The sequence below is a fragment of the Amblyraja radiata genome, chromosome 18 (genome assembly GCF_010909765.2).
Source record: "Amblyraja radiata isolate CabotCenter1 chromosome 18, sAmbRad1.1.pri, whole genome shotgun sequence".
NCBI classification, from domain to species: Eukaryota; Metazoa; Chordata; class Chondrichthyes; order Rajiformes; family Rajidae; genus Amblyraja; species Amblyraja radiata.
Window position 1 is genome coordinate 624,368 of NC_045973.1, and position 144,179 is coordinate 768,546.

The following is a 144,179-nucleotide window of genomic DNA, read 5'->3' on the forward strand; positions in this document are numbered from 1 at the left end:
TTCCAGCATCTCGCCCATTAGTGATCTGGGATGTAAAATGTGGCCATGATTCTTATTCTTAAAGTCTCCAAAAATCAGTGGAATTGTAAAATAAAGGGTCCCCGCGTCAGATGAGAGAACCCATTCCCCCACTGATGCCCATCCTAGGGAACAGCACATCAATGTGAGCAGCACTAATCCCAGTGTAATCACCTGACTCATGGAATGGGGCTGATTTGGGAAGAAAGAACAAGAATAGATTGTAACAGGTCCAGTTCTTCACAGGATTCTTTTCTGTTGGGAGATAGTTCACCCAAGAGGAAGGTTGAGACACTTGCCCAGATTAGAGACTACACCGTCAAGTTACAAAACTAAACACTAACTTCACTGCTTAAGGAGGGTGTCAACCCAAAACGTCATCTATTCCATTTCTCCAGATGGTGTCTGACCCGCTGAGTTACTCCAGCTTTTTGTGCCCATCTTACTCCTTTGAAGTTATGGGAAATGTTCAGCCCACTATACTACTGTATGAAAGTATCTTAAACATATCTAATAACTATTTTGGCCAAGAGTTGTGGCAAAAAAACAAAATGAACTGATGACACTGGTGGAACTTTATTCTAATTGTGCATATCTTCTAGATCATGTAGTGATTATACTGCAGCCAGCTTCCATCGGCCCAGCTGTCCACAGTATCCTTCAGCTGATGGAACGGCTCCATTTACAGCAACAAGTGGAAGCTAAATTCATTGATGGACAGCCACAAGAAAACTCCAGAACATTTTATGTTTGTGCAAATTTTATTACCTTGCTGTACCATATTATTCCCCCAAGAAAACCTGCATTTCTAAACTATGCACTTACATAGAAAATTATTGTATATTCAAAAATTTATTTAAGTAACATTCAAAATAACTTTGTTTTTAATTAAAATCTTTCCAACATTAAAAAAAAACGATCCCAGCAAAAAACATACGCAGCTTTATGTGAACCTGACTGGCATGTCACTAACAGCAGCCTAATTTTCAATGTTACTTTGGTTCTTATTTACTACTGAAGTAGTTTACCAGACTCTGAAAATTTGCCAGCAACTTTGTGTGGTCGCTATTTGAACATTGTGGCGAGAGATAGATGTACAAGGTGGTTCTGCTCTAACGCAACAGTTGCATTCCTAATAAACCTTGTATTGTAGAAAAATGTCATTATAAAAACTATTGTCAATGGGGAGAAAGGGTCGGAGGCAGGAACGTTTCAGACTTGCAATGTTATTTATCTTGCACCATTTAAAAAAAATAAAGGTATTTTTATTAGTTATAAGTTGGATGAGATAAGGTGAGGCAGGTGCAGGAAAGCACGGGATGAAAGGGTCTGAAGCCAAAGATGGTGGAGAAAACTACATCGGTGGGCACGTTTATAGAGGGAGAAGTAAGAAGTCTGTGAACGTGAGAATGGGCAGCTGAAACTGTACACAGTGAAACAGTATGCTGTGGTTGTGCTTGGTTGGTTTAGTCTGAAACAGCAGCTTGGGGTAAATGTGATTGTTGCTGAGAGCTGAACATATGAATAGGCATGGGATGGCTTTCCACAAGTGCTGCTTTAAACTAAATCAGGGACCAGAGACAACCACACACCTGAGTTGACGTGTTTTGCGAATATTAGTGCAGCACCAAAACAGAACCATTACATTGATGTTTGTGAACATTAATAGCACCAGAACAGAACATGCTCCCAATGGCCGTAAACCGTCACAGCCAACACTAGTCACTAAAGAGACTACTTCAATATTTCCCAAGTTAACTCCCTTAGTTCATTTTCAAGTTTACTAATTACGCAAATCCACGAAACACATGAAGCAGCTTGTTATTACAAACAAATGACAGAAAGCGATCAACCGCTAGCCCATGACCTGGGGACTAGTACTGGTCCTCACTGAGCTCTTTCACAGTTTTCACTATTGCTTTTGCATCAATCTCAAACTTCTCCATGAGCTCGGCTGACGTAGCGCTGAATGCCACGCCAGACACTGCCATGCGGTGCACCTTTATCACAGGATCCAGAGCAACTGCAGCTGTCACTGCTTCACCAAGACCTCCTGCAATCAAAGAGAACACCTTGTGATGCTGACCATCCGAAGAATGGATGTATTGTTAAATTTAATCAAACATATTCAAACAAAGACCAATTGTACAATGATAGTAAAAACACAGAAGGATTGGGGCATGCGAACAACCAGAAATTGGGCTCATTGTAAATCCTTCAACTGCAGCACGGTGACGCAGTGGTAGAATTGTTGCCTCACAGCGCCAGAGACCCAAGTTTCATCCTGACTACGGGTGCTGTCTGTACTGAGTTTGTACATTCTCCCTGTGACCTGTCTGGGTTTTTTCCAGGAGCTCCCACACTTCAAAGATGAACAAGTTTATAGGTTAATTGGCTTGGTAAAATTGTAAATTGTCCCTAGTGTGTGTAGGATAGTGTCAGTGTACGGGGTGATCGGGTCGGTGCGGTGGGCCGAAGGTCCTGGTTCCTGTATCTCTAAACTAATTTAAAAAAATGGTCAGACTAGAAACATAGTTGAAATTGGAAATAAAATAATAATTTTCGTTCATTAAGAACAGATATTTGAAATTGGGATGAAGTAATATATTTAAAGAATGTCACCAGCTAGAAGTCACCAGCTAGGAGTGCTCACTTCTCCTCATGGTTCATACAGAAGGCCATCGCATTTGTAAGATGTAGCATTAAGGAGTTGGACAGGCTAGATGCAGGAAGATTATTCCCGATGTTGGGGAAGTCAGGAACTAGGGGTCACAGTTTAATAATAAGGACTGAGGATAAGGTCTTTTAGGACCGAGATGAGAAAATCATTTTTTACAGAAGGTAGTTGAGGCCAGTTCATTGGCTATATTTAAGAGGGAGTTAGATATGGCCCTTGTGGCTAAAGGGATCAGGGGGTATGGAGAGAAGGCAGGTACAGGATACGGAGTTGGATGATCAGCCATGATCATATTGAATGGCGGTGCAGGCTCGAAGGGCCGAATGGCCTCCTCCTGCACCTATTGTCTATGTTTCTATGATAGACTTAGGCAGAAGCAACTCCACCAACCTCAGCAGCAACTTCTGCTAACAAGAAGCTGGATTCTGTTCTGTGACATTAGGTTGCAACTATATCAATGATTAGAGAGAATAAAGTCTAACTCTCAACTCACCACTCTCAAGCTAACTATCAACATGATTTGACCCATTCCATAAATTATACAAATAGCTAAAGCCAGAGTTTTATCCACACATACCTTTGTTCAAATGGATTTTAAAATCTTACCTTCGTAATAGTGATCTTCCACAGTGATAATCTTCTTCAGTTTGGTGCATTTAGTACAAGAAATGATTGTTTGATCATCAATGGGCTTGATAGTAAATGGATCAATCACTCGAATGTATATACCTGGAACATCAGATGCATTTTAAGGCAAGTTAATTATATTACACATAATGCAAATATCTGAATAGTTTCAAATAAAGATTAAAAACAATAATTTCAATGCAAGTGCGAAGAATGTGACTCGGTGACTCAGCCTATCCCAGTTCCACTGGTCCTCCGATTCTTTGATATCCTTGTCTGTAAATGTTACCCTGCCAACTTTGTATCTTTCCTTGCATTACCACCCTCTGTTCCTCAGCACTGGCCTTCCTCCACCTCACCTCCTTTGCCATCTCCTGAACTGTCTTGGATCAGCATGATATCACATCATTAGTCACTCAACTCAAGAACCATCCTGACTTTGGCCATTTCTTATCAATGGTAGTAGCTGTTTGCATAAAGTACAAACTTTCACAGTGACATAACTATCATATATTTACATTTATATTTATATCTGTTCACAAATTATGCCTTTCATTTCAACCAAATAACACATGTTGTGATGAAGATCATCAGCCCACAATGTCATGTGTCTCTGCTTCACAACTGCTGCCTGGAATGACCAGTGTTTTGTTTCACACTACCAGCATCTACATTTTATTGATTGGCAATACATGTTTCCTGTTTCAGTGAGAGAGCCAAAAGAGAATAGTTTATGTTCATACATTGGTCCACATCTTTGCTGTAATTAACAAATGGAAAAAATAAATGGGATAATTTCCAGTGTAACCACATTCAAACGTTTAAATTGTTAGTCAATGCTGTGATGTAGAAACTTGCTGATGTGCATTCACTCAGAGATCCGGTCCTTGCTTCAGTGGCATTAACTTCAGATAGGGTCACAAAACTTGTTTTGAACAAGTTTGCAGATTTTCTGCAGATGCTGGGTGAAACTTGAACCTCATACGAAAGGGAATGGATAGAGGTTTTGCAGTTCTATAATATTCCAACACAATCATGTTAATTGATTAACCCAAGGAGAGCCACAATGTAAGATGTATTGTGTTTTATAAAATGTGTCAGGACTATGCAATTATTTGGACAGAAAAGGTATATTGAAGAAAGAATCTGGTGCAGAGAAGGAGAGGTGCATGTGTAGCAGGAGTGGCTGGATCGGTGCATGTGCAACAGTTTATAGTTACCCTCTTCGGCCAGCTCCGCAGCTGCAGCCAATGCCTCGCGCATTGTCACGCCCGCAGCAACAACCGTCAGCACATCCTTATTGTTCTTCCGCAGAACCTGCGCAATTAACAACCTTGTGTGTCAACTGTCACAACTGGCTTTTAATTACTCATTTTATCTTAGAGAATAATACTCTATTAAAACCACCATCTGCAGTCTCCAGTGTAAACAAGGGAGATCAGATTAGCCTCTAGGTTAAATTGTGCAACTATTTTCAGAACATACACCTTGAATCCCGCTATCCTGCAGTGACCAAAGTATTTCTGAATGTTTTCATTAATTAGCTGAGATAATTTCTTTCTTAAGACTTTCCAAATAGTTTTTGAAGCTATGGAGTAATTGTGCTTAACCTATTACATTTCATAAATTCATACATTGTAGGAACAGAATTAGGCCATTCGGCCCATCAATACTCCGCCATTCAATCATGGCTGATCTATCTTTCCCCCTCTACCCCATTCTGCTATCTTCTCCCCATAACCCCCAACACCCGTGGGGATGATCAGCCATGATCACATTGAATGGCGGTGCTGGCTCGAAGGGCCGAATGGCCTACTCCTGCACCTATTGTCTATTATCTCCGCTTATGCGGTGTGCCCTGGGGATTCTCACACGCCTTAAGTCTATGTTTAATCTTTATGCAGTTATGTATCTTGTTGCTTTTTTTTGTATGAGTGTATGGTAAATCAAATGTCACAGTATCTCGGTACACGTGACAATAAAGGACCATTGAACCATTAATCACTAGCTTCACTTGCATGCCATCTTTCTTTCCCCACCACTAATGAGCTCATACTGATTTCCGTTTTCACCTGGTACTGTCGATGATTCAGCGCTACAAGTGCAGGCCCAATTTGCTTTGGATTGGAACTTTGGCACCTATTCTTAACTATTTAAATTACAGCAGATGAGCGTACATTATGAAAACATGATATGTGATCATCAGTACAAGTACAACATTTAACTTAAGCCGAACGTAGACGTAAAATGCTGGAGTAAGTCAGTGGGACAGAGTCTGAAGAAGGGTCTCGGCCCAAAACGTCACCCATTTCATCTCTCCAGAGATGCTGCCTGACCCGCTGAGTTACTCCAGCATTTTGTGTCTACCTTCGATTTAAACCTGCATCTGCAATTCTTTCCTACACATTTAACTTAAGCCCTTGAATTCTTCAAATTAATGGTACCAAGGAAAACTTGATTTGCACAGTGCAACACCAGACTGTGACAGACAGGAAACAAAATGCAACTGGATCACTAAAGGCCAAATATTTTCATGCTGACAATCAAATAAGATAAACTTCCAAAAAATTACAATCTTGTTGAAAAATAATACTTCTAATAAAGTCTAGGGTCTCGACCCGAAATGTCACCCATTCCTTCGCTCCTTAGATGCTGCCTCACCCGCTGAGTTTCTCCAGCATTTTTGTCTAACTTCGATTTTTCCAGCAACTGCAGTTCTTTCTTAAACACTTGTAATAAAGTCTGCTTGCTTACAGCTGGAGTGATGTGTTCATTTAAACATTAGGGTAAATGAGAAGCTAATACATACATTTTCATGAACAATTTATGCTAGACTGTTTACCTTAGCTTTTCCAACCTCAAAAACTTCAGTATTTTTGTAAATTATTGTCGTCTCTGGTCGACTGGTTCGAATGAAGCAGATACCCTACGGGGTGAAACCGAGATTTCAGTTCAGAAGTGAAACTTTATTAAACTTTTCAAAATCCCAGTACCGTACAAGAAGAGAGAAAAACAAGTGAACTGCTGCATCTGATGCAAGGTTACGTTCAGCTCCACCCTAGGCCGAGGACAATCTTAGCAGACACTTCAGCATAGATTGATGCAAAATCATAATGACACTTCAAGGTAGTTACTTGCCCATGAAGCATTCTGGGACAACTTGCTCCGCTCCGCTCTTATTTTCCAATAAACAAGTTCAAGCACCTTACTTGTAAACAATAGTGTTTTGGTCCAAAATAAACCTGTCACAACTGCGCACGTCCAAGATAAACCAAATTGTAACTACAAATTAATTTATACTGTAACTGCAAATTCCTTTCAGTTAATTTTGCTGCAAATTTGTGAAGTGGCAACACATCATATTTAGCAACAGTGGATTACTGAGATCAGAACAAGAACTCAGTTGCTTTTCCCTCTCAAACACAATGGTTGTGGAAAATTAAGTGTTGATCTTGGAGATTTGAAATAAAAACAGAAAATGTGAGAAGTACTCAACATCTGGACTGCATCTGCAGAGAGAGAAACTGAGTCAACATCTTTAGCCAATAAGCAGTGGAATGGATTTACGCAAAGCCTTGCCATTGAGGAAAACATTAAGGTTACAAAAGCAGAAGATGCTGGGAATACTCAGTCCGTCAGCCAGCATCTGCAGAAAAAGTATTAAAGTTAACATTTCAGGTTGAAGACACTTCCTCGGAACTGACGAAAGTTAGTTTTACGTTAACAGAGGGTGAGGGAGGAATGGATGGGACAAAGGGATTATCTTTGATTGGATGGGGAGTATACTGCCTTAGTGATTAGCTGCTGATGAAGCCATGTGGTTAATAAATTAGCATGGGAAGCAATGTAATAGATTAGCATGTAACCGCTGTAGCATCAGCAACTGGTCAGCAGATCAGCTGTGTTAGTAGAGATAGGAAAACGCAGCTACTGAAGCAGATGGATAAGCTTCTGCAGTTCTGGCACAAACAGAGAGAGTTCCTTGAAACGGTTGAACGACATCAAAGGCAGCAGCACTAGACATGTTGCCACTGTGCTAACCTGGGAGAAGGGAATTTGTTCAGAAGGCAGGGTGGAGGAAGGATAGTTGAAACTGTTATGGGAGTCCAAGGACATTTAATGAATGTGTGTCAGTAAGCCACCCAGGGACAGGGGCACAGTGATTCAGAAAGGCGACAGAAGAGCCAGGAGATGGAACATGCGGAGGTAATAATGAAGCAAATGTAACAAACTGCAGGTACTGCACGTGTGCAGAAAGTAGCACCAATGCAGTCATCAATTGGCCAGATAAGCCCAAGCAGGACTGAAACTTGGACTATTACACGTAGCGCACAAGTTGGGAGCATGCGTCCCCAAAGCTACACCTTTGATCTGGAGAAAGAAGGGTGGAGGTGAAGTGGTTCAGTGTGAGAAGAGATTGGAAGAAAAGTAAGTGATTGCTGCTTCACTTGAAAGGACCGATTGTGGCCCTGGATGGCGAAGGTGAAGAGGTTGCATCTCCTCCATGGGAAAACACAGTGGAAAGTGGAGTGATTAGAGGAGATAAATGAGCTAAAATTCACTTTCAGAATTGCAACCTCTGCAGTAATTCAAAGTGACACAGTGCGTGGTGCATTGTCATCACCTCTTCAGAGATCAGGACAGGGGTACGTGCACAATGAGTGAGGGCTGTGGGGAGAAGGGGCCGTAAAAACATACAAACTGGCTTAAAAATGGGTTGGAGCCGTGCGGCCTGAAAGGCTTTAAAGTAAAGTTTGCAGCCTCTACCTTGGTGTTAGCAGCTAGTTCCACTGCACGTTCAGTGGAGACAGCGTCGCTTGGATAGAAGATTGTTGAGGTGGGAATGGCGCGGAACAGAGCCAGATCCTCCAGGCCCATCTGTGAAGGCCCATCCTCACCTGAAAACAATTAGCAGCATTAGAAACAACCCCACTGACTTCGGAGGAAAGGTTTGGAGTCAATATCAAGATTCCATGCACTCACAGGGAAAGTACGGCCACTTACACAGGCGTTGATGGACTTCTGCAAACCCATACCCAGGACTGGAGGAAGACCGCAGGGAACGGCAAAGGAATGTTCCACGTGAATTAGGAATTAGTTTAGAAATATTTAGATTAAACTCACCAATTGAGATACCACAGTGGGATCCAACAAGATTAATATTACTCTCAGAAATGGCTGCCATACGAAGCTGATCAAATGCTCGGCAGAAAAAAGTTGCGAAAGTGCTGGCAAACGCAACAGTCCGGTCCCGTGTACAACAGCCGACAGCAACACTCACCTGTAAAGAAATATACAGGGACAACATTAACTCCTCAGCCAAATGCCTGCTGTACAAACGTCCTTCGTTTTCATTATCTTTATCCTCTACAGATTGCGATAAACCAGGCAAGAAAATGTACCCAACCCAAAAAAGTGGTATTTCTGAATTAGTTTAATCAAAGATCATAAACAATGTCTTTTAATCTTGTAAGATCATTCTTATTACAACCAATCATAATAATTACATGCTGCTACCAGTGTGAATGCTCCTGCAATAACAAAGTAGCAGCGAGCGGGTCAAGTCCAGGAATGCAGGCTTGGCTTCTGCAGTAACAATGATGAAACTACCCCAGCAACTCATCAGTCATCACACACTATTTATTTAGTTTTGTTTTAGATTTAGAGATACAGCGTGGAAACAGGGCCTTCGGCCCACCTTGTCCGCGCCGACCAGCGATCCCCGCACATTAACACTACCTGTCACACACTGGGGACAATTAAAAAAAAATTACACCAAGCCAATTAACCTACAAACCTGTACGTCTTTGGAGCGTGGGAGGAAACCGAAGTTCTCAGGAAAAACCCATGTGGTCACGGGGAGAACGTACAAACTCCGTACAGACACACCCGTATTCGGGATTGAACATGGATCTCCGGCGCTGTAAGGCAGCAACTCTACCGTTGCGCCACCGTGCCGCTCTGTATTCTAATTTCTGCTTTTCTTTCATGATTTGTACGGGTGTCAGAGGTTATGGGGAAAAGGCAGGAGAATGGGGTTAGGAGGGAGAGATAGATCAGCCATGACTGAATGGCGGAGTAGACTTGATGGGCCGAATGGCCTCATTCCACTCCTATCCCTGATGACCTTATGACAAAGTAAGTACTCCAAGTTACCATGTTCTGTTCTGCAATGTAACATTCAATAAAACGCTTGGGATGTGCTTTCTTGAACATATCGGAGAAAGTGGAGTTCTTGGTGTCACAATCCAGAGCGATGACGTTTTTGTTGTCATGACCCAGCTTTGCCAGTGCAGTTCCATATGCCTTCCTCGTGGCCACCTGGAAAAACAAGAGCCAAGCAAATACTCAATAAAAATAATTAACACATGATCAATTTATGATGAATAAATCAATCAGTTTATAGTTCATTGCTCTTGCAATAATTAATAAGACAGTGCCTGACAGATATTTGTCGTTCATTTGAGCTGAGATTGAAGAACATACTTGTGCTTGCCGGTGGCTAGTTTGCGGTCATTAAAGCAGTTGCGTTTGTCCTGTAGAGGTTATCTGTCTTTCTAACCCTCGTGCTCAAATCAACAATTATCAGGAGGCTTCATTCCAGCGCATCTTGTAGAACATTTTCATCCAGGGGATAATTGGATTAACATATGATGAGCATTTGTCGGCACAGGGCCTGTACTCGCTGGAGTTTAGAAGAATGAGGGGGGACCGCATTGAAACTTACCGAATAGTAAAAGGCTTGGATAGAGTAGATGTGGAGAGGATGTTTCCACCAGTGGGAGAGTCTAGGACAGAGGGCACAGCCTCAGAATTAAAGGACGTTCCTTTAAGAAGGAGATGAGGAGGAATTTCTTTAGTCAGAGGGTGGTGAATCTGTGGAATTCTTTGCCACAGAAGGTTGTGGAGGCCAAGTCAGTGGATATTTTAAAGTCATATAGATAGATTATTGATAAGTAATGGTGGCATGGGTTATAGGGAGAATGGGGTTGAGATGGAAAGATAGATCAGCCATGATTGAATGGCAGACCAGATGGGCCGAATGGCCTACCTCTGCTCCGATTACTTATGAACATGTGTGTCAGATTATGAGAGTAATCGATAAGGTGAATCGATGAGTCTTTTCCCCAGGTTTGGGGTATCAAGAACCAGAAGGTGAGGGGGGAAAAGATTTAATAGGACCTGAAGGGCAACTTTGTTTTTTTACACAAAGGGTGGTAGGTATGTGGAAGAGCTGCCAGAACAGGTTAGTTGAGGGAGGTATTATCACAATGTTTAAAAAACATTTGCATAGGTATATGGAAAGGACAGGTTTGGAAGGATACGAGGCAAAAGCAGGCAGGTGGGACTGGTGTAGACGGGACATGTTGGGTCAAAGAGCCTCTTTCCATGCTGTATGACACTATAACATTAGGAGAATTAATCAAACATCAGATATAACAAGATAGCATGTTAACTGCACTGTATTCAAGCAACACAAAAGACCCCAGCAAGGTCTAAGCAAATAAGGGTCATATTCACAAACGATGAAATTTAACAGGACTGCACAAACTGATGCTGAATATACCTGAATACTGCACAGCGCTTGCAGCACACGCTTCTCTTTTTCAGTAGACAGTTCAAACCAGCCTCCTCGTTCAACTGACTATCTTTCAAAGTTTCTGCCACCTTCACCAAGAATCATCTTCCCCTCCCATCCACTTCTGCATTCAGAAAAGAGCCTGAAAACCCGACTGCATCTTCAAACACTTTTAATTCCCAGACCATGTTACTCAACGATTCTGCCCAAGGAGAGTAATACTGATGAGTGTGATTGTTTACCTTCTCCAGGTGTTTGTATGCAGGTGGTGCAGATAGTTTAATATTTTGGAGGCAGACAGGTGGGGCATCCTCCGTTGGCTGGCTTGGGGCAAGCTTCTTCTCATTTGTGATTAAAGCTTTGATTGAATTAATAACTGCTTCCACTTCATCCTTTGGAATGGCTTTACCATGCCAATTTTCTTTATCCTCAACACCTGAAAATATTTTAAACTTTGAAGGTGACACACAACATACATACACAGTTCAATCTCTGCTAAGATACAGTAGGCAGAATCACCCCCCCCCCCCCTCCAAAGCTCCCAGTGGACACAGATTTACACGGTGCAATCATGATTACAGTGAACATATTAAAAAATAGACAGATTCTGTCAATCAACGACAGGTGAATTTTAACAATAACGTGACTAGTAAGGAGAGCTGAAGATTTCTTACTCTGAATGTTATTTATTTTGTGCTTCTTACCTTTGAAGGCAGGGTCCAACTTGAAACAAGGAAACATTTATTGTGTTGTAATTATCTTGTCATGATAGTCATGCAATTTGTGGGCATTTCAGAATAATTTAGAATTTACACAAAATGGACATATTGTTTACACACAACTGGATTGACAAATTCATTGAAAGAGCTAGGAGAAAAATCTGTAAATTATTTAAAGAATCCTCAATGATTTTGTGTTGCTTACTTATTTTCCTTTGTGATTTCCAGGCTCTTTTGTGCCCGTTACTAAATTCCATTTCAGGCGCTTGGGGCTATTCAGTAGTGGAAAGACAACAATCAAGCCGTCCACAGTGTACAAATACAGGATAAAGGGATTAACATTTAGTGCAAGATAAACTCCTGTAAACATAGTGAGAAGCTCTCCAATGAAGTAGTTAGCAAGTCATGACCACTCTCTAGTTGGTTCAGTTGCCAAATAACAACTGGGAAGAAACTGTCCCTGAATCTGAAGGTGTGCATTTTCACACTTCTGTACCTTTTGCCTGATGGGAGAGGGGAAAAGACAGAGTGACCAGTGTGAGATTGGTCCTCGATTATGCTGGTGGCCTTGCTGAGGCAGCGTGAGGAGTACTTGGAATGTTACTGTTAGTGCTATCTTTACCCAGTAGCATAATAGTTTTGATCTGTGTCAAATATAGATCACTAACATTTCCAAGACAAAGGTAAAGTAGAATCACAGAAATGAAGTATTTAAGGTACGTACCTTCGATGCCTTTTCCTTTAAAGGTCTTAGCAATAATCATGGTTGGTTTGCCGTTGATCATGCCGGCTTGCCAAAAAGCTTTGCAGAGTTCTTCAACACTGTGTCCATCCACAACTTCAGTATGCCAGCTGAACAGAACAGAAAGAATCACAATTCACCATGATACCGTAATAACCAACACAAATACCAATTCAAGCAGCTAATCCGAGACAACATTTCAAAAGCATTCACAATATTTGTACAAATGACAAGGTGAGGAAGTTATTTGCCAGACTAGAGCATTGGGCTAAAACTCAGTGACTCGGTACCGGTGAGACACTAGTCTCACAGTCCACGGTCCCCCATACCCTCCCTATTCTGCAGAGATCATATGTGGCCCAGGCATTCAGGACCTGAGAAACCCAACCCCCATCATTGCCGGCTAGAAAAGCAGTTCATGATTTTTCAAATGACTGACACAAACATTTAAAATTATTGAAGTAGTAATGTTTGTTTAACATTGTTATGAAATATTTTTTGATTACTTATTGCATAAACATATATAAATAATGAAAAGCATTAAAGCCACATCCCTTTCCATTTGTCACCTAGAGCAGAACAGTACAACACAGCCACAATGATTGTCCTATGATCCTATTCATGTCACCAGGAGGCAATTCCACAGTGGGAATTAATTGAATGTCGGAATACCATCCCAATTCCTCGCAATAATCTGCAAGTTCAGGCCTAACATGTAACAGATTAATTATAAGGAGTACAAATAGGAACATGTCACCTTCAGCCTCCGTACAAAACCCATGCTTTCACTTGTGATACCGTGGTGTTACTCCAACACTGGTTCCCAAGTGTAGCCTCTCATCTCGTATTTAAGAAGGAACTGCAGATGCTGGAAAATCGAAGGTACACAAAAATGCTGGAGAAACTCAGCGGGTGCAGCAGCATCTATGGAACGAAGATAAGCAACGTTTCGGCCCAAAACGTTGCCTATCTCCTTCGCTCCATAGATGTTGCTGCACCCGCTGAGTTTCTCCAGCATTTTTGTGTACCTCTCATCTCGTATCCTGGCAAATGCCTTCTCCATAACACGGCCGGCTCTTCTTCTATATTAGTTCATCCATCTGCTGCTGGAATCCTCATCTTTGCCAACCTCAACAGCTCCCATGCAGTGTTCCTGGTGTACGTTATACATTTCCTACATAGATCTCTCTTTCATCAGCATCATATCCTCAATTCTTTCTCCAGTAAATTCACTTCTTGGACCAGCTTTTCATGAGCCTTGCCAATACTTATTTTGGTTTGCCATTTTAAATAGCAACTATTTTACCAGCCAGCGATGCATCCATCTTATATATAAACATTGACAATGCTCCCATGCTTTTTGTCACATGGTGTCGTTTAATCTTTCATGTTTATGGACACAGGGAAGGGACTTGAACAAAAATGCACTTTCAACAGTACAGTAGCACCCCCAGTCTAATGAAGAGCTAAGCTCAAGGTTTTGTTCTTGAGTTTAAGGGATGTATTTATTGGCCATCCTATTGAAGTATCAATATTTAAAAGACAAAAGATAGTTACATCTGCCCGCTAATCCATCAGCCAACACTTTTAGTACCACATCTGAAGGTCAAAATTAAAAACTTACCCAAAAGCTTCACAACGTTTGCGATAGACATCAATTTTATGTTGCAGAGGAGCAGGTTCACTTTGACCCAAGCGGTTCACGTCTAAAACCGCCATCAAGTTGTCAAGCTTGTAGTGAGAAGCAAACGCCATAGCCTCCCAGACCGAGCCTTCCGATGATTCTCCATCTCCCAGTAAACAGTATACACGGTAACTGGAAGCACAGGACAAGAAACGCCCGTAAAGTACAAAGCACCTACATTACTCATCTCTGACCTTAGCATTTGAAAAATACCGGTTAGTAAATAATCAGAATTCCAAAAACAGCTTTCTAGACCCTCACTAAAAATATTCTTCAAGATTAACTTGCTCCAAAACATTTTCTCTACATCAATATTGTGAAATTGGTGAGATTTCTCCCAGATTAAAAGTTTCCTTTGTTTGAGTTGGGTAGGATCCCTGCCAGTGAAGGATTACCCTCAAATCTTATTGATTTCATTTAACCAGGGCAGGTTAACACCAGAGAGAGACACAGCCCTAATGTCAAGACCAATCAGGATTGATGCAGTCCCTTTATACAATTTCTCACATTGTTACCCAGATGTCCAGTACTGTAGCCAAAATACAATATTTAAAATTGAGTTTCAAAGTTTCATTAAAATATTCAAGTTTGATACTTAATCAAGTGTGTCACAAAAATATAATTTAAACCATATTTCTAACTAAAAGAATTACTGAAACAAATTACAGATCCTAATTATTAATACACATGTTGAGAATGCTTGTACAGAATCAATGGCGGCGTTTAGATAAGTGAAAGGTCTGCATGTAAACACCTGTATAAAAAACTGATTTATGATCAGAAATGCTGCCTCACACTTAAGTGAACTTTTTAAAAGATGGGTACCTATCCTGAATTGATACATTTTAAGAAGACAGATAATCTAGTGGAAAAGGGAAAGTATAAGAAGAGTAAAGAGGAGCAGATGCTGGCTGTCTGAAATAAAAAAGAAAATGAAGGAAACATGTAGGCAAGAGAAGGGTTAATGTTTCAGGCAAGAGAAGAGTTAATGTTTCATGCTAGAGGTCCTTCATTAGAACTATGAAAGAGATTTAAAAAAGGTAATTTTAATCCTTTTTGCTCAGTGCTGACAAAGGATCCTGACACATGTGAACTGATTCTCTGCTCGGTGCAGATCTGTCCTGCTGAATGCTTCCACCATTTTTTGTTCTCGATCAGTGCACAGCATATCTTCATTACACATGAGAATAACAGAATCATTGTGACCAAGCAGTTTTTTAAGGAATGGATTAGACTTGGCATGTCTCCACACTCCACTGTTTACAGAGCATGTCGCTGCTTTCAGTTCCCACCTATCACACATGACTGGACAATTTCCAGCATTAAAACAGATTGTTCAGGAGTTATCAATCTGATTTAGTAACACAAACTGACAAAAGAGAACATTTGTGAATTTAGGTTATGTCTGAATAATCTAAGTTTTGATCTAAAGAAATGGCTGTGGACATTATTTATTTGGAACTCTGCTCAACATCTACACCAGAGATAATTAGCAAAAAAAGGCTTAAATAGAACTTGCAGATGACAGTGTTCCCATAGACAGTTTGCGTAGATGGGAACAGGATAAGACCAAGTGGCATTTACTTTGGAACTTTAAGATGTTGTTGTCCCAAGCCATATTTGGAACAAAAAAATACAAAGTAGATATTAGGTCAGAGCTTGGTCAAAGTGGTCAGTTTTAAAGAATATTTTAGCATGAAGCAGTAAAAATACAGGTATTTCAGAGTTTAAACACCCAAAGATTCAAATACATAGCCAGAAATAAGAGGGAGGAGGAAGGAGAGTAGGCAGAGGGCAGATCTGTACAATCTTTTATGCTGCAGAGTTTTCAGTATTTTCGGATGTAAGGGGTCAATCTATATGACAAAACAAGAATTCAAGTGGGAGAAAAGGTTAGATCACTTTGGTTCTGAGAACAATAAATTAAAAAAATGTTCTTAGTAGAGTAACTAAAAATGTTGGATCAACAAAGCAAATGGAAAGACACAAAGTAATCAGAAAGGGTAGTATAATTTTGGTTGTGACTATAAAACGGTTAAATTGCAGAATGCTTTAGTTGGAGCCCTTTGCCGTATCAGATATCAATCTGCAAGCTGTTTGAGATATCAATCTTCAAAGGATGCATTAATCTTGAGGGGTGTGGTACATATAAAATACATGATGAAAGCGCGGTTTAAAGATTTAATTATGAGCAGGTTGCATGAATATTGTTGATATTATAAGGTTCCTGTTTGAACATGGGATTTAAAAAGAAAGACTTCTGACAATGTTAGAACTGAAACATTTTCTTTTTGAATGGGAAACTATAGACATGATGAATTTAACATTGGAGCATGGCTACTTAGGTGTAAAATCAGAACGAATATTCCCCCTTAAAGCCGAGTGGACATTTTGAACTCTATTTGCAAAAAGTCTCATGTTCTGGATTAAATGAAAGTGTCAAGCCTAGTGCCGATAATTTTCCAGTTCAAAGTTGATGAACGGATCAGCCATGACCTGGTAGCGTAGCTGAACAAGAGACTGAATGCCATCCTTTCGCTCATTTTGAAAACTAAAAGATCAGGTGTGCAACAGATTCTGATAAAGAATAAAAATCAATGCAGGGCTGATGATTTGAAAACTACAATTTTTGAATATGATGTAAAAACAGAAAATAAATGTTTTTTGTAGAGCTTGATATAATCATGATCACCTGGCTTTATCAAAATGCTTCCCAGTGTAAGCCATTCCCGCCGCGGCCCCGAGACCTTGTCCTAAAGATCCAGTAGCAACATCAACAAACTCCAGTTTCTGAAAAGACACAAGGCACAAAGTACGACTTGGGAACATTTACAAGTAAAGCAAGGACTCAAAGAGGCAGCGAGCGGACATCAAGTGATTTTCAGCATCTTTTACTTTTACTTGTACAATATATTTCTGTAAAGGAGCCACAATTGGTATGATCAGGCCTTAACAAAGACAGCTGGTGCAGAGCCTAGGGAGCTGAAATATTCCAAAGTATGTGAAGATGTCATTTAGTTGATACTCACTGGAACAGGGTGTCCTTCAAGAAGGGAATCCATTTTCCTTAATGTCGCTAACTGACCCACACACAGGAACCCAAGCTCTGCCCAGACCGCATACAGTATCGGAGCTGCGTGGCCCTGAAATTAAAACGCTTCAAAATTAAGAATAATCCCATTACAAAGTTAAACGTATTTACATTAAAGCAACAGCACTGATTATCAGAAGTATACAAAACAAAGCAGCACAAATTTCATGAAGGCTTGCCTCACTTGTAGTCTATATCAGCCTCAGCTCCAAACATAAAGGGCCTGGCCACCACCACTAATTTTGGCGACCGGCTAAGTAGAGCCTGGTGACTTTGGAGTCTTTGTGAAAAGCCTAAGGATTAAGTACATTTGGAAAGGCAGTGACCACTTAGGTATAGTCAGCATAGATTGAGAGTGCAAATCCTGTCCCAATAATTTGAAGAAGTAACAATAAAAGTCCATGAAGGCCATAGAGACTTTGATGAGGCTTTGACAATGTTCTACGTGGTAGGCTGGTCCTAAAAGATAAGTACAATGGATCCAAAGAGAGTCCAGGAAGACATTACGTGAAGGAATATCGGGAACATCACGCTTACAGCATCAATTTTTACCTTTGAGAGTACAAAGCGATCATTGTTGGGATTCCGGGGTTCTTGTACTTTTAATTTCATGTTGTGGAAGAACAGGACAGACATGATCTCTGCGGCACTGCAGCATGATGTAGGATGTCTGTAAATCAAACAGCAAGGTAACTCTACACACCGTTCAGGGTCTGGTACTGATAGCCTGTTCAACATGCCACATTTCCTTTCAGAATAGGCAATGACCTTAGATCTGATAATCTCAATTTGTTTCCCCATACAATGCTGCAGTCATTTCAACCAAAGTGTGTCCTTCTTTATGAATTGCATTATTGAAATGAAGTAATATTTGAAAACTAAATTAATAAAACTGTTGTACGTGTGTGATTTTAGCGACAGTATATAGATTAAAAATTAGCTAATCTTTCTGTTTTGTTAAATAATTATGAAATGAAAGCAAACCCCTTTCTAAATAGCAGACCTTTGTTTCAAAGCATGTTTGATCATATATCTTTCATACCCCATTAAATTATTTATTTTAGGAGTTGCCACACCAAAGAATAGGTTATTTCACACAAAATGTTCATTTAAAGAGTCGCTCTCCCTGCAATAGGGAAAAATGTCTTAATACTACAAATCAAATGAGAAACTGTCGATAGACAATGCAATCAGTTGAATTAATATCTGGCACAAAAGCACCAGTCACTGATTGGACATTGCCTCAGTCTCCAGATTGAATGCAAATCATTAAAAATATATTGCCCATCAGAAGCTAAATATTTATCTGATTTTTACTTGCTGGTATGTTAAAAGGAAATGTTGGCAATCCATATTGTTTTCAACTAATGAAAAAAAAGTTAAATAACAAGAACAATTCTTTGCTTATGGTAAGAGAAACTTGTACATTGTTTCACCAGATTAATAGATTTGGAAGAGCGTTGCACATTTCCGTTGCTTTTAGTAAATATTCTCCATGCAGGTTAGAGCACAACTCACTGGCTCAGTTCCACCACATGGAACTGGATTACATACGGCACGTCACGTGTTAAATATTAATACTTCACATGCTCCAATCTTGAGCAAACCTTTCATGCCAATACTTAACCAGTTGCCATCAAATCCTGTGTCTTGGTAAAGTGACCTAAACCTGCAACAATACACAGGCAATAAGAATAAAGCAAAACACCACATGAGATATTAATGCAGAAAACTAATCCCATTTCCCATGCAATCTTCTTTTTGGTTTATGGAGAAAAATTCTGGTAGACATGGATTCAAAAGAGGCATTGTTATTTTAATAAAAATGCTATCAATGCTCCACAGGGCATGCATGAAATGTGGAGTTAATGGTTCAGCTTCATGACTTAACAGACTTGGGGGAAAGCTAGAAATCCAACATCCTGTAAGGGGAACAATGCAGGGAGCTTGGTGAATATCTGAGAGAGGTTGGAAGCCTGAGAGATTGAATAATCACAAGACGGAGCTCCCAGCTAAGAGAGGCTAAAGGTAGCTTGGATTTGCAGATTATTTGCCTGGAGAAGAGATGAACATAAACAAGAGGGAGCAAAACAATACTGGAACATTTTGAAGAATGTATACCATTCAGGAATACCTGTTCCTTTTGGAAATTAGATAATTACAATATATGCTTCATTTACTTTTAATACATTTTATTCCATCATCTTCCTGGCGCTGTATACATCACACTTTGAATCAAGTTTCAGACACTTCTCATTGAAGGATGCAGCAAACAGAAATGAAACCATATTTCCTCCAATTACTCAAATTATATAAATGTAAAAGTACAAGAATATGAAAATAGCTCAGGCAATAGCTCTGTGCAATTGATTTCAACTAGGACTATAAAATTGAAGTGAAAAGTGAAATTGAACTGTAACTTATATAGAAATACACCCAGGATTCCTGCTTCTTGTCACTATCTCAGAATCATTGCTAGAAAGGCTGGGCAAGAGTTCACATAAATGATGCCTCAATCAGTTGGTTGACTCACAGTGATCCTGGTCTGTCGGCACTCATGGAACTAGAGTTCACGCAGAAATGGGGCATTTATGAACGGTAAAGGGAAACCAATAAATAAGCAACAAAAATAGAAATTTTATAACACGTTTCTTTTCAAAATCAGTTTAAAACTGTTGAATATTTGTCAACTCAAAATCCCATGGCCAATAGGAAAATTGCCACTTTCACTGATACTCCATTTATACATAGTTGTATTTCAAACCTTTTTAATTTACTGTAACTTGGCCTCTGAGCTGCAAATCAACTTCCACAGCCCGACCAAGTACTTATTCAAACACACGAAGGCTTCATTCCTACCCTCACAACCAAAATAAATTTACATTTATGCAAGAAATCATGTGAAACAGGCCTGCATTTTATAACCACCACTCCTTGCTGCCTTTGTTCTTGAATGTATTGATTACCTTAACCTGACTGTGATGCAACTAGTCAGTATGGTCTCCACCGTGCATCTGTATAAGTTTGAAAGCGTATTAGACGATATGCCAAATCTCATCAGACGTCCAGGGAAGCAGACATGAGCTTTCTATGTAATGTACCAATATGCTGGGCCAAGGACAAATCATGAGAAATGTACTCATGGGAATTTGAAACTGGTGTCTCCCATCGATGCCGTCCCACTGACTGATGCACAGTCCCTCCGTTTGGCAACAATCAGCTCCATGGACTTGGTAAAGTTGAGAGCAACTTTGTTGTCTGGTGCAATTCAACTGGATTATCAATCTCACTCCTGGTCTCGTTGTTACCCATTATTCATCCAACAATGGTGGTATCGTTGGTGAATGTGAAGATGGCATTGTGTCTGGTGACACAGTCGTGGTGGATACAGAGCACCAGTCTGCAACTGCTGGTGGTCACAGACCTCCAGGCAGAGGCCCCTCCGCCACTACCCTAGATGTGGCCCTTGTGGCTAAAGGGATCAGGGGGTATGGAGAGAAGGCAGGTACAGGATACTGAGTTGGATGATCAGCCGAATGGCCTACTCCTGCACTTATTTTCTATGTTTCTATGTTACCCTCAGCTTTCTACCACCAAGCCAATTTGCCACAAACTCAATCAAATCTGAGTCCTCACAAAGTCTTAACAATTAATCTTAAAAACAGGAGTGCTTCTTAGTTACAATCCCCTGAACAACCATTGGCAATAAGTGGCCATGCGGTCCTGTCAAAGCTAATCAGCCACAAGGATTTAAGGATCTGACCAGTCTTATCTGCAGAACTCAGAGATTACTTAATTATTCACTGAGCCACAAGGACAGATGTTGTTTGACTGCTCGATTTCTCAAACAACTGATTGCAAAACATTCCTTCAAAATGGAGATCATTTGCCGAATGTAGGCTGATCAATAACAGGAAAAGTTGGTTTTCAGGGTGTATTTCTTGAAGATGGTTAAAGAATGTACGAAGAAGTTGGACAAGTACAGGTGAACTCGCCAGGAATTACACCTTAGATCATGTAGTCAGACACAAGGAACCACAGGTGCTGGTTTCCAGAAACAAAATGCTGGAGTATCTCAGCGCTCAGTTACTCTGGCACTTTGTGTCCTTTAATGTGAATGTGGGATCACACTCGTGTTCCCATCTTCTCCCATTGACTGAGCTCCGCCCGGACCATCAACACCGTTTGCCGCTCGCGTTAACGCATCGCGGGGCGGGGAGGGTTGTTAGATTCCCCGCATGGCCGGCGTTGGCTGTCAACGGGAGCGGACACAGGGTCCGGCCGGGCCGGGCTGGGCTGGGCTCACCCTGGTCACCGACCCCCGCCGGTCCCGCGTCTGACAGCCGAGTCCCCCCGCCCGCTCCTCACGGGGCCCCCCGGCTTATCCCCGGACCCGCACGTACCCGGAGCCGGCCTCGGTGGTGGCGGTGATGGAGTGTATCCGCAGCGTGTTCGCCATGTCCCTCAGGGCCTGCAGCGTGGCAGCGTCGGGTCTGTGGTAACACGCCATGTCCGCCATTTACCGTCCGTCCGTCCACTCGCTCCGCGGGCAGCTGGTCTGTGCGCGCTCCCGCCCCGCCCCCGGCACGTGACGCCGGCAGGCACCAGCCCCCTGTGACGCACCTGCGGCCCTGCCCCCGGCACGTGACACAGACACGTCCCTGCCCCCAGCACGTGACACAGGCACGCACCAGCCCCCTGTGACGCACCTGCGGCCCTGCCCCCAGCACGTTACACAGCAACGTCCCCGCCCCCGACACGTGACACAGACACGTGACACAGACACGTGACACAGACACGTGACACAGACACGTGACACCGGCACGTGACACCGGCACGTGACACCGGCACGTGACACCAGCACGTGACACCGGCACGTGACACCGGCACGTGACACCGGCACGTGACACCGGCACGTGACACCGGCACGTGACACCGGCACGTGACACCGGCGCGCACCAGCCCCCTGTGACGTCCCGGCGGCCCCGCCCCAGCCCCCATACATAGAAACATAGAAACATAGAAATTAAGTGCAGGAGTAGGCCATTCGGCCCTTCGAGCCTGCACCGCCATTCAATATGATCATGGCTGATCATCCAACTCAGTATCCCGTACCTGCCTTCTCTCCATTCCCTCTGATCCCCTTAGCCACAAGGGCCACATCTAACTCCCTCTTAAATATAGCCAATGAACTGGCCTCGACTACCCTCTGTGGCAGGGAGTTCCAGAGATTCACCACTCTCTGTGTGAAAAAAGTTCTTCTCATCTCGGTTTTAAAGGATTTCCCCCTTATCCTTAAGCTGTGACCCCTTGTCCTGGACTTCCCCAACATCGGGAGCAATCTTCCTGCATCTAGCCTGTCCAACCCCTTAAGAATTTTGTAAGTTTCTATAAGATCCCCTCTCAATCGCCTAAATTCTAGAGAGTATAAACCAAGTCTATCCAGTCTTTCTTCATAAGACAGTCCTGACATCCCAGGAATCAGTCTGGTAAACCTTCTCTGCACTCCCTCTATGGCAATAATGTCCTTCCTCAGATTTGGAGACCAAAACTGTACGCAATACTCCAGGTGTGGTCTCACCAAGACCCTGTACAACTGCAGTAGAACCTCCCTGCTCCTATACTCAAATCCTTTTGCTATGAAAGCTAACACACCATTCGCTTTCTTCACTGCCTGCTGCACCTGCATGCCCACTTTCAATGACTGGTGTACCATGACACCCAGGTCTCGCTGCATCTCCCCTTTTCCTAGTCGGCCACCATTTAGATAATAGTCTGCTTTCCTGTTTTTGCCACCAAAATGGATAACCTCACATTTATCCACATTATACTGCATCTGCCAAACATTTGCCCACTCACCCAGCCTATCCAAGTCACCTTGCAGTCTCCTAGCATCCTCCTCACGTGACGTATGCGCGTCCTATCCCCGGCACGGGACGTCAGCGCGATCCCTGCCCCCAAGCACGTGATGCAGGCGCCCCCCAACCCCTAACACGTGACAGTCATGCCCCAGCCCCCAAAACGTGACGCACCAGCGGTCCCGCCCCGGGACACAGACACGTCCCATCCCCAAGCACGTGACGCATGCGCGCCGCCAGCCCCCCCCCCTCTCTCTCCCTCTCTCTCTCTCTCCACTGTAGGGCAGATGCAGCAATTCCCTGTACCTCAGCAGAATTTATATAGATAAATGTGAGGTTATCCACTTTGGCAGCAAAAACAAGGGGGCAGATTATTATCTCAATGGGGTTTGGGAAGGGTGAGCGAGACCTGGGTGTCCTTGTACCACTGAAAGTTGGCGTGCAGGTGCAGCAGGCAGTGAAGAAAGCTAATGGAATGTTGGCCTTCATAACAAGAGGATTTCAGTATGGGAGTAAAGAGGTTCTTCTGCAGTTGTATAGGGCTCTAGTGAGACCACATCTGGAGTATTGTGTACAGTTTTGGTCTCCTAATTGAGGAAGGACATCCTTGTGATTGAGGTAATGCAGCGTAGGTTCACCAGATTGATCCCTGGGATGGCCGGACTGTCATATGAGGAAAGATTGAAAAGAGTAGGCTTGTATTCACTGGAGTTTAGAAGGATGAGGGGGATCTTATAGAAACATAAAATTATAAAAGGACTGGAGAAGCTAGATGCAGGAAAAATGTTCCCAATGTTGGGCGAGTCCAGAACTAGTGGTCACAGTCTTAGAATAAAGGGGAGGCCATTTTAGACTGAGGTGAGAAAAAACTTTTTCACCCACAGTTGTGAATTTGTGGAATTCCCTGCCACAGAGGGCAGTGGAGGCCAAATCACTGGATGGATTTAAGAGAGAGTTAGATGGTGGCTAGTGGAATCAAGGGATATGGGGAGAAGGCAGGCACGGGTTATTGATTGGGGACGATCAGCCATGATCACAATGAATGGCAGTGCTGGCTCAAAGAGCAGAATGGCCTCCTCCTGCACCTATTTTCTATCTTTCTATGATGATGATAAACCTAGAGATTTTAAAATATCCAATCCCCCCGGTTCAAAGTAACTGCCGCCTGTGTCAGGGGTTATGGGGAGAAGGCAGGAGAATGGGGTTGATAGATCAGCCATGTTTGAATGGTATAGTAGACATGATGGACCAAATGGCCTAATTCTACTCCTATCACTTATGACCTTATTAACCAATTCCAATATTTCATCATCATTATCCCAGTGTCAGTGTTTGTCTGATCTGCTCTCCCTAAAGCATTTGGGATGATTTAGGAGCACTCAACATTTTCGTTTACAGAAAGTAGGGAAAAAACAGGTAGACAAAAGTGCTGGAGAAACTCAGTGGGTGAGGCAGCATCAATGGAGCGAAGGAAATAGGCAACGTTTCGGGCCAAAACCCTTCTTCAGACTGACTTCAGAAAAACAGGCCCACTTTAAACTATGAGCATAGTGACAGGTGGAGGCAACAAAAGGCTGCAGATGATGGAATCTGATAAGAAGGGCCCATATAAAGGAGATGGGCTGGGAACAGCACCTCATATTCTGGCAGCATGAGCATTAGTATATTTAGTTTAGTTTATTACTGTCATGTGTACCAAGGTACAGTGAACAGCTTTTTGTTGCGTGCTATCCAGTCAGCGGAAAGATTACACATGATTACAATTCCCAATACATTCTCTAATTTCAGGTAACATGCTCCATCTCGGTCCCTTTATCTCTTCTGATCTGCCCAGGTCCTCTCACACACCCTTCATTTCAAGGCCCCAGACCCCCCTTTCACCCAGTTTATTTCCCCTGCCACTCACACACCTCCCACTGGGCCCCTTCCCCCGCACTGTTCCCATCAACACACAATGAGTCTACACCCAAAACGTCACCCATTCCTTCTCTCCAGAGATGCTGCCTGCCTCGCTGTTACAACAGCATTTTGTGCCTACCTTTGGCTTAAACCAGCATCTGCATTTCCTTCCAACACACAATACTTCCTTCATTGGTTCCTTGCTTCCTTTCCTAATAGACTCCATCATCTTCTTTCATCTGAAGCATTTAACTTACCCATCACCTAATTTAAAGTTGGATTCCACACTAATTCCACAAGAAGCATTAGTCAATTATTCTGAGTAATGAGATTTCAAATTTATTGTATTTTTAAATGGATATACTTTGTGTGAACCTGATATACTTGGGCATAATAAGGTCATAAGGAATAGCAGTAGTATTAGGCCATTTGGCCCATCAAGTCTACTCCACCATTCAAGCATGGCTGATCTATCCCTCCCTCCTAACCTCATTCTCCTGCCTTCTTCCCATAACCTCTGACACCCGTACTAATCAAGAATCTATCTATCTCTGTCTTAAAACTATCCACTGTCTTGGTCTCCACAGCCTTCTGTGGCAAAGAATTCCACAGATAATGATCAGAAAAGCCCCCAAATTGGTTATTGACATTTGATATGTGTATAAAGGTTTGCAGAAGTTCTTAATTGAGTGCATGTGCAAGTGATATGCATGTAATAAACTACCTGAACTCCATTACAGAAAATACTTCAGTTAATTGTTATTCAGTACTTCTGTTTGACACATCTGTTCAAATAGTTGCAATATCAAATGTAGTAATGATCATGACTCATGTTGGTTAACAGCAAAACACTAAACTTCAACATTAACGACCCAGGACAAATATGTAAAACAAAGTTTAAACTGACATATGGTAGCCAATTGTATAATACAGCGAGAGTTCTGGATCTATGATCAGTCATTATAACTGGGGATTTTAAATTCAAGTAATAAAATAAATATGGAATTTAAAATATAACATTAATGGCAACCAGATTATCAAAAACTCAGCTTGTTTGGTGATGTTTTTCAAGGATGGAAATGTGCCAGCAGGCTGACCCACACATGGCCATTTTAATGGTCTCCTCAGTTCAGCTGCAATCACAGGAGGAATCTGCCACATCACTGTGTCCCATATCCTGCGGAAAAATAAACGGCCTAGATAGAGTGGATATCGAGAGGATGTTTCCAGTAGTGGGAGAGTCTAAAGGGCACAACATCAGTGTAAGGATGTATCTATAGAATGGAAATGAGGAATTTATTTAGCCAGAGGCTGGTGAATCTGTGTAATCCATTCCCACAGACGGTAGTAGAGTCCAAGACATTGGTTATTTTTAAAGCAGAGATTGATAAGTTATTGATTAGTATGGATTTCAAGGGTTATAGGGAGATGGCAGGAGAATGGGGTTGAGGAGGAAAAATAGATCAGCCAAGATTGGGAGGTGGAGCACTCAATGGGCCAAATGGCCTAATTCTGCTCATATCTTGTGGCCTTATATATTAAATGATCAAAAAATTATGTTTGATTCCAATTTGACTGCAATTACTGAAATCAGTGCCAAATCCAAATGGAATAGCATTTTTTTTCTTGAAATAGTCACTTTACTAAAGCAGGATATGATCAAATTGTCAATTAAAGTAATCGCAACCAGGAGGTTTGACAAGTTAGAATTCATAGGATTATGACAAAATAATCGAACACATTGGTTATTTAAGAATCATGAACCATGAATGTGTGTCCAATTCACCTTACATTTATTATAAAAATATACTCGAAATACGAAAAGCTGAACTTGTTCCAAACACTTCAATAATCCACAGCATCTTTAAAGAAAACACAAAATGTGAAAATCCACTGATATGGCATACATTTCACGTATGGATTAGAAACCACCATTGTGAGAAGAGCAAGGAGCAGGAAGTGACACTTGGTGCCATAGAACGCCGAGAATGGTTCCGATGTGGCAGCATGAAGAGGAGCAGCACCAGGTACTGGCATGTCCTGGAATGGATGGCTCTTCCTTGTGCCTGGAACGTGCTGTCAGGGATGGTGGTGGTGGAGGCAGACATGATAGTGGCATTTTAGAGAGGCCTTTACACAGGCATATGGATATGCAGGGAATGGAGGGATATGCAGTGGAGATTAGTTTACCTGCATCATGATCAGCACAGACATTGTGGGCCAAAGGGCCTGTGCTCAATGTACACATAGAAAGTGGCTCCTTCAATGCCACAGTTTACAGTCTAGCACTGACAGGGACAGGTTAGGTCTCTCAATATGGAATGCTAAACTGTGATGGGGAAAAAGAAAACTTGGGCAAGGACAAGATCAATAAATAGGAAAATTAAAATTAGAATGCTAACTTTAGATTTCTTGTCTATCGAAAGAAGACATGTAGTAAAGTCCTAACAATTAATGTTATCAGAACTATTGACACTAAGCTTCAAGTAAAGATAATATAATCAGAAAATCCAAGATCCAATCTTTGGGTTTTGTTTAACTAAATAAAGCTGACATCGATGTGATAACAAAAGGTTTTAAATTTTATTGAGCAACTGAGATACATGCAGCGAGACATTGTTCAAGCGGAAATCTTTGTTTCACTTCATCAACTGAATTAAACAGTATTACTGTCTTTACGCAAGACAATCACCAATTGAATAGTGTACTGCCGAAGAAATTAGTATACATCACCTCTCTTACATTGAAAATCTCTTGTGCACATATTTTGATTTGTAACTTTGATTAATTTGAACATTTTGCAACCCGATACCAATTAATGACCAAAATACTTGGTTTGTCAGGGAAATTAGGAACCAATTTGACTATTACAAACCAAGCAATGTTACGAATTTATCAAATTATGAATACGTATTTTTGATTTTAATGTTTCCGAACACCTGCAATATAGACAGTTTATCCATAAAGTAAGGTGATGTTATAACTGGGTATAAGTTTGATCCTAAGAATAAGCAAGTGAAACTGATATTAACATGCAAAAATGTGCAGGTTTAATTTATTTTAGAACATTATGTAACTTTGAATCTGCTTATGTCATTGCTGCTGTTTACATCTGTAACCGGAGCCACAATGCAAAATAAGCATTCAGAGACAGTGTTGAACTGATCACACTCAATTATTAGGAGAGAGATTTAGTTGCTACTATCCACTAGCAGGAACGGGGTAATGATTTAGGATGATCAGCCATGATCATATTGAATGGCGGTGCTGACTCGAAGGGCCGAATGGCCTACTAATGCACCTATTTTCTATGTTTCTATGTTTTTATTGGCCTCAGTATCCTGCTCACTTTTTCATTTACCTTTAATTATACAGCAAGTCTGTCTCTTCTATACAAATTTGTATAGTATTTCACGTTAAATGGAAAATGTTTAAAATAACCGATTAAAACACCTTCCTCTGCATCTAAGCAATGACATATTATTGCTTTTAAAACACTCTGTTATACTTTTAAGAGAAAAAACTCAAATGAATGCTTACTTTACGCATTAAAAGGTGACAAAGCCACTGACACATTTTCAAACAGGAACAAACAAGACATAAAATCAAGTAATTTTAGAAATTTTCTTACCAAAACCAAAGAGAGAAAAAACAAGTAAAACCTGTCTATTGCTGATGAGCTTCTCTGTACCATAAGGCATTGAGTAGGATGTTACCATCTCTACATGCACACATACTTTTATTTTGGCAAACTTTCACATAAGTGCTTACAATGTTTAAACTAGAAATACCAATGATTGTAGAGGTAAACTGCCGGATGATCACAATACATAAATGTACAGACTGATAACTAATATTGTGAAGTGTTGAATGCTTACAGCATCACGTTGCTCATTGCAGCAATCTTTAATTATTTTACTCATGTTCACTCCTGGGTCTCTCTTCATTACTTAATGTTAACCACATTCTTTAGGAGCATCTGTAGATAGGCTTCGTGGATCGTGTTTAGGAAATCAGAGTCATTCTGCAAGAGACACAACAAAGAGTTCAAAGCCTATGAATTTAACTTATTTAATGCCATTACTTTACTGAGTTGTGTAATTGTAAGATTGAAAACATTTATCCTTTGCTTTGTTAGTTTGGTTTTACTTGAACCTCGTGGATTGTCCCAATTTTCCCTTGAAGAGACCAGATCATGGCAATCTTTCAGCTTCATTGGGTGCCCTGAAGTCAACAATTTTGATCTTGCATAGCCTTCTTGCGGTGTGATCTTGTACGAGATATTGAATTAAACATTTTGGTTTAATCTAAACAAAGAGTGGGGAGGGAGAGTGGAGGGGTAAGGGGGGAGAGAAGTGAAGTGGAAGAGAGAGGGATGGGGAGGGGAGAGAGATGTGGGGGGGGGAGGGATGGGGACGGAGAGGAGGAGGGGGAAGAGTGTGGAGGGAGGGGGAGAGAGGTGGGGGGAGAGGGGCTGCTTCTAAGGGTGAGAAGCCAGTATTTTTTGAAATATTCGGGGGGGGGGGGGGGGTGGGGGGGGGCTGCGGCATCACACTCACATTAACCACCCCCCAAACACACAGGTGGGGGAAGGGGGGGTGAGAAGAGGGGAGGGAGGAGGAGGAACCGGGACAGATTTGGGAGAGAAAGGAGAGCGGGGTAGGGGGTGAGAGAGGGGGATGGGGAGAGAGATGTGGGGGAGGGGGGGATGGAGAGGGAGGGGAAGAGGGGTGGGGGGAGAGAGGGGAAAGAGTGGGGAGGGAGAGTGGAGGGGGTGGGGGGAGAGGTGGAAGAGTGGGGAGGGAGGAGGAGAGGGGTAGGGGGAGTGATGGAAGACAGAGAGAGGGATAGGTGGTAGGGGGCGGGGGGAGAGAGGGAAGGGGGTGGGGGAGAGAAGGATGGGAGAGGGAGAGGGGTGAGGAGAGGGAGGGGGGAGGAGAGAAGGGGGAGAGAAGTGGAAGAGTGGGGAGGGAGGGTGGGGTAGAGGGGTAGCGGGAGTGGTGGAAGAGGGACGGGGGAGTGGTGGAAGAGGAACAGAGGGGTAAGAGGAAGGGGTGGGGGAGAGAGGGAAAGGGAGGGGAAGAGAGAGGGGTGGGGGAGGGAGAGGGGTGGGGTAAGGGGAGAGAAGTGGAAGAGTGGGGAGGGAGGGGTAGGGGGAGTGGTGGAAGAGGGACAGAGGGGTAGGGGAAGGGGGCGGGGGGAGAGAGGGAAGGGGGTGGGGTAGAAAGGGAAGAGGGGTGGGGGAGAGAGGGATGGGTGGGAGAGGGAGAGGGGTGAGGAGAGGGAGACATAGAAATTAAGTGCAGGAGTAGGCCATTCGGCCCTTTGAGCCTGCACCACCATTCAATATGATCATGGCTGATTATCCAACTCAGTATCCTGTACCTGCCTTCTCTCCATACCCCTGATCCCTTTAGCCACAAGGGCCACATCTAACTCCCTCTTAAGTTCCGATTGGACATGTGTGAACATTGGGCATTGGGGGGGGGGGGGGGGGGGGGGGGGGGGGAAGGATTTGATTAAAAACGTGTAGTTAAACACGACGAAATGTAATGAGGAGCGGATACTTAGAAAGAAAAGTGAAATCTCTACCGAAATGGAAAAGATGTCGGCGATTCTGCGTCTGGTTTTGGAGTTGCAGTGAATCAAAGGAAGAAATGCAGCTGGCAGCTGTCCATGTAAATGGATCCATTCCGATTGGACATCTGCGAGCATTGGGCATTGTGATTGGACATCTGCGAGCATTGGGCATTGTGACATCACACGATGGAAACGAATCAAAAGGCAGAAAGGCAGCCGGACGGACGGTAGGCGACAGGCACACAGTTTTATATATTAGCTAGACAAAGTGCAGACCCGTTGGGTCTGTTTCCCTAACGGCGTTTGCGGGGGGGGGGGGCTGCGGCATCACACTCACATTAACCACCCCCCAAAAGGGACAGATTTGGGAGAGAAAGGAGAGCGGTGTAGGGGGTGAGAGAGGGGGATGGGGAGAGAGATGTGGGGAGGGGGGGATGGGGAGGATGGAGGGAGGGGGAGAGGGGTGGGAGGAGAGAGGGGAAAGAGTGGGGAGGGAGGAGGAGAGGGGTAGGGTCTGTGTGAAAAATGTTTTTCTCATCTCGGTCCTAAAAGATTTACCCCTTATCCTTAAACTGTGACCCCTTGTCCTGGACTTCCATCATCTGGTACCACAACATCTGGAACAATCTTCCTGCATCTAGCCTGTCCAACCCCTTAAGAATTTTGTAAGTTTCTATAAGATACCCCCTCAATCTTCTAAAATCTAGTGAGTACAAGCCGAGTCTATCCAGTCTTTCTTCATATGAAAGTCCTGACATCCCAGTAATCAGTCTGGTGAACCTTCTCTGTACAATGTCTTTGAGCATTGGGCATTGTGACATCACACAATGGACCGTTCACCAGGGGCTGGGGCTGATTCTATGGGTGAGAAGCCAGTATTTTTTGAAATATTGGGGGGGGGGGGGGGGGGGCTGCGGCATCACACTCACATTAACCACCCCCCAAACACACAGGTGGGGGGAGGGGAGGTGAGAAGAGGGGAGGGAGGGGAGAGGAGGAGGAGGAAACGGGACAGATTTGGGAGGGAAAGGAGAGCGGGGTAGGAGGTGAGAGATGGGGATGGGGAGAGAGACGTGGGGGAGGGGGGGATGGGGAGGGAGGGGAAGAGGGAGGGAGGGAGAGAGGGGTGGGGGAGAGAGGGGAAGGAGTGGGGAGAGAGGAGGGGGAGAGAAGAGGAAGAGTGGGGAGGGAGGAGGAGAGGGGTAGGGGGAGTGATGGAAGAGGGACAGAGGGGTAGGGGGAAGGGGGCGGGGGGAGAGAGGGAAGGGGGTGGGGTAGAGAGAGATGGGGGGTGGGGGAGAGAGGGAAGGGGGGTGGGGGAGGGATGAGGAGAGGGAGAGGGGGAGAGGAGTAGGGAGGGAGGGGTAGAGGGGCAGCGGGAGTGGTGGAAGAGGGACGGGGGAGTGGTGGAAGAGGAAAAGAGGGGTAGGGGAAGGGGTGGGGGAGAGAGGGGAAGGGAAGGGAAGAGAGAGGGGTGGAGGAGGAAGAGGGGTGGGGTAAGGGGAGAGAAGGGGAAGAGTGGGGAGGAAGGGGTAGGGGGAGTGGTGGAAGAGGGACAGAGCGGTATTGGGGAAGGGGGCGGGGGGAGAGAGGGAAGGGGGTGGGGTAGAGACGGAAGGGGGTGGGGGAGAGAGGGATGGGTGAAGAGAGGGAAACATAGAAATTAAGTGCAGGAGTAGGCCATTCGGCCCTACGAGCCTGCACCACCATTCAATATGATCATGGCTGATCATCCAACTCAGTATCCTGTACCTGCCTTCTCTCCATACCCCCTGATCCCTTTAGCCACAAGGGCCAGATCTAACTCCCTCTTAAATATAGCCAATGAACTGTCCTCAACTACCTTCTGTGCCAGTGAATTCCAGAGATTCACCACTCTCTGTGTGAAAAATGTTTTTCTCATCTCGATCCTAAAAGATTTACCCCTTATCCTTAAACTGTGACCCCTTGTTCTGGACTTCCCCAACATCTGGAACAATCTTCCTGCATCTAGCCTGTTCAACCCCTTAAGAATTTTGTAAGTTTCTATAAGATACCCCCTCAATCTTCTAAAATCTAGCGAGTACAAGCCGAGTCTATCCAGTCTTTCTTCATATGAAAGTCCTGACATCCCAGAAATCAGTCTGGTGAACCTTATCTGTACTCCCTCTATGGCAACAATGTCTTTGAGCATTGGGCATTGTGACATCACACAATGGATCGTTCACCAGGGGCTGGGGCTGATTCTACGGGTGAGAAGCCAGTATTTTTTGAAATATTGGGGGGGGGGGCTGCGACATCACACTCACATTAACCACCCCCCAAACACACAGGTGGGGGAGGGGGGTGAGAAGAGGGGAGGGAGGGGAGAGGAGGAGGAGGAAACGGGACAGATTTGGGAGAGAAAGGAGAGCGGGGTAGGAGGTGAGAGTGGGGGATGGGGAGAGAGATGTGGGGGAGGGGGGGGGATGGAGAGGGAGGGGAAGAGGGAGGGAGGGGGAGAGGGGTGGGGGGAGAGAGGGGAAAGAGTGGGGAGGGAGAGTGGAGGGAGAGAAGTGGAAGAGTGGGGAGGGAGGAGGAGAGGGGTAAAGGGGTAGCGGGAGTGGTGGAAGAGGGACGTGGGAGTGGTGGAAGAGGAACAGAGGGATAAGAGGAAGGGGTGGGGGAGAGAGGGAAGGGGGTGGGGTAGAGAGGGAAGGGGGGTGGGGGAGAGAGGGATGGGTGTGAGAGGGAGAGGGGTGAGGAGAGGGAGGGGGGAGGAGAGAAGGGGGAGAGAAGTGGAAGAGTGGGGAGGGAGGGGGGGAGGGGTAGAGGGTAGCGGGAGTGGTGGAAGAGGGACGTGGGAGTGGTGGAAGAGGAACAGAGGGGTAAGAGGAAGGGGTGGGGGAGAGAGGGAAGGGGGTGGGGTAGAGAGGGAAGGGGGGTGGGGGAGAGAGGGATGGGTGAGGTGAGGGAAACATAGAAACATAGAAATTAAGTGCAGGAGTAGGCCATTCGACCCTTTGAGCCTGCACCACCATTCAATATGATCATGGCTGATTATCCAACTCAGTATCCTGTACCTGCCTTCTCTCCATACCCCTGATCCCTTTAGCCACAAGGGCCACATCTAACTCCCTCTTAAGTTCCGATTGGACATGTGTGAGCATCAGGCATTGTGACATCACACGATGGAACGTTCACCAGGGGCTGGTGCTGCTTCTATGGGTGAGAAGCCAGTTTATTTTTGAAATATTGGGGGGGGGGGGGAAGGATTTGATTAAAAACGTGTAGTTAAACACGACGAAATGTAATGAGGAGCCGATACTTAGAAAGAAAAGTGAAATCTCTACCGAAATGGAAAAGATGTCGGCGATTCTGCGTCTGGTTTCGGAGTTGCAGGGAATCAAAGGAAGAAATGCAGCCGGCAGCCGTCCATGTAAATGGATCCATTCCGATTGGACATCTGCGAGCATTGGGCATTGTGATTGGACATCTGCGAGCATTGGGCATTGTGACATCACACGATGGAGACGAATCAAAAGGAAGAAAGGCAGCCGGACGGCAGGCAGGCAGGCAGGCAGGAAGGATCGATCGATCGATCGATCGATCGATAGACCGACAGACAGACCGACAGACAGACAGACAGACAGACAGACAGACAGACAGACAGACAGACAGACAGACAGACAGACAGACAGACAGACAGACAGACAGACAGACAGACAGATAAATAAATAAAGGATGTCAGAGTATATACTGGGATTCAAAGAAAAAGCTTCTGGAAAATGGTGTGAATGGTGTGGAGAAAGATACCACAACATAATGAATCCGATCATTACTCAAATATAGAGGTAAACCATCGTGGGGAACATGGGAATTTTCCCTCACAATAACTAATGTTGCTAGAATTATAGTGAAGTTAAAATGTTGTGCCAATTATCAGGAATGTACCTGGATCTCTTTGGAAGGATTACAGTTTTAAGAGTGGAGAGGGAAACTATTATTTTCCTAAAAAATAATTTGCACACAACTCATTGTGGTGGTCAAAGGGTTAAAAGCAACCATCCCAGGACAGAAGAATAGACAATCTTTGAACAAACATTTGTGGCTGACACATACAAGGTTGGTTAGTGATCCGTGAAGTTCTGAGAATGCTAAGAAAATAAGGAGATTGATAATGACATAACTGAAAAAGCAAATATCTGAGCGTTGATTGATTGATTACCAAATTATGAATAAGGAACCATTTTTGGAAGTCATTAGAAACATAGAAAATAGGTGCAGGAGTAGGCCATTCGGCCCTTCGAGCCAGCACCACCATTCAATATGATCATGGCTGATCATCAAAAATCAGTACCCCGTTCCTGCTTTTTCCCATACCCTTGATTTCGTTAGCCCCAAGAGCTAAATCTAACTCTCTCTTGAAAACATCCAGTGAATTGGCCTCCACTGCCTTTTGTGGCAGAGAATTCCACAGATTCACAACTCTCTGGGTGAAAACATTTTTCCCTCATCTCAGTCCTAAATGGCCTACCCCTTATTCTTAAACTGTGACCCCTGGTTCTGGACTCCCCCAACATACAGAACATTTTTCCTGCATCTAGCCTGTCCAATCCTTTAAGAATTTTATATGTTTCTATGATCCCCTCGCATCCTTCTAAATTCCAGTGAATACAAGCCCAGTCGATCTATTCTTTTATCATACTGTATGTCAGTCCCGCCATCCCAGGAATTAACCTTCCTGTTGTTGCCACAAAAGTGGATAACCTCACATTTATCCACATTATACTGCATCTGCCATGCATATGCCCATTCACCCAACTTATCCAAGTCACCCTGCAGCCTCATAGCATCCTCCTCGAGCTCACACTGCCCCCCAGCTTTGTGTCATCCGCAAACTTGGAGATGTCACATTTAATTCCCTCGTCTAAATCGTTAATATATATTGTAAATAACTGGGGTCCCAGCACCGAGTCTTGCGGCACCCCACTAGTCACTGCCAGCCATTCTGAAAAGGACCCGTTAATTCCTACTCTATGTATCCTGTCTGCCAACCAGTTCTCTATCCAGGTCAATACCTTACTCCCCAATACCATGTGCTCTAATTTTGCCAAGTCCAGATACACCACATCCACTGCCTCTCCCTTATCCATTCTACTTGTTACATCCTAAAATAATTCCAGAATAATTCAAGCATGATTGCCCCATCATAAATCCATGCTGACTTTGACCGATCCGATCGCTGCTTTCCAAATTTGCTGCTGTTACATCTTTAATAATCAACGCAAGCACCTTCCCCACTACCGATGTAAGGCTAACTGGTCTATAATTCCCCGTTTTCTCTCTCCCTCATTTCTTAAAAAGTGGAGTTACATTAGCTATCCTCCGATCAGGAACTGATCCAGAGTCTATAGAACATTGGAAAATGATCACCAATCATCCATGGTTTCTAGGGCCACCTCCTCGAGTACTCTGGGCGAAAAAGCGAATGGCGAAAGAGACAAAACTACAACTGGATCTTGGCTAAAGGAACAATGCTGTAAATTAACATCCTCTCATTTTCATTGTAGTCACTGGTGAGTTGCCTGGTGTTGCTTGGAGACGCAGTCTCAGGTGCCCTGCATATTGAAAACATTGAGGCAATGGCTCTCTAGTTGCATTGTTGAGTTGAGTTTATTGTCACGTGTAGTGAAAAACATTTGTTGCGTGCTGACCAGTCAGTAGAAAGACAATACATAATTACAAAAAACATATGTAATTATGTCAATTTCTGCTGATTTCTGCTAGTTCTGTTCTTTCAGTTATTATCCCATGCATTGAGGAAAATCTTTTTTCTTTAAGAATCGTGGTTAATATTGAATGGAAACACTGGCCTAGAAATACAATGGTGGAGCATTTTATAAGGTCATAAATGATAAGAGTAGAATTAGGCCATTTGGCCCATCACGTCTACTCTGCCATTCAATCATGGCTGATCTATCTCTCCCTCCTAACCCTATTCTCCAGCCCATAACCTCTGACACCCGTACTAATCAAAAATCTATCTATCTCTGCCGTAAAAATATCCACTGACTTGGCCTCCATAGCCGTCTCTGGCAAAGAATTCCAGATTGCTCACAATATTCCAAATGTGCCATGACCAGCGCCTTAGAGAGCCTCAGCATTACATCCTTATTTTTGTATACAAGCCCTCTCAAAATAAATGTTAACATTGAGTTTGCTTTCTTTACTACCGATTTGACTCGAAGATGAACCGTTTGGGAATCCTGCACCAGCACTCCCAAATCCCTTATCAGCATTGTGGCATTGAAAAGTCAATTATTCCTCAGACTCAAATGTAACAAAGAGTTGCGGCGTGCTACATGCTATTCTGGAATTTGGCAAGGAACTTCACAAGCTCGGCAGCATTTCTTCATCACTCAAACACTGGAAACAACCATCCCCTTTCACACTCTGTGGGAGAGAATGAGAAAGCACACACACAAACACACACTTTTAGGATACAATGCAAAGGATTATTCCACAGAAGATGTTGACAGGTGAAGGAAGTATGGAGAAAGATCACACAGGCTGTCTTTGGGGGGCAGTTGATCGGCTCTGAAGGGAACGTCACCACTTGCTGCGAAGACGTGCAATGTTAGACGTCACAGCAGGTGAAGCAGAGGGACAAGGCATTTCAATTATTAGCACACGCTGCATTACTGGTCAAGATAACACTGTTCATATGCAAGTAACATTACCTTTATTAGATGAGTTAGTGTTTCCTGAAGCTGAGTCTTGCTGAGAACAGTGGGCAAGGGTGAAGATCGGGCCTCCGTTGCTAACGTTAAAGGTGAAGCAGAAGCATACTTGCCCTCAGCTTCTGACATTGCTCCTGCTGACTGCTTGAACATACTGGGAGACAGAAGCATAGACGGGCCCATTGCAGAGGTGGTTGGCGTGAGAACAACCTGGAAATGAACACACAGATCTGGCAGCCAGATACACATGGAAAAGCAAACATTTACCTGATTTATACCATTATACGCAGGCAGGTGGGACTAGTATAGATGGGGCATGTTGGCCATGTGGACAAGTTGGGCCAAAGGGCCTATTTCCACGCAGTACTACACCTCCTTCTTTCATCTCCGCAACAGCGCCAAACTCAGACCCTCTCTCACACCTCCCGCTGCTGAAAGACTCATCCATGCCTTCGTCCCCTCCCGACTGAACTATTGCAACTCACTTCTACTTGGCATCAGCTCCACCTACATCAACCAACTCCAACTGGTCCAGAACGCAGCCGCCCGACTCATCACCCACACCAAATCCTGGCATCACATCACTCCAGTCCTCAAACAACTTCACTGGCTTCCCATCTCCCACCAGATCACCTACAAAGCCCTCCACCATCTGGCCCCCCCATATCTCACTGACCTCCTCTCCCCCTACCAACCCTCACGGTCCCTCAGATCCACATCAGCCGGTCTCCTCTCCATCCACAAGTCCAACCTCCGCAGTTTTGGGGACAGAGCCTTCTCCAGGGCAGCTCCCAGGCTCTGGAACTCCCTCCCCCAACTGATCCGCAATTCCGTGTCCCTCACCATCTTCCAGTCCCACCTCAAGACCCATCTCTTCACCTCTGCCTATCCTTAGTCCCACGTCCCCCTCCCTTTTCATCTGTGCATTAATTGCCTCATATTGTGTTTTGAATTGAATTCTGTCTTTACTTTGTGTACTAGTCATGTCTCTACTATTTATTTCATTCCCCTTACATGTTTTTCCTCTACCTGCTAAATTTTTGTAAGGTGTCCTTGAGATTCTTGAAAGGCGCCCATAAATAAAATTTATTATTATTATTATTATGACCCTATATTGTGGAATCTGATTTTTCTAATCATGGATTGTAAGCTTGAATTTAGTTTATCGCTAAAATGCTAAATTCAAGTGTGGAACACTGATATGCTGATCAAAATGCAAAATGACAGTGAAATATTTTGTTGCAGAATAATTAGTGGGTTCACTCCTATGCAAGTGATACTTTATCCACACTATATGCCTTGTATGTAAACTCTTGTGGCTTGTCTGTAAGTAATGGCTTCCTGACACATTCCTGATGTATTCTGGAATATTCCTGCCAGTGACACAACACAACCGTACATTTTCCACTTGACCAAAGACTTCTCACCAGATTGTGCAACACAGCCCCGACTATGTGCACGATGCTGACCCAAACTGCCAGTAAACAAGGGTAGGCCTGTTACTATATGACCCTATTCATTATCAGGGTCTGATATCTGCCTATCATCCTCTATGTACCTGTAGAGCCAGGACAGAAAACGTTCTTCTTGCACTACCCTTCGTGCTCCTCAAACTTGGTGTTTCCACAGCATCAAAGCATCACGAGACACAGCACTGGCCCTTATTGGAGTCTGTTCATTGTACAGAACCAATGTCCATGAATCCCAACAACCCGGTACACTCTATGCTCTACTTCCTTCACCTCCATCTCACAATCCTGTCATTTTAATATTGAACCTGACTCTGGCCACTGGTGTAACAAAGTCCCGTGTTGTAGTTTAAATTATATAATTCAACAATTCGTACCTGCAAAGAGACCTCTGTAGTTTTTACATTTGGTTCTTTAAAGCACTCTGGTGTTACAAGCAGTGGAGAAAAGTTTGCAGCTAAGGAGGGTTTTCCGAGAGTCTGGTGCGGCTGATCATGTGGATGTGCGAGTTTGAGTTTCTGAAGCAGTTCATGACCTTGGGATGGAATATCTGAAGTGGTTCTATCACCAGTGGCTGTCTGTGAAGGCTGGCTCCCTGCTGACGATGTAGTCTGATGAGCACACGCTGCATCTGAGGAAAGTGGGCACATCATAAGTGGCGAAATAGTTTTGACTTCCTGTTGCAATCTCTGACTGTTACCATTTGTACTGATGGTGGATGCGGTCTGATTTGCAGTAGCTTCAAAATTTAGGGAAGTAAGAATATGGGGACTGGTACAAGCGTTGTACATGCGCTTTGTTTTTTCATTTTTCTGGAGAGCTGCCGGTGTCACGAGCATTTCCGAGGAAACCTCCTGGCACTTCAATCGAGTAAAACTACTTTTGTTATTTAGACTCTCGGGGCTCCCGAGGTGTTTATCTGTAGATTGTTCGTACGTGAAGGGTTGCATCAAGTTCTGGCTTCCCAACTTAGCATCTTGCTGAGATGTCAACACCACATCATGATTAGGGTTTATCGGTTGTTCTTTTGCGACAGGGGCGCCAAATAATTCCTCTACAGTCAAGTGCTTGGCACCCGAGAGATTATTCTGCAAGATAAAAAAGGCACAGTTTAAAATGTCTGCTTACACTGGTGGAGCAGGTTGTTTCTTCATTAAATAGTGAAGACCAAACACCACTAGGCTAGTAAGTCAAGTGTACAACATTATGTACGATTTGATCGGTTTTGGGTTTAAGACAGTAGAATCACTTTGACACACTGCGCACATTCGGCATTCATTGGGATATTTTCATGGGCCCTTTGAGGATCTGTCACATTTGGGGCAGTGGGGTCAGTTGTGGATTGCATGATACCATATTTCATCACAAATAACCAGGGGGCAAAGACTGGCTCCAGTTTAAGTTAAAGGGCCAGTCTGCACCTGAGCCACCAGTGAGAAAGGCCTTTTGGGCATTGGCACCACAGCTTTGGGCTCCTGCCACCGTGTGCAATTTTATTGTTCATGTATAGTTTCTGTACAGAATCAGGATTCAGGATTCTTTGATGCACAATACCCGTACATCCAAAAAATGATCCACTCCTGTAGTTCCCCCACACAGCAGCATGTTAGAGCCCAGAAGAATCAAGTCTGGTGTACCTCTGCGCACAGCCATAAACTCTGTCCACAATAGTTCTCACCCAGATTCCACATCAGAGGTTGAAGGAGATTATCTGACCCAAGATTCCAACCCTTGAATCCACCCAGACTGCCATCCAATGTCTTGTGCCTCACTTGCACTTTGCACAATGTTCTTGAATCCTCCTTTACATCAAGTCCCATGCAAACATCACCACTGCCTACAAGAGGTACCAGATATCCAAAACACACCTTGATTCTAATATTCTTATTCTGCTTTCAAACACCTCATCCATCACACTAACTTTTTTTTCAGTTCTATAACCTACAAACTACACACTTTTAATCACCCAGATTTAAATTGCAAATGTTGTTTTCTGGATTTACCATCTTAAAAGAGCCTGACTGTACATCATCACTGTACATACCCCCCTTAAAGATGTCTTCTTAACTTGCTCGATACCACTTTATGTGGTTCTGTTAAACATTGTTTGAGATTACTCTGGTGAACCACATTGTCCCATTGAAATAGTGTCATCTACATGCGAGGAGTTATAATTGAGACCATGTCCAACTACCTTGTGGTGGTGTGATGAGGAGGAGGTACATTCATCGGTTGGTGCTTTCATTGCCAGGCCTACAGAGTTGTGTATGCCCGGAGAACTTGACAAAATACTTGAATCACCAAATTGACATGTCTGAAAATAAAAGAAGCAAACTTTATATTAATTTATCAAAATACAATTTCATGATATAAAAGATCACAAGGAAACTAATAGTCCTATCAAAATACATATATTTTTTTGCAAATTATTCTGAAATGTATGAAATGAGTACTTTGGACAGATGCTGAATTTTCAATCCTTCTGAGATGTTTCAGAGCAGACAGCCAGCTGCAGATGGGAACCAAGTCTCTTTCTCTTTCAATTTGTGTTAGGAAGATAAAAGCTACTTTACCTTAAATTTAGTAATGACGTAAACCAAATAAGATAATATTCCGTATTTTACATCTCAGTGCAGTTAAAATATTCCACTCTATTTCACTGGTCCAAGAATACCAAACCAGGGACATTGAAATCTTCAGAGCAAGTATTTACACACCTCTGTAATCTGGCATGGTGGGGTGATGGAAGGGTGGCATGTCCTTTGATGGAAGTAGATTTCTTTTAAAAAATCACAATTTTAACTAGAAACTCCTGAGTTTCCTACAGAATTAAAAAAAAATCATGCTTGTAACATTCAAAGGTCTCCACCTCCGTGCATTATTTGCAAACTAAAGCAATGCGTACCTTGAAGTCTCTGAAACTCATAGCTTCCACCAATTTAAAATATTAAAATCTATTCCAAATCTCAGATCACTCATTTCTATAAAATAGATGCACTAGAACTGGTATTTTATCTGTACACTAACAAGGTACATCATTAGAAGCTAGTGAAGAGTGAAACATCATTTTCAGCACCGGAGATTTGTTTGACACTGAATGTTTTAAAATACATTTGCGGATTCCTTACTTGCTAATTATTAACTAATAAGGTTAGTGTCAGGGTCATTTAAAAAACTAGATTCGGTAAAATTACTTAAAATAGCAGGTTTGTCAACATTCCAAGTTACTTCAAAGATCATTTTATCAAATTGTGAAATGTTCCACAGTTGAATGTTACTGTTTAAATGATAGAGCCACGATTTCTGCACGTTATTTTAAGATTCCTGTTCTGAAATATCAGGTTGTTATGTTCTCATATCTAATCAGGAGCAATGAGCTTTTCAACGTGAAGGTGTATATTGCTTCACTTCCTCCGCAGTTTCTTCAAGTATATTTTCATGAATATATGAACGTGTAATATATAAAATAGTCCCAGAGGTTATAAGATCATAAGGTCATAAGAAATAGGAGCAGAATTAGGCCATCAAGTCTACTCCGCCACTCAATCATGGCTGATCTGTCTCCCCCAACTAACCCCATTCCTACCTTCTCCCCTTAATCCGACACCTGTACTGATCAAGAATCTATCTCTGCTTTAAAAATATCCATTGACTTGGCCTCCACAGCCTTCTGTGGCAAAGAATTTCACAGATTCACCACCTTCTGACTAAATTATTTCTCATCTCCTTCCTAAAGGAATGTCCTTTAATTCTGAGGCTGTGACCTTAGTCATAGACCCTCCCACTAGTAGAAACATCCTCTCCACATCCAGGTAATTTGTTAAGGAATGAGTGTTTTGATTTATCTGTACTTTTTTAATATTTTGCTTGTTCAGAAAATTTGAAGGGAGGGAAGTGGCAAGGAAAATAATCTTGTGGATAAAACAGTACAGCTCTTTGACACATTGAGTGGACAGAAGCGGAATGATTGGGACATTTAAATGAAAACAGGAGCTGTTTCAACATATCATTTCATCTGAGAAATAAAAAGTGGCTATGAAGTGCTTTAGAACAATTGAGAGATTCCAGAAGCCTTTAGTTTTAGTTTAGTTTAGTTTCATGTCTGACCCAGGTCAGATTAAAATTATTAATTCATCCTTGTTTTCCCTATGACATACCACATCTTTGGGTTAAAATTGCTTTTGTTAAAAAATAAAGATGCTGTACTGCTCTTTCTGAAAATTCTAATCGATAATTTCTTTATCAAGTAAATTCACATGATTTTTCACATGCCTGTCCTGCTGAGTCACTCCAGCACATTTAAAAATTGCATGATACAGTGCCCTCCATAATGTTTGGGACAAAGACCCATCATTTATTTATTTGCCTCTTGTGCTCCACAAGTTAATATTTGTAATAGAAAAAAAATCACATGTGGTTAAAGTGCACACTGTCAGATTTTAATAAAGGCCATTTTTATACATTTTGGCGACACCATGTAGAAATTACAGCAGTGTTTTACATAGTCCCCCCATTTCAGGGCACAATAATGTTTGAGACACAGCAATGTCATGTAAATGAAAGTAGTCATGTTTAGTATTTTGTTGCATATCCTTTGCATTGAATGACTGCTTGAAATCTGCGATTCATGGACATCACCAGTTGCTGGGTGTCTTCTCTGGTGATGCTCTGCCAGGCCTGTATTGCAGCCATCTTTAGCTTATGCTTGTTTTGGAGTCTAGTCCCTTCAGTTTTCTCTTCAGCATATAAAAGGCATGCTCAATTGGTTCAGATCGGGTGATTAACTTGGCCACTCAAGAATTGACCATATTTTAGCTTTGAAAAACTCCTTTGGTGCTTCAGCTGTATGTTTGGGATCATTGTCTTGCTCTAGAATTAACCGCCGGCCAATGAGTTTTGAGGCATTTGTTTGAAGTTGAGCAGATAGGATGTGTCTATACACTTCAGAATTCATAATGCTACTACCATCAGCAGGTATCATCAATAAAGATAAGTGAGCGAGTACCTTCAGCAGCCATACATGCTCAGGCCATAACACCCCCACCACCGTGTTTCACATATGGGGTGATATGCTTTGGATGTTGGTCAGTTCCTTCTCTCCTCCATACTTTGCTCTTGCCATCACTCTGATATAAGTTAATCTTCGTTATCCGTCCACAAGACCTTTTTCCAGAACTGTGGCTGCTCTTTTAAGTACTTCTTGGCAAACTGTAAACAGGCCATCCTATTTTTGCAGCTAACCAGTGGTTTGTAACTTGCAGTGTAGCCTTCTGCAGACAGTGGTCATTGACAAATCCACACCTGGCTCCTGAAGAGTGTTTCTGATCTGTCGGACAGCTGTTTGGGGATTTTTCTTTTAGAGAGAATTCTTCTGTCATCAGCTGTGGAAGTCTTCCTTGGCCTGTCAATGCTCTCTTTTTTCTTAAAAATGTTCCAAACAGTTGATTTTTGTAAGCCTAAGGTTTGGCTGATGTCTCTAACAGTCTTATTCTTGTTTCTCAGTTTCATAATGGTTTCTTTGACTTTCATTGGCACAACTTTGGTCCTCATGTTGATAAACAGCAATAAAAGTTTCCAAAGGTGACGGAAAGACTGGAGGAAAGACTAGGTGCTGAGAACTCCCTTATACCTGCATTAAGGAAGCATTTAGAAACATAGAAACATAGAAATTAGGTGCAGGAGTAGGCCATTCGGCCCTTCGAGCCTGCACCACCATTCAATATGATCATGGCTGATCATCCAACTCAGTATCCCGTACCTGCCTTCTCTCCATACCCTCTGATCCCCTTAGCTACAAGGGCCACATCTAACTCCCTCTTAAATATAGCCAATGAACTGGCCTCGACTACCCTCTGTGGCAGGGAGTTCCAGAGATTCACCACTCTCTGTGTGAAAAAAGTTCTTCTCATCTCGGTTTTAAAGGATTTCCCCCTTATCCTTAAGCTGTGACCCCTTGTCCTGGACTTCCCCAACATCGGGAGCAATCTTCCTGCATCTAGCCTGTCCAACCCCTTAAGAATTTTGTAAGTTTCTATAAGATCCCCTCTCAATCGCCTAAATTCTAGAGAGTATAAACCAAGTCTATCCAGTCTTTCTTCATAAGACAGTCCTGACATCCCAGGAATCAGTCTGGTGAACCTTCTCTGCACTCCCTCTATGGCAATAATGTCCTTCCTCAGATTTGGAGACCAAAACTGTACGCAATACTCCAGGTGTGGTCTCACCAAGACCCTGCACAACTGCAGTAGAACCTCCCTGCTCCTATACTCAAATCCTTTTGCTATGAAAGCTAACATACCATTCGCTTTCTTCACTGCCTGCTGCACCTGCATGCCCACTTTCAATGACTGGTGTACCATGACACCCAGGTCTCGCTGCATCTCCCCTTTTCCTAGTCGGCCACCATTTAGATAATAGTCTGCTTTCCTGTTTTTGCCACCAAAATGGATAACCTCACATTTATCCACATTATACTGCATCTGCCAAACATTTGCCCACTCACCCAGCCTATCCAAGTCACCTTGCAGTCTCCTAGCATCCTCCTCACAGCTAACACTGCCCCCCAGCTTAGTGTCATCCGCAAACTTGGAGATATTGCCTTCAATTCCCTCATCCAGATCATTAATATATATTGTAAATAGCTGGGGTCCCAGCACTGAGCCTTGCGGTACCCCACTAGTCACTGCCTGCCATTGTGAAAAGGACCCGTTTACTCCTACTCTTTGCTTCCTGTTTGCCAGCCAGTTCTCTATCCACATCAATACTGAACCCCCAATGCCATGTGCTTTAAGTTTGTAAACTAATCTCTTATGTGGGACCTTGTCGAAAGCCTTCTGGAAGTCCAGATACACCACATCCACTGGTTCTCCCCTATCCACGCTACTAGTTACATCCTCGAAAAATTCTATAAGATTTGTCAGACATGATTTACCTTTTGTAAATCCATGCTGACTTTGTCCAATGATTTCACCACTTTCCAAATGTGCTGCTATCCCATCTTTAATAACTGACTCTAGCAGTTTCCCCACTACCGATGTTAGACTAACTGGTCTGTAATTCCCCGTTTTCTCTCTCCCTCCCTTCTTAAAAAGTGGGGTTACGTTTGCTACCCGCCAATCCTCAGGAACTACTCCAGAATCTAAAGAGTTTTGAAAGATTACTACTAATGCATCCACTATTTCTGGAGCTACTTCCTTAAGTACTCTGGGATGCAGCCTATCTGGCCCTGGGGATTTATCGGCCTTTAATCCATTTAATTTACCCAACACCACTTCCCGGCTAACCTGGATTTCACTCAATTCCTCCAACTCCTTTGACCCGCGGTCCCCTGCTATTTCCGGCAGATTATTTATGTCTTCCTTAGTGAAGACGGAACCAAAGTAGTTATTCAATTGGTCCGCCATATCCTTGTTCCCCATGATCAACTCACCTGTTTCTGACTGCAAGGGACCTACATTTGTTTTAACTAATCTCTTTCTTTTCACATATCTATAAAAACTTTTGCAGTCAGTTTTTATGTTCCCTGCCAGTTTTCTTTCATAATCTATTTTTCCTTTCCTAATTAAGCCCTTTGTCCTCCTCTGCTGGTCTCTGAATTTCTCCCAGTCCTCCGGTATGCTGCTTTTTCTGGCTAATTTGTACGCATCATCCTTCGCTTTGATACTATCCCTGATTTCCCTTGTTATCCACGGATGCACTACCTTCCCTGATTTATTCTTTTGCCAAACTGGGATGAACAATTTTTGTAGTTCATCCATGCAGTCTTTAAATGTCTTCCATTGCATATCCACCGTCAACCCTTTTAGAATTAATTGCCAGTCAATCTTGGCCAATTCACGTCTCATACCCTCAAAGTTACCTTTCTTTAAGTTCAGAACCATTGTTTCTGAATTGACAATGTCACTCTCCATCCTAATGAAGAACTCAACCATATTATGGTCACTCTTGCCCAAGGGGGCACGTACAACAAGACTGCTAACTAACCCTTCCTCATTACTCAATACCCAGTCTAAAATAGCCTGCTCTCTTGTTGGTTCCTCTACATGTTGATTTAGATAACTATCCCGCATACATTCCAAAAAATCCTCTTCCTCAGCACCCCTGCCAATTTGATTCACCCAATCTATATGTAGATTGAAGTCACCCATTATAACGGTTTTGCCTTTGTCGCACGCATTTCTAATTTCCTGTTTGATACCATCTCCAACTTCACTACTACTGTTAGGTGGCCTGTACACAACACCCACCAGCGTTTTCTGCCCCTTAGTGTTTCGCAGCTCTACCCATACCGATTCCACATCCTGCAAACTAATGTCCTTCCTTTCCATTGCGTTAATCTCCTCTCTAATCAGCAACGCTACCCCACCTCCTTTTCCTTTCTCTCTATCCCTCCTGAATATTGAATATCCCTGGATGTTCAGCTCCCAGCCTTGGTCACCCTGGAGCCATGTCTCCGTGATCCCAACTATATCATAGTCATTAATAGCTATCTGCACATTCAACTCATCCACCTTATTACGAATGCTCCTTGCATTGAGACACAAAGCCTTCAGGCTTGTTTTTACAGCACTCTTACCCCTTATACAATTTTGTTGAAATGTGGATCTTTTTGATTTTTGCCCTGGATTTTCCGGCCTGCCACTTTTACTTTTCACCTTGCTACCTATTGCTTCTACCCTCATTTTACACCCCTCTGTCTCTACGCTCACACATTTAAAAAACCCTTTCCCTTTAACTCCATCCTCCACTAGCCCATTCGACACCCCACCCCCCTTATTCAGTTTAAAACCACCCGTGTAGCAGTGGCAAACCTGCCTGCCAGAATGCTGGTCCCACACCTGTTAAGATGCAATCCATCCCTTTTGTACAGTTCCCCCTTACCCCAAAACAGATCCCAGTGATCTAAGAATCTAAATCCCTGCCCCGTGCACCAGTTCCTAAGCCACACGTTCAGGTCCCGTATCTCCCTGTTCCTGCTCTCGCCAGCACGAGGAACTGGAAGCAAACCGGAGATAACAACCCTGGAGGTCCTGCTTTTCAGCATTTTTCCGAGCTCTCTAAAGTCACGCTGCAGAATATTCATCCTCTTCTTTCCGACATCGTTTGTGCCGACATGCACTACCACTTCCGGATGTTCACCTTCGCCCTTGAGGATTTTCTGCACTCTGTCCGTGACATCCTGGGTCCTGGCACCAGGAAGGCAGCACACCATCCTCGCATCCCGTCTGTTGCCGCAGAAACCCCTGTCCGTACCTCTCACAATGGAGTCTCCCACTACAATGGCGTTGCCTGCCTTAGGCCTTTTTGGTTTTGGCTCAACAGCCCTATTCGCATCACAAGCCAGTCCTTCGCCCAGTGTAAACAGCTCTTCTGTCCCGACAGCTTCTAAGTGGGTGAACCTGTTCACAAGAGGTACAACACCCGGGGACGTTGGCATTCCATGCTTCCCTCCCGTTCTCACTGTCTCCCACCTTCTCTCTTCCAGTACCTTAGGTGTAACAATCGTACTGTAGGACTTGTCGAGGAACGACTCCGTTTCTCGGACGAACCGGAGGTCATCCACTTGCTTCTCCAGTTCCCCAACACGGCCCTTCAGGAGCTCTACCTGGATGCACTTCTCGCATTTGTAGCAGCCAGAGGCACCGGCGGTGTCCTTGACCTCCCACATACTGCAAGCATCGCACTGAATCAGCTTGCCTGACATCTCCTTCTTTCGTCTCCTAAGACTCTCGAGCCAAAGACTCACACTTTTCTCACAGGGCACTTCCCTCACAAGGCCGCTCACTCACTGCCGCTCGCTAAGAGCAGTCTTGCTTAAATTGACTGATAAATTGCCTGATTTACCAATTTACAAACCAAATTCCTCAGTTTTCAACTGTTTTCCCAGCACTGACTCACTTCTCTCCTCCCACTTGGGCTAGAGCCAATCAGTCGTATCTCTTGCTAAACTCCTGCTGCTGTGGTTGCTCCCAAAACTACAGCAGTTTAAAAACACCTGAGCAATTACAAACACCTGTGAAGCCATGTGTCCCCAAACATTATGGTGCCCTGAAATGGGGGGAACTATGTATAAACACCGCTGTAATTTCTACATGGTGAAACCAAAATGTATAAAAATACCCTTTAATAAAATCTGACAATGTGCACCTTAACCACATGTGATTTTCTTTCTATTACAAATATGAAATTGTGAAGTACAGAGGCAAATAAATAAATGATGGGTCTTTGTCCCAAACATTATGGAGGGCACTGTGTGTCACAAGGAAATCTTACAGAATAATTTCAAAATCTGATATCTATTGCCAGAATAGAGACAATCTAATAAATTTGGAATAATACAATGATCAGCCGCGGCAAGGGTTGAGTTTGAGAGGGGATATATGTGCGGTGTTCTTCCTCTTACTGCCTCTAGCGACAAAACAGATTAGAAATCAGATAACATTTATCAAGAATTATCATCATCATTGTTGAAAACATCAACAGGCACGGTGCCTTACAATGCTATGTACGACAGTGATCGCAACTTCTACTGAACTTCTACTTTATCAAGAGAGCATTTTTGAAATCCATTTGATTTGGATTTACAAAATACAAAAGTACTTTTAAAGTATTTGTATTTGGTTTGAGAGTCAGGGGAAGATATTCTTCAAATGTAATCTACATAAAGTAGCCAGGATTGCAAGCAAGATTAGTGTTTAATCCCTAGTGAATTATCTATATAATTAAGTCTCATCTTGACTACTTCCTGTCTGCACTGTATATTGATTTAACAAAACACTACCATATATTGCTATGATGATTTTTGGCCATCTTACTCACAGTCCTCCTCTGCTGAGCAGGCCCCGAGGATTTTTCCCATCGATGAAAAATAAAATAGTTATGAGTGTTTAAAAAACCTTGGGATCCTCTCGCCTTTTAATCACCGCGATGAAGGTAACGCAGGACTATAAAACCCCGGATACCTGGACGTGACTCAGTCACTCTGCAAGATTGCGAGGGAGAGGCCACGACTCTCATTCTAAGTTGTGAATCAACTGAGCTGTGAATCTGCAATGTACTTGCAATAAATGATTTGTTAGCCCTTAATGACAATGCCATGAGTTGTTTGGCCTGCTGCCCTGCCTGTGCTTGAAACTGCAATGCTTTATTAGGTCCGACTGTGCTTGGAAGGAATAGATGCTTTATTAGGTCCGACAGTGCTTGGTTCAAAAGTCCCGCTCATTTCGTGACTTCCGCTTAGTGGACAGGTCTCGCTGATTGTGTAATTTCCGGTGAGTGCAGAGGTCGCACTGATTGCGGAATTTCCGGCAAGTGCAGAGGTCACGCTGATTGCGGAGGTGCCACAGACTGCGGAAACCCCAAAGTGGAGAGCCGCGGAGTATTCAAGAAAGTTTACTGCCATATATATGGTGTGTGAGTATATGTTAGTGTGTGTGTGTGCGCGTGTGAGTGTGAGTGGTCTAAGTGACTGAGCTGCCAGCCCAAGAATCCATTCGGTCCACAATCTCCATACTAGCCCTCTGGAAACCAGTCTCTTTGGCACACAACACCATGCTAGCGCTCCAGAAAGCCCCCTCCCCCCACTATATTGGAATTGGTGGAGAGGTGGAATATTGCGTTGGGGGACCAGCCCTCCCGTGTGAAGCTGGGACCCAACGGGTCCCACTTAGTCTAGTCACAGTTAAAAAAAACAAGGTAGTTCTTCGTAGATTTGCACCAAGGGTTAGACTTTTGCTGCTTACATTGAACTGTTTGACATAACAGGATACAGAGAAACTCTGAAAATGTTTGTTATCACCAAGCAGATTAGTACAATTTCATTCTAGCCTTCATGTGTTGCAAGATTAAAACATTTATAAAAATTCACTCCAGAAATTTCCAGAACAAAATGCAGAATGTTCTATTGGTATCAGGTGAGCAGTGTATATCTGTGACAATCAAATGTTAAATACAATGCAATAATGGTAACAAAATTAAACTATCATTTCAGAAAATAGTTCAGTATTTATTATTCTATGTTTATAATAGCTATTGACAAATGTTGAACTTCTTACTTGTTCATACTCTTCCTTGGCTTTGCTCAGCATGTCTAGGATATCAATGGGACTTTCTTCATCATAACCGTTGGTTTTATTTGGAGTTGTTCTCCCTGGGGATTCTTGTTGGACTCTCTGGGCCTCCATTTGCACCACCCTAAGGAAGTAGCAGCACTGAAATTAGGCCAATTAATTACTAACATCCAGGAACAAATCCAATTACCTCGCTGAGTTATCTCTGATCTGCATTAAGTAGTTCACTTCACAGCATAGACCAGGATCACAACTTTCCAAGTGAGGCGAAGCAAGTTGGAAAATTGGAGGAGTTATTCCCACCATGATCATTATCAAACATTTGCTCTTCATTTGGGAAGAATAGGAACTCAAGGACTTTACAAGCCACCTACAACTAAACCTACAATAATATAGTCAGTGACTTCTGCACTAAATGTGTTCTCCATCATTAAAATGTTTACCAAAATTCTCCCACTTCATCATTAATTCTTCATTAACTGGTGAGTTCAAAATCACTAGGACCAAGAGATGACCTCTCAGGTTTCTTTCCACTTTACCAACTCCAAGGGCTCCAAGTTCCAACTAATTGCTTACAAAGATCCTCAATTTCAAATCCCTCTGGATCCTTGCTCCACCCTGTTCGGGTAGTATTTACCTGGAGATTTTTGACTAAATTACTCAAAACGTTCTCTAGAACACAGAATTGTATGGCAAATTAAAAGGTTCTTTTGATCTTCATGCCTAGACTGATCACATGCCAAATTAAAGTAACTCCACCTGCCTGCAGCACATGACCCGAATCCCTTTGTTCTCTTGCCTGTTCATGTATCTAAAAGCCTCTAAAACCGTCTCATCTGCTAATATCAGTTCCACTGGAGGCACATTCCAAGCACCTACCAAATAAACTTGCCACGCAAATTTCCTTCAAACTTTCCCTCTTACATTAAACCAATGGCCTTTGTTATTTGAGATTTCCATCCCACGGAAAAAGACCCTTGAACTATATAATTCCTCAGCACTGGAGGCTAAACTTGCTACTACTTTTGTTTGTAACATACTTCCTCTAAAAATAGCAGCTTCATCTTACCATCTTTTACCTCTTTTAATAATTTCTCCTTGACTTTACTCTTTCACTGCTCCATTTCTCTTCTCCGCCACTTGTGAAGTGCTCCAATACTTTTGCAGGTCGGCATAGGGAAAAATACATCAACATTCTGCTGATGCCCACTACAGATCTCTGTACACAATTGTAAATCCAGACTTAAAATTGTGTCTAGGAGGAATCTGTATATCTGGAGACTTTTTGTAAGATAAAGTTTTTGCGGAAACTTGTTTGGTAACCTAAAACAGCTACAGAATGTCATGAACATTCATCATTGTGTTTAAGAAGCATAAGTACTTGCATCTGATGTTACAGATAATTACAATAGACCAAAGCTCATACATATTTGGTGAACCTTATTTTTGCAGCTATCCCACTGAATTCTTTATCCAAATTATTTTATTTCTGAATACTGCAAGTGAACAAGTGTGGGTGGCTCCTTATAGTTGAATTCTCATCAGCGCAGGTTCTGAGAGTGCACCAAAGGCACTTGGAATAATGCTCACTCAAACAGAGGCAGTTTCACATTGACATCAATGAAATTACAAAGATATTCTTCCCCCTTGGCCTGCTGACCTCCCGAGCTGAACATGGCAACAGCTGCACGGACAGCAGCTGTACCAACATGACCACCATGTCCTCGAAATAGCTCCTTCCTTCAAAGCTGCAGCTGAACCCAAGAATACATTAAAGCTCATGCCCAATCAGCAAATGAATATTGACGTCTCCAAAGGAAGGAAAATGCTATATTAGTATTTCTGCAGTGTTTTTCATGCAATTCACAGATACACTGGTAATCATACAGTGATCTCGCCTTACAATGCACTACATTTCTTCCCATTGAAAGGGATCCAGTGACTAAAAGCCAGGGTTTCATGAATGCAAAAGATGAATTTTGCATCATTCGGCACCTGGAATTTAAATGACCAGGTGCAGCATTGTTACTTATTTTATAAAGATTAAATGACTGCAGAATGAAGGTAGAACCTCCTATGGCTTGACTTATCTTTCTTATGGACTTGATCTTCCTTTACATTCCATTTGTCAATTAAGTAATAATAATAATAATAAATTTTATTTGTGGGCGCCTTTCCAAAGTCTCAAGGACAACATGAGTAGAGTTTGAATACTTCATTTTTCTTTCAGGTTATAAGAACATTGAAATGGTCAAGCACACGAGATTACAAACTGAAGGTGGGAAGAAGAACAGAGTAAGGGGATATTAAACAGAGTAAGGGGATATTAATTAAACACTAATTTTCTATTTTAAATTTGTACTTTTGAATGATTGAGGTTTGTCAAATATGAATAATGCCCAAACACTGGAAAACTTTACCCAAATTGGAAAGAAATTTAAAACAAACAACTTCAGTCTGAAGAAGGGTTTCGACCCGAAATGTTGCCTATTTCCTTCACTCCGTAGATGCTGCTTCACCCGCTGAGTTTCTCCAGCATTTTTGTCTACCTTGTAATTGCAGTTTGGTAGATTTAACAGAAAGCAAATGTCAGTGCTTACTTTGCCATGAGTTGTGCAATTCGCTGACAGTCGTTCTTGTCATAAAACCAGATGCTGTAAATTGACACTAACAAAGAAAACAAGAACAAACATTAGTTATGCTAAATTTCTCATTTGATGGCATTTAAAAAAAATTCTCATTTGATGGCAATATCATATAGTTCTTGAAACATTATTGTCTATTAGATATAAAACACTGTGTAGAGCAGAGTGATTTACCAATATGTACAAACAAAACATAAGGTGTTTGTTGCAATCTACCAATTATGGTTGAATGGTTCTTTTATTATCAGGTGAACCAAGGTACAGTAATTCTTTTTTTGCCGTACATAACTACTATCCCTGTTTAAGTCCCGAATGCATTGATACAGCTGACTGAGTCTGTAGGTGAGAGTCACTAATTATGGATACATATTCCAGTAAAAGCATTTGAATGTCTTGAGTTGCTCTCAAGTTCAATGCAATTGGGCAGCTGCAAAGAGAAAGGATTAAGCCACACGCACGCACATGGCTGCATGGAGAAAGGAAATTAGCTTAAAAGTGAAGAATCATTGTGCATGAAAGGGAATAACCACCAAGTATCAAACTGTCATTTAAGTCACTTATGGACATTTACTCATCTATCCAAAATTGGAATATCTTTAATACTCAATTCAGGCAGCATCTGCAGTAGAAAAAGTAAAAAATTCTGTATGATTTCAAAATCACAGGAAAGTTTAAATAAAATAAAATCAACTGCCAAATTTCTGAAGTATAAAAATCCTAACTCCAATAGACCTACAGGGCTATTAAATAAGCTACATTTGAAAAAACACACAACAAAAGCTAATTAAAAGTGGAGAGCATGGCAACCTGTGAATTAATTTAGTTTAGAAACTTGCGACATTTGCAACTCAAGAGGTCAGGGACCATATCACATGGTTCTTGTTGTGTCCAGACATCAAACTCTATGGGTTATCAACAGTTCTAAATGCAGCACGCAGTACACATCCATTTGGAATTGCAATATACGTTTCAATGGCATTATCGATGTATATTTGAAAACTTTCTCAAAATAGCACAATAAAATATTAAAAGTGAAGAATCATTGAGTGGGCAAATGCATGACAGATGCAATATAATGTGGATAAATGTGAGGTTATCCGCTTTGGTAGCAAAAACAGGAAAGTAGACTATTATCTAAATGGTGGCCGATTAGGAAAAGGGGAGATGCAAGGAGACCAGGGTGTCATGGTACACCAGTCATTGAAAGTAGGCATGCAGGTGCAGCAGGCAGTGAAGAAAGCGAATGGTATGTTAGCATTCATAGCAACAAAGATTTGAGTATAGGAGCAGGGAGGTTCTTCTGCAGTTGTACAGGGTATTGGTGAGACCACACCTGGAATATTGTGTACAGATTTGGTCTCCAAATCTGAGGAAAGACATTCTTGCCATAGAGGGAGTACAGAGAAGGTTCATCAGACTGATTCCTGGGATGTCAGGACTTTCATATGAAGAAAGACTGGATAGACTCGGCTTGTACTCACTAGAATTTAGAAGATTGAGGGGGGATCTTATAGAAACTTACAAAATTCTTAAGGGGTTGGACAGGCTAGATGCAGGAAGATTGTTCCCGATGTTGGGGAAGTCCAGGACAAGGGGTCACAGTTTAAGGATAAAGGGGAAATCCTTTAGGACCGAGATGAGAAAAACATTTTTCACACAGAGAATGGTGAATCTCTGGAACTCTCTGCCACAGAAGGTAGTTGAGGCCAGTTGGCTATATTTAAGAGGGAGTTAGATGTGGCCCTTGTGGCTAAAGGGATCAGGGGGTATGGAGAGAAGGCAGGTACAGGATACTAAGTTGGATGATCAGCCATGATCATATTGAATGGTGGTGCAGGCTCGAAGGGCCTACTTCTGCTCCTATTTTCTATGTTTCCATAAAATATTTTGTCTTTATCTAGCTTGGAATGTTTCTCTATGCAGATAATCCACGTTTCATTTGAGAATGCACTTTAATTAAATCCCGATAACTACCTTAATAACCTGGACAATATCACAAAATAGTCTAAACTAATTTGCTTTAAATTTCTCTGCACCACATCTTATGCCACACAAAATGATGTCAATTTGCAAGTCATCAAATATAGGTGACGATTTCAAATAGTTTTGGAAAGCAGTTATTTGCAGGATCAACATTTATGCTTGTATCTCGTGCAATTATACTTGTAGATTATTTTTCACCATATTACAATTTTAAGAGTAAACTGACAATTGTTTTAAATTTCCATTTGCTATCAGCAGATTATACATTTATCTGACGTATCCATTTAAAACAATCAATTCAAAATAAAATGCTTTAGAAACTGGATTATTGGCCATACAAATGAACTATGTGATGCTGATGGGAAATCTCACGTTTTCAATTTTAGAATGGAATAATAAAACAATTTGACTCAAGCAGATTCATAAAGTTAAAAAGTACAAACAAACCAGTATCGTTTTGTGGATACGGAGGAATACTCAAAGATATTGTGCCACGGGGACAAATTCAGACCCACCGCTTTTCACACTGCAAACTACCTCCAACAACTGGAACATCGGAGGTTGAGGGGAGACTTGATAGAAGTATATAAAATTATGAGAGGTTTAGGTTGGATACAGTCAGAACCTTTCACCCAGGGTGAAAATGTCCAACACTAGAGGGCATAGCTATAAGGTGAGAATGGGAAAATAAAATGCTGATGTGCGGGGCAAGGTTTTTGGATGGTGGGGTCCTGGAAAGCCTTGCCACAGGTGCTGGTGGTGGCAGATACAATAATGGTGTTTAAAATGCTTTTCTTAGGCACATGGAATGGAGGGATATGAGTTACTTGCAGGCAGATGAGATCAGTTTAGTTTGGCATCATGTTCGGCACAAACATTGTGGGTCGACGGAGCCGTTCCTGTGTTGTCTTGTTCCATGTGAAGCCACCCGAGAGCATTTCGCAACATCTTCTAAATCTACATCTACAATGAAAACCTTATTCAATATGACAGGTCTTTCTTCCACAACACTGAACTGGGTTGAGTTAAACAATGGAGCTGAGATCATATTGGGGAAGAGAATACAAGGAAAATCGACAAAGAACTTATCAACATGACTCAACAGCTGTCAATTTCTCACTGTAAATGGCAGAGGCAAAATAACTTTATTTGAGAGCACAGAATATTATTTGATTAAGAATTATTGAAAAAGACACTGCCACAACACTGGATGTTGGGAAACAATGATGAAATATTACTGTGTAGGAAGGAACTGCAGATGCGGACACAAAATGCTGGAGTAACTCAGCGGGACAGGCAGCATCTCTGGAGAGAAGGGATGGGTGACGGTTCAGGTCGAGACATCACCCATTCCTTCTCTCCAGAGATGCTGCACAAAGATACTAGAGCTCCGTTCTATGATCTTTGATGCTGCCTGTCCCGCTGAGACGCCAGCTTTTTGTGTCTATCTTCGATGAAATATTACTGCCTGAGAGTGCATTTGCAGATACAGTTGCTCAATCTCATTAATGTTTATTTACAACCCTTCAGAACCACCACCACAAATACATACCAAGGGCAATTTATTCAAATAGAGGAATCCAAACCCAACTGTGGTAACTGGGCATAAGTTTAAATAGCTAAAGTCAGTCTGAGTAATGGTAACCACAAAACTGCTGCACCTTTGTTAAATCTGATCTGATTCAGTGATGTCTGTTCTGTACATTTTAAAACTAATGCAATGATATAGGATTAAAACAATATACTAACTAAATTTCTGCAATCTAACTGCTTTCAATCCAGGAGGTCTCAACAGAATTGCAGATTAGTCTGAGAATGAACACTTGTATTTTCCTAAAGATAGACGCAAAATGCTAGAGTAACTCTGGAGAACATGGACAGGTGACGTTCCAGGTCGAGACCCTTCAGATTTGTGTCTATCTTTGGTATAAACCAGCATCTACAGCTCCTTTTTATTATTTGTAATTATCCTGTTTAAGACATATAAATAGACATTAGAATAAATTAAATAAATTTTGCACTATTGGCTAACATTATTCACTTTTATCTAAAATTTTAATATTATAAGACCAAGTCAACAAGAAATCATTATTTAAAACTATTCTAAAATGCATCCAAAGTTAGTCACGATCAGTTAAACTAAGAGAGTCATTTGGAGACAAGAGGCTGCAGATGCTGGAATCTTGAGCAAAACACAATGTGCTGGAGGGACTCTGCAAATCAGGCAGCATCTAAGATAGTAATTTGCAAGTTTATCTAATAAACTGAAGACTGCACTGCACGCAGCATCATATTAAATTAAATGATAATATATGATTTGTCTACTTTCCAGCAGCCACAAATCCCTTCCCAAAGGTGACCTAGTAGTAATGTTGGGTAAATAGTGCCATTAAAAGCTGCAAATGCCTCACATATCTTTTGTCACTGATAAGCCCAGCTGTCACAATGTTTCTCAAAATCAGGCATTCATTAACTCTGACACTACAGCTCTCCAACCTAAACCTCAGCAACCCAAATCCAGCATTAAAACAAATGCAACAAATACTATTTGCAAAATGCTCTTGGATGGAGGAACAAACGCAAAACGCTTCAAACTTTGCTGATGGTTAAAGCAAATGTTATTTTCAGGACCCAAGTACCTGTTACTTACTGAATGCTATGGGATATTTGCATGTTTTATCAGTCCATTGTGAACACGAGTTCCTCAATTCTTCAGTAACCTGACTGAACCATGGCCTTAACTCATCCTTCTGTTTTTCTCTCGAGTTGAGAATCTTGGGGTTTTATGCTCATTAACTAATGTGACTATGGAAGATGTTTCAAAGTCTCTTTTTACAAAATTGAACTGGCAACAAGAAGCATGTCCCAAATTCAAAGGGAATATTGTAACTGAACGGTATTTAGCTCCAGACTTTACAGGTAAGTGTTTCTTCATTTCAGTTTGGAAAAATGATATTTAGTAAGATTTTACCAACAGAACTAAAGTACTGTAAACTATACGCTCAAGTGATAATACACCTGGTCATTTAACCACTTTCTGAAAAGTTTGATGTTATAAATATGTTTACTGGAATTAGATTTGGGAAATTCTTGTTTGATTTGCAAATTGACATTTGGACTTTTCTTGTAGCTTTGATCAAAAATATTGTTTAAATCGCTTACATTACATTGTGAAAACCACAGCTATTATTGTTTAATGCCCTTCTTTAGAATGTGATGCTGCAGTTTAACAAAACTTGCCAGTGAACTTAAAGCCACCCAGTTATAAAAGAAAGCAAGAACATTTCTTAATATTTAAAATCATTCATTGTTTCAGGTTTCTCCCAAAAATTGTTTTGGAATGTGTGAGCTGTTAATACATTGGGCAAAGTTGGCTTGTTATATTTTTAGTAGCACTTAAGTGGTTTAGTAGCCAGACAGAATGGACAATATCTAATCAGAACCTCCTTCAACTGAAAAAGGAAATGTGCCTTGCTGTTTTCAAGTTGCCTTTCAAACTAACTGATAAACTAACTTTTACACAGAGGATGGTGGGTGCCTGGAGTGACGGTGGAAGCAGATATGCTAGAGGTGTTTTAAAAGCTTTCAGATGAGCACATGGATATGTGTAGATCATGTGTAGGCAAGGAAGATGAGTTTAATTTAGCATTATGTACAGCCTGGTCATTCTGTGCCAAAGGGCCTATTTCTGTGCTGTACGTTTCTTTGGTCTCTGAAATTATAAACCCTGAATCAAGACCAAGAATGTCAGTTTCTATTTTGCTACAATGCAGCCAATTATTAAGAATCATGACAAAAACTAAAGCTATTTTATGAATAGTTCCATACATAACAATATACAATGTTTTCAGTTGTCATTTTGTCATAAACATTTATTCACATGTAATCAGGGCGGCACAGTAGCACAGCGGTAGAGTTGCTGCCTCACAGCGCCGGAGACCCGGGTTCAATCCTGACTACAGGTGCTGTCTGTATGGAGTTTGTACATTCGCCCCGTGACCGCGTGGGTTTTCACGGAGATCTTCAGTTTCCTCCCACACTCCAAAGATATATAGGTATGTAGGTAAATTGGCTTGGTAAATGTAAACATTGTCCCGTGTGTGTAGGATAATGTTAATATGCTGGGATGGCGGGTCGGTGTGGACTCGGTGGGCCGAAAGGCGTTTCCGCGCTGTATCTCTAAACTAAACTAATTACACTGCGCATCCTTATCATATCAGCCATGCATTTCTCACTGTTGTCAATTCAACCAAGATTAATGGTGTGTGGCCAAAATTAAAGAATGACACCGGATTTTAAATTATAAAGAAATCTTAAGTTACAGAATTTAAGATTGAGGATCTTAGACTTTTCATTAGTTCATAAAATCTAGGAGCAGAATCAGGCCATTTGGCCCATCAGGTCTACTCCGCCATTCAATCATGGCTGATCTATCATTGCCTCTCAACCCCATTCTCTTAGAACTTGAAAGGAAGTTTGCAGAGTCTCCAACATCGCGCTGTTGCACATTTTGTGAAGTGGAAAAGAAGCAGACAGACTTCAATAAATATGACGACTTCAGCCAGAAAATAAATTAATTAACTTTATACTTGTTGTCTTTTACAATTAGGAAATCATTGAATATTAGAGAAGGAAAATGACTAGTACATTCTTGGAGCCCCTTTGGCTATTTGCATAGTGCAACTTGAAATTCTCTCCTGTCACGATTCCTTTACATCTGTTACAACAAGTGAACTAGAAAATTCACTGTGGTTTAGAGTTTGAGTGGGGGAGGGGGCAATTGAGGGCTGTATTGATGTATTTTAACTAAGCTTTTGACAAGATCCCACATGGCTAACTGATCTAAAAATACGAAGCTCGTAGGAAAGATGTGACCTTGACAAGGCCATCAAAAAGGCCAAACGGGACTTCCGCTCTAAGCGGAGGATGAGGCGGATATTCGGCAAGGCTTGAATGCCATCAAGTTCAAGTGAGTTTATTGTCATGTGTCACTATATAGGACAATGACATTCTTGCTTTGCTTAAGCACACAGAAAATAGTAGGCATTTACTACAAAACAGATAAATGTGTCCATATACCATGATATAAATATATACACACATGAATAAATAAACTGGTAAAGTGCAAATAACAGAAAGTGGTTATTAATAATCAGAGTTTTGTCCGAGCCAGGTTTAATAGCCTGATGGCTGTGGGGAATTAGCTATTCCTGAACCTGGTTGTTGCAGTCTTCAGGCTCCTGTACCTTCTACCTGAAGGTAGCAGGGAGATGAGTGTGTGGCCAGGATGGTGTGGGTCTTTGATGATACTGCCAGCCTTTTTGAGGCAGCGACTGCGATAAATTCCCTCGATGGAAGGAAGGTCAGAGCCGATGATGGACTGGGCAGTGTTTACTACTTTTTGTAGTCTTTTCCTCTCCAGGGCGCTCAAATTGCCGAACCAAGCCACGATGCAACCGGTCAGTATGCTCTCGACATCACCTCCTACAAAATGAAATCGGGGCAGCTCATGCGACAGCGGAGCATTCACTCCCTGACGAGCTCAATGCGTTCTATGCACGCTTTAATAGGGAGAACACGGATGTGCCTTCCCGGGCCCCCATATTATGATATTATAGTCACAGTTACAGAGGCCAATGTCAGAAGATCCTTCAGGGGGGTGAACCCTCGGAAAGCATCTGGACCTGATGATATACCCGGTTGAGTTCTTAAAACCAATGGAGTTTTTGCGGACATTTCCAATCTCTCAATAGACAATGGGCCATTTAGAACGGAGACGAGGAAACACTTTTTCCTCACAGAGAGTTGTGAGTCTGTGGAAATCTGTGCCTCAGAGGGCGGTGGAGGCCGGTTCTCTGAATACTTTCAAGAGAGAGCAAGATAGGGCTCTTAAAGATAGCGGAGTCAGGGGATATGGGGAGAAGGCAGGAACGGGGTACTGATTGGGGATGATCAGCCATGACCACATTGAATGGCGGTGCTGGCTCGAAGGGCCTAATGGCCTACTCCTGCATCTATTGTCTCACCAGGGCCCTGTACAACTGCAGAAGGACCTCTTTGCTCCTATACGCAACTCCTCTTGTTATGAAGGCCAACATGCCATTAGCTTTCTTCACTGCCTGCTGTACCTGCATACTTACTTTCAGTGATTGATGAACAATGACACCCAGATCTCGTTGTACTTCCCCTTTTCCTAACCATTCAGATAATAATCTGCCTTCCTGAGCAGAAAAATGACTAGAAAATTGCCACCATTAGGAAAGAACAGATAACCTAGATTGATTTTCGTTGGATCCAAGAAAGCAGAAGTGATACTTAATTGAAGTCTGTAAAATTACAAAGTGCCCTTTCTGTTTACCGTAGCCCATTACCTCCAGCAGGAAGCACAACATTTAAAGTAATTGACAGAAGGATTTGAGGGAAGGCAAGAACCCTTCTCCCAGATTTGGTGGAGGCCTGAAACACACTGAAAGAGCCATACCATGTGCAACAGGCCCAATGTTGGAAGAATGGATTAGGCTCTTTGACACAGACAATATGGTCCAAGTCTCCTCCATGCTGTCAATTCTTAATCATTCCATTGAGTCTCTAAATCAAGTTGCCTTCATTGTATGTACATGCAGCACCTTTTATAACTTCAAGGCACACCAAACCTAAAGTATCCATTAAGATCTAATCTCTACGGTGTTACCAAAAACCCCTATCAAACTGAGAGAATAAAGTGCCACAAGTACCGATTAAATCAATATTCCTTCAGTCTTTGTTTAGGTTTGGAGATGCTGTGAGGACAGTGGGAGGATTCCTTTGCTCTCAGATCTCCTCCCTCCACCAGGGGGCAGATTGCACCATTGTCACTACAGCCCTCAGGAAAAGACATTTCAACCCATAACCTCCTGCTGAAGAACATTATCTAGGCTGTCGCCACACCACATGGTCGTCGGGGTGTCACCTGTATGGTCGTGAGTAGTCTCTTCAGTCGCCCAAAGAACCGTAGCGTTTTCTGGTCGCCGCTGGATTTTGAAATGTTCAACACTTTTCGGCGACGGTACACAAAAATGGTGGAGAAACTCAGCGGGTGCAGCAGCATCTATGGAGCGAAGGAAATAGGCAACGTTTCGGGCCGAAACCCTGTTCACCATCCCCCCTGACCTCCCCCTATCCGACACCGAACGGTCGGTCCTCAGCAGAGGTCTTACCTTTGTCCCCCTCCGTCCTCACCTCAATGAGTTCCGCGCCCACCATTATAAAAAAGTCTGAAGAAGGGTTTCGGCCCGAAACTTTGGCTATTTCCTTCGCTCCATAGATGCTGCTGCACCCGCTGAGTTTCTCCAGCATTTTTGTGTACCTTCGATTTTCCAGCATCTGCAGTTCCTTCTTAAACATTTTTCGGCAACAATTGGTTTGACGCCAATGAGCATAGCTTGACTTCTCCTGACGTAGGTGCTGTCATAGGTTGTCGCCGCGATGACGTAGGTTGTCTCCAGGATGATGTAGGTTGTCGCTGGTGCTGACTTCGGTGTATTCCATTGGCGACTACCTATGGCAACCTTCGTCAATCGGCAACAGGTACCGGCGACTGAATTGTCTTACCTTGTCGTAGCTTATCGCGGGTGGATGTAGGTGTGGTCTAGGTGGACGTCCTAATGGGTCGCCGGTTGTCGGCAGCTTGCCGTCGACTTCTGCCCTTAAACCTTGACATCCGTTCTAATCAAGAATTTGTCTATCTCTGCCTTAAAATTATCCACTGACGGCCTCCACAATCCTCTGGGGCAATGACTTTCATAGATTAACTACCCTCTGACTAAAGAAGTTCCTAATCACCTTCTTTCTAAAAGAGCGCCCTTGAATTCTTAGGCTATGAGCCTGAGGACTGGAACGTCCAGGTTCAGGAATAGCTTCTTCCCAACAGCCATCAGGCTATTAAAATCAACGGAAACAAAACTCTAGACCATTAATTTGCACTTTATTTGCTTATTTATTCATGTGTGTATATATTTATATAATGGTATATTAACACTGATCTGTTCTGTATTCATGCCTATTATATTCTGTTGTGCTGAAGCAAAGCAAGAATTTCATTGTCCTATCTGGGACACATGACAATAATCTCTCTTGAATCTTGAATCTTGAATCTTGAATCTTGGTCCTGGATTTTCCCACCAGTGGAAACATCCTCTCCACATCCACTCTATCTATGCCTTTCATTTTTCTGTAAGTTTCAATGAGGTCCCCCTCAACCTTCTAAGCTCCAGCGAGTAGAGGCCCAGTGCTGTCAAACGCTCATCATATGCTAACCCAATCATTCCTGGAATCATTCTTGTAAACCTCCTCTGGACCCTCTACAGAGCCAGCACACCCGTCCTCAGATATGGGGCCCACATTTGCTCACAGTACTCCAAATACAGCCTGACCAGCGCCTGATAGAGCCTCAGCATTACATCTCTGTTTTTGTATTCCAGTGATATAAATGTTAGCATTGAATTTGTCTTCCTCCGACTGGTCATAGTCATACAGCATGTAAACAGGCCCTTTGGCCCAACTCGTCCATGCTGACCTAGACACCCCATCTAATGTAGTCCCATTTCCCTGCATTTACCCCATATCCCTTTAAAACTTTCCTATCCATGTACCCGTTCAAATGTCCTTTAAATGCTATTATTTTACTTGCCTCAACAACTACTGACAGCTCATTCCATATACCCACCACCGTCTGTGTAAAAGTCCCTCAGTTTCCCATTTAATCTTTCCCCTGCTACCTCAAACCTATGCCCTCTGGTTCTCGATTCCCCAACCCTAAGCATTCAGCCTAGTGATTCCCGTCATCATTCTGTGTGTTGTTTTAAACAATAGGGAATTACTGCTAATTATTTTCTTAATTAACAAGTGGAACTCCAAATTTATTACATTACATGTTGGAATTTGAAAAGACTGCTTAGTCCACTGCTGGAGAAATGTCTCCTCTGCTGGAAACCATAATTACAGAGAGAGGTGTAAACTGTACACAATACTGTAGGCACATTACTTGGAGACTGTGTCAAGATGGTTTATCAGAATATTATCGAGGATGAGAGACTTAAGATCTATGGAAAGAGTGAAACTGGAAATATTCATCTTACAGTAAGAAGATTACGGAATAATTTAACAAAGATGTTTAACATTACACAAGTGTTCAAAAGAGTAGGAAAAAAGAGATTTGTTTTCCTCCAAGTCAATCTCAGGTTAATCAGTAATCAAATGACATACATTTAAGATAATTAGTTTTAAAACCCTGAAGGGAAAGCAGACACTTATTAGACCAGCAATACAAGAATGAAAAGAATGAATGCAGCACTAAGTTTCAAAAGGGAACTGGACATGTATTATAAAATAGATGTTTGCAGGACAATGGGGAAAGAACAGGGAGCAGGAGTAATTAAATGGAGCTTTTGTAGAGCTGGCTCAAATACATTTTTCACATGACCTCTTCCTAAGCTGAACGACCCCATGAAGGACATGGGGAGTGTCAGGACCTTTAGGAGCAATGTTTTGCAGACACTGACCTGATAGAAGTATATAAAATTATGTGTAGTATTTATAGGTTAGATGATTTTTCTCAGGGTGTAAAGGTCAAATACTGGATGGCATAGGTTTAAAATAGAGGGAGAAAATTTAATGGAGACATACAAGGCAAATTTTACACGCACACACGCATGCACACTGGCAGGGGAGGTGATAGAAGAAGTTATTATGTTTACGGGCTGGTTAAGCAGCAGCAAGTAAGGATTCCATTGTTTCGCTGTTGATACAAATGACAATGAAACACTCTTGGTTCTCTAATTCATCATCTTCTTTTAAATGTTTGAAGATCAACAATTTCCCTCAAACTGTACCCTGCTGATTGCAAATAGATACTAGAAATGGTAATGCAGAATGAAGGATGTAAGGGGGTGCAGACAGGGAGATGCTGTCATGTGGCTCAATTAGTCAACTTCAGGGATGCTTTTTAGAAAGAAAACCAGTGTGGAACATTAATACCTATCAACTAATGTGAAATTAATTCACTATCGACATAATAATTCTTGCAACCAAGTATAAAACCAGTCAATTGTCATATTGTTTACTAGGCTGTTCCATCATAAATGTAACAATAGGAGTTTGAGACAAAAACCCAGCAAACAGGCAGTCACGTACCCCCAACTCAATATCTTCATTAACTTCACAATTAATCAATGAACCAGTTAAATATTATCAAACTGCATTATTGTAGCTTAACAGTGCAACCAAAGATGCATACTCACGATTTGAATTTCTATAAAGAAGAAATGGGTCTTGGAATTGAAACTCCAGGTCTTTGTTGATGGGCTCAACTAAGTTCTTCATGTTTAATCGATTCATGATTGTAAAACCATGGTAAGGTGAAGCCGACCTGTGAAACAATTAATTTACATATTGTTTAAACTCATGATACAAGAACACCATGAAAATATACTTCACTAAAGACATAAATAATCTGCTGGAAATAACAGGGGACCAAGGGTCAAATGAGATGGAGGAACTGAGTGAAATCCAGGTTAGCCGGGAAGTGGTGTTAGGTAAATTGAATGGATTAAAGGCCGATAAATCCCCAGGGCCAGATAGGCTGCATCCCAGAGTACTTAAGGAAGTAGCCCCAGAAATAGTGGATGCATTAGTGATAATTTTTCAAAACTCTTTAGATTCTGGAGTAGTTCCTGAGGATTGGAGGGTAGCTAATGTAACCCCACTTTTTAAAAAGGGAGGGAGAGAGAAAACGGGGAATTACAGACCAGTTAGTCTAACATCGGTAGTGGGAAAACTGCTAGAGTCAGTTATTAAAGGTGGGATAGCAGCACAATTGGAAAGTGGTGAAATCATTAGACAAAGTCAGCATGGATTTATGAAAGGTAAACCATGTCTGACGAATCTTATAGAATTTTTCGAGGATGTAACTAGTAGAGTGGATAAGGGAGAACCAGTGGATGTGTTATATCTGGACTTACAAAAGGCTTTCGACTAGGTCCCACATAAGAGATTAGTATACAAACTTAAAGCACACGGTATTGGGGGCTCAGTATTGATGTGGATAGAGAACTGGCTGGCAGACAGGAAGCAAAGAGTAGGAGTAAACGGGTCCTTTTCACAATGGCAGGCAGTGACTAGTGGGGTACCGCAAGGCTCAGTGCTGGGACCCCAGCTATTTACAATATATATTAATGATTTGGACGAAGGAATTGAATGCAACATCTCCACGTTTGTGGATGACACGAAGCTGGGGGGCAGTGTTAGCTGTGAGGAGGATGCAAGGTGACTTGGATAGACTGGGTGAGTGGGCAAATGCATGACAGATGCAGTGTAATGTGGATAAATGTGAGGTTATCCACTTTGGTGGCAAAAACAGGAAAGTAGACTATTATCTGAATGGCAGCCAATTAGGAAAAGGAGAGATGCAACGAGACCTGGGTGTCATGGTACACCAGTCATTGAAAGTAGGCATGCAGGTGCAGCAGACAGTGAAGAAAGCGAATGGTATGTTAGCATTTATAGCAAAAGGATTTGAGTATAGGAGCAGGGAGGTTCTACTGCAGTTGTACAGGGTCTTGGTGAGACCACACCTGGAGTATTGCGTACAGTTTTGGTCTCATAATCTGAGGAAAGACATTCTTGCCATAGAGGGAGTACAGAGAAGGTTCACCAGACTGATTCCTGGGATGTCAGGACTTTCATATGAAGAAAGACTGGATAGACTCGGCTTGTACTCCGGGGGCGCTGTTCTGGCAGCAGCAACTTTTTTTTATTTTTTAGTATGTTTTAAAGTGTGTATTTAATGTTTCTTTGTGTGTCTTGTGTGGGGGGGGGGGTAAGGGGGAAACCGCTTCGGTCGCCTCCTCCATGGAGAGGCGACTTTTTCCAGGTTGCCTCCCCCGTGGCCTAACATCAAGGATCGGCGCGGCCTTTCCCGGAGACGTGCCCGGGGCTTCAGCGGCAGGCGCAGCGTGGACTCTCGGCGTGGAGCGGGTGAACCCTCGCTGGGGCTCGCTGGAGGGGAGCGCTCCGTTTCGCTGGCCCGGGGCAGCCGGCAGCCTGAAGTCGCAGCCTGAAGCCGCGGTCTGCAGAGCTCCAGCTGGTGCGGCGTCTACAGCCCGGGATCCCTCGTGGGGGACCCGGGGGAAGAAGAAGCCATCACTGCCGGCCCGCGGCCAACTTCTACCGCGGGGCCGGCATGGACTTACCATCACCCCTGGAGGGGAGCTTCGACCGCCGGCCCTGCAGTCTACGGTGCTTCTGGCTGCGGCGGGGACTTTAAATCTTGACTGCTGGCCTGCGGCCTACAACAATCTAAAGCCGCGGTCTCTGGTGAGGAAGAGCCGATCCTGGACTGACTTTGGACTCTGGTCCTGTCCACGGGGGGGAAATGGAGGAGGACTGGCCAAATGTTTGTGCCTTCCACCACAGTGATGAATGCTGTGGTGGATGTTTGTGTTACATTTTGTGTGTTCTTTATTATTGTATCGCTGCTGACAACCCAATCCTTGCCGGGTCACTACTCGTGCGGTCGACCGGTCGGTGCAGAGAGTAGCTTTGAATGTTTGTCTCTTCGTTACGTTGTTTGTGTCCCTTTCTTTTTTTTAAAAGCTACTGTAATGCGCCCTTTTAAATTGCCCCTTGGGGATGAATAAAGTGCTTGAATTGAATTTAATTGAATTGTACTCGCTAGAATTTAGAAGATTGAGGGGGGATCTTATAGAAACTTACAAAATTCTTAAGGGGTTGGACAGGCTAGACGCAGGAAGATTGTTCCCGATGTTGGGGAAGTCCAGAACAAGGGGTCACAGTTTAAGGATCAGGGGGAAATCTTTTAGGACCGAGATGAGAAAAACATTTTTCACGCAGAGAGTGATGAATCTCTGGAATTCTCTGCCACAGGTAGTTGAGGCCAGTTCATTGGCTATATTTAAGAGGGAGTTAGATGTGGCCCATGTGGCTAAAGGGATCAGGGGGTATGGAGAGAAGGCAGGTACAGGATACTGAGTTGAACGATGCCAGGATTGGTGGTTGAGGCAGATATGACAGTGGCATTTTAGATACTTTGGGATAGGCATATGAATATGTAGGGGATGGAGGTGTATGGATTATGTGCAGGCAGGTAAGAATGGATCTTGGTATCATGCTCAGTACAGAATTGTGGGCCAAAGGGCCTCTTCTTGTTATATGTTCTAATATAAAATAGGTTTTCTACCAACTTTCCAAATGAAAATACATTTCTTGAATCAGCCTGCAAGGCATGTGTACTTTAGTGTACAATATAAATTCACCCAGAGAGTTGTGGATTCGTGGAATTCTCTGTCACAGAAGGCAGTGGAGGCCAATTTACTGGATGAATTTAAAATATAGATAGAGCTCGAGGCTAGCGGAATCAAGGGATATGGGGAGAAGGCAGGCACGGGTTATTGATTGTGGATGATCAGCCATCTTCACAATGAATGGCGGTGCTGGCTCGAAGGGCCGAATGGCCTCCTCCTGCACCTATTTTCTATGTAAATTGGCTTGTCTCTAAATATCTCATTTTACTTTAACACTGCCCGTGATAAATGTGAACAATCTAGACATCGCCAATGCTTCACTGCCAATGTAATTGATGGGATACGGTCATCAATCAAACACCTGGAAAATAGTTTTCTATCTCAGCTTTCCTTCAATATGCTTCTTACATCGAATTATCAGGCCAATTTTCAAAATAAGTGCAACCATCTGTTAATGAAACCTTGCCCAATTTGGCGCACAAACTTTACTCTGTCTCTGATAGCATCTCAGAGCACTATAACTGTGGTGAACTAAACATAGGTGACAAAAACATAGTGCAAATCAAACTCTTCAGTGCATCACCATTGAAAAAGTCCCAATACACACAGCACATCAGAAATAACCTTTTTAGTTTGTATAGGCCCTGACGTCAAAGCCAATTTTCTGTAGATGAACACCGTATCTATACAGCCTGATCACTCAAGCCTGATGGTGCCGTATATGAAGTTACAATATTACTAAATATATTTTTAGAATCTGTCGACATTGAATCAAATCAACAGTGCACACAAATGTAACGAATATTTCTTTACAATATATAACTACAGATCACACCATATTTCTCATTAATCAACATATTTCACCTAACAAATATGCCAACATTTTGCAGCATCAATCCACGCAGACCTTTCTCACATGGTAATGCTTTCCATTGACTTGCTAGAAAATTGTGTCATTTTCCCATACTAGATCATTTTAAGCTAAGTTGTGGTGTGAAATGGCAGTAGCTCACCATGAGAAGGAAAGTTCAAAGTAATATACAGTAGTTATGAAGTTGGTATTTTTAAATGATAATTATTTTTAATTAAGGTCACTATTTTCAGTGTCAGCAGTGTCAATCAAAGGCAGATTTAAAGTGCATGCACTACATGGCAAAAGATACTTAATTTTTAATATTTAATTTAATTTACTGATGTGGCGCCATCATGTGGCCGAGCCACTTTGGTCTCAAACCGTCGTTTGTCGAGCTCGAGCACTAGCGTGGACCCGGCGTGATCTGGGGCAAATAATCAACACCAATCTGGGTGAACAGTTGAGGGGGTGCAGCGGACGATGGAGCTAGGCTTCACGTCAGTCAACACACATTGGCATTTTGCACTAATTGTTAAGTCGTATCTTTTAAATATTAAACTGAGTGTTTATACAACACGTGAAGCTCTTCACTGAGAAGATTATTTATTTATAACTGTTCAAAATTGATTGGAATAAGTAAGCTATAAAATCTATTTTGTAACAGAGGCCAAAGTCAACGGCTATTAATTTTGTTCACCAATTGCTGTTATCTTTCATCTCCTCGATGTCCATTACTGGCACCAACAGGGACCAACAACTTTCATATGGTCAATATTTTCAACATATAAATAGTTGAGAAGGTAACACTTTGGTGTTATTGCTTTTTCACCTTTTAATCTGAATGGGTTGTAATCAGTGGTACCCTAAAAAGGATTGCCTGTCGTGATGAGCGACCGGCTCAAGGGCCTTCTAATAATTCCCACGTGGTTTTTGCCGAAATCAAGAGAATTATCCTGCTCCAATTGCATTGCACAAAAAATGGCATCTTCAACACAGCATTTCAAGATTGTTCCAAAACTCTATTCAGATAATAAATTTCTATTTTCAATTTCCTTAACTTGCTGAACATGGAGCACAAATCAAAGCCATGCAGCAACATTAAAAATTAACCGTGGTATTAAAATCCAAATGTTAGATGACCTGAACCTTATTTTAAATGTAGCACTGAGATAGATTGCCAGGCACATTTTCATCAATGTCTTTCATTATTTTGCTACAGTTCTGAGGTAGGTTGGAATGTGTCTCTATAAATGACTGTCTCAATTAATTAAAACCCGATAATAGCAAGAACATAAAGCACCCACCACTTCCAAGTGCAGAGCCATTGTTCCTATTCCCATCCTCTACACTTACTCAACAATGTTTCTGTTTATTAAGCAGAACCCCACTTGTTAACAAAGAAGGGAGAGAGAAAACGGGGAATTATAGACCAGTTATCCGTACATCGGTAGTGGGGAAGATGATTGAGTTGATTGTTAAGGATGTAATAGCAACGAATTTGGAAAGCAGTGACAGGATCGGTCAAAGTCAGCATGGATTTATGAAGGGGAAAATCATGCTTGACTAATCTTCTGGAATTTTTTGAGGATGTAACAAGTAGAATTGATAAGGGAGAGCCAGTGGATGTGGTGTATCTGGATCTTTCAAAAAGCCTTTGACAAGCTCCCACATAAGAGATTAGTGTGCATTTCGTTGTCTCTGTACTTTATACTGACAATGACAATCTGAATCTGAAAAATAGAGCACATGGTATTGGGGGGAGGGTATTGACATGGATAGAGAAGTGGTTGGCAGACAGGAAGCAAAGAGTAGGAATTAGCAAGTCCTTTTCAGAATGGCAGGCAGTGACTAGTGGGATGCCACAAGGCTCAGTGCTGGGACCCCAGTTATTTACAATATATATTAACGATTTAGACGAGGGAATTAAATTTAACATCTCCAAGTTTGTGGATGACACAAAGCTGGGTGGCAGTGTGAGCTGTGCGGAGGATGCTATGAGGCTGCAGGGTGACTTTGATAGGTTGGGTGAGGGGGCAGATGTAGTATAATGTGGATAAATGGGAGGTCATACACTTTGGTGGCAAGAACAAGAAGGCAGATTATTATCTGAATGGTGTCAATTAGGAAAAGGGGAGATATAATGAGACCTGGGTGTTCTTGTACATCAGTCACTGAAAGTAAGCATGCAAGTACAGCTGTCAGTGAAGAAAGCTAATGGCATGTTGGCCTTCATTGCGAGAGGATTTGAGTTTCGGAGCAAGGAGGTCCTACTGCAGTTGTACAGGGCTCTGATGAGACCACACCTGGAGTATTGTGTGCAGTTTTGGTCTCCTAATTTGAGGAAGGACATTCTTACTATTGAGGGAGTGCACCGTAGGTTCAACAGGTTAATTCCTTCGATGGCGGGACTAACATATGATGAAATAATGGGTCGACTAGGCTTGTTATCACTGGAATTTAGGAGGATGAGAGGATATCTTATAGAAATATAAAATTCTTAAGGGATTGGACAGGCTAGATGCAGGAAAAATGTTTCTGATGTTGGGGGTGTCCAGAACCAGGGGTCACAGTTTAAGAACATGGGGGTACGCCATTTTGGACAGAGATGAGGAAAAATGTTTTCACCCAGAGAGTTGTGAATCTGTGGAATTCTCTGCCACAGAAGGCAGTGGAGGCCAATTCACTGGGCGTTTTCGAGAGAGTTAGATTTAGCTCTTGGGGCTAACAGAATCAAGGGATATGGGGAGAAAGCAGGAACAGGGTACTGATTTTGGATGATCAGCTATGATCATATTGCTCGAAGGGCCGAATGGCCTACTCCTGCACCTATTTTCAATGTTTCTATGTTTATCCAGTGGCATCCGATTTCCCTTTGATGTTCCTCACTCAATGATCTTTGTCCTCTCAGGTAGTGTATTTCAAATTAGCCAGCATTTTGTTTGTGAACTTTCCAAAGGCTTCATATTCCTAGCTAATCGCTCACACTCCTGGATATAATACTCCAGCTAAATTAAAGCACAACTTCCTGAATTTTGAATCTTATGCTGAGGTCAAGATTGCATCTGCTTTATTAGCTTCATCTGCCATTTTCAAATATTTGCGCATGAATTCTCAAAATCTTTCTTTTAAAGAAAGATCTGGAAATATTCAATCAGAGAGCATCTGTGGAGAGAGAACGGTTCAGGTTAATGACCCTTCATCAATTTCACTTTCCAGTTACTGCTCAACCTGCTGAACATTTCTAGCATTTTGTTTAATTTCAAATTTCTAGCATTTGCATTTTCTTTTTCTTTTTTTAATTCACCCTCCTTCTAAACTACCATTTACTGTGAGGTATGAAGGGTCCTGGCCTGAAACATCCCCTATCCATGTCCTCCAGAGATAGTGCCTGACCTGCAGAGTTAATCCAGCACTGTGTTCTACCATTTAGTATACATGGTTTGTTTGTATTAATTCTGCTATAAATCTACAAGAATTAAAAGATAACAATATACTTGCACTTTTAATTTTGTACCTTGCATTTGGTGCTGACAACGAGATGATCCCCACATTAAGGAAATTGTATATGGCGACTCTATTGCAAAACACCTCGATTCAGTCCACACGGGCCATTCTGTGTTTTCAGGTACCCTTCACTTAAGTTTCCAAGCCACCACATACTATTCCATCAAAGCCCAAAGAACACGACTTCTTGGCACAAACTTGATAACCTTCAGGACATCTCCTCTCATCCTTCTAAATTCCAGAGTATAAAAGCCCAGCCACTCAATTTTCTCAGCATATGACAGTCCCGCCATCCTGAGAATTAACCCTGTAAACCTATGCTGCACTCCCTCAATAGCAAGAATGTCCTTCCTCAAATTAGGGAACCAAAATACCACACAATACTCCAGGTGTGGTCTCACTAGGGCCCTGTACAACTGCAGAAGGATCTCTTTGCTCCTCTACTCAACTCTCCTTGTTATGGCCAACATGCCATTCGCTTTCTTCACTGCCTGCTGTACCTGCATGCTTACTTTCATTGACTAATGAACAAGGACCCCCAGATCCTGTTGTACTTCCCCTTTTCCCAACTTGGCAACATTTAGATAATAATCTGCCTTCCTGTTTTTGCTACCAAAGTGGATAACCTCACATTTATCAATTCTTGCTGACTAACATGCTAAATGCTTTCAGCATTTTCTGTTTTTAATTAAATCCTAAAAAATTCAGTTTAGTTATATTTTGAAGCATACCTGGTGTACACAAACAAAGTACCCTCGATGTCAGTCTTCTCCTGTGTAGAAAGAAATCAAGTTAAACTATGTGATAAAATATCATCTTTTGTGTTACTGATAAAATCTTCTGTATTATCACCAACAAGCTAATCATCAAACTGGTAATAATTCATGAAAGAGTGCTAGGCAGGCATTAAATTTTGGATCCCCGACATTTATATTTCCATCTTCCCACATTGTGCCAGTTAACAAAAAATAGTCCACTCCCTCAAAAAAGAGGAAGCATCTCACTTAGACTAGAAGATATTGAATGAAGCCCAGCAGTAATCTGTGACCTCAAACATCTGACTGACAGGAATGAGGAGAAAAATTAGGATGCACATGGAAAGATTAGATTTGGAATTTTATCTTTTTTTATAAATCCAGCCCCAAAACTAAAAACTGTACACACTACCAAGAATTCTTCATAAGGCCAGACTGTATTTGTATTAGAGGAATTAATAAGTCGTCAACCTGATATACTTTCATCTGAAAAGGGAAACAAAGAATAAGGTTTCAGAAAGTACAAAGTTGGAGAAAGAGGGAAGGGAAGAATAAAAAGGTCTATGCTAGGATAAAATAAAGGAAAGAAACTGCATTAGGATAAACTTAACTCTAATGAACGGTTCAAGTGAATGGTTCTGAGAATGACAAGGAATGCAAGAGAAAAAGATAAATCCAACGAATTAATTAAAGCCATGTCTGTCAAAAGTACTGGAGATTAGAAACCTAAACTATCAAAGTAAATTTGCCCAGATCAATGCAGACAAAATATTAAATCAAGTCAACATATTTAGTATAAAGGTTCTGTTTTTAAATTTAGAAACAAGGTAAGGTCATCTGATAAGAGCAGAATTAGACTGTTTGGCGCATCAAGTCTACTCCACCATTCATGGCTGATCTATCTCTCCCCATTTTCCAGCCTTCTCCCCATAGCCCCTGACATCCAAACTAATCAAGAATCTAAGGTACACAAAAATGTTGGAGAAACTCAGCGGGTGCAGCAGCATCTATGGAGCGAAGGAAATAGGCGACGTTTCGGGCCGAAACCCTTCTTCAGACTGATGGGGGGTGGGGGGGGAGAAGGAAGGAAAAAGGGAGGAGGAGGAGCCCGAGGGCGGGGGGGGATGGGAGGAGACAGCTCGAGGGTTAAGGAAGGGGAGGAGACAGCAAGGGCTAGCAAAATTGGGAGAATTCAATGTTCATGCCATCAGGACGCAAGCAACCCAGGCGGAATATGAGGTGCTGTTCCTCCAATTTCCGGTGTTGCTCACTCTGGCAATGGAGGAGACCCAGGACAGAGAGGTCAGATTGGGAATGGGAGGGGGAGTTGAAGTGCTGAGCCACCGGGAGTTCAGGTAGGTTATTGCGGACTGAGCGGAGGTGTTCGGCGAAACGATCGCCCAACCTCCGCTTAGTCTCCCCGATGTAAATCAGCTGACATCTAGAGCAGCGGATGCAGTAGATGAGGTTGGAGGAGATACAGGTGAACCTTTGTCGCACCTGGAACGACTGCTTGGGTCCTTGAATGTAGTCGAGGGGGGAGGTGAAGGGACAGGTGTTGCATTTCTTGCGGTTGCAACGGAAAGTGCCCGGGGAGGGGGTGGTACGGGAGGGAAGGGAAGAATTGACAAGGGAGTTGCGGAGGGAGCGGTCTTTGCGGAAGGCAGATATAGGGGGAGATGGGAAGATGTGGTGAGTGGTGGGGTCACGTTGGAGGTGGCGGAAATGGCGGAGGATTATTTGTTGTATTTGCCGGCTGGTGGGGTGAAAGGTGAGGACTAGGGGGACTCTGCCCTTGTTGCGAGTGCGGGGATGGGGAGAGAGAGCAGTGTTGCGGGGTATGGATGAGACCCTGGTGCGAGACTCATTTATGGTGGCGGAGGGGAATCCCCGTTCCCTGAAGAACGAGGACATTTCCGATGCTCTGGTGTGGAATCTATCAATAATCTATCTTGGCCTTAAAAATATCCATTGACTTGGCATCAACAGCCTTCTGTGGCAAAGAATTCCACAGATTCACTGCTCTCTACCAAATATATTAGTAAAGGATATTAACATCTCTCCAATTTCATGCCCATTTAAAATATTAATTATCTTCCATTGTTAATTCCAAATAGGCTGAACTCTGGTGACACTACGTTGCCATTAGTGGTTCCGTTTAAATTGCCTCGTTACAACAGAAGAATCAGGATGTTGAACTTTTGTCAACTTTGACTTAATGTTCCATCATCAAAAAGGGAAGATACATAAACACATAGGGATTCACCTTGTGTATGAAGGAACAGCAGAAGCTGCTTTGCACCGAAGATAGACACAAAATGCTGGAGTAATTCAGCGGGACAGGCAGCCTCTGGAGAGAAGGTGTGGGTCGAGACCCCTCTTCAGAGCTTGTTGCCGTTGGATGAGGTGTAGTGCGGGAGGTTCTTGTGACCCAGGCACTCAGTGATCGGCCCTTGGACGAGTTAGTGTTGCCTTCACAAGCCCATGCTCTCACCCGGCCGGCGCACAAGTTGGGGACAGGCGGAGTTCAAGCTCATCCCCTCCCCCACGGCGGCGGCGGCAACAACTCACCCACTCGCTGGACTTGGGGTTGAAGTTGTAGAGCGCGACCTGGCTGGTCACGTCGACGATGCTGGAGATGAAAGGGTCGTTCTGCTGCAGAGCCGACAGGCTGATGTCGCGCCCCTTGCCCAGCGCCTCCATGTTGGCTCCCCCGACCTGGGCCGTGGGGGAAGGCACAACACAAACACCATTCCCCCCCGCCCCTGCACTCCCGACGCGCCGTTCCGGCCCTCCCACTCTCCCCCCACAAAGAACCATCATCGCAACACAGTACCCGCACCGTCTGCCGGCTCTGCCAAGTGGAATCATGTTTTATTTTGCTTCTTTAGAGGAAGCATTTATTTTCTAATTTGCTGCGAGATAAAATTGTGGACGGGCCTCGGTGTTGCATCAAAACATTCCACCAACCGGCTCCAGCAAATTGAGATGTTTTCTTTTGCACAGGTTTAGACAACTGTTACTTGCTATTCGCCACAAAGGTTATTTCATTCAAAAGTAATATCCTTTGTCTGCATAAAGCCACCAATCGTATAATTAGTGCTTCTCACTGGTCATGGAGTTTAGTCCCACATTGCTAACTGTTCTGCAGGTTTCCAAAACTGACAAACTCGCTTTTTAATCCCACACGCGAGATGTTGCTGCCCCCTCCCGCCTCAAATAAAGCATTCAAACTTGCTTGCAAGTGGTAAACTGATACATGATGTGAGAGACTATCTATTCAATCCTTAATTCGAGTTTCAAGGAATCATCAGAAATTGCAGGCTGTGGCTGCAATAGAAAGGCCAGTCATTTGTGTAGGATGGAACTGCAGATGCTGGTCTATTAAAGTCTGAAGAAGGGCCTCGACCCGAAACTCACCCATTCCTTCTCTCCAGAGATGCTGCCTGTCCCGCTGAGTTACTCCAGCTTTTTGTGTCTATTTTAGGCCAGTCGTTTAACATGTAAACACTGACTATAGATTTGATGGATTAAGTATTGGTGTTTACAAATTATGGATTGTTAGTGACATTGTTGCCTCACCATTAAATCCGTTTTATTTCTTGGATCAGCATGATTATATTGTGCTCGTAGCAAGCCTCTCTCTTTGAAAATTAATTATCTTTATACTTGCAATTTTAGACACTTGGAATCATCATTTATTTATGCTTGTGCATGCATTGTCGACTGAAATACACATCTCTATTTTGCTCCTGTATTCATAAGGATTTCGCACAGCAGGAAAGGCTACTCCATAGCCCACATCCCTCCTGCCTTGTTAACTATCCGTTGAGTGTGTGGTGACTGTGCTCTACGTGTTTTTACACAAGGAATTCCTGGTATTTGTTCCTGTGATGATGGAGTGATATTTATTTCCAAATTATGATGATGTTTACATGTGGATTTTTTGGCTGTTAGTTACCCGTGATTTAATAACATGCTTCCCAAAGTTTTGGAAGAGTTGGCTGTGGAGAAAGTGGAATCTCAAATTGATATATCCCCAATAGGTTCCAGAATGGTTTCCACAGATTTGGAAATAGAGATTTTATCACCCCACTGTTTAGGAAGGCAGAAAGAAAAAGGGGAGTCAGTCAGTAGAAGGGATAAAACTTCAATCTATTAAGGAAGTGGTGACAGAGCACCTTTAAAATAATAATAGGATTGGCCAGAATCAACATAGATTTATGAATTGAAAAACAAGTTTGACCAAATCTCTTCCGATTTTTAGAGGCTGCAAATTGTGGAATAGAAAAGGGACAACCAGTGAAAGTGGTTTATTTGGATTTTGATAAGATGCCACAAACATTAGAACAGGCAGGATTGAGGCTGATACACTGGTGTGGATTGATTAATGGACAGAAAGCAATGAGTGAATAGTGAATAAACAGGTCATTTTCAGATTGGGATACAGTGAATATTGGGTTGCCAGATAACACAATCTATGTATCTAATTTGGTTGATCAGGGTAATATATCAAAATGTGTTCACTCAAATCTGTTTGGCTACGGTGCGCTGGGGAACTAAGTGGGCCAGGAAGCATGCTGCCTGCTTGCTGCCTGACCTGTTGAGTTACTCCAGCACTCTATGTCCTTTTTAGTAAACCAACATCTGTAGTTCCTTGTATTTGTACGGCGACAGTTGTGAGAAGGATGGAGAGTGGCTTCAAAAGGATAGAGAATAGACAATGATAAAAAAAATGTCAAATTATCCACTATGGTTGGAAAACCTTTTTAATAGTGACAGATTGAAATGTTGGTGTTTAAAGGAAGACTTTGTCCTGTATTCTAAAAGCAAACAATTAGAAAGACTTTTACCTTTTAATACTTTTGCCTTTTACTGTAAGAGGATTTAAGAAGGAGGGCTGGTTTCTCACTGCAATCATATAGGGTCCCGATGAGGCTGCACTACTATTTATGTAGGCACAGTCTCCCCTCCTAAAGAAGGAAATATTTATGAAAGAAGGAATGCAATGTAAGTTCATTGATTCTTGGGATGGAGGATTGGCCTATGAGGAGAGATTAAATAGATTGGCTAGAGTTTAGAAGAAGAACAAGTGATCTCTTGAAACACACGGATTTTGTTCAAGACTTGACAAGAGAGACAAGAGGGTCCAAAACCAGAAAATGCTAAAACAGTAAGTAGGTCAGACAGAATCAGGAGAAATAGAAACAACATTAACACCTCAGATGTCCTTGTCAGAACATTTAGAAAATAATCTGTTTTACAAAACAATTTTTTTTTCGAAAAAGGAAAACCACAATCTAAAAGTTAGGAGTGCTGACAAATTTTGGTTGGAAACAGAAGTTTTCAGAACAGTTTTAAAGTATGAGATTTTTCTTCATTGCAGTCACAGATGTATTGTTTCCCTTATAACCTGTGTCAAAACATAGGAGTTTCCATCTCAAAATAATGATTCACTAACTCAGCAGGTCAAGCAGTATCTCTGGAAAACAAGGATAGATGATGTTTCAGGTCGAGATTCTTCTTCAGACTACAGAAGTGTCATCAGACACAGTTTAATGAGACTCTCTCTCTCTCGCTACTTTCCCTTTGTGGATCTGAGAAAGGGTCACATCTCAGATGACCTGTCCATGGGCCCAGCACACGGGTGAGATCAAGAAGGCATTCCAGTACCTCTACTTTCATAGAAGTTTAAAGAACTCCAATAAACTGCTACAGATATACTGTAGAAAGCATCCTACCTGGTTGCATTGGTGGCCTGGTATGTCAATTCCAAATGCACAGGAATGCAAGAGGATGCAGAGAGTAGACACAAAATGCTGGAGTAACTCAGCAGGATAGGCAGCATTCTCTGGAGAGAAAGAATGGGTGACGTTTCAGGTCGAGACCCTTCTTCTAAGTCCTGCATTTTGTGTCTATCTTCGATTTAAACAAGCATCTGTAGTTCTTTTCTACACAGGATGCAGAGAGTGGTGGATTCAGTCCTCCCCACCATCAAAAGCATCTTCATAAGATGCTGCATCAGGGCAGTGATATCCAACATCAAATATTCCCACCATGCCATCTTCTCATGAACAGCTATTTTCCAACAACTATCAGATTCTTGAACCAACCTGCAGAGGCATAATCCTGCCTTAACAAAAGAACACTGCAGACCACCTCTTCAGCAGCCATGGACTTTTTCTGATTGCATATTTTTGCATGATGTTATGGTTTGCACAATCTTTTTCTTTACATTTTCCTGTAGAATTCTTCTCCCTCTTCCATCAAGCAAAAGGTATAGAAGTGTGAAAATGCACACCACTAGATTCAGGGACTGCTTCTTCCCATCTGTTATCAGGCAACTGAATCATCCAACCACAACCAGAGAGCAGTGCTAAACTACTATCTATCTCATTGGTGACCCTCGGACTATCCTTGATTGGACTGCTGGCTTTACCTTGCACTAAACGTTATTCCCTTATCATGTATCTATACACTGTAAATGGTTCGATTGTAATTGTGTATTGTCTCTCCACTGACTGGATAGCACACAATAGAAGCTTTCCACTGTACCTCCGTACATGCGACAATAAACTAAACTAATACGTGTAATTTATGTAGAAATAGTTCTCTGTGTTGTCCGAGCCCATGTTTTTGTGATGTTGTTCAAACAAGAATTTCATTGTTACCCGCACCTTCAGCATATGACAATGAACTTGATTTGACAGTTGTATTGTCCCTGGTCAATTCGTCCCTTCCCACCCAAACCACCCCCTCTCCAGGCACTTTCACTTGCAACCGCAGGAAATGCTACACTTTTTGCTTTACTTCCCCCCTTGACTCCATTCAAGGACCCAAGCAGTCTTTCCAGGTGCGGCAGAGGTTCACCTGCACCTCCTCCAACCTCATCTATTGCATCCGCTGCTCTAGATGTCAGCTGCTCTACATCGGTGAGACCAAGCGTAGGCTTGGCGATTGCTTCGCCGAACACCTCTGCTCGGTTCGCATTAACCAACCTGATCTACCGGTGGCTCAGCACTTCAACTCCCCCTCCCATTCCGAATCCGACCTTTCTGTCCTGGGCCTCCTCCATGGCCAGAGTGAGGACCACCATAAATTGGAGGAGCAGCACCTCATATTTCGCTTGGGCAGTTTGCACCCCAGCAGTATGAACATTGACTTCTCTAATTTCAGGTAGTCCCTACTTTCTCCTCCCCTTCTCAGCTCTCCCTCAGCCCACTGGCTCCACCTCTTCCTTTCTTCTTCCTGCCACCCTCACATCAGTCTGAAGAAGGGTTTCGACCCGAAACTTGCCTATTTCTGTCGCTCCACAGATGTTGCCTCACCCGCTGAGTTTCTCCAGCATTTTTGTCTACCTTTTGTCAGTTGTATGTTGCAATAGTGTAAATTGGTCCATGAAGTTCTGTTAATGATTGAATAGACTCACCTTCAAACACTTGGCTTCCTCGACATGAATCAAGACCCAGCCTGCAATGTTTTGATATTTTATTCAAAATATTTGCATTTTTACCTACAAATATAATCTGAAAAAACAGGAAAGAAAAACACATGTATCCATTTAGACTTAATTAATTGGTGTGATCTGATTTTGAAAAGTTAGGATGCAAAATTAATTGAATATATATTCTGGGACTGAATACTTACATAGTTTAATCACTGCTGTATTAGCTCTGGCAGCTTAGTTCAGGTTGATGAATTGTACTTGTCTTGTCTCTTGGCTTTCAGGCTGTAATAAGCAAAAATAAAGTGTGTAGTTCCAACCCAGTTTGAGATGGGCATGAATTCTGATGCATGTTTGACAAACATCTTTATAATCTTTTAATGATGAATGTCTTATTTATAACCAATTCTAAATGATACATTTTCAATCCCATTCATCACACATTTTGCCTGTCGTTTACACCGAGACTGCAATCATTGCAATAAAAATGTGGAACATGCTGGACATGTTGATCTTTAATATGCACTTCATTTATTTCCTTTCATCAAATTACAGTGAGGTTTGTCAGATACATTTCACCATGTAATCTGATAGTTTTCAGAGAAGGCTTCTGCGTTGTGAAATTCTGTAGCTTTTTCTTTTACAATTAACAATGATCCAATAGATGGTCTGTAATAAATAATTGATCTTTAATAAATATGGCAGGACACAGAGCTCAATCTGCCTATCTATTATTTAAACGGGTATCTTAAATAAATGACAACACGTTTATAAGTATTACATATTCAATTTTAGAATGTGCTCAGGAAGGCACCAAACTATATAATTGGCAGTTGTAAACTGTAAAATAAAATAATTATTAAATATGTGGCTTTGTGAAAGGATGCTACTTTGGGGTGTAATTGTCAAGCCCCCTTGTTTAGCTCCTGCATATCGGAATTAATAATTGATGCTTTAAGCTTCTGGAAACAACTATTTGCTCCACCTTGTAATACAACACTCTACAGTATTATAAACAGTGGTGCTACTTTAGTTTGTGACTGTAGCATTACAGAGAGGTCTTCTGGAAAGCTATGTTATTGTCCCAAAAGCATGAGTGATTGCTTTATCATCTGCATGGGATTCAGGAACATGGCTGATTCAAAACTTGGATTAATGGGGTGAGTATTTTTTTGCCATGTGAATATCATTCAATAATATAACAGAAATCATTATGAACTATATTGCAATACAACAATATTTTTATAACTTGTTTATGCTGACTTATTTTGAAAGTCCTTCCTATGGACTTCACCACTTGTTTCAAGCATGGTGTAAATAGTTTAAGCATTCTTCATGTACGTAAGGAAGATCACGCATTAAACTGTTGCCTTAGGTGATTGCAGTCTTTAATTGCAAAGCAACAAATTTAAATACTGGACAAAGTTAAACCCAAGTTTACCATTTTATAACAAACAACATTTTAAGATATTGGATCTCCCTGGACACAGGTCCCAACTCTTGAGAAATACTTTCTTCTTAAATTGTAAATACTTATTTGGAATTGATTGAGCTTTACGTTGGAATTTCTTTTAAAGAAGTTATTGACACCATATCGCGAATAGTTTAATCGAGAAGGTGGTTCCAAAGATTTGAATAAAATGTTAGAAACTTAAACGTTGATTAGTGGTACATTTAGACTTTTTCATGAATGGACGTATAAAATGCTATTAAATACAATATTTTTAACATATTTATTTATAAAAAAGTTTTAAATTCAAGTCTGTATGGGACAAATATATAGTTAGACATTATTATGTTAAAATTAATATTTATAATTGTTATCTCTGAAGAACATTGCAATTCATTTGTAAATAAAGTAAAGTATTCCTTGTATTATTACGTGGAGCTGCAATTTTGGTCTTTTCCTGAAATTTTGAAATCTGATTTTGGTCTCCTAATTTGAGGAAGGACATTATTACAATTGAGGGTGTGCAGCATAGGTTCACCAGGTTAATTCCCGGGATGGCGGGACTGATATATGATGAAAGAAAAGGTCGACTGGGCTTGTATTCACTGGAATTTAGAAGGATGAGAGGGAATCTTATCGAAACATATAAAATTCTTATAGGACTGGACAGGCTAGATGCAGGAAAAAAAATTCCCAATGTTGGGGGAGTCCAGAACCAGGGGTCATGGTTTAAGAATAAGGGTAGGCCATTTAGGACTGAGATGTGGAAAAACTTTTTCACCCAGAGTTGTGAATCTGTGGAATTCCCTGCCACAGAAGGTAGTGGAGGCCAATTTAAGAGATGGTTAGATTTAGCTCTTAGCGCTAAAGGAATCAAGGGATATGGGGAAAAAGCAGGAATAGGGTACTGATTTTAGATGATCAACCATGATCATATTGAATGGCGGTGCTGGCTCAAAGGGCCAAATGGCCTACTCCTGCACCTATTGTCTATTATCTCCGCTTATGCGGTGTGCCCTGGGGATTCTCACACGCCTTAAGTCTATGTTTAAGGATACATCGAAGACTATAGCTGTCGCATTTCTGGAATAATTAACAGCAGAAAAAACACATCTTGAAAATGTTATACAATTTCTCTCCGATCAATGAAGAATAGGTTAAATAAATAGGCGGCACAGTTATGCGCCAGAGATGATGATACAAAATAAGATGAAAATGACAAAACAAAAAAATCACAATAGTGATAAAAGTGAAATTACCGGCTCGATTTTGTCACTATGCACACCAATTCACTTGCAATTTCACGTGATTTGCAAGCAATATTTTTAACACTACTTGGCAAATTGTAAAGCACAGATGCAAAGTGTCCAAATGCTTTTAGTCTGCAGACTAGACAGCTGGTGAAGTTAATCTCCATGTAATGCTATTGACACCTATCCTGTCAAACTGAGCTAGCTAATATACTGTGTGAACAGCATAGGAAAATCTGACCTGAGTTGCAGCGAAAAAAAACAAACCTACCTGCACTTTTTAAATAGTGCATGTGTGTTGATCCTTTCAAAAGTTATCTTGCTTGACTTGCTAGTATGTTAGTTAATGAACTGGAATCAGCTTTTATGAACAATTATGAACAAGTGGTGCTGTTTGCATTTTGTAGAAGAAGAAATTGTGAGGAAATGCTGAGACAAGGTAATTTGTCACTTGGGGCGCAGTAACCTTTCATCCAGACTTGCAGAGTGAAATGGAGATGGGAGTGAGAGCTGATAGGCAGGGCGGCCATATTCTGGGACCCATTCCTTCTCTCCAGTGATGCTGCCTGTCTTGCTGAGTTACTCCAGCATTTTGTGTTTGTCATCCGAGCAAAACTTTGAAGCACTTTATCCATTAAAAACAATGTTTGAGAAATACCAATTCTCTAGCAAGGATGTCTCTGCCACGTGCTGTAGGCAGATATACGAAACAATACGATAGCACTTTATTTATCCCAGGAAGGAAATTCCTCAGAAGTTTCAGTTTAGTTCATTGTCACGTGTACCAAGGTACAGTGAAAAGGTTTTGTTGCGTGCTAACCAGTCAGCAGATTACAATCGATCCATTTACAAAGTATAGACACATGGTAAGGGAATAACGTTTAGTGTAAGGTAAACCCAGTCCGCGGGTCATCAAAGAGGTACCGTAGCTACTTTGGTCCTGTCTTCCTTAGTGAAGACATAAATAATCTGCCAGAAATAGCAGGGTACCGGGGGTCAACTGAGATGGAGGAACTGAGTGAAATCCAGGTTAGCCGGGAAGTGGTGGTAGGTAAATTGAATGGATTAAAGGCCGATAAATCCCCAGGGCCAGATAGGCTGCATCCCAGAGTACTTAAGGAAGTAGCCCCAGAAATAGTGGATGCATTAGTGATAACTTTTCAAAACTCTTTAGATTCTGGAGTAGTTCCTGAGGATTGGAGGGTAGCTAATGTAACCCCACTTTTAAAAAAAGGAGGGAGAGAGAAAACGGGGAATTACAGACCAGTTAGTCTAACATCGGTAATGGGGAAACTGCTAGAGTCAGTCAGCCCACCTGTCCCCCCAGATCCTGACCAACTTCTACAGGTGTACCATCGAGAGCATCTTGACCGCCTGCTTCGCGGTATGGTACAGCAGCTGCACTGTTGCGGACAGGAAGGCACTACAACGGGTGGTGAAAACCGCGCAGCACATCATCGGTGCCCTGCTCCCTGCCATGGATGCCCTCCACCGAAAACGGTGTCTGAAACGAGCTGGGAAGATCATTAAAGACCCCTCCCACCCCAACCATGGACTGTTTGCCCTCCTCCCATCAGGGAGGCGGTACAGGAGCCTCAGGTCTCGTACCAGTAGGATGAGGAACAGCTTCTACAATCATACCGTCCCATTGCTGAACTCGGAGTCCCGCCGATAGATTCCTCCGGTCCCTCCATCCCCATTGTTTAATTATTCTGTATTTTTTATTATTCTGTATCCCCTTTTTTTATTTATTTTTTAATTTCTATATTGCACTACTACGGACTGACGCAAAACTGCATTTCGTTGTACCCATACTCAGTATTTGTGCAATGACATTAAAGTTGAATTGAATTGAATTGAATTGAATTGAATTGAATTAAAGATGGGATAGCAGCACATTTGGAAAGTGGTGAAATCATTGGACAAAGTCAGCATGGATTTATGAAAGATAAATCATGTCTGACGAATCTTATAGAATTTTTCGAGGATGTAACTAGTAGAGTGGATAAGGGAGAACCAGTGGATGTGTTATATCTGGACTTTCAGAAGGCTTTCGACAAGGTCCCACATAAGAGATTAGTATGCAAACTTAAAGCACACGTTATTGGGGGTTCAGTATTGATGTGAAACATAGAAACATAGAAAATAGGTGCAGGAGTAGGCCATTCGGCCCTTCGAGCCTGCACTGCCATTCAATATGAACATGGCTGATCATCCAACTCAGTATCCTGTACCTGCCTTCTCTCCATACCCCCTGATCCCTTTAGCTACAAGGGCCACATCTAACTCCATCTTAAATATAGCCAATGAACTGGCCTCAACTACCTTCTGTGGCAGAGAATTCCAGAGATTCACCACTCTCTGTGTGAAAAATGTTTTCCTCATCTCGGTATAAAAGATTTCCCCCCTTATCCTTAAGCTGTGACCCCTTGTTCTGGACTTCCCCAACATCGGGAACAATCTTCCTGCATCTAGCCTGTCCAACCCCTTAAGAATTTTGTAAGTTTCTATAAGATCCCCCCTCAATCTTCTAAATTCTAGCGAGTACAAGCCGAGTCTATCCAGCATTTCTTCATATGAAAGTCCTGACATCCCAGGAATCAGTCTGGTGAACCTTCTCTGTACTCCCTCTATGACAAGAATGTCTTTCCTCAGATTAGGAGACCAAAACTGTACGCAATACTCCAGGTGTGGTCTCACCAAGACCCTGAACAACTGCAGTAGAACCTCCCTGCTCCTATACTCAAATCCTTTTGCTATGAATGCTAACATACCATTCGCTTTCTTCACTGCCTGCTGCACCTGCATGCCTGCTTTCAATGACTGGTGTACCATGACACCCACGTCTTGTTGCATCTCCCCTTTTCCAAATCGGCCACCATTCAATAATAGTCTACTTTCCTGTTCTTGCCACCAAAGTGAATAACCTCACATTTATCCACATTATACTGCATCTGCCAAGCATTTTCCCACTCACCCAACCTATCCAAGTCACCTTGCAGTCTCCTAGCATCCTCCTCACAGCTAACACTGCCCCCCAGCTTCGTGTCATCCGCAAACATGGAGATGTTGCATTCAATTCCCTCGTCCAAATCATTAATATATATTGTAAATAGCTGGGGTCCCAGCACCGAGTCTTGCGGTACCCCACTAGTCACTGCCTGCCAATATGATAAGGACCCGTTTACTTAGAGGGGAGAAAAGGGCATGGCCAGAGTGCGACTCGTCCTTGATTATACTGCTGGCCTTGCTGGGGCAGCGTGAGGAATAAATGGAGTCAAAAGAAGGGAGGTTGATTTGTCTGATGGCCTGGGCTGCATCCACAATTCACTGCAATTTCTTGTGGTCCTAAAAGGAGCTGTTCCCAAACCAAGCTGTTTGGTGCATCTGTAGAAATTGGTGAGAGTTGTAGGGGACATGCCAAACTTCCTAAGCCTTCTAAGGAAGTAGGAAGGCTTTGATGTGCCTTCTTGGCCCGACCCAAAACGTCATCTATGCATGTTCTCCAGAGATGTAGCCTGACCTGCTGAGTTACTCCAGCACTTAGTGTATTTTTTTTGTAAACCAGCATCTGTAGTTCATTGCATCTCCCTATTCGCAATGCTCCAATGCAAATTAGAGAGGCTCACTTATTTAAGGAGAGGCAATACCAACACTTTCTCCTCAGGGAAAGAGCAGAATGTGGGTGGGATTTTATATAGTTCAATGAGTTTGTGTCAGCATGCCAATTATATCAAGGACTCCATGTCAGATCTCGGAGATACCATGCATGGAGAAAGAATATCAGTCCCTCAACGTACAGTATTAGTGACCAATGTAGGAAGATAAAGATCAGCATCTGATAACCATTATAAGTAATGATGAGTGTAAACCTACTTTATTTCCTTCAGATAAATCTACCACCCTATGTTTTACATCCTGCATCACCATTTGATTAAGGAGTCTCAGTCCTGGTCAGGAGCAGCACACAAGATGAGGCAGCCATGTTGGGAGCTCCTTTGTTGTCCACTTTGTTTCGTGCAGAATGGTAGTGTGAAGTTTTTTATGGAAATGTCTGAATTATATCTCGACCCCTTAGAAAACCAGCAGTGCATCATGCAAAGCCTGGATGACATTTAAGCTTGAGATGATGAAAGGAAGTAACATTCCTACACTCATGACAGCACTTTACTGAATTTGCCAGTATCAACAGTTTGTTGGGTCACCATTGATCGTTGCCCTTATAAGAACAACCACAAAGTTACACTCGCCACAAGGGAAGATCCTAGGATGGATAATAAGTGATAAGGAACTTAACTTCTGACACCATAAAGTCTTTCCATTATCTATAAGACATCTGTCAGGTCTGTATAATTCTCCCCTTGCTTGTGCGAACCTAGCTCTAACATCGCTCATGTCTAGGTGATAGAGCTAATAGGAATCTACATGAACCACCCAAAAGATTAACTCCTTTCTCAGCTGGTGCACTGTGATTGCAGTGTTTGCCACCCACAAAGCGTATGGAAGCAAAACCATGAAGACGTGTTCAAAACTATCATCTGGTAAAAGACAATAAATGCATGAGTACATCATCAATGTCAAATTCATTTCTTAGTTACACACTTCTGATCTGGAAATATATCTACTTTTGAGAGGACATTCACCAAAAACATATCAAAGGATCAGTCCTAACTACTTCCAATGATTGCTGTTAACCTCAATGGTAATTAGCAGCAATCATTAAAGGCAGGATTGAGTGCAACACCTGAATCCCATGAGTGAAATAACAACAGCACCACTTATCATTATATCTGTCATTCCTTATTATGACCCAGGAGGTAGTTCACCTGGTCAACTCCAGCTTCCAGCTGTGCAATCATCCTCCTAGTTTCCATAGCGCTGCAATTTATGTTCTCAATCATGCCCATCAAGTACCTTTGAATTCTTTGGCCACTTTCCTACAGAGTGATTTGCAGGCAGCCAATTAAACCACTCGCACAACTTTGTGATGTGAAACTGGAGTTCCTGGCAGAAACCAAGTAGTCACAATGAGGATTATCCACAGACAGCACTTTGCTCAAGACTGTTTTGGTTATGATGACCTAGAAGAAGCTATTCTGCCCAATGGGTACCAGGTACCAACAATGTACTCCCATTCACCTACTTATTTCCCTGTAACGTATTCTCTCTCCCATACCCATCAACTCCCCCTCATCCCAATTAGCATCAATACATGCGAGCTGCTCATTCAATTATGGATAAAGCAATAAACAGAACAGTCAGCAGAGACTGGCTTTTACAATTAGATGAAATTAACTTTTGTGTCACTGTGTTTTGATGTGGATTCGAAATACATATAATCATGGCTGTGGAGCACTCTAATGCAACTTTCCAGTGTGGTTCAATCAGATTTCTGCCATAAAAATAGAAAATACATAAGAAACAAAAATGTAAATATTTTTTTAATCTGGATTCTTTGAAATAACTCGGGTGGCATGGTGGCACAGTGGTAGAGTTGCTGCCTTACAGCACTTGCAGTGCCGGAAGCCCGGGTTTGATCCTGACTACGGGTGCTGTCTGAATGGAGTTTGTAGGTTCTCCCCGTGACTGCGTGGGTTTTATCCGAGATTTTCGGTTTCTTCCCACTCCAAAGACGCACAGGTTTGTAGGTTAATTGGCCTGGTACGTCTAAATTGTCCCGAGTGAGTGCAGGACAGTGTTAATGTGCGGGGATCGCTGATTGGCGCAGACTCGATGGGCCGAAGGGCCTATTTCCGTGCTGTCTCTCTAAACTAAATTGCCAACAAACCTTTTGTTAACGTCCTGTGAAAACACACGTGTGAAGAAAGTGGTGCAGTCAGAATGAAGTGCCAGTGGATACGCAAGCCTGAGCATTGCAAAGGCACCCAAAAATTAGCAAGAAATAGCACAAACACAATTGAAAAAAAAAAGCTGACTTTGATTTGCAAGGACTTGGTTAATTCCATTTTTGATGAATGTGCAACATCCCACAGATGCAAAAATTAAATTCCAAGTCAGTGAATAAAATGAAGGACAGATTTCAAAAGTACCAACACAGCAGAGTAGTAAGTTCACTATCTGGCAGAATGGGTGTGAGGGCCAATAATAATATACATGAAAAATTAAGGGAATTTACAAACAAAAATAAGAGGACAACTAACCATATTTGTTGACAACTAACCTGATTAAAAAGGTAGACGTTAAGATTTTTAAGGGGGGAAGGGGGATGGGTGGGGGCTGGGAAAGTGATTAACTTTCATCCTCACTGTGTAAATAGAAACATCACATTAACAAAATTATAAAGTAATTAACTGTACTTTTTTTTAATCAATACATTTTTTTGTGGCTTCCTCTTATTGTTGACTTTTCCCCTCTACTATTACCCGAGACAAAACATAGCAACTGGAAATTGAGTTGTCATCACAAAACAGCAGGAGGATAAGACAGCCTTGGGAATCCAGCGGACATGATACGCTGACTCATTGTAGGTGTTACCTCAGGCAGCAAGTGTATTATAACAAACCAGCTACCTCTGCACAATAAGTAAGCAGTGGGGAATGACAGTAATGCCCCTGTCCCACTTTGGAAACCCGAACGGAAACCTCTGGAGACTTTGCGCCCCACCCAAGGCTTCCTAGCGGTTCCCGGAGGTTGCAGGTGGTTGCCGGAGGTTACAAGTAGTGGAAGCAGGTAGGGAGACTGACAAAAACCTCCGGGAACCGCACGGATACCTTGGGTGGGGCGCAAAGTCTCCAGAGGTTTCCGTTCAGGTTTCCTAAGTGGGGCAGGGGCATTAGACTCCCTAGTTAGGCTCTGGCCACTGTATCCCATCTGCGAATCATACTGGCAGAGTCAGTTAACCATGTGTATCCTCAACGACACTGAGGTTTATCATCACCCTCAATCTTTATATGCCAAAAAATATCTTCCGTGCGTAAACAGGGGAAATCTGACTAGGACGTTTGAACATCTGATACTTTTTTTCAGTTGTTTCTGAAACAACTGTTTACGTTTTTAATTATTGTTCAATCTCTGAGATTTTGCCAGGATTTCCCAGCAGGTGGTATTGTCATTACCATGTAACAATTTGCATCGCCTCCACATATTTGGGGGAAGCTTATCCTGAAAACGGCTTTATGCCAGATTGTCGGGGTTGAGTGCTGGTGGCAGGAAAATGTAAGAGAAAATGCAAGGTGATAGTGTAGGATACCAATATTGGTAACAATAACTAGATGCTATCATGACGGGACAAACATAAGTGTATTTATCCAATTTGAGTCTGGGGAGGGAAAAATAGTAAGATGACACAACTGAAGGCTCTTTACTTGAATACAAGCATCATTCATAGCAAGCTGAATGATTTAATGATTTACACAGAGATGAACATTTCATAACAATTGAGACACCTGAGTGAGACAAGAGGACATTAGATTAAGTCTTTAGATCGAGTAGATGTGTGCCACAATAATAAACTAACTGTGCCTATACTCTCTTAAGTTTAGATAACTAATACTTGATCTCATTGAAACACACAAAATCATAGAGGACATTATAGGACAGATGCCAGTGACATTTTCTTGGCTGGTGTGTCAAAAATCTGAAGTCACAGTCTCAAAATAATGTGTCAACTATTCAGGATGGAGGCAAAAGCAAATTTCTTCACAATGGGCAGTGAATCTTTGGAATTGTCAACCCAAGACAACCATGGAGACTGGGTGAATGAGTATATTTAAGCGAGAGATAGATAGACTTATGTATATTAGAAGAATCAAGCGTTATGGAGTTAAAGTTGTAAACCGACATTGAGCACAGGCATGTTGGAAATCACCCAAGATCCTAATGAATCGCAGAGAAGATACAAGGGGCAATAGTCTACTCCTGTTTTTATGTCTTATGTTCATTTCTCCATATTAGATGTTACTGGCATATGAAGGACCTCATCAGCAAATATTTTTTTTAAATTGGCATTCAGCCACCTTTCTCCTCTATTGCACACTCTGCAGTTGGATTAATTAACTTTTCCACATTTATATCTGTCAAAAGGCTTGTTAGCCGCTGGAGATGGATTAATGGATAATTATTGCAACTGCATCATGATTGGTTTGCATTGATGGTAATGAAACTGTATTCCCACATGCTGCATGTTTTAAAGCACCGCTTATGCCTGACTTTTTTTGCTAATAAGTCAATTTTGTTCTGCAAAAATAAACATTGAGCTAATTTCTCCAAAGGGGCAAATGGTATTTCTTACTTAACACAAGTAGTGCCTGGTTAAAACATAAATTATGGTCTAAATTCACATCAGGGCTTAGTATCTTCACGAGTTTAATGGTAATTTAGTTCAATATTATTACTTCCATTTCTTTACTGGTTTTCAAAACTGGAACCAAATTAACATTTCTAATCTGTGGCTTTGTTAATCACTTAAACTCTTTCATCTCAAATGTACCCATTTTACAACCACGAGGGAGCATCATGGAAACAATCAAAATATTGAATTTTAGACAATAGACAATAGGTGCAGGAGTAGGCCATTCAGTCCTTCGAGCCAGCACCACCATTCAATGTGATCATGGCTGATCATCCCCAATCAGTACCCCGTTCCTGCCTTCTCCCCATATCCCGACTCTGCTATTTTTAAGAGCCCTATCTAGCTCTCTCTTGAAAGCATCCAGTGAACCTGCCTCCAATGCCCTCTGAGGCAGAGAATTCCACAGACTTACCACTCTCTGTGAGAAAAAGTGTTTCCTCGTCTCCGTTCTAAATGGCTTACTCCTTATTCTTAAACTGTGGCCCCTGGTTCTGGACTCCCCCAACATCGGGAACATGTTTCCTGCCTCTAGTGTGTCCTTGATTAATTTTGGATCCTTTTTAAAAAAAATGCATCTCTGCAGAAGCAAACCATAATTAATATTTCCTCCTAAACTAAACGATTACATTCCAAAATTCTGTAAGAAATTAGAACTGTCTGATTCAAAATTATTAAGCAATATTAAAATTCCCTTATAGAAATTAGATATAACAAATATTTATTGGCTTTTTGCCATGTACAGTCACAAATATCCGACAAAAGATGCCTCGTGTTTTAATATTGGAGGAAAGGAAGTGGAGATGAGTTTTGATCAGGATATATATTTAAAATTTTTGTGTCAAATTAATATTAGTAGATATATTAATTAACCATTTTTATTGAGGATACAAGGGACTGCAGATGCCAGTTTACAAAAAGTCAAAGTGCTGGAGTAACTCTGCAGGTCAGGCTGTATCTCTGGAGATCATAGATAGGTGATGTTTTGGGTTGGGACTATTCTTCAAATACAGGTATCTTCATCTGAAGCCCGAAATGTCACCTAACTATTTTAATTGCTCGGCCATTCATAGCAATCACAAATTATAATCACATTTCCCATTCTCTTCTCTCTCTATTCTTGCTGTTTGATTCTTTCAATCCATCTCCACCTCCCCCACCCCCATCCCTCCCACTTTCTTTTTGTCTAATACCCTTCCTCTCATGTATCATTACTGGCAGATGGCAAATGTGCTTCAGGAGAGACAGGGGTGATGATAAAGGAGGAAGTGGGGGGGTTGCATTATTGGTTAAGGAGGATGTCACAGCAGTAGTCAGAGGTGGCATTACGGATGGTTCATCTAGTGATGTTATATGGGTGGAGTTGAGGAACAAGAAAGGGATGATCACCTTGCTGGGGGTGTACTACAGACCCCCAAATAGTCAGCGGGAATTAGAAGAACAAATATGCCAGGAGATTGCAGACAGCTGCAAGTCAAATAAGGTTGTTATAGTAGGGGATTTTAATTTTCCCAATTTGGGAAAATCATAGTGTGAAAGGTATAGATGGTGTTCAGTTTCTCAAAGGTGTTTAGGTGAGTGTTCTCCAACAGTATGTAGAGGCTCCCACATGTGAGAGGGCGACACTTGGGAAATCGGGAAGGGCAAGTGAATGAAGTGTTGAGGAGCTTTTTGGACAAGTGACCAATGTTCGATTAGGTTTAAAATACCTAAGGATAGGGACAGAGAGAGCTCACGTGTTAAAATGCTAAATTGGGGTACAGCCAACTTACAGGGGATGAGAGAAAGTCTCGCTCAAGTTGATTGGAGCAGGTTGTTTGAGGGGAAAGGAACATCAGCCAATTGTTTTTTTAAAAGTGTGATGACAAAAGCTCAGGAGTTAAGGAAACTTGGCTGATGAGAGAAATAGAGGCATTGGTTAAGACTAAAAAGGACGCATGGGACAGGCTTGGCAACTGGGATTAAGTGTATCCCTGGAGGAGTTTCGGGAACCAAGGAGCAAAGTAAACAAGTAAATCAGAAGGGCAAAAAGGGGCCAGGAGTTAGCATTAAGGATAACCCCAAGAGATTTTATAAATACATAAGGGGGAAAAAGGGTACCTAGAGAGAGAATGGAATCAAAGCAGTCAACTCTGTGTGGAGCCACAAGAGATGGGCAAGGTCCTCAATGAGTATTTCTCCTGTGTATTTACCGAGAAGAAAGACAGGAGGATGGAGGGACTAGGGGCAGTCAATGGAAGTGTCGAGAAATTGGTGTTACGGTTGAAGAGGTGCTGAAGGTAGACAAATTTCCAGGGCCTGATCATATATATCCGAGGACATTGTGGGAAACTAGAGAGGAAATTGCAGGAGCCCTGGTTGAAAATTTACAAATTGTCTTTAAATACAGGAGAGGTGCCAGGAGACTGGAGGGTGGCAAATGCTGTGCCTTTATTCAAGAAGGGCTGCAGGGAAAATGTTGGGAACTATAGGTCAGTGAGCTTAACATCTGTAGTTGAAAAGTTACCAGAGGGTATTATGAGGGATAGGATATACAGATATTTAGACGGACAAGGGCTGATTCGGGATAGTCAGCATGGTTTTGTATGTGGGAGGCCGTGTCTCACAAATCTAATTTGAGTTTTTGGAAGACATGACCAAAAAGGTCGATGATGGCAGAGCTGTAGATGTTGTATATATGGACCAGTAAAGCATTGGACAAGGTTTCTCATGGTAGGTTGCTCTGGAAGGTTAGATCGCAAGGGATCCAAGGAGAGATAGCTGAATGGATAGAAAGTGTGTAGGAAAGAACTGCAGATGCAGTTTTAAATCGAAGATAGACGCAAAATGCTAGAGTAACTCAGCGAGACAGGCAGCATCTCTGGAGAGAAGGAATGGGTGACATTTTGGGTTGAGACCCTTCTTCAGACTGAAGGGTCGAGACTTGAAACGTCACCCATCCCTTCTCTCCAGAGATGCTGCCTATCCCACTGAGTTACTCCAACATTTTGTGTCTATGAATGGATAGAAAATTGGCTTCATGGAATGAAGCAGAGGGTGATGGTGGAAGGTTGCTTCTTGGACTGGAGGCCTGTGACTAGTGGTGTGCCTCAGGGTTTGGTGCTAGGCCCGTTACTGTTTGTCATCTATATCCATGATTTGTATGAGAACATACATAGCAAGATTAGCAAGTGTGCAGATGATTCAAAAGTGGGTGGTTTTGCAGAGAGTGAAGATCATTTGAAAAATTGCAGCAGGATCTTGATCAATTGGCTAAGTGGGCTAAGTAATGGTTGATGGCATTTAATGCAGAAAAATGTGAGGTGTTTCATTTTGGGAAGTCCAACATGGGCCGGACCTACACAGTGAATGGTAGTGCTCTGGGTAGTGTTGTAGAGCAGAGGGATTTAGGAGTGCAGGTACATGGTTCCCTGAAGGTGGAGTTACAGGTAGCTCGGGTGGTCAAAAAGGCTTTTGGCACATTGGCCTTCATCAGCCAGAGTATTGCATATAGAAGTTGGGTCATGTTGCAGTTGTGTAAGATGTTGGTGAGGCCACATTTAGAGTATTGTGTTCATTTCTGGGCACCGTGTTATAGGAAAGATGTCGTGAAGCTCGAAAGGGTACAGAGAAGATTTACGAGGATGTTGCCAGGACTATAGGGTCTGAGATATAGGCAGAGGTTGAGTAGGTTGGGAGTCTATTCCTTGGCGCGCAGGTGGATAAGGGGTGATCTCATAGAGTTGTATAAGATCATGAGAGGAATAGATCGGGTAGATGTACAGAGTCTCTTGCCCAGAGTAGGTGAATCGAGGACTAGAGGACATAGGTTTAAGGTGATGGGGAAAAGATTTAATAGGAATCTCAGGGGTAACTTTTTCACACAAAGGGTGGTCAATGTATGGAACAAGCTGCCAGAGGAGGTAGTTGGGGCAGGGACTATCCCAACATTTAAGAAGCGGTTAGATGGGCATATTGATAAAAAAAAGGTTTGGAAGGATATGGACCAAATACTGGCAGGTGGGACTAGTGTAGCTGGGACATGTAGTGGAGCAGGGTATGTTTCCACTTCCACACTGTATCACTCTATGACTACAAGGCAGTTGGGATAATCCAATGGCAGGCACATTTTGGAATGCGACTCACTTTTCCACACTTTCATTCTCCCTTCCTTTACTTATCTCACACACCATTTCCTTGCCATTTCATTTGCTACCCATAACCACTCTCTTAACAGTTTCCGCCCTCTATCCCAGACTAGACTGAATGGAAAGTCTATTAAGCTAGGAAATCTGTTTCTTAATGCATTCACTGTGCTATCATGAGAGGTGGGTGTTGCTGGAGAAACATAGAAATATAGAAAATAGGTGCAGGAGTAGGCCATTCGGCCCTTCGAGCCTGCACCGCCATTCAATATGATCATGGCTGATCATCCAACTCAGTATCCTGTACCTGCCTTCTCTCCATACCCCCTGATCCCTTTAGCCACAAGGGCCACATCTAACTCCCTCTTAAATATAGCCAATGAACTGGCCTCAACAGCTTCTGTGGCAGAGGGTTCCAGAGTTTCACCACTCTCTGTGTGAAAAATGTTTTTCTCATCTCGGTCCTAAAGGATTTCCCCTTTATCCTTAAACTGTGACCCCTTGTCCTGGACTTCCCCAACATCGGGAACAATCTTCCTGCATCTAGCCTGTCCAACCCCTTAATAATAATAATAATAATAAATTTTATTTAATGGGCGCCTTTCATACATCTCAAGGACACCTTACATAGTAATCGGAATAAAAACATATAATCGGAATAAAACAAGTAATTAAAGACATCACAGTGACACAAATTAAAAACAGAATTCAATCCAAAAACAGAAAATCAAAAACACAGTGTGAAGAGGGAGCAGCGGCAGCCAAAGCGCGCCAGCGTCCACTCTCTCTTCACGGCAGCCATCTTGGACACAGACCTACAGGACTACAATTAGACAAAAAAATCATCCCCCCACAGTGGGTAGCACTGTGGAGGAAGGCACAATGTCCAGTCCCCACCCCATGTTCACCCCAAAGTCAGGCCTATTGAGGCCACCGCAATTGCCTGTACGGAGGCCCGATGTCCCTGGCCGTTCTCACCGGGTGGTCTTGCCCCGGCGTCGGGAGAGTCCTTTCGGCGGCTGGGCCACTTGGAACGGCCGCTTCCTGGTTGGAGCCCGCGGCTGCCGAAGCCGACAAGGCCGCGCCGGTTTGGCGCTCCCAGGCTCCCGATGAAAAAGTCGGCGCCCGCTCTCCGCACTGCCGCCTTGCCGTCTCTCCGCTCCACAAACCCACAGCCCAGAGATGTTGCTCACGGCGGTCCAGCTCGCCAGAGCTCCAGCGCGGCGACCCAGGCAAGGCATCGCCCGCTCTGCTCCGCTCCAGCGCTCCAATGCTGTGCCGCCACTCAGGCCGAGGTGCTGGGTGGTTCCCGCCAAGAAACGGCGCTCCAAGCCCGCTGGTAGGCCACGAGGACGGGTCGACGGGCAGCCCGGAAAAAAGGCTGCCACACCGACCAGGTAGGGACCTATAAATAAAGTAACACCTACCCCCCCACATTAAAAGACCATATCCCCTACAAACAAAAAAACAGGACTCACTAAAAACTATTAAAAAAAACGAATTTAAGACGGACAGCTGCTGGCTAGCAGCCGTTCACCAAGATGGCTCCTCCTCCTTAAGAATTTTGTAAGTTTCTATAAGATCCCCCCTCAATCTTCTAAATTCTAGCGAGTACAAGCCGAGTCTATCCAGTCTTTCTTCATATGAAAGTCCTGACATCCCAGGAATCAGTCTGGTGAACCTTCTCTGTACCTTTAGTGCCTATCTTTAATTGCACATGAAGTGGGTGGCCTGCATAGCTATTCCAGAAAGCATGTTCGCGGCTGTCATGGTTCCCCACCTCTAGATTCAAATTTGAGCAAATCAGATGCATTTATTAAAAAATAGTAATTTTATAAGGTCATAAGTAATAAGAGCAGAATTAGGCCATTCGGCCCATCAAGTTTATTCCACCATTCAATCATGGCTGATCGATCTCTTCTTCCTAACCCCATTCTCCTGCCTTCTCCCCTTAACCCCTGTACTAATCAAGATTCTATCCATCTCTGCTGTACAAATATCCATTGACGTCCCTCACAGCCTTCTGTGGCATATAATTCCACAGATTCCCTACCCTCTGTCTACAGAAATTCCTTCCCATCTCCTTCCTAAAGGAACGTTCTTTAATTCTGAGACCTCTAATTCTAGACTCTCCCACTAATGGAAACATCCTCTCCACATCCACTCTATCCAAGCCTTTCACTATTTGGTACGTTTCAATGAGATCCCCCCATCATTCTTAAAATATCCAGCAAATACAGGCCCAGTCCCGCCATAAGTTACCCTACTCATTCTTGGGATCATTCTTGTAAACCTCCTCTGGACCCACTCCAGGGCCAGCACATCCTTCCTCAGACACGGTGCCCAAAATTGCTCACAATACTCCAAATGCGTCCTGACCAGTGCCTTATAGAGCCTCAGCATTACATAGAAAATAGGTGCAGGAGGAGGCCATTCGGCCTTTCGAGCCAGCACCGCCATTCATTGTGATCATGGCTGATTGTCCCCTATCAATAACCCATGCCTGCCTTCTCCCCATATCCCTTGACTCCACTAGTCCCTAGAGCTCTATCTAAGTCTCTCTTAAATCAACTTGGCCTCCACTGCCCTCTGTGGCAGGGAATTACATAAATTCACAACTCTCTGGGTGAAAAAGTTTTTTCTCACCTCAGTCTTAAATGGCTTCCCCTTTATTCTAAGACTGTGGCCCCTGGTTCTGGACTCGCCCAATATTGGGAACATTTTTCCTGCATCTAGCTTGTCCAGTCCTTTTATAATTTTATATGTTTCTATAAGATCCCCCTCATCCTTCTAAACTCCAGTGAATACAAGCCTAGTCTTTTCAATATTTCCTCATATGAGAGTCCTGCCATCCCAGGGATCAATCGCATGAACTGACGCTGCACTGCCTCAATCACAAGGATGTCCTTCCTCAAATTAGGAGACCAAAACTCATTCCTGTTTTGTACTCTAGCTCTCTTGAAATAAATGCTAATATTGAGTTTGACTTCCTTACTACCGATTCGAACACAACCAAGAGTCCCTGCTTTCTCTGCACTACCTGCCCTTCCACCTATTTTCGTATCATCTGCAAACTTGGCCACAAAGCCTTCAATCCCCTCATCCAAATCATTAATATACAATGTAAAGAGTAGCAGCCCCAGCACAGACTACCTCCGCTAGTCACTGGCAGTCAACCAGAAAAAGGCCCTTTTATTGCCACTCTTTGCCTTCTGCCATCCAGCCAACCTGCTATCCATGCTAGTATCTGCCCTTTGATACAATTTAATTGATCGCCACTACTGATTTAGGTTTTATTTCAAGTTTACCTAATCAAATTAAGATGAATTTCCTTGCTGCTGTGGTGGCATGTGAATTCATGGCTTCAGATCATTCATTCAACAACTTTCCACTGTTCTGTATCAGAATACAAAAATCACAATAAAATTCAAATTGAAAGGGTCTCAGCTCTTTACTGTGCATCTGCAAAGAGAAACCAGCAGGCAAAGGAAGCACGGGGACAGAAGCTTCAGGAGACCAAAGTAGAGGCAGAAATAGCAGAGCAGGTGCATAAGGTTGGAAGCAGCAGCTTGAGATTTATGGAGAGCATGTAGTGAGGGGTGACAGATAATGGAATGGTGATAGCGGAGGCCCAAGATGGTGTGAATATTTTATGGAGTATGAATGTAGTATGCTAGTGATAAGGGTGGTAAATACAATAGTAACAGTGGAATCTCTATTCAACATTCTTTTTATAATTTGAAATGTAGAAATGTTACCACTTAATGCATCTGAACCTTCTAACAGTGTATTGACATGGGTGGAGAAGGATCAAAGTTAAGTAGGTTACAATATAATTTATTTTCAAGCCTTAGAACAGTAGTGGAAGACTGATGAAATGGAAAAGATCTACAGTATATGACCACGACATCTAAAAGAAATAGCATGAAACACAATATAAGATGGAGTGAATGTTACATAACAATAAATGTACATAGATAAAAGATTGTTAATATCCAGCCAATCTTCTAAGGCATTGAAATGAATAGCCACTGTAATCCTAACATGAAAAGTAGGGTAGTGGTGAAACGGAATCAAATCATGTATACAGACGTGGATTAATTTTATACTCTGTCCTTGTCGTTAAATCATATTTTGCATTATTAAGACCAGAAGATGGCAGTGGGTGAGGAAAAGGTAATGGAGTTGTGAAAAATAGATTTGCATGATTTGAGTTGGCAAGCATTATGTGGTTTCACAAATCTAAAGTACAAACAATGCTGATAAAATTAAAACTTAAAGAATAAGCTGCATGAAAGTAGCGAAAACATTAATTTGTGCATCAGGTGTAATTTATAAATTAGTTAGTCATAAAATGATTTTAAAAGCCACATCTTAATTTTGTATAGTTATAGTCAGGATAAATCTACAGATGGAGAAGAACTTGCTTTAGTATAGAATTACATAAAATAACATTCTTAATAACCTCATAATATCACAAAGTACTTTACAAATAAGTAAATTACAACAATTACTTTGAAGTGTAAACACTATTGTAATGTTTTAGGAAATGCAACTGGCAAATTGTGAACAAAGTTCCAGAGGAAAAAAAAAAGAAAAATTGCCTATCCAACATGTTATATGAGGAATAATAACACAAGAGTAGAAATTGCATTGCGTCAGCACCCAGGGATAAATCTCAATCAACATTTGCATTGGGGTTCACTTACATTGATTGGTGATCTGTGGTCGCCCAATGTGTTGTCTCAGGTAGGTGGCTGGCCAAGCAGCATTAAATTCAAATGGCTGTGATGCTGGCAGCCTTCCCAGTTAAATTCCAGGAAAAGATAAGAACTTGAGCTGTGAGGGTAGGTAATCATGTGGATGTAGGCGATCATTCATCAATTAATATTTGCTAGGACTGGAAGGGCTGAACTAGAGGAAGGGGTTGGGCAGGCTAGGACTGTATTCCTCGGAAGCTGAAGGTCTTCTACAGTCTTTGACCCAGGGTAGGGGAATCAAACACCAGAGGACAAAAAGACTTAAGATGAGAGGGGAAAGATTCAATAGGACTCTTGGGGGCGAATTTCACTCAGGGGAGTGGTGGATATATGGAACAAGCTACCTACCAGAGGAGGCAGTTGGGGCAGGTATAATAACAACATTTAAAAGACATTTGGACAAGGACATGGGTAGGAAAGATTCGGGCCAAATACAGGCAGGTGGAATTAGCAAAATGGGGCATCTTGGACGGCACGGAGGAATTGGATCTAAGGGCCTGTTTCTGTGCTGGGTAATTCTAAGTTCCGGTCACCCAGTTATATATTCAGAAGATTCTAAGTATTTTAGACAGCCCGTAGTGCATCAAAAATGGGTGTCATATATTTTACAATGAAATCACTACATGATAATTTGGTAGACAAAAGTGCTGGAGAAACTCAGCGGGAGCGGCAGCATCTATGGAGCGAAGGAAATAGGCAACGTTTCGGGCCAAAACCGTTCTTCAGACTGAAGACATAATTTGGTATGTTTTGTAAAATGGCACTCAAGACATTCTGTACCATTAAAGGTCAATATTTTCAAGCTGAGGCAAGAAAAAAAGATCTTGTTGTGAAGTGCAGAAAAAATACTGGGTGTAGATGCGGTCTGAATTGGCCTTCGCTGGCATAATAGCTAACAGGGAAAAATCCATTAGACTATATGCAGAGCAAGGTTTTTTTGTCTTTAAAAATACTTTTGGTTAGATATATGGATATGCAGGGAATGGAGTGATGTGGGTTATGTTCAGGCAGATAAAAGTATTGGTTTTGGCAATAGCAAGATGCTCAGGAATGACAATGTGGGCCGAAGGGCCTGTTCTTGTGTTATACAGTTCTATGAAATATTTCATCTTGAAATGGCATGGTGGATTGGGGAGTATGATGATGGTCGCTGACATAATCCAAGTGGCGGGCAGACATGTGGCAGAGCACAGCTGGAAGTCAGAGCACTCTCGTCCCTGACGGCTCCAATTCATTCCACTGAAGATTCCTTCACCTGAATTCCCAATTTCCTCAGGGATACGTTCTGTTTCTTTTCGTGAACCACGCAATAAGCCAAATCAACTGAATGAATAGTTTCCTGCAGGGAGAGCGAGCAGTCAGGACTGACTCCCGCCAATGCCCCAGGCTGCCCACAGTTGCTGGCATGTTCCCGCTGTCCTGGTCAATGCCGATGTCCGGGGCTCCGGCCACCCCGGACTCTCGGTGCTGTTGGGCCCGCAGTGTTGTCACCCCCCCAACCCCAACCTCGGGGCTCAGTGACGCCGGACCCGATGGCGCTGCCGCCTCCTCCTCCCTCCCGCCCGCCCGTCAACACCCTCGCCCGCGCCTCGTGTACTGGTTCCCGCGCGCGCGTCGCCGGCTGTCCACTCCCCCGCGCGCGCGCCCGCCCGCCCAACCGCCAACCCGCGCTCGAGCCCCGTCCAGTCAGTGGGGGATAGCACGGGCAGGACGGGCCGAACTCCGGGGACAGGCGGACGGCCGGGCTCTGCGACACTGTGCCAGCGGGGTGGGGCCCGGGCGAGGGCAATGCCCGCGGGCGGGGTGAGGGAGGGGGTGGGGTTGGTTTCCGTGCCCGCGGGGAGCCGATGCTGGGCTGGGGCTGGAGATGGAGGGAGGCTGGGGTTGGGCTCGGCTCCAGGACGCGGCGATGCCCACGGGGAACGGGCGGGGTTGGGATCCATGTCCGTGGGGAGCCGGCCGGCGGGCGGGGTGTGGGTTCCGGGACGCGGCGAGGACACGGTTCCCGTGGGGAGCGGGCGGGGAGGGAGGGAGGGAGGGAGGGAGGGAGCCGCTAGCGGGCGGGCGGGCGGGGGCAGCCATGCCATCAGTCAGCTGAAGCGCAGCCGCCGCCCGCATGTCGGCTGTCGAGCGCAGGGAGGAGAGGGAGCCGCCGACACTGAGCAGCATGGGGGTCGGGGGATGAAGAGCACCTCGCTTACCGTCGTTTTGTTGATGCAATACTAAGACGGCGAGGATGTATGAATTAAGGGAACCATACGAAGGTAAATACCCTGGGGATTTAATGATAACAGTCGCACAATCAGGGATGCTCGAGCTGTAATGACTGATGTTTTAATTAATACATCTGACAATAGCCGAGCATTTTTGTTTTGATTCACGAAACACCCTCGTTACAAAGGTGTGATTATTTTGCATTAATATAATTTGGCTGAACAACGTTGCAAGAGTTTGGTAATGGTATAATATCTGACAGTAAACAATATTTTGATTTTTATAACTTTAAATATATAGATTGAATAATTACAACGTAAAACATTGTGTTGACCGGGGAAAACTCTGGTTGTGGAAATTGCAGACTTCAGTTAAATGAAGTAAAATGCAACCACTGAAGCATGCAGTGTGCCAGTTAATGTGGCAGAAAGATACATACGCAATCCTCTCTTTAAATAAATACACTTAATGTTTGTTGCAGATTGAAAGAGTGCATGAAAACCGACTGAATTTGTCTGGCAGTGTATTTGCAGCCTAGTAATATGCCAGCTGTCGTGGTTATTATTGCAGTTTTTGATGTGTTTCATTAACCTGACATTTTTTACACACTGATGGTTTCTCCGTTGTTTTTTCTCATGATTAAAAAAAATGATTCATTATATAATTTAAGAATTTTAAGTCCACCCTATCTCTTGGACAGTTCGCGTTTTAAAGATAAAATGTCTTTTCATTTCTGATTACATTCTTTTCAAAAATCACAGGAGTAAATTATGTCAGCAACAGACTCGCACTTCCTAGCGAGGGACCAGGTCTCGAGTCAAACTCCCCAGCGACAAGACCGACAGCGTTATCCTGGCAGGCTGCGATTGAAGCGGCCAGGCAAGCGAAAGCTGCCGCAACCATGAACTCTACCACGGAATCCAGCAGCGCAGAAGCCCAAAGAAAACGGCTGCAATTCGCCAAGAGCAAGAAGCAGCAAGGCAGCACCGTGAATAGCAGGCCGGCTCGTGCCCTCTTCTGCTTAAATCTCAACAATCCCATTAGAAGGGCCTGCATTAGTATAGTAGAATGGAAGTATCCTTTTCATCTACACAAGCACGCAAATGATGTGCACAAGGCTTCGCTATAACACCGTGAAATATTATTAGCTGCGTGTTTCAGTGTTTGATTGTGTTCCTGCAAGGTCATCGCAGTATTTGCATATTGCACGTAGAATACGAGCAAACATGGGATTTTATGCGCTCAATGATTGCAGAACCTCGGCAAACTACTTTAAAGAGGAATTCAACAAATCTCACAAGCCACGACAAATACTATAAAGCTTTGTCTAAAACGAGGAAATTCAATACAGATTGACTAAATCCAATAAAAATACCCGTATAATAACAGATATTTGTGGTATTTCTGTAGGGCCTAGTTACACCTGCACAAGAAATACTTACACCGACCTATTTATTTGAAGGTGACTTTAAACATACCACTGATGTTGTATCACTAAACTTTGCATTCATTTTCATTATAGATATGTCCAATTAATAACAAAATAAACGTTTTGACAAGCTTAATTCACATATATAATTAGCTAATACCCTATTTCCCAAAGTTGTAATGTATTGACTTCATGTATTAGTAGTCTGTCATTTAAAATTACTCTGCATTAAACAGTCAAATGCACTTGCAGGAGGGATAGTGGTGCTATACTTGAGTTGGTGTACTAACTGGAGGCTGGCAGAATAAACACTGCCTTCAAATCCCAATAAGGGAACTTTTGAATTTAAATTTGGTTAACCTGGCATTTAAAATAAAAGAACAGGTTGCCCTGGCAATGGTGACTGTGACACCACTGGGGGATTGTCTTGGGGAAATCTATCATCCTGGCCTGATCTGACCCATATGTGACTGTACACCCACAGCAAACTCAATTGACTGCTGAATGTCAGGGCCCTTTTGGACGGATAATAAACACCCCCCATAAGAAAAATAAATAAAATCTATATATATGCAGTTAAATAAAATGTAATTATCAGTTGAACATCAGAACTCTTTCAAAAGAAAGATCTTGAGTCCAGCATCAATTTTACTCTTCTGCTTTAATGATTGTGTTTAGTAGTACACAAATTTAAATGGACTGTAACATACTGTATTTTCAAAATAATGGTAAGGCTAATGGTGCTTGCTGATACTTTATAGCTACTTTTGGGATAGTTGGTATCGGCAGCAAATACATAATTTTAAAGAATAGTAGTTTTTTATTGAAAGATATATTCCTTAACCGGATATGCAGGCCATTTGATATCTTTATATTGATTGCTATTTTTGCCAACTGTGTGGCCTTAGCTGTTTACATACCTTTTCCAGAAGATGACTCAAATTCAACCAATCATGATCTGGTAAGTGTTGTCTAATTACTTCCGTCTACCTTTGTTAAATTGTTACTGAGAAGCAACACAAGGATCTCATTAATTTCATTCTTTAAAATAAGATTAATAACATTATCTAACATTCTTGAAATGGTGTTGCTACTTGTCTTTTTGGAATTGAAGACTGATTTATAAATTTGAACTATATATTTAGATGCACAAGTTAGCAACAAATGTTTAGGGTAAATTACTTTATTGACTTACTGAAAATTTGCGTGGTTTTTATATTGTGATTTTTCTGTGTACTGAAAAGGTTTTGTAAGTAAGAAGGACACGTAATATAAAGTTTAGCTGTTTCAACGGAATTGCAGATTTGTGCAATGAAGAATATTGATGCATATTCAATTCTTGCTGATGATGTCTATTTGCTGTTACTGTTTAATCTGTGTTTGGATTTGCAGTAAAATTATTGTGCTTCTGCTGAATAAGCTTTTGAGTTTGTTTATCCATTTCTTCCTGCACTTTTTTACATACTCCTTTGAACTGGATATTATATTCAGATTGTTTTGCTGTAAACTGAAAAATTAATTTCAATATTACTCGCATCCAATGGATTCTTTAGCATACAAATTAATTAACCAGTCCTCTTTGTAGAAGTAAAATCAAAGAAGGTAATAGTGGAGTGTGTTTTAAACAGGTGCATTCCTTCTGGTGAAGGTTCTCCCACAGTGCTGTTATAGAAGTTGCTCCAGGCTTTAGTCTGTGTCAAAGGATTGGAGATATAGTTCTAGGTGAGGTGGTGGGATTCCTGTACACCTGCTGTCCTTATCCTTCTTTATATTGAAGGCTGTGGATTTGAGAAGTGCTATCCAAATAACTTGGGTAAGTAACGATAGCTAATGCATGATAATGGTGCAAGGAATCATTTTTAAGGGTGCTTGATGTGCCAATTAATCAGGTTACTTTGTACTGGAATTGAACATTGTACAATCATCACCAAATATCCCTATTTTTGTCCTTATACTGGAGAAAGTTATATAAATGTTTGATAAATACATAAGGGGGAAAAGGGTAACTAGAAAGTGTGGGACCCCTCAGGAATCAAAGCAGCCACTTCTGTGTGGAGCCACAGGACTTGGGCAAGGTGCTAAGTATTTCTACTCTGTATTTACCGAGGAGAAAGACAGGAGGACGGAGGAACTTGGGGCAGTCAATTGAAATGTCTTGAGAACAGGTAGACAAATCTCCAAGGCCTGATCAGATATATCCGAGGACATTGTGGGAAACTAGAGAGGTAATTGCGGGAGCCCTGGTTGAAATTTACGAGTTGTCTGTAAATACAGGAGAGTTGCCAAAAGACTGCCTCTATTCAAGAAGGGCTGCAGGAAAAATGCTGGGAACTATAGCCCAGTGAGAACATCTGTAGTCGGAAAGTTACTAAAGAGTATTCTGAGGGATAGGATATACTGCCATTTAGATGGATAAGGGATGATTTGGGAAAGTCAGCATTGTTTTGTATGTGGGAGGTCGTGTCTCACAAATCTGATTGAATTTTTTGAAGACGTGCCCATAAAGGTCGATGAGGGCAGAGCTGTAGATGTTGTATACATGGATTTCAGTAAGGCATATGACGAGGTTCCGCATGGTAAGCTGCTCTGGAAGGTTAGATTGCTTGGCATCCAAGGAGAGATAGCTGAATGGATAGAAAATTGGCTTCATGGAAGGAAGCAGAGGGTGATGGTGGAAGGTTGCTTCTTGGACTGGAGGCCTGTGACTAGTGGTGTGCCTCAGGGTTTGGTGCTGGGCCCATTACTGTTTGTCATCTATATCAATGATTTAGATGAGAACAAACATGGCAAGATGAGCAAGTTTGCTGATGATACAAAAGTCAGTGGTTTTGCAGATAATGAATATGGTTGTGAAAAATTGCAGCAGGATCTTGATCAATTGGCCAGGTGAGCTGAGGAATGGTTGATGGCATTTAATACAGAGAGATGTGAGGTGTTGCATTTTGGGAAGTCTAACATGGGCAGGACCCACACAATGAATGGCAGGGCTCTTGTAGAGCAGAGGGATTTAGAAGTGCAGGTGTATGATTTCTTGAAGGTTGAATCACAGGTAGATAAGGCTAGATAAGGTCAAAAAGGCTTTTGGCACATTGGCCTTCATCAGTCAGAGTATTGAGTATATGTTGCAGTTGCACAAGATGTTGGTGAGGCCGCATTTAGAATATTGTGTTCAGTTCTGGGCACCATGTTATAAGAAATATGTTGTCAAGCTGGAAAGGGTGCAGAGAAGATTTAAATGGAGGATGCAGGATGTTGATGCCAGTGTCATGGTTATGGTGACACCATTAATGGATAAGTCATGGGACTCTCATAGCGGATGGTCACTGTCTGATACATGTTAACATGGGAGATTTAAAAGATGGCAATATCTTAGAAATGTTATGCACTGTTTAAATTGTACTCTCGTTTTCTAGTCCACTTTGCGCATAATTGACTTTAACTCTTGGGCGTGAGGATGTTACAATAAGTGCCTTGGAAGGCCGGGAATAACAAAAGGAAAGTCAATTGGCTAATTTTCTATGCATCTGATGGAAAATAGCTATCCAGCTGATAAAATGAGAATTGTTTGTACAAGAACCAGAAATACCAGCTCCTTCCTGTAAGGTATATTGTCCGATAGGATGGAAGTGGCATTGCATTTGAAATGAATGATTTTCTCGTGATCTTAAGCCTCCTCTCCTTAGCAAAGCTACAAACAATTATATGTAACTAATTTATTGCTGGCTTTCCTGTGATCTGGAATACAGAGCATTGATTTATTTGGGAAGCCGTAGAGGTTTGGGTGAGATAATAGCTCCGTTAGCAATGATTTTACCATGGTATAATTGCATTTTTAAACAGAGACCATGGCATTGGGCATTTTTTTGACAGTCGGGATTGCACAGCAAGCAAGGTTCCACTTTCATTTTTCTTTTACTTTCCCAGGTCATCCCACATTTCCTCAACAAGAAAAGTGTTACTTTGAGCTAACTGTTGGGAGATTATGAGAATTGTTCAGAAAACTTCAGTTATATATATCATCCCAAATCTCATCTCAGATTTGTTGAAACAGATTGATCAGGCAGGCTGAGTTCTATATGGTACCATGCTGTACTAATCAGGTGCATTATAAGTTCAAAGGTTCTAGGAGCAGAACTAGGCCATTCAGCCCATCAAGTCTACACCGCCATTCAACATGGCTGATCTATCTTTCCCTCTCAACCTCATTCTCTTGTCTTCCCCCCGTAACCCCCAACACCTTTACATTATGTGTTGATGCATCAAACTAGAAAGCCAGTCTGTGGTGATGTTCTTAAGTATTGGAATGAATATATATCATAACAAGTTCAGCAGTTTCAAAATACTCAAAGTGTGCAACTGGTAAAATGTTACGTATTAGGTCTGTTTGTAATAGGAATGTTTGCAAATATACTGAATAAGACCTCAGTAATTTACTTCTCAAAAGAAAATATGCAAGGGTCCAGACTATTTTATGACTTTGTAAATATTATTAAATCTATGACAATAGAAACTATGGTTACTTAGATGCTACACTTTTGTAATGTTTTAGAGTATGTTTCTGCAAGGGTAAAATACATTTCTGAGAAATATATTGGTCAAATCTTAAACTTAAAACGCTATATAAATATACCTGTTTATGATTTTCAAGTATTCACATAATTATGTTGTTCATTTGGTTAAATGTTGCGATTTCAAAAGCTTTCCATACAATACTAATATTTTGATGCAATGCACTATCATTTGTTATCTATCTCTCTCTATTATACAAAAACTCTCCCCTTTGTTCTTAACATTCTAAATGTCTGTGTGAGCCAGGGTTATGTTGGCTTTCTTTTCATCTCCTTAATTTGTATCTTCTTCCAAACGCTTGGTCACAGCCTTTCCATTTTCACACATGCTACTCACATTTTCTCAGCCGACAGGATACATATCTTCCTGTCGTATTTCAACATATTTAACAATTTATTCACCTTTTAAAAGCAGCTTCAAAATATTAAAGTTTTCAACGTTCTAATTTTGAAGAAAAAAATGCCGACTGATGTCACAATACATTCACACGCTCCGGGCGAGAGGGGCACTCCAGCATTCCAACCCGCTCGGCCCAGCTGGGATCCCTCGCTCTCTCCATCTCTACCCTCCCTCCCCTGACTCTACCCCCCCCCCTCTCTCTCTCTAGCCCCCTCCCTCTCTCTCTCTCTCTACCTCCCTCTCCCTCTCTACCCCCTCCCCCTCCAGCACTCCAACCCGCTCGGCCCCGCTGGAACCCGTTCGGCCTCGCACACTCGGCTCCGCACACACAAGGAGGGCTCCAAGCACTGGATTCGGGATGAGGGGCACATCGTGGAGAGTTACATCGGCTTCATTGAAAGTTACCGTGACCACTATGAGGGGAGTTTGAAGGGTTTGTCGGGGTGGTGAACAAGAACATGAGTGCCAAGTTCACCCGGCTGGTGGCCTCTGCTGAGCGGCTGCTGCCCCAGCTACCCTGGCCACAGCCCTTTGAGAAGGACCGATTCCTCAAGCCTAAATTCGCCTCCCTCGACGTGCTCACCTTCGCTGGCAACGGCAACCCAGCCGGCATCAATATCCCCAACTACGACGACATCCGTCAGACGGTAATGTCGCTCGGTAATGTGCTGGCAGTGGTCTACTACACCTGGAAGAAGAAACTCACCTTCCTGGAAGATCACGACAAGGACCGGTACATCAAGTGGAAAGGCACCTCCTTCGAAGTCCAGGTTGGCCTTCACGAGCTGCTGGATCACGGCAGCGGGAAGCTCTACATCCAGGACAGGGGCCTCCACTTCCGGCCCGCAGCAAGCTCTGCACAGGACGGAGCGCGTGTCCATTAGGCGTCAATTTGATTCTGGGAGGAGCGGCGGCCCGGAGCTGCTCTTAGTGTTGTTACCGGGTAGGTCCCTCGAATTGACAGAGCTGAGACATCACAGGGCTGCCATGAAGAAGAGTTCAATTGGGGGGGGGGGGGGTTGTTCAGCAGCGGCGTCAGAATGTGTCAACGACGCATTATAAAAAGCGACCGTTCCTCTCTGCCTCTCTCTCTGCCTCTGCCTCTCTCTCTGCCTCTGCCTCTCTCTCTGCCTCTCTCTCTCTCTGCCTCTCTCTCTCTCTGCCTCTCTCTCTCTGCCTCTCTCTCTCTGCCTCTCTCTCTCTCTGCCTCTCTCTCTCTCTGCCTCTCTCTCTCTCTGCCCTCTCTCCTCTCTGCCTCTCTCTCTCTCGTGCCTCTCTCTCTCTGCCTTCTCTCTCTCTCTGCCTCTCTCTCTGCTCTCTCTCTCTCTCTCTGCCTCTCTCTCTCTCTCTCTGCCTCTCTCCTGCCGTCTCTCTCTCCTTGCCTCTCTCTCTCTCTGCCTCTCTCTCTCTCTGCCTCTCTCTCTCTCTGCCTCTCTATCTCTCTGTCTCTATCTCGCTCTCTCTCTCCTCCTCACTCTCTCGCAATCTCTCTACTGCCTCTCTCCTCTGCCTCCTCTCTCATATGCCTCATCTGCGCGCTACACTCATCTCCTGGAGAGCGAGCGCGAGCGAAGAGCGGAGCCGAAAGAAGACAGGAAAGGAGGGAAGAGAGAGCGCTGCGAAGAGACGAGAGTAAGAATAGGAAGGAGAGAGAGAGAGAGAGAGAGAGAGAGAGAAGAGGAGAACAGAGAGAACGAGAAGAGAAATATAGAGAGAGCAAGAGAGAGAAAAAAGAAAAGACAGAGAAAGTCTAAAAGACGAGTTCGCGAAAAAGGAACTCTTAATCAGAGTCAAATCGACTAATAGAGATCAAGGCTAGTCCTCTAGAGGCCAACGCAACCCTCAGAACACTCCCCACCAACCCAGCCCTCCACCTCTCCCTTTGCCTCGGAGATCTTGAACGTCTACCCTCCATCTGAAAGCCCCCATCCAGCCACTGCCCGCTCCCCCCCACTCCCATCTCGCCCCTCCCCCTCCACCTCCCCTCCCTCCTCTCTCCCCCCTCCTTACCCACCCCCTCCCCTCTCCTCCCTCTCCTCCCCCTACCTCTAACCCTCCCCTCCCCCCCCTCTCTACCAATTCCCCCTCCCTCTCTACCCCCCTCTCTGCCCCCCCTCACTCTCTCTCTGCCCCTCTTTCTGCCTCCAGGTCTCTACCCCAATCCATCTCTGCCCCTCTCCATTTCCTTCCACCCTCCCTCTCTACCCCCTCCCCTCCCTCTCTACCTCCCTCTCTACCTCCCCCTCTACCTCCCCCTCTACCTCCCCCTCTACCTCCCCCTCTACCCCCTCTCTACCCCCTCCCTTTCTACCCCCTCCCTCTCTACCCAGCCCCCTCCCCTTCCTACTGAATTAGGCCAAAACGGTACACAATAGCGCTATATTTGGACCACCTTACGCACCGTTGTCCTGTGGTGTATTTTATCAAAGTTTTATCCAGATTGATGTTATATTTTACAAGTTATTCACATTTTTTACTTTACAAAATCCAGTTTGAGAAAGAATCACTTGAACTTGCAGTGGCAGTTAGCAGCTATGATGTCACAATGGGATCTAATTTACATAAACTGCCCATGAGCAGTGCTCTACTGACAATTACATCACAAGGGGATAACATTTACATAAACTGCCCATCAACAGTGCCCACCCAGTGCAATTAGAGATGTGTTACATTGTTGTAAGGGGGGGGGGGGGGGGGGGGGGGGGGAAGGAGAAATGTTATTTAAATATTGTGTTTAATTGGGGAGTGCGATAGGGGAGAGGTGAGAAGTGGGGGAGCAGGGAGATAGTGGGAGAGGAGGGGGTAGGGAAGGGAGAGGGGTTATGGAGGGAGGGAGTGTCTGTGGGTAGGGAGTGACTGAGGGTAGGGGAAAGGAGAGGGGGAAGAGATGAGAGGGAGTGGAGGAGGAGAAGGGAGAGAAGAGGGAGGGTGAGGAGGGAGAGAAGAGGGAGTGTTGGGGATGAGGGGATATGAGCCGTACCTCCGCAGTTGGGGGCTATGGGTGAGTGGTAGAATATTGCGTTGGGGGAATGGGTGAATGGCGGAAACGGGTTGCATTGGGGGAACAGGTGAGTGTTGCAATATTGCGTTGGGGGAATGGGGCCCAATGGGTCCCACTTGGTCTATAATTTTATAAATATCAAGTCATTTTGCAAATCGCATCAGTTGTGTTGTGATTTGAGGTCATTATTATCAGAATTTTTTTTAGAGAGGGAATAAGGTATTTATACCAAATAACAGCACGTGGATTGCAATATTCTAAATGTATGCTACTGTATCATTTAAATTTGCATTATAAAATAATTGGTGTGAAAAATTGTCAATTAATTGAAGATTTTGAGTTCAGTTGGAAGATTCTTGGTGCCTCGTCAAGTTCTATAAAGCACTAGACCAAGTGGTGAGGAAATATTATATAATAGAACCGCTTGGTTAGTGACTTTTATATAAGCTAGGTAATTTGCAAAAGAAAAGCTTAAGGTTTTCATAAACATATATCTCCTAACAAAATAAAGTACAATGAAACATACACACAGGGAAAGATGAATCAAAACATAGAAACCTGAATCTGAACCTGCTTAGCTTAGTTTATTGCTTTGAGGCAATTATAACACTGGAGGAAATTGTATTTGATATGACTTTGTGTTGAAGAATGGATAGCTGAATAGGGGGCTCTTCTTAGGCCAGAGGTCATCTGCTCTTTCTCTATGGCACATTCTTGAGCTGTGAGGGTTATGCTGAGTTTGAGACAGAATTCAAGGCTGAGAGATAATAGACCCTGTAGTTAGCCTTGGCTATGTTAAATTATAATGAGATTTAGATAAGGGGTAGGATGTATATGAAGGGGAGTAGTTGCTTGGAGAGGAAGAGAATTGGATTGATGGATATGTTTATAGAAAGTCGAAGAAGAAGATATAATTCTGATGTAATGGTCTGAAGGTGTATCCTGGCACCAAACACTTATTAATTAAGTTGACAGATTTACGACCCATGTATGCTTGGGTTGGGAGGTGTGTGTGGGTTTTGAACTTAGAAACTGTAAATTTGGCAAACTAATATAATTAACTAGACCAAGTGCAGACCCGTTGGGTCTGTTCCCCCAACGTGCGGTTGTGGGGGGGGGGAGGCGGTATGCAGCATCACACACTAACTACCCCCCCCCCCTCCCGCACTCACGCTAGAGGAGGGGGGAGAGAGGGGGGGGGGGGGAGTGGGGAGGGGGGAGAGGGGGGGGGGAGTGAGGGGGCGGGGGAGAGAGGGAGTGCTGAGAGGGGAGTGAGATGAGGGGCGGGGGAGAGGTGGGGAGCAGGTAGGGGTGTGTGGAGGGGAGGGGGGTTTAGGGGAGGGACGGTTGGGGAGGGGATGGAGGGGGTAGGAGAGGGGGGAGGGGAGGGGGGAGAGGAGAGGGAGGGGAGGGAGTGGGGGAGAGGAGAGGGAGGGGGGGAGGGGAGAGGAGAGGAGAAGGGGGTAGGAGAGGAGAGGGGGGTAGGAGAGGAGGGGGAAAGAGGAGAGGGGGGGAAAGAGGAGAGGGGGAAAGAGGAGAGGGGGGGAAAGAGGAGAGGGGGAGGAGAGGGGGGGGAAAGAGGAGAGGGGGGGAGAGGAGAGGGGGGAGGAGAGGGGGGGGAGAGGAGAGAGGGGGGGAGAGGAGAGAGGGGGGGAGAGGAGAGGGAGGGTGGGGGAGAGGAGAGGGAGGGGGGGAGAGGAGATGGAGGAGGGGGGGGGGGGGGGGGAGGGGGGAGGGAGGGGGGGGGGGGGGGGGGGGGAGAGGAGAGGGAGGGGGGGGGGGGAGAGAGTGCCTTTACACTTCAACCCAAACCCAAACAACCATTTGCAGGCAGTGCTTTTTTACCTCTAACCATATTTTCATTTTCAAACCAAATTAAGGGTATTCACAGTGCTGTTGACATTTGTCAGTGTCATTCAAAGCTCTGATTGAGGCACACCACTTGCAGAGACTGATTGAGGCACACCACTTGCAGAGACTGATTGAGGCACACCATTTCCTGGTTTTATAGCCCCCTCCCCCTCCCTCCAGCAGAGGCAACAGAGAGAATGGGGAATGTTGTAAAAACATTAATATCTCTGTCAATTTTCATCGACGGGAAAAATCCTCGGCACACATGCGGCGGAGGGGGGCTCTGAGCGAGGTGGCCAAAAATGACGGCCGTAGGTGGCGGCGTACTCTCGAAAACCACAGCACAGAAAGCCAAAACCGGTCAAGAACAGAGTTTTAGTAATATAGATGTTGTAAATACATAGGTAATAGTATTGTAAACTGTGTAAAATTGTAGTGAAACAATTTATGAAATGTATTGTCTTAGTAGGAATGTAAACATTAGACTTTGTTTAGATTTTTAGAAATATCTTTCTTCTTGGCATGGAAAGTGTGTATGACTTGTGTGATCATTGTATTACATATGTATCTTATATTTTGAGGAGTGGTCATTGATAATTGAGCCTACTGGGGTTTTGCTGTGTTGAAATAAAATAATTCTAAGCAAAGTTATACCACAGGCAAACGAAGGTTGTGAGGCCAGGAAAGGGGGATCTTGTGACTGATGTTGTAAATCACCAGAAGGACTCAAATGATTGGTTACTAGCTTGTCATACCCTCTATATCTGAAATGTCTAATATCTATATAAATGCCATGAGTTCTATCAAAATTACTCTTCTCTGGACCCGCCCAAGAATCGATTTCAACAGCTACAAGCGTTTGAGTCAAGTTGACTTTAGAATGACAAAAGAACTCGGTTTAACAGTGAGACCCGTTGCGGCGGCGGGGAGGTGGCCTGTGGCGTCAAACACACACTAACCACCCCCCACACATACACTAACTACTCCCCCGCGCACACACACACACACACACACACACACACATTACCCACCCCCCTTGATATATTAATATTATTCATTGGCTCCTTTTACCCTAATCCCTGTCCTATCCACTGACGCATAGCACCCAACTCACAGGCGCGTCTAGAGAGCGAGGGGTGGTAGAGAGTACGGGCAGAGAGAGAGAGGGGGCAGAGACAGAGAGAGGGGGGCAGAGAGAGAGGGGCAGAGAGAGAGAGTGAGGGAGGGGGGAGAGACGGAGGGAGAGAAGGGGGGGAAGGGAGGGGGTGGGGGGGAAGGGAGAGGGTGGGGAGTGGGGGGGAAGAGAGGTGGGGGGACAGGGGGGAGGGGTGGAGGGAGGGGGGAGAGAGCGGGAGAGGGGGGGAGGCCCGGGCCGAGGGGGAGAGAGAGGGGGGGGGGGAGAGAGAGGGCAGGAGGAGAGGGGGGAGGGATGGAGGGGGAGAGAGGGGAGAGGGAGAGACACGAGCCGAGGCGCGAGCGAGTGTCGACCAGAGGAGCGCCGGTTGGGCCGAAACAGTTGTCAGCTAAGATCTTTGGTTGGCAAGCTCTTGGGGAGGGGGGCGGAAGCTCGCAGGGTTGGGCGGCAGGTCGCGGGGGGAGGGGAGGGCGGCAGGTCGCAGGGTTGGGCGGCAGGTCGTGGTGAGGGGGGGGGGGCGGCAGCTCGCAGGGGCATCTCGCTGGTGGGGGGGGGGGGGGCGTCAGCTCACAGCCGCAGGCGCTGCACTCAGAGCCATTGTGATGTCATTAGCCAAAGCCGCTGGGTTTTTATTTTCAAAGACATTTCAGATTCTTGAACATTTTTATTAATAACCGAAGAAATAATGCACAAAATTTTCAGGTAAGCCGATTTTTGACTCCAGGGGGTAAATCTCTACCGCAATACTTTTTTTCAGTTTGGATTTGTAATACAATTCAGGAGTGGAATATTCGCACCACTTCTTCAGGAAAATCAATTCATCACTTTGTAAGCACTTGTGCAAACCCTGCTGTTGCTGAATTGCTTTTTGATGACCTTCTCATGGCCCAAAGAATATTTTGTTTTGAAAATGATTTTTAATGATTACAAACCTGGGAAAGATGGAATTCAAACAGGAAATGCTGTGAATACTCTGCAGATTGTGCATTATTGTGTCAAGAAAGAATGTTTCAGGTCAATAGCTCTTCATCAGAACTGGATTAGTGAGAAAACAAGTGTAATTTAAGTTGCAGAGATGGGAGGGGTGGAGAGAAGTATATAGCAACATCTGACCTAAGTTGTTCTGGAGTTACAACATGCAGTTGAATGTGTTCACTTTGCAAATGTAAAGTTGGCTTTTGTAACAACAGTGGCTTTTTAAAAATCACATCAAATGTCTCCAATTTGACTGTCAAGTGATGTTAACTGACTCACGTTTACTGCAGCTGGTGTTTCCTCAGTCTAGCTGCTGAGGGTGGGGAGGAAAGGGGTTTAAAGAGACAATTTCTACTGAACTCTTTCTTGCCCCCCACCTCAACTAAAAATAATTAAGATAAAACAGTTAATTAAAACGTAAAAATACTGCTGGAGTTCTTTGAGGAAGTTAATAGCCGAAAGACAGGGGAGGCTGTAGATGTTGTTTACCTAGATTTTCAGAAGGCCTTCGACAAGGTGCCTTTCGTTAGGCTGCTAGGGATGATGAGAGCCCATGGTATTGAAGGGAAGATACTAGCATGGATAGCGAGTTGGCTGGATGGCAGAAGGCAAACAGTTGCAATAAAGGGCGCTTTTTCAGGTTGGCTGCCAGTGAAAAGTGAAGTTCCGCATGGGTCGGTGATGGGGCCGCTTCTCTTCATGTTGTATATTAACGATTTGGACAAAGGGATTGAAGACTTTGTGGCCAAGTTTGCAGATGATGAAGGGCTAAGATAGGTGAAGGGGTAGGCAGTGTAGAGGAAGCAAGGACTCTGCAGCAGGACTTGGATAGTTTAGGAGAGTGGGCAGAAAAGTCGCAGCTGATATTTAGTATAGCAAAGTGGGGAGTCATGCATTTTGGTAATAAGAATAAAGGCGTAGTTTATTTTCTAAATGGAGAGAGAATCCAGAAATTGGAGGTGCAAAGTGATTTGGGAGTGCTGGTGCAGGTCTCCCAAAAAGTTAATTTGCAAGTTGAATCGGTAGTAAGGAATTGATATTGAGGGCGCCATATGATGGCAGCCTCTGCCTACAGTCTGTCTGTTTTTCCATCTTTATTTTAATTTTTAGTCTGTTTAAAAAGTATGTGTTGCAGTTTCCGAGTATTTTTACCGTTTCCCAGTCACTTCCTGGCGAGGATGCGACTATTCTCTGAGTCGTGTCCTCGCCCCCCCTCCCCGCGGCCTACCAACTGGATTGGCACGACATTTCCTGCCGGAGACCGACCAGAGCCTCAGCTGCGGCGCAGCACCGGATTCACCGCAGAGTGGGCGATTCCTTACCTGGATCGCCGTTTGAAGCTCCGGAGTGTTGGGCCTGCTGCTTCAACATCGCGGAACTGTGGTTTGCGGAGCTCCCAGCCGCGGGCGGCGCTGACTTCAACATCGCGGAGTCCTGTGATCCCTTTGCCGAGGGCCGCCAGCGTGAATCTCCGCCCAACTCGGCCTGTGGACTTCGGGAGTCACAGTAAGAAGCGACCGATTTGGAAGTCCAAGCCGCTGAGGGTGTTCTTCCGTTTCGACATCAGAGTTCCATCATCCCGGCGAGAGGGCCTGAACATCTGCAGGGGGCTCGGGAGGCCCCGAACACGGGTGAACATCAAAGAACATCAAAGAGGAGGATTGAACTTTGGTGCCTTCCCTCACAGTGGGAAACTTTGATTCCGCTGTGTGGGGATGTTTATGTTAAAGACTATCGTGTTCTGTGTTCCTTTATTATTCGTATGACTGTATGGTGACCCCAAATTTCACTGTACCAATTGGAGCAAGTGACAATAAATGTCTCTTGAATCTTGAATATCAAGAGGACTGGAATGAAAAACAGAGATGTAATGCTGAGGCTTTATTAGGTGTTGGTCAGGCCCCATTTGGAGCATTGTGAGCAAATTTAGGTACCATACCTGAGGAAGGATGTGCTGACTGGAGAAGGTCCAGAGGAGGTTTACAAGAATGATTCCAGGAATGAGTGGGTTAGAATATGATGAGCGTTTGACAGCACTGAGCCTCTACTCGCTGGAGTTTAGAAGGTTGAGCGGGGACTTCATTGAAACTTACAGAATACTGAAAGGCATAGAGATAGTGGATGTGGAGAGATTATTTCCACTGGTGGGAGAGTCTTGGACCAGAGGTCATAGCCTCAGAATTAAAAGGGGGCTCTTTTAAAAAGGTGTTGAGGAGGAACTTCTTTAGTCAGAGGGTAGTTAATGTATGGATCTCATTGCTACAGAGGGCTGTGGAGGCCAAGTCAGTGGACATTTTTAAGGCAGAGATAGCCAAGTTCTTGATTAGAACGGGTGTCAAGGGTTATGGGGAGAAGGGAGGAAAATGGGATTCGGTGGCAGAGATCAGCCATGATTGAATGGTGGAGTAGACTTGATGGGCCAAATGGCCTAATTCTACTCCCTTAATTTGTAAAATCTGGAATTATATCATGGTGGATTATTAGCCTTATCAGCACACTTGCAATCATTTGTAAAGTGATATGATACAGTATATCAAATGGCATAGAAACATAGAAAATAGGTGCAGAAGTAGGTCATTCGGCCCTTCGAGCCTGCACTGCCATTCAATATGATCATGGCTGATCATCCAACTCAGTATCCTGTACCTGCCTTCTCTCCATACCCCCTGATCCCTTTAGCCACAAGGGCCACATCTAACTCCCTCTTAGATATAGCCAATGAACTGGCCTCAACTACCTTCTGTGGCAGAGAGTTCCAGAGATTTACCACTCTCTGTGTGAAAAATGTTTTTCTCATCACGGTCCTAAAGGATTTCCCCTTTATCCTTAAACTGTGACCCCTTGTCCTGGACTTCCCCAACATCGGGAACAATCTTCCTGCATCTAGCCTGTCCAACCCCTTAAGAATTTTGTAAGTTTCTATAAGATCCCCACTCAATCTACTAAATTCTAGCGAGTACAAGCCGAGTCTATCCAGTCTTTCTTCATATGGAAGCCCTGACATCCCAGGAATCAGTCTGGTGAACCTTCTCTGTACTCCCTCTATGGCAAGAATGTCTTTCCTCAGATTTGGAGACCAAAACTGTACACAATACTCCAGGTGTGGTCTCACCAATACCCTGTACAACTGCAGTAGAACCTCCCTGCTCCTATACTCAAATCCTTTTGCTATGAATGCTAACATACCATTCGCTTTCTTCACTGCCTGCTGCACCTGCATTCCTACTTTCAATGACTGGTGTACCATGACACCCAGGTCTCGTTGCATCTCCCCTTTTCCTAATCGGCCACCATTTAGATAATAGTCTATTTTCCTGTTTTTGCCACCAAAGTGGATAACCTCACATTTATCCACATTATACTGCATCTGCCATGCATTTGCCCACTCACCCAGCCTATCTAAGTCACCTTGCAGCCTCCTAGCATCCTCCTCACAGCTAACATTGCCACAGCTTCGTGTCATCCGCAAACTTGGAGATGTTGCATTCAATTCCCTCATCCAAATCATTAATATATATTGTAAATAGCTGGGGTGTCAGCACTGAGCCTAGCGGTACCCCACTAGTCACTGCCTGCCATTCTGAAAAGGACCCGTTTACTCCAACTCTTTGCTTCCTGTTTGCCAGCCAGTTCTCTATCCACATCAATACTGAACCCCCCAATACCGTGTGCTTTAAGTTTGTATACTAATCTCTTATGTGGCATCTACTCTCCATCATTGTAAGTACTGGTGCTCAGTTTAGGTTTCTATAGGATCAATTGGATGCAGAACTTATCACAATTCTAGTTTAGACATGGGATAATAACAACATTGATAAATTCATTTGAACAGATTCTTGGATAAGAAAGGTTTAGTGCGATATGGGCCTTGCATTGGCAGGTGGAACTAGTGTCGATGGTGCATTTTGGTCGGCATGGACGAGTTGGGCCGAAGGGCCTGTTCCAATGCTTATGACACTATGACATCTGTGTGAGATTATAGATGGGAAAAGCATCAGGCTTTGTTTTGAAATGAATAAGAGACTTGAAAATTAGCTTTATCTGAAAAAATAGCTAATTTGAAATTTAACTATAATATTTAGGTTAATATGTTGAGATATTCCACTCCATAGAAGTCTTGAACCAACAAATGAAATGTTAAATCTTTGAAAAATTAAATCTGTACAATATTTAATCTTAATTAAGGTGCACAACACACGTTAATGCAACTAACCTGCAGAAGAATCAAACATTTCAGTTGTGACAGGAAATACATGTACATTAAGAGTGGGTTTATTGGAGAATTGTGATGCTGCTCAGCCTGCAGAAGATATTTTATATGCTCCATTTTTTCTAATGTTATGGCCATTTAGTGAATCTTTGCTAAGAACATAGTGGAGAGAGCAGAATGCAGGTTTAAAGGTTTATTTCTGTTTTGTTGGAATAAAAAACTACAATAGCATGCATTATAAGACAGTTTTATACATTGAACCATTAAGGAACAGAATCTTGTTTATCAACCAAATTTTAGACAGAGTACAACAAGCTTTGGGCCAGATTTAGCTCGCCATTAGTAGTTTGGTTTAGAACTTCAGGTAACCGTTGTCGACGGTTTAGCATGTGTTGGCCTTCCATGCACATACTGTTAAATGTGGAAATTCAAGAAGATGGAGGTCAGATGCTGGCATATTTAAGCTGCTCCTCTTCCACTGTTTCATTATTGATACTAGCACTGGAGCAAAAGGCAGGCTGAAGATAGCAGCTAGGTGCATTTCACATCAAGTGTACATCAAGGGGCTGGTTGGCCTCCTGTACATTGGAGAGCACCTGCACTCAGTCTGCAAAGGTAATCCTGAGCATCCAGTTGCATGATACTTTGTAAATCGCATTCCTTTTGAAACTGATCTATCAGTGGCCTCCTCCACTGCCACAGCAATGCCCAATATAAACTAGAGAAACAATGTCAGGGCTCTCACTTAACTTTTTTTCCCTGTTACCAGCCGGGTAACCTAGGCAGCTTTTTATGTTGCCAGATGACAGTTTAGGTGGTCATTTAAGACGGCTTGCATGACGCCTGCGATAATGTGCTCGGACGAAGTGCGTAGTTACCAGTCGGAATTATGCTCAATGAAGCATTCACATATTATTTCTGTTTCAAATAAAGTCTCAAACTAAACATATTCACCAATCAAGACATGATATATCCCACAATGACATGCAGCAAAATTATAATACAGTATCTCAACTCTTTTTACGGGTGGCAATGAATGCAATTTCTATTATTTCTCTCCACTTACAAACAAAAATGTGGTTGGATTATTCAGCGTATGATCAACCTGTGTCAATAAACCCTGGACCATGGTAACATTTATGCTTAACCATGCATACTACAGATTGATGCAAGCATGTTTTCTGTGAAGGACCGAAAATGATCATGACATGGCCATAGCATGGGTCATTATTGCTATTGGTACATAAACAATCTCGCTTCCCACAAAATTTGTCCACAACAAAATATACAGATTGCAAGGAAATTTCTAAAGGCATTTTATGATAATAGCTATTAAAACCAACTATACCCATCTGACAGGTCAAACATTACACGAACTGACAAGAGATGGCCAAAGGACATAACTGCAGCAAATGTTCTTTTGGCAATATGTTTAAAGGTGTCAAAACGCCACATTACCGGACATTCAGATTAGATGTATGTGTTGTGAATAGCAATGAAGATACCCAGTTTGTATGCACCCGATTAAAAAAATAATTGATAAATGCTGTTTCCATAATTCCCACTTCAGAATTAACGTTAAAATTTCAACTGAAATATCTCCTGACCAAATTGGTGATGTATATGACCGACTGTAGAAGTAAAACCTGGATAAATCCAACGTATAGTTGTGAAGGTAGACAAAAGTTCTGGAGAAACTCAGCGGGTGCGGCAGCATCTATGGAGCGAAGGAAATAGGCAACGTTTCGGGCCGAAACCCTTCTTCAGACGTATAGTTGTGAATGTTGCTCATTAAATAACTACAGTACTGATACTCCATATTAAGAGCATGATTTGCCGTTAAAATGAATTCTGTAATAACCTGTCAAAGTAGCAGTGACGATCGAACACTGCGGTTTTTCAATGTTTCACGTGTTCACAATTTAATTAATCCATCTTTATGGATTAAAACAAATAATAACATTGGGAATTAAAACACATTTTATTGCATTCCGTTATCAAACATAGTCACACTGCAGATAGTCGCTCTGAAGACATTTCCAGCACAGTAGGGTCTGGGGGGGGGGGGGGGGGGGGGAAGGCAATCGGTGCAGGAAGGATGGATTGAGGCAGGGGAATTAGTGCGTGTTGGTTGGAGTAGGTAAAATTGTGAGGTGCGGTGCAGGTGCTTCAGATGGCGGAAGGGGGTCTCCCCCATCCTCTCTCCCTCCTCCCGGCCTCGCCGTGCGGGAGAGTTTGTTTTGAAAGCGGTTATCGCCGTTGGCGGAGTGGCACGCAGCGCCCGCTATGAGGGGGACGGGGTGCGGGAGGATGAGAAGGAGGTGGAGCCGCCATCGCCGACCCGAAATGTCACTTTTCCTTTTTTCCAGAGATGCTGCCTGACCCACTGAGTTACACCAGTTTTTTGTGTCTATCTTCGGTATAAACCAGTATCTGCAGTATCAGGCGGGACAAAATGACACGGCTTTTAGGTTGCCCGGCGGGACTTTAGGTGGCCACTGGCAACCGGGTAACTGTTAATTTTGAGACCTGAATGACTTGTTTCTGCCTGAACATTGAACTTTCCAACATCAGTAAAACTGCTCTCAATGTTTTTTCATTATCCATAACTAATATCCATTCTTAGCTTGTATCTCTATAATGTCCACTTTAGAGTTAGTACTTGGGCTCGTTGTCACTTGATCGATCTTAACCAATCTCTATGCAATCTTTTGTCCTACACTTTACTCCTTCCCCCAGCTCTGTTTTGCAAAATAGTAACCCATTCACTCTCTTCTCAGTTCTGAGGAAGAGATGAAGACCGGATAATAGCAATTGTTTTTTCTTTCCACAGATGTTGTTTGACTGGCTGAATTCTTCCAAAAATGTCTTCTTTAATTTGTTTCCAGCATTTGTTTCCAGCCTGTTATTTACCTGTACCTGCCTTAGTTATTTCTCCTCATCTTGTCCTCATCCCTTGTCTTTGTTCTCTCGGGTACATCTGCCGCGCACTGCTTCAGGAGGCAGTAAGACAATTGCAAGCCTCTGAGATATTGAGATATAGTTCTTGTTGAATACAGCTACAACACAAGACATCACAGAAAATTGCCCAGCAATGCCTTGTTCAGAAAAGGCAGGACAAATCCAGTCTGGCTAATTATCACCAAATGAATCTACTGTCAATCAACAGCAAAGTGATGGAAGTTCTCGTCATCAACGCTATTAACTGCCACTCGCTCATCAACAGTAATGGCTACAATGTGCTAGTCGCAGGTTATGTCAGTACCATTCAGTTCCAGACGTCACCGCAGCCTTGGTACAAACTTGGATCAAAGAGCCCAACTCTCAGGTGAGAGTGGCTATCTGAGTGTGTGGCAAAAGAGGGCCTTGGTAAAACTGAAGTCAAAGGGAAAACACGCCATGTTTGGAACCAAACCTTGCACAAAGGAAGGTGTTTATAATTTTGTTTATTTATTGTCACGTGTATAGAGACAAATGGAAAAGCTTGTTCTGCATGCAATAGAATCTCTTCTGGAATAGCACGCCGAAAGTCTCCATGTAAGAAATTAATGATCCCAATCCCAGGGAACAACTGCAAGAATTCTTCCATCTTTAGAAGTTTTGTCAATCATCTGCTTGCCATCAAAAGATTAGTGTGGGAATGTTTGCTGATGATGGCATAATGTTCATTTCCATTTTCCAATTGTTCCCAAATCAAGCAACTATGCCGCATGCAAGAAGAGTCAGACAACATTCGGGCATGGGCTGATGTGGGATGTAATTTCCTCTTGCAAAAGTGCCAGGCAATGACTTGTATCTTCTGTCTGACAGAAGAGGGAATGACCAGGTATTATGGTCACTGATTAAGTTAGCTTCCTTCCTGAGGCAGCATGAAGTACAAATGGAGTCATTTGAGGGGAGACATATTTGACAATAGACAATAGATGCAGGAGTAGGCCATTCGGCCCTTCGAGCCAGCACCAATGTGATCATGGCTGATCATCCTCAATCAGTACCCCGTTCCTGCCTTCTCCCCATATCCCCTGACTCAGCTATTTTTAAGAGCCCTATCCAGCTCTCTCTTGAAAGCATCCAGAAAACCTGCCTCCACCGCCCTCTGAGGCAGAGAATTCCACAGACTCACCACTCTCTGTGAGAAAAAGTGTTTCCTCGTCTCCGTTCTAAATGGCTAACTCCTTATTCTTAAACTGTGGCCCTTGGTTCTGGACTTCCCCAACATCGGGAACATGTTTCCTGCCTCCAGCGTGTCCAAACCCTTAACAATCTTATATGTTTCAATGAGATACCCTCTCATCCTTCTAAACTCCAGAGTGTACAAGCCAAGCTGCTCCATTCTCTCAGCATATGCCAGTCCTGCCATCCCGGGAATTAACCTTATAAACCTACGCTGCACTCCCTCAATAGCAAGAATGTCCTTCCTCAAATTAAGGGACCAAAACTGCACACAATACTCCAGGTGTGGTCTCACTAGGGCTCTGTACAACTGCAGAAGGACCTCTTTGCTCCTATATTCGATTTCTCTTGTTATAAAGGCCAACGTGCCATTCGCTTTCTTCACTGCCTGCCCGACCTGCATGCTTACTTTCGTAGACTGATGTACAAGGACCCCCAGATCCCGTTGTCCTTCCCCTTTTCCCAACTTGACGCCATTTAGATAGTAATCTGCCTTCCTGTTTTTGATACCAAAGTGGATAACCTCACATTTATCCGCATTAAACTTCATCTGTCATGCATCTGCCCACTCCCCCAACCTATCCAAGTCACCCTGCATTCGAATAATAATAATAATAATACATTTTATTTATGGGCGCCTTTCAAGAGTCTCAAGGACACCTTACAAAAATTGAGCATGTAGAGGAAAAACATGTAAGGGGAATGAAATAAATAGTAGAGACATGACTAGTACACAAAGTAAAGACAGAATTCAATACAAAACACAGTATGAGGCAATTAATGCACAGATGAAAAGGGACAGGGACGTGGGGCTAAGGATAGGCAGAGGTGAAGAGATGGGTCTTGAGGCGGGACTGGAAGATGGTGAGGGACACGGAATTGCGGATCAGTTGGGGGAGGGAGTTCCAGAGCCTGGGAGCTGCCCTGGAGAAATTCTCAAAGCATCCTCCTCACAATTCACACTGCCACCCAGCTTGGTGTCATCTGCAAATTTGCTAATGTTACTTTGAATCCCTTCATCCAAATCATTGATGTATATTGTAAATAGCTGCGGTCCCAGCAACGAGCCTTGCGGTACTCCACTAGTCACTGCCTGCTATTCTGAAAGGGACCCATTAATCCCTACTCTTTGTTTCCTGTCTTCCAACCACTTCTCTATCCATGTCAGCACTCTACGCCCAATACCATGCGCCCTAATTTTGCCCACTAATCTCCTATGTGGGACCTTTGCATGATGGACTGGTCTGCATCCACAACTCTAAGTTCTTGCAGCCTTGGCCAGAGCATTTGCCAAGCCCAATAGTGATACATCATGATAGGTTGCTTTTTACAGTGCATCTGCAGAAATCGGTAAGTCATTGGAGATATAGAAACATAGAAATTAGGTGCAGGAGTAGGCCATTCGGCCCTTCGAGCCTGCACCGCCATTCAATATGATCATGGCTGATCATCCAACTCAGTATCCCGTACCTGCCTTCTCTCCATACCCTCTGATCCCCTTAGCCACAAGGGCCACATCTAACTCCCTCTTAAATATAGCCAATGAACTGGCCTCGACTACCCTCTGTGGCAGGGAGTTCCAGAGATTCACCACTCTCTGTGTGAAAAAAGTTCTTCTCATCTCGGTTTTAAAGGATTTCCCCCTTATCCTTAAGCTGTGACCCCTTGTCCTGGACTTCCCCAACATCGGGAGCAATCTTCCTGCATCTAGCCTGTCCAACCCCTTAAGAATTTTGTAAGCCAGGTTTCTGAGAAAGTAGAGGCATTGTGTGCTTTCTTGGCTGCAGCCGTCACTAAGATGTGGTTGGACCAGGACAACTTGGTGATGTATATGCCTCGGAATTTGAAGCTCTCGACCTTCTCCACTTAAACACCATTGATGCAGATTATGGTGTATGCCCTGCCCTGCTCTTTGAAGTCAGTGACTATCTCCTTTGTTTACTTTGGTTCTGGCAACATCTTTGCAAATCTTTGGTACAACCTGTCTAGCTTAATCACACCCTTCCCATAGTATGGCAACCAGAACGACACACAATATTCCAGGTTCGGTCACCACCATGTCTACTTGTGTTGCCACCTTCAGAGAAATATGAGTAAAATTCCCTCAGGCAATAGTTTTCTCACTTTCCCAGGTATCTACATTGTGTTGTATCCTGTCCTACCTCATCACTATCTACCATACCACCATTATTTTAAGTTATCCACAAACTTACTCAGTATTTCTATTGATTTTAGGAATAACTTGACATCTCCCATGTATTTTGCCACAACCAACTGTTCAAGGTAGATGTGTCACTGCCAGGTGGAGCCCAGAATCTCCAGACCAGCTGTTAAGTTGCAAACTTTGGTAACATTGATTCCATCTGTGATGGTATCAGTAAGTCTCTGAAAGTTCTATGCATAGCTAAAACGCGAGTGCTATTGACATCCGCAAATAAAAAGCACACAGACTGGAAGTTGACTTTTTCATACTTCCACCTATTTTGCTAAAAACAATTTAATTCCTGCTTTTTTGAGGCATGATTTCTGATGTTCATCATTATCCTGCTTAGCAGAATTGCCACCTGGGTCGTCCACGTCTAAGTGCTTCTCTAGGGTATTTGTCACATGCAGATCCCCTCAAGGGCTTTGCGTGATTAAATGGCAAGTCAAAATATGTGCAAGTGCTGGTAATGGATGTAAATACACAACACTGCATTCTCAAATGAACTCACTTCTTGAGCTCCGAGTTGAACACTTCTGAAAAGATAAAATAATTTAAACTGAGCATGATAGTATTCTGGAGTTTTTTCCTTTTAAGTTGTCTATATGGCAACACAGTGCCAGCTATCTGGGTTTATTCCTAACCTCAGGAGCTGCCTGTGTGCAGTTTGTGCACTCTCCCTGTAAGCAGACCGGTACCTTACAGGTGCTCCTTTTTCCTCCCATCTCCTAAAGACGTGAGTTGGTGGGTTAATCAACAACACCATGTTGCCCCTAGTGTGTAGGTAAACAATTTAGTATTGAAAATTTGATAGGAATGTCAGCAGGTTGCATGGACAAGTAGGAGTGGGGGGGAAATTGAATCATTCTGTGAACTAGACGTGATGGGCCAAATGGCTTCCTTCTACGTCATATCAAAATGTCTTTATAGGGTGCTTGCTGCCAAAAAAGCTGTCGAAGCAAATGAGGGTTTAGAGTTTGTAAGGTGAGTGGAAGCCAGGCATTAGTAGGTTTGAATATTCAGAATGAAATGGTGAAAAATTCTGCTTATTTGCTGAATGGAATGAACTTCTAGCAATTTCTTGGAAATTTAGTGGTGATAGCAGGATGAGAACCACTAAATTGTTTCGTTACAGTGCCTTTTTTAACCAGAGAACTGATGCATTGCATACCACTTTCTACCTAATTACCTAAATGCTTATCCACGTCATTCGTTCCTCGTGGTGTTTCATTCAATTACACAGATAGCGGGCATCAATTTATACGTAAGAATTCAATTTTCTTCTCATATCTATTCATTAGAAAATTAACCAGAAGGCATTAAGAATCGGCAAAGAACATTTTCTTCGGATGAAATGATGACAACGAACATCAGTGATGTTCTATATCTTTAACAAATTATGATTGATCTACTTTTGGAGAAAGTTCAAAAATATTCATTGCTTACCAGGAAAAGTCATTTTCTGAAATTGTGAAGCTACTTAATTCCTTGCCTTGAGGAACATAGAACATAGAACAAATACAGCACAAGAACAGGGCATTGAACCCACAATATCTGTGCCAAACATGATGACAAGACCACTCTTATCTGTGTGCATATAATCCATGTTCCTCCATCCCGTACAGCTCCTTTAAACTTTGCTGCTCTAACCTTAAAGCTTTAAAAACATTTAAAAGACATTTGTACACGTATATAGATAGAAAATGTTCAGAGGGATATGAGCCAAATGCGGGCAGGTGATACTAGTGTAGACGTGGCATCTTAGTCGGCATAGATACGTTAGGCCTGTTTCTGTGACTCTATCATTTTGGAATTGGACTTCAGTGCTGCAAGTTTAGAAGAAAGTGGATTAGAGTAAACATGGGCTCTGGGAAAAATTGAGACAATCAAGTTTTGCTGGCAGATAGTAATGAATGAAACCAGAGCAGGTAAAAGGCCAAAAGGAGAGGTCGAGGTTATTCTGGATATTTGAAGTGTGGAGAAAGAGTACAGTGTTTTGGGTAAAGTATTCTGAACTGAGGATATAGAAATTAAAGCAATGGTTGAAAGGTTCAGCATTGTCTCGGTCCCAAAGTTTATTAAGATGATGGATTAAAGAAAATGAAACCGAGGTCTCTACTGAGAACTCGATATCAGAGGAGGGGACGATGGTGAGGGTGAGTGGAAACAAAAACCTGAGATTTGAGGAGAGATGGCATTGGGGGAAAAGTGAAGAGGAAAGAAAGATTGGAAGAGTGAGAGTTCAGTTTCTCAAGTTTGCAAGCTTTCATAACTGAAAGAAGAAAAACTATTTTATGTTAACACCAAATGTGATGAAGGATGATCTGGAAATATACACCAGGTAGCTTTGAGATTTTGAATTAGTGGTAGTGTGGGGAGAGGTCAGGGTCGGATTTAGATGAATAGAGGCCCTAAGCTATTTCACTTGTGAGGCCCCCCCCTCCCAATCCCCCACCCCCACGACTAGAGGACCATGACTACCCGACAGTGACAGTGTGACACTTTTAGATCCTACTGTATGTTGTCATTAAACAGTTGGTTTTAAAATACATATTGGATTCACCTCGGAGCGAGCGATGCTTTACCTAAATCGCCGTTTAAAGCTCTGGAGTGTTGGGCCTGCTGCTTCAACATCATGGAGCTGTGGTTTGCAGAACTCCCAGCCTTGGGCCGCGCTGATTTCAATATCGCGGAGCCTTGGGAACCCTTTGCCGAGGGCCGCCAGGGTGAATCACCGCCCAGCTCAGCCTGTGGACTTCGGGAGCCACGGTATCCAGTAGGAAGTGGCCGAAATCGGAAGTCCAAGCCGAGTCCAAGTTTTGTGTACCTTCGATTTTCCAGCATCTGCTGTTCCTTCTTAAACACTTCAGAGAGAGGCAGTTATTAACCATCATTAAGAGCAAAGGTAAGGTATGTATGATGATGTTTATCTAGGCACTGTTGGGAACTTGAATCTGCTGACAATCCAGCAAAATTTTGTTTTAAGGGAATCATTTGTGCATTGTTGCTTTCCATAGATTCATTAATTAGCTAATAACAGTTTATTACATCTGATCTTAATTATTGCCTTTCCATTTCACTGATTGTACTCAGTGAAGTGTTTACCATAAATGTTAAGTAAATGTTGAGAAGCTTCTTTCAGTGTAACTGTTTCAAAGGTATACACAGAGGGAGGGATGTCATCTGTTGGCCTGATTAAGTATCATTAATTTAAGGACAACAGTCTCACCAAAATCTTCAGATCTTTTCCCTTTTACTCTAATTTAGGATTGAAAAATTGTGAAATGTGCAGAAATGTAATTCTGACAAGCACGTACTTTGGTGTTACAGCTAGCAGACCTACTGGCTCTTAGCACCAATGACCCTGATTCAATCCTGACCTTTTGATGATGTCTGTGTGGAGTTGGAACATTCTCCCTGTGGTTGTGTGGGTTTTCTCTGGGTGTTCTGGAGGATGCAAGTTGGTATGTTAATTGGCTACTGTAATGGGCCTGTCCCACTTAGGCGACTTTTTAGGCGAGTGCAGGAGACTGTGTGCTCGCCACATGGTCGCCACATGTTCGCTGGTGGTCTCTGGTGAGTCTCCTTCATGGTCGCGAGGAGTTCCCGCATTCTGGGAACTAGTCGCGGCCTCAGTATGGGCGCCGCAAATTTTTCAACATGTTGAAACATTTTCTGCGACCAAAAATTGGTCGCCATGGGGATAATTGATAATCCTGTAGTCGTAGGTGCACTTGTAGTGGGGTCGCCATGTTGTAGTTGTAGGTAGTCGTAGGTAGTTTTAGTTAATCGCCTTTGCTGACCGGTCTTTTTCATTGGCTCATTTGGGAAAAAAAACGTAAGCAGGAGTTTACAGAACCAAGGATAACCAACCGTAATGTTCAATGTCCACTGAACTTCAGAGCTGTGTATCTCTGGCTTATTAAAAGTTGTGTGGCTTCTTAAAAGTTGTCTCCACTCCTTCTCCCCCCCTTCTCCCCCCGTTCCCGCTCTCCCCCCCTCTTTTAAAGGACTTACCATGCACTTTGCTAGCTGTCTTAATTATTGCGCCAAGCTTCCTGTCCATCGCGGTGTGTGTCGGTATCAGCTTCGCTATGCATCTGAATTTCAGACAGCGCTCCCCCCACTTGCCCTGGCCCCCGCTTTTGCGATGTGTGTGTGTGTGTTCCCCTCTGACAGTTTCCATTCCAGTTCCCGGTTTTTCAGGTGACTGTCGGCAACTTGACAGTCGCCGGCAGTCCGCTGAAAAATCGCCTAAGTTGGACAGGCCCATAAGTTATCCCCTATATGTAGGTGAGTGGCATCAATGGGTTGGGAATGTTGAAAGAACAAAGAACATTAGTTCAGGATTGGTGTGAATAGATGCTTGATAGTCTTTTAGCTAAATAAATTCTAGAGTATGTGGCCTAGGCAACCAGAGATGAACTGGCAACAAAAATAGAAAAGGGTCAAGATTTCTTAGTGAGACAATTGTTGACTTCAGTGTGTTGTAGCTTTGGACAAGATAAGAGAGATAGTGAAAAACATGAGCATTTTAAACTTGAGGTGCAAAATAACCTGGAGCAAATTGGTCAAAAAGGACAAGGTGAATAAATTGCACAGTGGAGGATAAGATATAGCAACAGAAATATGGATGATCCAAAGTTAGGAGTGGAGGACAAATACTTGTACAATATCTTGTACAACATTTAGTACAAAATGTGGTACCCTTTATCATTTATCTGTGGCTGGTTTGATTGTATTCATTTATGGTCTTTTTGACTGCACAAAAGCTAAACAAAAGCTTTTCACTGTACCTCGATACACAAGACAATAATTGACTAAACTAAACTATACTTGTTATATTCCGGACAGCAGAATGAATAACAACTTACACGCAGGCTGCCTGGATCACAAGAAAGTTTTATTACCCAATATTCCCTACATATATACAACACCAACTCATTAGCATATACATGAATATGCATGAATACATTACACTGCTCTCCTTTTTAAAAGTATTAAATCTAAGTACACAGTTACAATTTTCTTGTTGTAATACTTGATTTAAACCAGTATTCATTAAATCTTAAATGATAACATAATATATTTATTTTACATATTTACACATTTTCATTCTACCTAGTCAGTGAGTTACTTAACTTAAAAACCTAATCTGACTACTGGTTTACGGATCCTGCCTGGTCGTTTAACAGTAACAGGTTTAGGTATTGACTGAACTGCAGGCTTGTTTGGCTCTGGTTTAGTACTCTAACTTTGACCAGAGGAATGTGTTTCTTTGTCTGTACTGACTGAACTTTGTGTTTCAATCACAGTTGGCTCTTCCAACTCACTTTCAGATAAAGACTCAGGGATTAGGACTTCATGCTCAGTTTTTGGTTCCACTATTTTCCCAACATCCCATTTGTCTCGACTGGACTTGTTGGGAGGACTGAGAACACGAACCTGCTCATCTGGCTTGAAGTACCTCTCCTTTTTGTGGAAGTCAAAATGGCGTTTTTGACTTAACTGTTTTTGTTCAACTATCAAAGCCAAATTGGGTTGAACTAGACTTAAGCGTATTCTTAGCCTTCTCTTCATCAACAGTTCTGCAGGTGAGTAACCTGCTGTTGTGCGTGGTGTGGTTCTGTACTTCAGCAAGAAACTAGCCAAACGATGTTTCATGCTGAGCTTTGAACTACCCTGCAAAACCTGTTTCTTGAGAGCGTCTTTGACAACTCTAACAGACCTTTCCGCCACCCCGTTAGAGGCTGGATGGCATGGTCCCGGGAACAAGTGTGTGTTTTACACCATTCCGCTGCATGAATTATTTGAACTGTTCTGAACGAACCTGAGGCCAGTTATCAGAAACAAGTTCTTCCGGTAAACCATGGCATGCAAAAATTGATCTCCTCATCTATGGTACGCTGAGTAGTAGCGCTTGACCCTATATGTTTAACCTCAATCCATTTGGAATGACTATCTACCAGCACCAGAAAGTGATCATTACCCTTTTCGTAAAAATCTACATGAACTCTCTGAAAAGGTCCACTTGGCCATGACCAGGGTTGCAGTGGTGTTTTTGGTCGTTTACTCCGGCAATTTTGGCAGATGCTGCATTTGCTCACCAGTGACTCGATGTCACTGTCAATACCAGGCCAATACACAAAAATTTTGGCAATTGGCTTCATGCTTACTATGCCAGGATGGCATGAAGTTTGTTCATAATTTTGTTTCTCAAAGACTCTGGTACAACCACTCTGTAACCCCACTTAATGCATCCCTGCTCACATAATAATTCATGGCGTCGATTATGGAAAGACTTCAGCTCTGAGTTCAGAACTGAGTTCAATCCACTATCGATTTCAGTCCAACCATTCAATGCCTGTTCATAACACTTCAGCACATTGTCTTTCTTTGCTTCTGCTGCAAATTCTGTTGCAGTCACTGGAAAGTCTTCATCTACAACTTGCAGTGTGTAGATTGAGTTCTCACTTCCCACGTCAGAGTTCTCATGGGGCAACCGGGACAACGCATCTGCAACTGTGTTGCACTTGGAGCTTCTGTACTCCACCTTGTAGACATACTGGGACAGCAAAATTGCCCAGCGCTGCATCCTTGATGCCGCCATGGAAGGTATAGCTGACTTGGGACCAAGTATCACTAATAGTGGCTTGTGATCAGTCACTAGGGTGAGTGGTCTGCCGAGAAGAAATTGATGGAATTTCTTGATTCCGACACGATGCTGAGTGCTTCCTTTTATATCTGCGCATAGTTGCGTTCACTCGATGACAGGGTGCGGGATGCAAAAGCAATAGGCTTTTCCTGTCCGTCATTCATTACGTGGGAGATCACTGCACCTACACCATAACTTGAAGCATCACAAGCAAGTTTCGTCTCGCATGTCGTATCATAGTGAACAAGACATTTGTCACTTGTCAAGTTTTCCTTGGAGATGTCAAATGCACGTTGCTGTTCCTTTCCCCACTTCCATTTCACATCTTTTTGTAGCAGATGATGAAGTGGCTATAGCACAGTTGCTAAATCTGGAAGGAATCATGCATAGAACTGCACCATCCCAAGGAATGATCGTAGGTCTGACACGTTTGACACGTTAGCTCTGGTCACAGGGCGAAATCTGTTGGCGTCTACTTTGAGTCCAAGGTAGACCACCTCTGACTGTGCAAATGCACATTTACTTTGACGGAGTTTGACATTGTGGCAGTTCAGTCGTGTGAGAACTTGCTCGAGGATTTCCAGATGCTCTACCATGCCTTCTGTGAATATCAGTAGGTCATCCTGGTTGCACACACAATGCGGAATGCCTTGTAATATTTGGTCCATGACAGACTGAACATTTTTCGGGGAGGATTTCACACCATAGGGCAGATTTGTATATGAATACAAGCCCTTATGTGTGTTGATAGTCAAGTACTGCTGACTTTCCTTATCGACATTGAGTTGGGCGTAACCGTGAGACAAATCCAGTTTAGTGAAGACTCTTGCTCCGCTAAATTCTGCGTACAGATCTAGCGAGGTTGGTAACGGATATTGTTCGTCATCAACGGCTTGGTTGATTGTGACTTTGTAATCACCACATAGTCGAACAGTTTTGTCAGCCGTGGGTATGGCCACAATTGGCGTTGCCCAGTTACTCTGGTCTGTCTTCACAAGTACTCCATTACGCTCTAATCTGTCGAGTTCTACCTCCACTTGTTGCTTTAGTGCATATGGTACAGGTCTTGGTCGACAATACACAGGTCTCACATCTTGCTTAAGTCGAATGTGTGCAGAGTACCCTGTTATTCCCGTGTAACTGTCAGCAAAAATGTTTGCATGTTTGCTTATGACGTTTTCAAGACGTGATTTGGACAAATCGATGCTGAAAATGTTCTTCGTCTAATTCTATTCTACTCAGCCAATCCTTTTCAAGGAAGGTTGGTTTATTTCTGTAGCTGGCTACTATGATGGGCAGTGTTACTGACTGACCATTATGCTGAACTTTACAGTTCATTTGTCCACATGTCTCCAAAACTTCGCCCGAGTAGGTTCTCAGCGTGACCTTACTCTCAAACAATGGTATCTGTGGGAACTTTGTTTCATACAGGTCTTTGCTCATGACCGAACAATCTGCTGCCGTGTCAATACACATATCGATTAACTGTTCATTAATCAATAGTTTCATTCGAAAGTCCTTGCCTTGGCTGGTTGTAGGCTTATTGATGTTGGTTGCATAAATGGTGTACAATCCAAGTTCATTTCCATCTGGGTTCTCCTCCAAGTTGTGAACTCCTCTCCGGTGTTATTGCTTGATTCCCGCAGATTGTTGGTTTCCTGTTTTAAGCTGAGGCGATATGGCCTTTCTTCTGGCAGTTATAGCACTTGGCCATTTTGAACTGACAAAATTGGGATGAGTGATTACCGTTGCAACGATAACAACTGGCTGAACTTGGCTCCCCGCCATACTTGTGTTTTGGTTTAGCGCCTCTAGGTTTGTCCATAGGCACTGCCTTGTGACTGTAAATGGCCGCTGCAGTTCGTGGTGGGCGAAATTCCCGAGCATTCTTTGATGCCATCTCCATCGTGGTAGCAATCTTGCATGCTTTCTCGAATGTGAGATCTGGAGTGTTCATCAGTTTGGACTGAATTTGTTCATCCACTAGACCACAAATAAATCTGTCGCGTAGTGCTCATTCAAGAAAGGTTCCAAAGTTACAGTGTAAACTTAAGTTTTTCAAGGCAACAATGTACTCATTGATTGTCTCATTCTGCTTCTGGTTTCTAGTGCCAAATTTATAGCTTTCTGCAATTTCCAGAGGTTTTGGGTTGAATGCTCCTCCAACTTCTTTATAATGTCATTGAATGGCACGTCTTTTGCCTTTATGGGTGCAAGGAGATTCACGAGTGTGCCGTACACTTCAGGACCGAGCTCCATGAGCAGAATCGCTTTCATGCGTTAACAAACGGCCTTATTTGTTTCAGCCACTATCTCTCCTTCACCACTAATCTCCAATATATTGTTTGCCGTGAAAAACATGTTTGCTCTCTACATAGGAGCTGAACGGCTCTCTACTCTTGTGCTAAGGTTTCCCATGTAGCCCATGGACGCTGCCATCGTGTCGTTCTCTTTTAAAAAAAATAATAGGTCCATTCAAACACCCAAAATTCCTGTCTGTTCTGGTGTAACAATTCAACTAAATCTTAGCTGTACAAAGATTATTCAGCTTGAGGAATTCGACAAAAAAAACTCAGTCTAAAATGTGTAACAATCCGAAGGACGACATCTTGCCACGTAAACACAACATAGAGATAGCCTGACAAACTCCCGCCGATTTATCCAGCTGCTGTTTTAAACTACAGTCCCCTGCATAGAAGGATCTGCTGGCCTCTCATGTCCAGCTCGCAAACAACTGCGACACAACTCCCTATTTACTGTTTAAACTGTTAAACAATACTGCGTGTTGCAAAACAGTCCTGCACTGTATTTAAAGGATGAGTTCACGAACTCTATCCCATCCTCGTCACCAATTTTGTTATATTCCGGACAGCAGAATGAATAACAACTTACACGCAGGCTGCCTAGATCACAAGAAAGTTTTATTACCCAACATTCCCAACTTATATACAACACCAACTCATTAGCATATACATGAATTTGCATGAATACATTTCAATACTAAACTAAGAAGAACGTCCAGAAGAGCGGTTGTTTCCAAAGGCACAGATGTGGGTTGTAAGGTGGGCTGAGACATGGGCCGAGTTATGAATTATGAATTTGTTCCAGCAGCGGTGCAGTTGCAAACAACATTAATTCAAGGAGTTTGATCTCTGAGTGAACCTTTTTGTAAATGAGCTCTTGCAGTAAAAAACATGCCGCACACATGACATCAGGTACTTGCCAGAGGTGTTTGAAAAAACTTGTAACGCATTACAAAAGTGTGATTAATTTTTAAAAGTGAATAAAGCCTCAAGAAATATAATTATTCAGATGTAAATATCCACATTGCATAAAAATTGGGGAAACATAAGATATACATGCATTTGGATAGACAGGGGCTGATGAGGAATAATCAGCATGGTTTTGTACATGGGAGATTGTGTCATAAGAAGCAGAAGGTGATGGTGGAAGATTTCCTTTGGGCAGGAATGTTATGTGCAATGGAGTGCCTCTGGGATTGGCGCTGGGCCCATTGCTGTTTGTGATTTATAACAACGATTTGGGTGAGAATGTACACGGCATGATTACTAAGTTTGCAGATGACAGGAAAGTGGGGGGTATAGTAAGTAGCAAAGATGGTTATCAAAACATGTAGCAAGATCTTGATTAGCTGGGCAAGTAGGCTGAGGAATGGTTGATGGAGTATAATGTAGATAAGTGCGAGGTATAGCATTTTGGGAAGTCAAACCAAGGCAGGACCACACTGAATGGTAGGACCCTGGGAAGTGTTTTAAATCAGAGAGATCAAAGAGTACAGGTACATAGTTCCCTGAAAATGGCGTCACAGCTAGTTAGGGTGAGCAAGAAGGCTTTCTGTACAGGGGAATCAAGACCCAGAGGACATAAGATTGAGGTGAGAAGGGAAATAGGTAATAAGAACCTGAGGGGCAACTTTTTCACACGGTGGAAAATATATGGAACAAACTTCCAGAGGTAATTGAGGCAGGTACAACAACAACATTTAAAAGACACTAGACCAAGTGGGACCCGTTGGGTCCCTGTCACACGGGAGGCCTTGTACCCCCATGCAACCCAGTTTCCCCAACGCAATATTCCACCACTCGCCCGTTCCCCCAACGCAACTCGTTCCTCCAACACAATATTCCACCACTCAACCATAGCCCCCAACTGCACAGGGACGGCTCATTTCCCCTTATCCCCCAGCACTCCCCCCCCCTCCTCTTTAGCCTCCCAATTGCACTTGCTGCCAGGACTTTAAAAAATAATCCAATTGCACTACCCCTGCCTCCCGCAAGCACTCCCTCCCCCCCCCCCCGTTCAGCCTCCCTGTTTTTAAACTTAAAAAACTTGCTGGCAGGACTCAGTGTTCTGTGATTGCAACATAGTTACGTGGAGGGCCAGCAAGGATTTGGATCCGATTGTGACGTCATGGCTGTAACTGCCAGTGCAGATGGAAGGAGTTTTTCTCAAAGTGAGATTTTGTAAAATTTAAAATGTGAATAATTCGTAAAATATAACATTAATCTGAACAAAACTTGATACACCACATCACAGGACAACTGTGAGTAAGGTGGTGCAAATTTTGTAGCTCTATTGTGTGAAGGTTTTGGCGTAGTTCCGGGATCACGCACGCACGCACACAGAATCACAAACAAGCAGATATATGGGTGGGAAAGATTTGGTCAGCATGGGCTAGCTGGGCCAAAGGGCCTGTTTTCTTGCTGTATGACTCAGTAGGAAATTGTATAAGAATGCAATTCCCTCTCTAGCAAAATTGCATTATAGACCATGGACAATAGGCCATTTAGCTCTTCGAGCCAGCACCACCATTCAATGTGATCATGGCTGATCATCCCCAATCAGTACCCCGTTCCTGCCTTCTCCCCATATACCCTGACTCTGCTATTTTTAAGAGCCTTATCTAGATCTCTCTTGAAAGCATCCAGAGAGCCTGCCTCCACCGCCCTCTGAGGCAAAGAATTCCACACTCACCACTCCCTGTGAGAAAAAGTGTTTCCTCGTCTCCGTTCTAAATAGCTTACTCCTTATTCTTAAACTGTGGCCCCTGGTTCTGGACTCCCCCAATAGCGGGAACATGTTTCCTGCCTCTAGCGTGTCCAAACCCTTAACAATGTTATATGTTTCAATGAGATAGCCTCACATCCTTCTAAACTCCAGAGTGTACAAGCCCAGCTGCTCCATTCTCTCAGCATATGACAGTCCCGCCATCCCGGGAATTTGTAAACCTACGCTGCACTCCGGAAGTTCCGGAAGTGGCGGCGCTGGCCTGCAGCTGCAGCTCGCCTGCAGTCCGTTTGTCTTTTCTTTTTTTTGTTTTCTTTTGTCCCGTTGTTACAGTTCAGTTCATTTTAGTTGTGTATGTGTGGGTGGGAGAAACTTGTTTTAGTCTCTTCCTTCGGGGGGATGCAACCTTTTCTTGTCGTATCCCCCGTCTCTGTCTCCGTCTGCGCTGAGGCGTAATGGCGGAGCTGGCGGCCTCCAACTGGGACCGACCTCGAGGCTCCGGAGGTAGAGCCAGGATTTACCAACGCGAGGCTGACCTTGTAGGATCCCGATCCGCACTAATGAAGTAACAGAAATATTTTCAAGGCAAAATAAGGCATAATTTGGAGGGATTTTGATGGTGACGGAGCTTCAATGTGTTTGCTACCTTTTATATAATAGAATTTACACACTCTGAAGGTACATTTCAAGGATTTTAGTTGCTCCATCATCGTTGATCATGCCTTAAGGTGCCAAGTTTTGGAATTCCCTCACCAAACTTTTTCACCTCTCTGCAACACTTTTATTCTTAAGATGTACTGCTTTGATCAAGCTTTCAGACTTTAGAGTTTTTTAGATTAAAAGATCACACTGAAGAGCTACCTTCCCATTTCTTAGAAACAGCTGTGAAGCAGACTTGGAACAACAGTCTCTTTACAATTTTGGGAATATCTCAAGCCATGAACAGACATTGGAAATATAGAAAATAAGTAAGGATCATGATTTGAATAATTAAAAAAAGAAAAACGGAACACTTAAAAGTTAATTAGAAATTAAAAATTCAATTATAAAGGAAATGGAGAACTGGAGGATTGGGGGAGGTTTTGCAATAGACAATAGGTGCAGGAGTAGGCCATTCGGTGCAGGAGCACCGCCATTCAATGTGATCATGGCTGATCATCCCCAATCAGTACCCCGTTCCTGCCTTCTCCCCATATCCCCTGACTGCTATCTGAGGGACCTGGAGGTAGAATGGTTGGTTAGAAGATTTTTGAAATGGGGGGGGGGGGCAAGCCCGTTAAGGGCTTTGTAAACGTATAAGAGGAGCTTGAAGTTGATCTATACCGTACTGGGCCAGAGGAGAAAGGCCAGGATCGGGGTGATTTTTACGGGTCCCCGTCAGAAGTCTTGCTGCGGAGTTTTGGACCAATTGCAGACGGGACAGGGATGATTGGCTGATGCCAGTGTATTCAGCGATGCCAGGGAGTTGCAGTAGTCAAGGCGGGAAAAGATGAATGCGTGGATGAATTTTTTCAAGGTCGTCGAATTTGAGGAATGATTTGAATTTAGCTATTGTGCGAAGCTGGAAGAAACCAGCTTTTACCACAGAGTTGACTTGCTTGTCAAACTTTAATGCGGAGTCAAATATCACGCCAAGGTTTTTGATGTGCGGTTTGACTAAGGAGGTTAGACTTCCGAGGTTGCCTGTTATCGTTTTGATGGGGTCGGAGGGGCCGAGTAGGCTGACCTCAGACTTGCTCCCATTAAGTTGGAGGAAGTTCCGAGCCATCCAGCATTTTAAATCATTGAGGCATGAGGTCACACATCTTCGTTCTTCCCGTAACCTCGGCGTGACTACCTGGCTAAATTCTGTCCAGTAGGTCCTGTCCAGGAAACTCTAATTTTCCCGGATGGCCCTGAGGTCATCCAGCTGCTTCCTCAGTGCTCCAACACGGTCCTTCAGGAGCTGAACCTGAACACACTTGCCACAGTTGTAGCAGCCAGAGGCTCCATCTGTGTCTCTGGGCTCCCACATTCTGCAAACATCACACTGCCTCATCTTACCCGTCATGCAGCCAGAACATCTCTGGTAATTACTATTTTCTTGCCCCTTCACAAATAAGAAACCCTTGCAATTAGCTGTCGTACCATCAGTAACCTTGGGGTCAGGTTTTAAATGCATACTGTTGACTGTTTAATGATACCTTACTCTTACTATCTGTTACTTCTTTTGAGCCATGTTGGATTCCTTGCACAAATCCAATTATATATGAGCCATAATGTTGTCATTCTAGACCTGAGGGATTAAGGAATACAAGTGCATAGTTCCTTGAAAAGGGTATCACAGGTAGATAAGGCAGTTGGAGAATTGAGTAAAGAAGATGGGACGTTATGTTACACTTGTACAAGACGTTGGTGAGGCTGAGTATTATGTTCAGTTTAGGTCGAGCGGCTATGTGAAAGATATCATTAAGCTGGTGAGAGAGCAGAGTAGATGTATGAGGATTTTGCCAGAATCGGAGATATCTGAGCTATAGGGAGAGGTTTGCAGGCTAGGTCTTTACTCCTTGGAGCACAGGAGACGAAGGGATGATCATGGGAATGTATAAAATCCTGAGAGGAATAGATGGGGTGAATCTTTTTCAGGATCTTTTTACCAACATAGGGTAATCAAGAGCGAGAGGGCAGAAGATTAAGAAGAGAGGGGAAAGATTTAAGAGGAATGTGAGTTGAGACAAGCCATCAGTGGGGCCTGCTGTTGGATCAGAATTTAGCCAGAATTTGTCTCTTTATAAAGAGTAGGAAAAATGTTAATTTAGCTTAAGTTATTTTCATCCCAGAAGCTAATATAGCCACTGACTTTTCCATTTACTGCTTTTAATAAAAAAAAGGTTATTTTTACATTTCTGCAATTTTGTCTGTCTTCTACAATTCAACCAGACTCATTTTACTTATAGTTGCTTTTAAAAAAAAAGCTGAAAACTCATGTCATGTCTGGGTGTTAATTGAAGCCATTTGAACACGGACTGCTACAGTGTGGAAACAGGTCCCTTCGGCCCAACTTACACCGACCAACATTTCCCAGCTACTCTAGCCCCACCTGCCCATGTTTGGCCCTCCAAACCTGTCCTATCCATGTGCGTGTCTAACTATTTCTTAAATGTTGGGATAGTCCCTGCCTCAACTACCTCCTCTGGCAGCTCGTTCCATTCCCCCACTTCCCTTTGTGGGGAAAAAGTTACCCCTCAGATTCCTATTAAATCTTTTCCCCTTCACCTTAAACCTATGTCCTCTGGTTATCGATTCTCATTCTCTGGGCAAGAGACTCTGTGCATCAGGCACGTGCCGTCAGGGTAGGCAAGGTAGGCCCTGAGTAAAATTATGAAATGGTAATTATTAAATATAAATAGTAAAGGCATGGGAGAATTATGCCTATCTAAGAGATCGATCTCTTAGGTAGGCATAATTGTCCGTGCCTTTCAACCGCAGCACTTGAAACACGCGAAGGTCTGTGCAGCCCACATGCCGTCGGCGCTGCTTCAAGCCGTCAATAAGAAGCGGGGCTGAAGGCAGCTGAAATTCTGCCTTTGCTGTACTGCGCAGGTGCAGCAGCCTACTGCGCATGCGCAGCGCTAGTTTCTTGGCGGGTTTTTCAAATATGGAGTGTCATTATTTTAAGAGGATCTTAGGAAACAAAGAGAGAAGAATGGAGTTCGTGTACCGACAATGTGGTAAGTACATTTCTTGGTGCTTTATGTTTTTAAATACCGTATTTCCCGGGGTGGGAGGAGAACTCCTTTCACAGTGTTTGGGGAGTCTGGCCCGGGGTAAAGAACAGAGGGCAGGATCGTTGTGAAGGAGAGGATCGGGGCCAGTAACCCACTTGCGACTCTCCGGGCACAGAGCCACCGCATTGTGGCCGGGGAGTGAATTAGCTCGGGTGGCTGTGAGTGGCCGCCGGGACCGGACGGCCACTTCTGCCGGCCCTCGCTCTCCTCTGGCAGTGCTCTCCATCTAAAAACCTCTCTCCTACTGTTAAACTGAGTTCTTTTGTCAGTCCAATTCAAGAAAACTTGATTCAAACTCTTGTTGTTGAAATCGATTCTTTATTCTGACAGTGCTGGATAATTCTCTAAACCTTCTAACACAGAGCTAGAAACTCTGAGGCAGTTTGAAGGAACTACTGACTTTGATACAAACGTAACACATTATATAGGTATTAGACATTTATGGTGCAGAAGAAGTGGCAAACTATTAACCAATCATTATGGTTTACCATACATTTAGCTTATTTGCATTAACCAATCAACTAAATCCTTCCCAGTGATTGACAACACGTATAGTCACATGATTTTCCCTTTTCTGGCTTCTTTACAACCTTTTTTTCCCTCTGTGGTGCTTCTTTAACCTCTTTGCTCAAAACCACCTCTCAGAATATAAAATACACATCATACAGCAATCACACAATACATACACACAAAACATATATTTTCACTTTTGGAAAAGAATGTTATTTCTAAAACTTCAGATTTAAATAAAGTCTAATACTTACTATCCTAATTAAAACAATACAATAATTTCCCTACTTCATAGTTAAAATACAGTTACTTATGGATTAAATATGAGTTTTGCCCCATTCTTACAAAGTGGTAAGGACTTAAGTTACCTCTACAATCCCCAATCACACAAAGGCCACTAATTGTCACACTTGATAAATTATAATTGCTTCTTCCCAAACTCGGGTCTAGTTTCATTCTGAATTACAACCTCCCCCTTCTATATCTGGACGAAAGGAATGTAAGGCCTCCTCACTAATAGCATTCCACACAGCAAATGGAAGATTATCAAAACAGAGTTACTTTCTCAGTTTTCTATAAACATAAGAAACCACCCTTATACAAAGGTCACACAACCATCACCTATGCCTTATCTCTTATTTCAACATAAATACATTTAAACAGCATGAACCAGATCACAGACTATTATCTAGCCTTGGTGCCCAAGACTCAATATAGACAACCATAAATCTCCTTTATGGCACACCCGAGCTCAAAGATGTGTCATAAAGAAAGGACACATGATGCTCATGTTCTGAGAAGAAACCCATCAATAACCATTACTCTAAACACCAAACTAAACCAAATACAACTTCTGACAGCGTTATAGCTGCTTCATAGCAAACAAAGCTATGCCTATCCAGATCAACATCTCCATGTTATGATAAGCCATCTGTTCTCCTATGTGTGTGTTCATTGCACTTTATTTCTTTGTG

General features: G+C 43.0%; 3 protein-coding genes across 8 annotated transcripts in view; 1 reads left to right on the top strand and 2 right to left on the bottom strand.

Moving 5' to 3' along the window:
- Positions 1-760: 760 nt before the first annotated feature.
- Positions 761-21,753, bottom strand: tkt (transketolase). 2 transcript variants are annotated; one of them, XM_033036540.1, is made up of 15 exons: positions 21,541-21,724; positions 18,765-18,806; positions 17,690-17,807; positions 17,076-17,189; positions 16,739-16,836; positions 13,987-14,178; positions 12,345-12,472; positions 11,144-11,337; positions 9,479-9,643; positions 8,447-8,603; positions 8,090-8,220; positions 6,165-6,248; positions 4,543-4,639; positions 3,302-3,424; positions 761-2,071 (listed from the first exon to the last, which is right to left on the bottom strand). In XM_033036540.1, the coding sequence occupies exons 3-15, from the start codon at positions 17,771-17,773 to the stop codon at positions 1,893-1,895; spliced, it is 1,746 nt and encodes a 581-aa protein (XP_032892431.1). In that variant the 5' UTR covers positions 17,774-17,807; positions 18,765-18,806; positions 21,541-21,724; the 3' UTR covers positions 761-1,892. The 2 variants fall into 2 exon arrangements, with proteins under 2 accessions (XP_032892431.1, XP_032892430.1); XM_033036539.1 differs by lacking the exon at positions 18,765-18,806 and having other exon boundaries at positions 21,541-21,753.
- Positions 21,754-27,453: 5,700 nt separating this feature from the next.
- dcp1a (decapping mRNA 1A) lies at positions 27,454-76,941 on the bottom strand. Of its 4 annotated transcripts, none has more exons than XM_033036541.1 (9): positions 76,322-76,941; positions 73,727-73,767; positions 65,618-65,745; positions 53,313-53,379; positions 50,698-50,836; positions 40,839-40,958; positions 39,022-39,732; positions 37,176-37,385; positions 27,454-28,918 (listed from the first exon to the last, which is right to left on the bottom strand). In XM_033036541.1, exons 1-9 carry the CDS (start codon positions 76,619-76,621, stop codon positions 28,841-28,843), a joined length of 1,794 nt encoding a protein of 597 aa, XP_032892432.1. In that variant the 5' UTR covers positions 76,622-76,941; the 3' UTR covers positions 27,454-28,840. The 4 variants fall into 4 exon arrangements, with proteins under 4 accessions (XP_032892432.1, XP_032892433.1, XP_032892435.1 ...); XM_033036542.1 differs by having other exon boundaries at positions 76,861-76,879; XM_033036544.1 differs by lacking the exon at positions 76,322-76,941 and adding an exon at positions 76,017-76,277.
- Positions 76,942-82,220: 5,279 nt separating this feature from the next.
- Positions 82,221-144,179, top strand: part of cacna1d (calcium voltage-gated channel subunit alpha1 D) — a 352,130-nt gene continuing 290,171 nt past the window's right edge. The window contains exons 1-3 of one of the 2 annotated variants that reach the window (XM_033036547.1): positions 82,221-82,354; positions 104,062-104,374; positions 105,585-105,690. In XM_033036547.1, coding sequence (XP_032892438.1) covers positions 104,202-104,374; positions 105,585-105,690 — 279 coding nt within the window. In that variant the 5' untranslated portion in view covers positions 82,221-82,354; positions 104,062-104,201. Of the gene's footprint in view, positions 82,355-103,198; positions 103,351-104,061; positions 104,375-105,584; positions 105,691-144,179 lie in introns of those variants that run through there. The other variant, XM_033036546.1, reaches the window with a different exon arrangement.

Coding starts and splice junctions, on each gene's coding strand:
- tkt (XM_033036539.1), bottom strand. CDS start 21,656: ATGGCGGACATGGCGTGTTACCACAGACCCGACGCTGCCACGCTGCAG. Junction 6,249..8,089: donor AACTAGCTGCTAACACCAAG/GTAGAGGCTGCA, acceptor TTCACCCCGTAG/GGTATCTGCTTCATTCGAAC. Junction 3,425..4,542: donor TGCGGAGCTGGCCGAAGAGG/GTAACTATAAAC, acceptor CTGATGTTCCAG/GTATATACATTCGAGTGATT.
- dcp1a (XM_033036541.1), bottom strand. CDS start 76,621: ATGATTCCACTTGGCAGAGCCGGCAGACGGTGCGGGTACTGTGTTGCG. Junction 53,380..65,617: donor TCTTTATAGAAATTCAAATC/GTGAGTATGCAT, acceptor TTTCTTTGTTAG/TGTCAATTTACAGCATCTGG. Junction 50,837..53,312: donor ATTGCACAACTCATGGCAAA/GTAAGCACTGAC, acceptor CTACTTCCTTAG/GGTGGTGCAAATGGAGGCCC.